Below are 143541 nucleotides of genomic sequence, written 5' to 3'. Positions count from 1 at the left end.
ATTCATGAAAGAAATCATGAAGCTAAATATTAAATATATTTCAAATATAAAAATGTATATGATAAGATGTGGCTCTGACCTCAGCAACCGCCCTGCCAGGCCCTCCGGGGGAGCCAGGTTTGGTTTCTCCCTGCCCACTTGGGGGGCACGGCCCAACCACACCTGTCCACCCCCGACCCTTCCCCTCTCTACCCTGCTCTCCAGTCTCCTCCAGCCAGAGGGGCAGGCGGCAGCACGTGGCGAAGGGGCTGGAAGAGCCCGGGCAAAGCTGGGGGCTGCCAAGGGAGCGTGAGCCAGCGTGGCCATCACTAAGATAAGACGTGCATGGAAACTGCTAGAAATGTTCCCATGAAACATTAACAAGAGCCTAACAAGGTCTGAGATGGGAATAACTTTATCTTGCGCATCCATTTGTGTTATTTAAAAAAAAAATTTTTTTGGCTAGGTGCCTGTGTTACTTTTTCAATAAAACAATCTACAGGCTGCACAGTTATTTTGGAGGACAGACAAGAAACTGTCACCTCTGGGGAGGGGAGCGGGGGGCTGGGGGAGGGAGCGTCTCACTTTCTGCTTTTCTCTGCAGTTAATTCTGTTAACTTTTTTGCATGTCATCTTATTTATGTGTGCTAGGAGGGCTAACCGGTGAGTGGAATCATGGAGCATTTGTGTTTTCTTCAGACTTTTCTGTTTAATTTTAAAAACCAAATAAAAGAAAAAATAAAATCTTTATGCAATATCAAATTTTTAAGAGATCCGAATGGCAAAGCAGATAAACCTGACTTGCCCCCATCTGACTGAGGGTGGGCCTGCTGCTCTCCATTGCGCACAGCACCAGTAGACGCCTCAAATTGCCAAAGAAAGATCCAGTGCTCCAAGCCTTCTAGACAGCTTGGATTTTTTCTTTTTCCTTTCTTTTTTGGTGAGGAAGATTGGCCTTGGGCTAACATCTGTTGCTAGTCTTCCTCTTTTTGCTGAAGAAGAGTGGCTCTGAGCTAACATCTGTGCCCATCCTCCTCCACTTTTTTATATGGGACGCCGCCACAGCATGGCTTGATGAGCAGTGTGTACGTCCACGCCCGGGATCCGAACCTGTGAACCCAGAGCTGCTGAAGTGGAGCATGCAAACTTAACCACTACACCACTGGGCCAGCCTCATGGATTTTTTCTTTTTTTTTTTACATAAATGGGTTAAAATTTTACCATGTTTTGGGATTATGTTCTTTTATTTCACTTACTGATGTGAGATATTTTATTAACAGGTTTACTATTATTTCACCAGATTAAAATAAAGGTCACAGTCATCACTGGTCACAGTAAGTCTCCGTCTTAATACATGGCTGGTTCTAGTTGGTAGCAGTTAATAGCCGAGGATTTTGCATCCACAGTCAGACCATTTGGTGATTCTTAGAATTATTTTGTACTTTCAGCAGGTATATGTTGCACCATCTCCCCAGTTTTAAAATGACTTAGTGTGCCTTGAATTTACCGTGTCTTTCTGCCCTTTGGGCTGCTTTACCTTCTAGGTCCCTCACGTGAGTACCTTCCTCACGTCGAGTTTCTTCTTACGAACTTACTTAGATCTGGGGCACCTCCCACACGGCCTGGCGGCCCCTTCACGTTTTCACGAGCCGGGTGGCGCTCGCCCCACCTTTCGGGGCCCCGAGTGGCCGGCAGCGCAGCCGCGCGCCTCTGCCCGCAACCTGGGCGTCTGGACCCCGACACGCACGCACCTTTCCCGCACTCGGCACACAGGTACTCGCGGATGTTGTCGTGCACGCGCATGTGCTCCTTCAGCATGTCCTTCCTGGCAAAGGACTTCCCACACTGCTCACAGGCGTGGCTCTTCACCCCTGCAACACAAACACCGAGACTGCCCACCTGCAAGTCCGCACCCGCGGCTACCGCCTCGGGGCCGTTCACCGGGAGAGAAGCGCGGCCTCGGCTACAGCTGGAAGCACGGGACGACGGAGCCACCCTCCCTCGTCCCCCCCCGGAACCTCCTCTTGGGCTCCTTGGCAAATAGAAGGTCTCCAAGGACCCAGAAGGGGTGACGGGGCAGGGAGGGGCCGTGCTGGGAGTGGAAGTGGCGGCACGGATGACCAGGACCGGCGAGGCCGAGACAGCAGCAGAACGCACCGGCAGGGGCGATGCGTGACCGCTCGCGCACGCAGCGGGCGGAGAAGGCCCGGCGGGTCCAGGGCGCTGGGCACCCCCACAGCGCGGCGCCCGCGTCCCGCAGCAACACGGTACCTGTGTGGATGAGCTTATGCCGCTCCAGGTTCCCGATGCTGTTGAAGATCCGCCCGCAGATCTCGCACGGGTGAATGTACCTGAAACAAACACGCGCCTAAGGATGGGCCGCGCAGCCTCGGGGGACCGTCAGCGGCAGAGTCCACCTTCCCTAAGAACCTTTATCAGCATAGGTAAAGGTGCTACATGGATGACAGAAGACACAGAGATTTTAGCCTCCATTATGGGCTGAATTGTGTCCCTTTCCCAATTCACATATTGAAGTCCTCACTCCCGGCACCTCAGAATGTGACCTTATTTGGAGACAGGGTCTTCAGAGGAGATTATGTGAAAATGAGGTCATTAGCACGGGCCCTAATCCAGGATGACTGGTGTCCTTATACAAAGGGGAAATTTGGACACAGAGACATGCACAGATGGAGGACCATATGAGGACACAGGGAGAAGATGGCCACGTCTAAGCCAAGGAGAGACGCCTGGAACAGACCCTCCCTCTGAATCTTAGAAGCTCTCAGAAGGAACTAGCCCTGCCAACACCTTGATCTAGGACTTCTGGCCTCCAGAATTGAGACAATGCGTTTGTATTGTTCAGGCCGCCCTGTCTGCGCACTTTGTTATGGCAGCTTGAGCAGATGACTCCAGCCTCTAAGAGGACCCTTCACCCACTTGCTTGTGCAAACAGCACTGACTCTGGGCTGTAGCCAGATGCAGGGCTGGCACTCAGGAAACCTAATTATTGTGGGGAAAAAGGGTCCGGTTGTTCTGTGGGCCGGCTGATAACCACACTATCTTTCTGTAATGTGACTTCCTCATGCCGTGAGTCCAGGCGGGAGGGTGTGGAGCCAGGAGAGACGACCGAAGAAGCACAGAATAAATGAGGCAAGTGTGCTTCCCCAAAGACCCAGCCATGGGGCTCCCAGAGGAGACGGAACCTTCTCGTTCGAGCACCTGCCTCTCTGTAGGGAAATGCGCCCTCCCTCCTGGCACCGTTCTAGACTCTGAGCCCCAGCCTCACTTCTGCACGTTGGGGTCCGGCAGGTTCTCGCGGTGGATGACCATGTGGGCGTGGTAGGTGGCCTTCAGGGCGAAGCGCCGGTGGCAGATGCTGCAGCCGTAGCCCTTCTCCTTGTGCACCTCCATGATGTGCTTCAGGTACTCCTTCCCCCGGCCAAAGGTGAGCTGTGGACGGCACACTGCTCACACCTGCACACAGGCCCAGCCCCGGAGCTAAGGACGGCGCTGCCATGGTGCCACAGACGCTGGTGACAGCCCATACCCAGGCAGCAGAGGGAGGGCCTCCTAGGGGCAGGGCCAGCGCCGGGCAAAACCACCAAGTGAAGGGAGTCCAAGAAGTGGACCTCCGGCTCCTCCTGGACCTCCGGCTCCTCCTGGACCTCCTGGCCTCCCCAGCCTCCCCTCCAGACTGGCTGGCGCCCTGAGCTCTCCCCTTGCCCCCAACCTGACCTTCCTCTCTCTCACCCACACTCGACGGCCGTGACAGGTGCACGGCCAGGTGCATGGCCGGCTGCCCTGATGAGCATGCAGGTGCCAACGCTCACGGAGCACACAGAACCCTGCACTCGACAGGGCGTGAACTCCAGTGCTCCGAGCAGTGGAGCCCGATGCAGGGGCTGCCGCTCTTATAGCAAGCTGCTGAGAACTCGGAGCACGGCTCCCCTCGGAAACAAAACCGCCCCCTCCCAGCAAGCCCCTTCCGTGTGGGGCAGGCCATGGGGAAGGGCTCCGGGCCTGCGGGGAGGAGGGGAGAGGGGAGGAGAGGAGAGAGAAGCCCCGGCCAGAGATGGGTCCCCCACCCGTCAGCCACACTGCCATGTGCGGACCAGCCAGGAGGCTGGTTCTCAGATGGCGGTCCATGTGACAGTGGTGACACCCACATCTACCATCCCTCAGGGGCCACGTGACATAGGACAGCCTTCCAGGACGTCTGTGGCCTGGCAACCCGGCCGAGGTGAGTGGGGCCACCCCTGCCTGATGGAGCCCGAGCCTCTGCAGGTGCAGCAGCCCTGCAGTTCGAACTTCCTTCCAGACGCCGCATGCCAGTGGCCAAGGGCAGGGCGGTCACATTACCTGACACCTTTTGCAGCTGTACTTGTGAGGCTCCGAGTCTGCACTTTCGTCAGAATTGTCATCGTTTTCCTCTGAGGAGATCCCGATCTTGCCAATAAACTCCTCCCTCTGGTGGTCATCCATCAGCGCGATGTCCTGGAGACACAGTCACAACACCTGCTTTCTAGCCCGCTCGGCGGAAGCATTAATCAGTTGTTTATGCCACGGCAACAACGAGCTTCGCCACGTGGAGAAGGCAGCGCCTCTCTGACGTGCAGGAGTCCCACCCAGCTCCCACTGGACGCGTCCCCTGTGGGACAGACACTGGGCCGATGCACTGGGCAGGCGCCCTTGGGTCACCCGTGCACACCCTACTTCCCTGACGAGAGCCGCCAGGCCCCGCTTACATCCAGATAATTCTGTGACGCCCACACGGGGTGAGGGCAGGGGCAGCAAAGTCAACAGAAGCCTCTGCCCTGGGTCCCTGGGTTCAAGCTGAGCACTGCCTGGACTTGGGAACGCCTGACTTCCCCCGCCTCGACAGTGGCGTCTGCCCATGGGGCAGGATCAGTGGTCTCTAAGGCCTCTTTCCCTGCGAGCTGGCTAGGATCGCCCTGAAGCTCCATTTACTTTTCTGGAAAGGACTGCAAGAAACACTTCAATACTCATGCTACAGGCTAGAAAAGCTCAAGGATGAGCAGCTGTGTGGGGGCTGGCCCAGGAGCTGGGGAGGCAGCACTTCATGGACACAGCAGCCGCGGGTGGAACGGAGGAGGGCTCGCTACGCGGGGTGGCTTGCTCCTGTCTTAGCAGCTCCTTCTGATGGCCGCGGGGGCCTGTCGTCCACTCTCCTGGCCACTGCCCACGTTCCAGCAGAGGCTGCCAGGAGGCGCAGCCGTGCTGGCCAAGTCTCAGTTTTAGCAACACTTAGGATTCTGGGAGGGTAAAGGGTTTCCTTTGGCAAGTTCACCATCCTGTCTCTTGTCCTGAAGCACAGGTTTCCACAAAGGCCTATTGCTCCATTTCTCCTCTTCCACTGTCTCACCTCCACTCCAAACGAGTCCTTTTCCCTATTTTCCATTAGCAAAGAAACGGCAACACCGTTTCGAAAGAGCAGGGCCCGAGGAGGACAAGTATCTGACTAGGGGCCACGCAGCCGGGGGCACCCAGACCTGCCAGGTCCCTCCTCTCCATTGGGTCTACTTTAATCCTCGTGGAAGCCCACGTTCCGTGGCAGGTCTGAGGGCCTCCGTTTTACAGAGAAGTGGAGGCTCAGAAAGGCTGCAGGACTGGTGCCCCCAGGTCCCAGCTGGACATAGCAGGGTCCCATAGAGGTCTCAGTCCTCCCCCGAGGCTCTCGGCCCCTCTCAGGCTCTTCCTTCCACCCTAGCTTCGTCCACGTGGCTTGCCCCTGCACTGGGGAGCCTCCCGCACTCTCGTGCTTGCCCCCACTTTCTCTCACACCCGCCACCGAAATCCCACCCTATGCGGGGGGCTGCGAGCTGCCTGAGAACAGGCGCTGAGCTGCGGCGGGCGTGTCTGGGGTGAGTGCTCTCCATCTTCATTTGGGCCTCGGCACCGCCTGTCATTTCTTTGTTCTTTCCCTGGATCGGTACTTCTCCCGCTCTTAATGATGGCCCCGAATCCTCACTGCCCCCCAAGCTCCCACCAACTCCTCACCTTCCTCAAGGGCAGGGAGGGAAGCAAACCCACACCCATCCTTGTTCTTTCTCTGGGAAGCAGCTGGCGTGGGGGAGTTTTATTGCGAGCCCTGCAGGGCTGCGTGAGACGCAGCAAGTAGACCTGAGAATCCGTCTGAGGAGAGGCAGCGTGGCCCGGCGGAGCTGACCCCGGGGCCCGCCACGCCTCCGTGAGAGCTACCCGGGAGAGGGCATGCTGGCCGACCTTGAAGTGGACGTGGATGTGATCCCTGAGCACGTCCACGCGGAAGAACTTGCGCCCGCAGATCTCACAGGTGTACTTCTTGTCGCCGTGGGTCAGTAGGTGCTTGTTCATGTTGCTCCTGCAGGAGAACACCTGTGGGCAGAGGAGCCGGCACAGGAGGAAGCCGTTCACCACCGGGCTTCGCCTGGTAGACCCCAACCGGGCACAAAAAACGCAGTCAGTTGCCCCCAAAGTGTGAGTGCCAACCACTCCTCACTGTCTGAGACACACCTCATCACTCGCTGCTAGAACCACGATCGCCTGCTTAATCGTTTCCCTTCGTGCTTACGTTACAATACAGAATTACAGGAGAGCGCGTGGGAGATGAATGAGGGAAGTGATTCTCAAGGAACAGAAGGCTAACGCTTTCTTGGGGCACTTCAAGATTTTCAGGTGACTTGGGGCTGACAGCCTGGGACCACAGGCCTGGGAGGCTGGGTGGGAAGTTGACTCAACAGGGGGAGATGGGCCTCCTGGGGAGGGACAGAGAGAGCAGGTGCAGCCAACACCTCTGTTTCTTGAGGCAGACAGGGCTGAAGAAAAAAAATTGTTGGAAGCCGCAGAGAACTGTTTTAGAAACATTCACGCTCCTTCGCCACCTGCCTAGACCCTCCCTAAATATCAGTGAGCATGTCACAGGATAAAACGTGCTTGAAAGAGAGCGCAGAGCTGGTGGTTTCACACACACCACCTCCCAAAGGCATGGAGGGGACATGGTGTCAGCACTGCCCCAGAGCCAGCGGTCAGCAGGCGGGATGACCAGGACACGTGGACACGGGGCACAGGCTCCATCCCAGCAGTCAATGGGCAGGATGACCAGGACACGTGGACACGGGGCACAGGCTCCGTCCCAGCAGTCAATGGGCAGGATGACCAGGACACGTGGACACGGGGCACAGGCTCCATCCCAGCGGTCAGCGGGCAGGATGACCAGGACATGTGGACACGGGGCACAGGCTCCATCCCAGCAGTCAATGGGCAGGATGACCAGGACATGTGGACACGGGGCACAGGCTCCGTCCCAGCGGTCAGCAGGCGGGATGACCAGGACACGTGGACATGGGGCACAGGCTCCATCCCAGCAGTCAATGGGCAGGATGACCAGGACATGTGGACACGGGGCACAGGCTCCGTCCCAGCGGTCAGCAGGCGGGATGACCAGGACACGTGGACATGGGGCACAGGCTCCATCCCAGCAGTCAATGGGCAGGATGACCAGGACACGTGGACACGGGGCACAGGCTCCGTCCCAGCGGTCAGCGGGCAGGATGACCAGGACATGTGGACATGGGGCACAGGCTCCGTCCCAGCAGTCAGCAGGCAGTATGACCAGGACATGTGGACACGGGGCACAGGCTCCGTCCCAGCGGGCAGGATGACCAGGACACGTGGACACCGGCAAAGGCTCTGTCCACTCCCGCCCCCTGAGCGGCTAGGCCTGGCCACCTGGGCCCATGCGTATGCTCCATTGCACCAGCGCCCCCCGCCGCCCGTCTGGCCTCACCAGCCCCACACCCACAGCTCTAAGTCAGAGGCCCAACGTGGGGCCCACAGGCCACACTACCCTGCTGACCTGCTCGCTTTCTGGTTTGAAAAAAATCAGGAAATTTCACATAAAAACACATATTTCCGTTTTCTCTTGAAAAGGTCAAAAGATCTGGCAATGCTGCCACGTGCCGGCTGGCTGGGCCGAGTCACAGCTGGCCATCCGCCCACAGCCTTCACTTCTTCACTGTCTGGAACTGGCACTGCTGAGGGTGTACTATGGCTCCAAGGCCCCAGCACCATGCGGCTCACGTGGACTGTGCGTGGCTGAGACACACTCGGCAGCCATATCCAAACACAGGCTGGCGGTCATGGCTGCCCCCTCTCATGGTGGCATAGAGACCACCTGACAGCCCCTCTGCAACTCCCCCTCTGCAGCACGTGCTCTGCATACTGTGATGGACACAAGTTCCAGTCCTGAGGACACAGCCGACTTGGGCAAATTTCCGAGTCGTAGGAGGTGAGTCTGAGGAGCAAGCAACCACACTTGAGTCAAGACCATGGAGCTCGTGTGCAAAGAACACCACTATTTTATGTGGCAGCCTGACGTGGCTTGGACGGCAGTGCCAGGACGGGGTTCCCAGCACAGTGCTGACGAATGGCCGCACTGCTGATTGCGACCCTGCGGGCTCCTGACAGGCAATGCGCTTCTGGACGTTCAGGGTCCAGTGGCTCTGCTCAGGAGTTGGCCCTCTCTGACGGCCCACCTTGGACAGATTTGCTCATAAGGGTGACGTCATGCCTTGCTCACTCAGGGGGCGCCAGCATCCACTGAACGTGCCACAGTGCGCCCGTGGCCATGGGTCGTCAGTGCTCTCGCTAGAAATGCTCCACGGGAGACCAGCCCTGATGGGGCAAACTAAAGCCCTAGACCTCCAGCTTGCTCAGTGCGCTCTGCTCTGGTCCTCCACCAGAGGGACCCGTCTCAGAGATGCTCAAGAGCAGAGTGTGAGCACTGGGAGTGGTGTAGGTGGAGAAGTGTGGCAGAAGGGAAGACTGGCTGGGAAGGAGGAACACTTATTCCTAGGCTCCTCCCCCAAGACCCATCTCAACGGCCAGAGACCAAAATGACAAGGGCGTGAAATGAGCGGACACTGCAGCGAAAGACAACCGAGGGTCCACTTTTACCCTAAACCTTCTTTCCCCTCGATGGTCAACGAGTGGAGTCTGAGTTTTAACTTAAGAAACGATGAGCTTTGCCTTCCAGGTCCCGGACCCGAGCGCGGGGCGTTACCTTGCCGCACACGGGGCACCCCGACGGCTCCTTCTTGTAGCGGACCGGGTTGTCCCCGCTCGGCTCCAGGTCTTCCCTCTTCACACGCCTCACTCCTGGAATCCCCGCCCCCAAGAGCACAGTCAATACACACAACATGCCAGCATCGGGCAGCTTCTACATCAGCCCAGGGAGGTTCCAGCTGGACGGGAGGACCGAGGTGCCCACGGGGGTGGGACAAACAAGTGAGTGGTCACTCGTACAGGACATGTCAGCACCAAGCGCTGCTCCTACCCAGACTCCCGGGGAAAGCAGACAGACAGACAGACACACGCCCACGGGATGCGGTAACATGGTTCTTGCATCTGAGACATTTGGAAATACACGGGCAGCGAGTGTTTTAAATTTCATAATGTGGAAGACTTATAATGAGCTATATGAAAGAAGGTATTTGTGCTCAATCTGAAGACTCAAGGCACAAGTAGGATTCTTAGAGATGCCTGTACGTAGGCAGACATTTTTTATTAAAAAGATACGAGCATTCATCCTTCAAATTACATCAGTCGAGCTGGGATCAAGGTGAAAAGTTAGATGATAATAAAATTTTTATGGTTTTAAGACATAACTATTCATTATTGGGATCAAAACAGACTTTTAAAAGTTTGTGTAAATAGGCTACTTTTGGACAAAAGAAAAGAGAGAAATTCACTTCTCATGATCTCTTCCTGCACCGCTGACCTGTTCCTGGACATTCCTGCATAACACGGTGTGAATACAGAGCTGGACTAAACAACGCCCGGCCAGCTGCACATGAAACAAACACATCCTTCTCTAAAGGGTTCCTGGTGGCACGAAGCGCACCAGCTCTGAAGCTGGGGTGTAGACTACGCTCCAACGTAAAGGGAAAACCAAGAAAGAGCATTGGTTTATTCTCATGGAAAATGATCTGAGTTACGTGTCAGTTGTAAGATGCTGTAAAATACAGGCGGCCTTTTTGTACCCCAAGGCTGCTACGAAAGCACGGGCCATCAGGAGCCCCAGAGGAAACACAGAGAGTATGAGCAATGAGGGAGAAATCCCTCACGGCCCCACCAACAGCATCCACCTGGAACCTTCTGCTTCATGCACACGGCTGAAAGCGTACCTGACACACAATTTCATATAGTGCTTTTCCCTCCTCTCTGTCATATTGAGAGCATTTTCTCACAATATCAAAAAACTCTTTGAAAAACTGCTTTAAATGACCATCACACTCAATCCTACAAAGAGTCCAGTTTTCTTAACTCTTGCCCCACTGTGGAATGTGCAGGACGTTTCCAATTGTTCCCGTGAACACACGACACTATTAACCCCCCGTCGGTACCTCTCTGTGCCTGAGCCGGGCTCCCGGAGGATGCCCCACCAGATGGCAGCATCGCCAAACTGTGTCCACAGAGGCTGTGTCAACAGCTGCCCCTCCCCGCGGCACAGGGGGCACGCCCGCTCCACACCCCCGCCCCGGGGAGCTCGCCCCCAGGCAGGGGCGCCCACCTTCCAGGTGCCTCCTCTGGTGGTCCAGCATGACGTCCTTGCGGTAGAACATCTTGTTGCAGACCTCACAAGCAAACTTCTTGTCACCGTGCTTCTTCTTGTGCTTGGAGAGGTTGCTGTTGGTGGAGAAGAATCTGAAACACATCTCACATTGGAACGTCTTGTCGTCTGTCCGGAAAGCAAGCAAACACACAGCGACCTTCAGGTAAATGATGTCCAATACAGGCTCAACCTCGTGGCCGTGGGGGTGACAACGAGGCGCAGGGGACGGCAGGGATGCACGAGGACCACACGGCCGGGAAAAGGCCTCACCTGTGCTGTTGTGGCCTCTGCCCCAGCACCAGGCTCTCTCAACGTGACGGCAAACACCTAGCTCATCTCCTTTCTCCACCAAGCCATGCCCAGCCCGCCTCCCCCGCGTCAGGCATCTTGTGCAGCATTTGGGGGTGATTCCCCGGAAGGAAAGAGCCTGAACCACGTGTCCTGGGCCCTCACGCCGCCTCCAGCCTGCTGCAGCCCCCGCCCCACTTCCTCCAGCCTCAGGCTCAGCCCTCCACCTGCTCCTCGGCAGCCCACCCATCACCCGTCCCTTCTCTCCACTTCCCTTTCCACAGGCTCCTTCCCCACGCACACAAACATCCCCAGGTTCTCCCACCTTCAAACAAAACCATCTTGTTCCCAGGTCCCCTTTAGTGAACACCCTCCACTCCATTCACAACCCCAGCCACACACACACTCTCTCACACACTCCCATACCCACAGCAAAGCCTCCAGAAATACCCACATCCGTGTCCTGGCCTCACCTCCGGTCCCTCCTCAAAGGCGGCTAATCAAACTGCCCCACAGGGGCCTCTGACAGTCCCCACCCTGCTCTCTCCAGGAGCCCCTGAGGGCCCACTCGGCCCTCCTGGCTCCCCGCTGAGCCCTCCAGCCCAGCCCCAGGCCTCTCGGGGTGAGTGCAAACAGCGGGTCACGGGGCACCTGCACAGCTGCGGCACCTCCTCCAATGTCTGTCTTTGCCCGGGCACCTGGCCTCCCCCTTGGTTTAGGGGGTCCCAGGGCCTCACACCCAGCTCAGGCCCTTAGCCAGTGCTCTCTCAACCTTGTTCTCTGCCCTGCTCCTCTCCCCCTACAGCAACCTCCCCCTCACTCCCCACCCCCCCCCACACCCCCAGTCATCCTCGCTCCCTCCCTGCCCCCCTGTTTCTGCCAGGACATGTAACTGTCCATGGGTCTGTCACCTAAACAAGCCCCAGCAGGGAGCCCTCACTGCCCGGCCCTCCTGCAGCGCCAATCCCGAGAACACTCAGTCCTTCTGATGCCCAGCAGAGCTGCCCTCCCCTCCTCTCGCTCCCCATGTCACCGATGCAGGTGGGCATGACGGCATGAGTCACAGTGTGCGTCCCCTCCAGAGCAAGGGCCTGAGGACACACCGTGTCATCCTCATTTCTGGGCCCTGGGCTCTAGCCCACTGACCGGCTCCGGGAGTCAGTAAATGTCTGCCAAGTACACAAATCCCTGAGGCCACACGCAAAGCTGCCATTTTCTACAATGGATCTGACCGGGGTTCCCATTCTGCTGCACAGTGGAGCCCCCGGGGCTCATCTAAGGACACCCACCGCCAGGGCCCTCAGCCTGGCACTGGTGACATTTGGGCCCATCACTCTGTTGTGGGGCTGTCCTGTGCACTGTAGATGCTGTGCAGCATCCCCGGCCTCCACTCACCAAACGCCAGTAACACCTGCCCCCAGCCAGTTGTGACAACCACAGCATCTCCAGACGCTGCCCACCGTCCCGGGCGGCTCAGGCCTCAGTAGTTCTTTCCCTTCTCTCAGGGGACCCGGATGTGCAGCCCGGGTGGAGGCCCTGTACACGTGTACAATCCCCTGTACACGTGCTCATGTGTATGCAGTGTATATGCTAAACATGCAAGGCATTTTCATGCCCGTTTTAGTGGTTACATAATAAAGAGTCCACCCAGTTCATTTGTCACAATTTACTTCATTATTTTTGATACTGTAGAAAATTTCGTGATCCTTACTATATAGTTTTTTTCTTCCTGCTAAATTTCTTTAACATGGATTCTTAGGAATGGGACCACCAGAGACAAGGGCGTCTGCCATCTTGCTGTGTGCAGGGCCACGCCCTTACAGCGCTGCTTCATCAGATCACCAAAAACCCCCACCCAACCTGGGCCTGCTATAAATCACACAGGTGGGCCTCCCTCCCAGGTAGGTACTAATGGCACAGGTGGGCCTCCCTCCCGAGCAGGCACTAATAACACAGGTGGGTCTCTCTCCTGGGCAGGTACTAATAGCACAGGTGAGCCTCCCTCCTGGGCAGGTACTAACAGCACAGGTGAGCCTCTCTCCTGGGCAGGTACTTATAGCACAGGTGAGCCTCCCTCCCGGGCAGGTACTAACAGCACAGGTGAGCCTCCCTCCTGTGCAGGTACTAACAGCACAGGTGGGCCTCCCTCCCGGGCAGGTACTAACACCACAGGTGAACCTCTCTCCTGGGCATGTACTAACAGCACAGGTGAGGCTCCCTCTCAGGGAGGTACTAGCAGCACAGGTGAGTTTCCCTCCTGGGCAGGTGGCTCCATTAGTCCTGGGGCCTGACAGCCATGGAAGATGCAGAGCCGCCCCTCGACTTTACCTCTCTTTCTCTTATGAATCCCTCCCAGTGTATAGAGAGAACCCACTTCTAAACCTTCCTGAAGGCTCAGATGTGGCTTCTGCCTGGTGAGAGCAGAGCTGGAGCAGAGCTGTCGGGGACCAGTCTGTCACACCACGGGTGGCTTTTCCTGCTGTGACATCCACATGCCACCAGTTCAGAGATCCGACAGGCACCTGGTCCCAGTGAAAACCCTGTCTAACCAATAATCCTGCTGGTCCATATCCTCAAGGTCCGCACTTATGTTCAATAAAATGCAGCCAGTGGGACCCCATGCCCATGACTTGGGCTCTGTACAGGGCGTGGGCGCAGGGTCACCCAGAGACAGGCCGGTGGATTTCTGGAGAAGGCACGCCGCACGGGAGGCTGACGGGTGGTGTTTTGCTCGAGGGCCTGGACGTGAACGTCTGCTATTCTCTAGCACAGTCGGACAGGCGAGGGCAGGACAAGGACCGTTTAGAGGAGTTACACCAACAGCCTGGCACACCCAGGACAGGTGTGCGAGAGCTTGAGAAAACCCATCAGACCACACATTTCAAAGCTTCTCCCCATGTTGTCCAAATTCTTGGTTTAATGGTCTATGGAAGACACACATTCACTTAACGTGAATACCATAACAAGTGTTCACAGTATACAAATACTATATTATGCAAATGAGCTCTGATTCCAGGTTTATCCTTTGTTTTCCATCCCAAACTTCTAACCTTTGAAATTAGAGGGAAACTGCATTTCAGTTCACTGCTGCTCTGTTATTTCTACTTAATGAAGAAAGAAAAAGGCCTGGTTTAACAGAACTTTGAGCTGACATGTAGCAAATGCTGCTTTGAATTCTTTTATTATTTTCTGTTTCATTTGAGTCCACAGAAACAGTTAAAATGAAAAGAGGACAACTTCTCTTCCTGGACCCTGAGTCTGCCTCACCAAACACAGGACAGGACGGGGCGTCATTCTCCGCTCTGACAGCCCACCCCTGCACCATGAGATGGGTCATTGACTCCAGTCCACAAATACGGCTGGGGCTCGTTGACTGACACTGCACCCACGGACACAACTGGGGGATGTCCCCCGAGTCTGGGGACACTTGGGGTGCAGGGTTCAGATGCAGCTGGTGCCGCACACGGGAAGTTCAGGGATGCTGGGGACAGCTGGAGCTCGGGTGAAACAAGACACGCTGCCACTGGGAAAAGCCCCGCAAGGCGCTGTGGACTGGAGAAACCAGCCAGGTAACATGGGAGCCCTCAAAGCAGCACAAACAAAGGAACAGGCAGATGCTGCAGGAGCAGGTGCGGGGAGGGGCGGAGGAGATTAGCCAACACTGGCTAATGGTTCTCTGAGACACAGGGCACTGGCACCTCAGCAAGAACTAGCACAGAGACACAAGTGACGCACACTGAGGGTCAACAGCATCAAAGGCCACCCTGGTGGGTCTCTGGTCCCCCCTCCTGGGTGTGGTGTGACCCTCTGCCAGGCTCCCTTGGGTGCTTTGCACCAAGGAGAAGTGCAGCTGGCAGGAGGGGGCTTCCTCCGCTGGGTGGGCTCTCATTGCCTCCTTGCTGCACTCGGGGAGGCACGTAGCACGTATGCTCGCCAGCTGCAGACTCAGCCAGACACACTGTGTAAGGCGCTCTCCCAGGCCCAGAGGGCCCCTCAGCCACAGGCCCGTCCAAGCACGTCAGCTTCCGACCGCACATGAGCAGAATGAGGCTCCATTTCACTTTGGGAGACTGGCGGACAGAGCAGCCTCAGAGCAAAAACGGTCTGTGCAAGGCAGCAACATTGCCGTTCCCTGGATGCTGGCAGGACCGGAGGATAAACATCGGAAAACTAACAGCTAAGGAAACTCCTTCCAAAGGTGAGGCGGAATCCTCCCTCCTCCAGCCACTGCTCCCACCTCTTTATTTATTCCTCACGTGGTCCTGGAACAAATCCTGCACTGCTGCTCACCTTTGTTAGCAAGGATGAGACCCCCTGCACCACAACGGTCTCAAATGTGGGGCATATACAGCTTCAGTTAAAGAATAATAGGAAGGAAGAAAATAAATTCCTTCCAACACGGAAGTTTCCACCTGTCTCTTTAGAACAAGTAATAACTGCTTAGAAGCCACAGGAATGGGGAGAAACGTAAAAAGTGAGGTTATTTGTTAATCCACTTTGCTCCCATCTAAAGTTCCAGGTTCCCTCCAGTTATCTGAGAGTCGATGTGGGATCGCGGCTGGGGCCCGGCCGGCGCTCACCTGTCCTGCAGTTGTGGAACTCCAACGCGCTCTCGATGCGGAAGGTCTTTTCGCAGGTGCCGCAGCGGTAGCGGTACTCGCCGTCCACCTGGAGGGGGGCCGCTAGTGAGAGGAGGGCCGGGGCGGATGCAGCGGAACGCACCCCCCGAGGGACCACTCTAGCGACTCCCAAGTGTGTGTGGTTCACTCCGTTTTTCTCTGCTACTCTCCCACTCAATTGGGAACACAGAATTTTTCACTCTTGCTGCCCAATTGCCCTACAAAGAGGATCCACGTTCAGGTAACCACACTGCCGGTGCCAGTCTCCTGGCTCCTCGTGCCGCCCTGTCGGCTCCTGGCCAGGCGTGGGTGGCCACACGCAGCCCAGGCCCACCTCAGGCACATCGGGAACCGCTGGACTTGGCCCGCTCTGGCTCTCTCGCGACCCTTTCTTCTCTTCCCAGTCGACTATCTGCTTCTCCCCCACAACTGGCAAGAACCGGGTGATCTGCACCCACCTCATTCCTGCTGTGCTTGTAAGAGACGTGCTGCTTCAGGCTCTCCTTACGGCTGAACAACTTGGCACATTCCTCACACTTAAACAGCTTGTCACCTGAGGAACAACCGAGAGAGAGCTGGCTCACACTCCAGGCTTGTCTGAAATGACACGTGAGCACGAGGTCCGCAGAGCCCTCTCTCCCTCCACCTTGGATGGGGCAGCCCCTCACCAACGCCGCTGGCAGAGGGGGACCCGGCGAGGGGCTCCCGTCCCATCCTCCTGGGTGTCCCGATCCTCCTGGCGGCGGCCACGCGCGACTCACCATGCGAGCGCACGTGCCTGCTCAGGTTGCTGCTGTTCTGGAAGATCTTGCTGCAGATACTGCACTGGTAGACCCGCCGGTGCTCCCCGAGCTGCCTGACGAGCTTCCGCCGCATGCCGTGTCGGCTCGAGAGGATCAAACTCCTCTTGAGGGTGATGGTGCTGCTCTGATGATGGGGGAACCTGCCAGGGCACACAGACTCGTAAGACGGGTGGGAACCTGAGTCGGTGGAGAAAAAAGTTCAAAGTCGAATCATCTTGGAAAGAGCTCCTTTCAAATCTTCCCGGCTCGATGCGAGAAAGGAGGGACGGTGCTTAGGTGTCACTCCAGCTTCAGGGGCATCAGAAGGGAGGGGCACCACGAACCTAAAATGGCATCTGTTACTTTCCTCTACCAGACACACATCTTACTGTGTTTTAACTCTGGCCACCAGGAAGCTTGCAGCACAATTTGTGCCTCGACTAGAGTAACCCTGTCTGTGCTCTGTTCCTCTCCCTTGGTCTGGTCTCTGCTCTGTTTTATATTTTCCATGAACCTGATTTTTACAATTTCTTCTACCTATTAAATGTGTTTCTGAAGGTAAGCCACCCAAATCCTCTGGGCAATAAGATAGAGTGTAAATAAATAAACAGGTAACACCATTTCCGATATTACTTTGGTCTCAGTTTTCATGTTTCCACAGGTTCCCAGACCATGGAGGACTGGGCACATTTTGACAACTGTGAGAGGCACTCCGAAAACGGCCGGAAGAAAAACCGCCACCTACTCATTCAACTTCAGGGAAAAAATTTACCCAAGAATAACAACTAAAATACAAATATTTCCCTGGTTCACAAAAAGGAAAGAAAAAGAAAAACACAGAGCTAAGTGTTAAATTTACAGAAATTCAAATATGAAGCTCTTTCATCACAGCAGTATTATTCATAATAGCCAAAAGGTGGAATTAACACAAGTGTTCACCAACGGAGGAATAGATAAACAGAATGTGGTCTATACATAACGATGGAATCTTATTCAGCCTTAAAATGGAAGGAAATTCTGACACGTTACCACATGGACGAACCTTGAGGACATTATGCTGAGTGAAAGAAGCCAGTCATAAAGGGACAGATACTGTATGATTCCACTTCTATGAGGTGCCTAGAGACATGGATACCTCATGTAAGGTCATCATAGAGACAGACAGAATCGTAGGTCCAGGGGCTGGGAGAGGGGGATGGGGAGTTAGTGTTTAATGGGGACACAGTTTCAGTTAGGGAAGACGAGCAAGTTCTGGAGATGCATGGTGGTGGTGATGGTTGCACAACAATGTGAACATATTTCATATGACTGAACTGTACACTTATAAATGGTTAAGATGGTAAATTTTATGTTACGTATATTTTACCACAATACAAAAAAATTTTTTTAACTGTTTTCAGAGTGGACACACTATTAAATTCAAGCTCCAGAATGTTCCTCCTGCTTTCCAAGCACATCCATTTCCCGCTGCAAGGAATAAACCAGTCCCTCTTGTCAGGTCTTCCCGCTGGGAGGCACCATCCCCCCGACAGTGGATGAGCTGCCACGGTGCTTCTGTCCCCAGAGACGGTCCCCAGTGCAGGGCAGGACTTACTTAGGCACCGAGCTGGCCTCGCTGGGGGTGGCGGCCAGCTTCCCCAAAACCAGCTCCATGATCCGTTCGTCCGGCGTCGCGGCCGTGGGCTCGTCCGGTGGGACCTCAGTAATGATCTCTGCCACTTGCTCTGTGGGAAGGGGATGGGACAAGCCATGTTGCTACCAGGGCAGGGGACAGAACGCAATTGAATCAAGAGGAAACTCCCGGGGGACCGAAGCCAGGCCAAAGTTGTAGACACGAATTGTAAGATTTACACAGAAAACACAAAAAAGATGGAAAAACTAGCAGTGTTTTAGAATCCACATATTTATCCGTATACACAGAAAAGGAACATATTATTCTTAAGGGAAAACTGGAGGTATCAATTGTGGTTCTTTCCCCAAACCACAGCAGTCATGAGACTATTTCAAACCCTCTTCATTCCAACCCAAAACATTTTATATATAAGGGGATCTTACAACTTATTAAATTAGTCCTGACAGAGACTTAGAAACATTTTTATAATTAGACCAGCCATCTTGAGTATGTTCAAAAGCATATAACCATTTTATACAAGAGTCAAATATCAAAGAATCACAATAATAGGGACCTAGGCCTGAGCCTCAGGACAAATGAAATATGAGATTACACAACAAAATTTAGCCATTGGCTCTAGGACTTCACCTAAAATGTGTCTTCCTAATGCAACTGATAATTAGTGAAATAATCACTCAATAAGCTTTCCGCCCCCTTCTCACTGTCCATGTGTTTATGGAGAAGTAGGGAGACTGCCCAGGGGTGTTTAGCCACTTGTCCTTCTGTCAGTTCCAAACGGTACACAGACGGGGAGCTCGCTGCACACTGGAGCAGAAAACGTGAACTAAGACTACCATGTGAAGGCCACGCCTCTGAATCCTCTTTTTTAATTTTGAGAAAGAATAAGGATTTCTTCTCATTCTCACAAAAGAAATCCTGGGATATACCAGAGAGCGAAAAGAAAAACTGCCCAGGGGTGAGTAAGGAAGGCAGTGAGAGGACCCGTGTCCAAGCATCACGCCTGGTCCTCACGTAAGAGGCCCACCAGGAATCCGCTGGCACCAGGCAGGGCTGGCAGGGGCCGCGTGAGGACCAAGGGGACATGGCCTTGCAGGACTGTGCACCGAGAAAGTGGATTAGAGGTCCCTCCAAACTCAGCTGAGGACACTGTATAATCAGGGAAACAAGCTATGTGTCCATCCACAGGTGATGCGGGAGCAGACAGCGGGACCTTCACACGATGAACCAACCCTGCTCGGCAGCAAGGGAGAAGGAGCGGGCCAGAAACCCATCAGGGACGCAGCTCACCCCATATGCCGCGTGCCAGACACCGGGGACAGAGGGTCCACATGAAATCCCAGGATGGGCAAGAGCACTCATGACAAGGAGGAGAGTGGCTGGGGAGATGGAAATGCTCTCTGACCTGATCAGGGCACTGGTTACACAGGTGGACCCATTTGTCAAAGTCCATAACCTGCACACTTTATAGTGCAAATTGTATTACACGTAAATTCCACTCGAAAAGAGCTGATTTACAGAAAAAGAGAAGAGCTTAGAGTCCACCTCCATGTGGTCTCTCTAGACTGAAGTTTCCCACCCAGCACAGTGGTGACATGGCCTCAGGTGCCTCCCTCCTCCCTGGCACTTGTCTCCCAGCACCCACCCCTCACCTGCTGGCTCCGCCCCCGGGACGACCCCTCACCTGCTAGCTCCTCTCCCAGGACCATCCGTCACCTGCTGGCTCCTCCCCTGGGACGACCCCTCACCTGCTAGCTTCTCTCCCAGGACCACCCCCCACCTGCTGGCTCCTCCCCCAGGACCAACCCCTCACCTGCTGGCTCCTCCCCCAGGACCAGCCCTCACCTGATGGCTCCTCCCCCAGGACTAGCCCCCACCTGCTAGCTCCTCTCCCAGGACCACCCCCCACCTGATGGCTCCTCCGGCAGGACCCACTCCTTACCTGATGGCTCCTCCCCCAGGACCAACCCCTCACCTGCTGGCTCTTCTCCCAGGACCAGCCGTCACCTGATGGCTCCTCCCCCAGGACTAGCCCCACCTGCTGGCTCCTCCGCCAGGACCCACCCCTCACCTGATGGCTCCTCCCCTAGGACCAACCCCTCACCTGCTGGCTCTTCTCCCAGAACCAGCCCTCACCTGCTGGCTCCTCTGCCAGGACCCACCCCTCACCTGATGGCTCCTCCCCTAGGACCCACCCCTCACCTGATGGCTCCTCCTCCAGGACCAACCTCTCACCTGATGGCTCTTCTCCCAGAACCAGCCCTCACCTGCTGGCTCCTCCCCCAGGACCAGCCCTCACCTGCTGGCTCCTCTCCCAGGACCAGCCCTCACCTGCTGGCTCCTCCCCCAGGACCAGCCCTCACCTGCTGGCTCCTCTCCCAGGACCCAGCCCCCACCTGCTGTCTCCTCCACCAGGACCCACCCCTCACCTGCTGGCTCTTCTCCCAGGACCATCCCTCACTTGGTGGCTCCTCCCCCAGGACCAGCCCTCACCTGCTGTCTCCTTGCCTTCAACGATGACTGGAGGATGCTCTGGTTTTGATGCTTTGGGTTTTCTCCCCCTTCGAGGCTTTTTCTTGTGCTCTTTGGCGGCACTGACACTCTTGGGAACTGCAGGAGCCTCCCCCTGGGGCACGTCTGGCTCCTTCTCAGGGGCTGCTTCGTGCTGGCTGGCTGGGGGAAGGCTTTTGGTTTGTTCCAAGTGACCCAGCAGATGCTCTGCAGAAGAGGGAGACAAACACAAGGAAACACACAATGACAGGGAGGGAGCCGGTCGGTATGTCCACTCTCTACCCCCATTTTATTTGTTGGTTTATTTGCTAATAGCGTGCCCTTTGCACAGGTAAACCAACCTTATTTCCACTGGTTTTGAAAATAAAAGCATTCCCACTGCACCAAACATGACTATTATTTTAAAAAAATTAGGAGACAGAAGCAGAGCATGGTCACCATGTACACAGATTTGTAAAAACTAAAAGCATACGTATACACGTATGTGCAAAGAAAAACTAGGGAGGGATATGTCACAATACTAATGTGGTTCTTGCTGGGTGGGGACATTACAGGCAATTTTTCATTTTCTTCTTTAAGCTTATTTGTATTATCTAATTTTTCTACAATGAAGACATAATATAATTACTTAGAAATGAAGCCTCTGAAGAGGAATACTAAGAAATGTTCTATTCATGATAAACAAAATTATCTTCAAAAACACTGCCTGAAAGCAAAACTCATTTGCTTTATTTTCAACTGAAGAAAGCTTCAGAGAGTCTCAAGAAAAGGTGACTGTAAGAAACACAGGAAGCAGGCAGGGAGGGGTACAAAGTTCGAGAATGGCCAAGCTTCCCAAATGAAGGTGAGGGCAGCTCAGACCGGCCGGACCACAGGGGCCAGCAGGCGGGAGGAGTGACCCACGAGACAGATGGGGACCGATGCCCTCCGAGGACAGAAGGCGCCCAGGTGCACTGGTTCTTCCCAATCTGCGTCTCAGCTGTTCTACACAGGCATTAGTATGAAGCGGTTGTGACTTCTTCATTTGTTCCTTATTTAGGGACATTGCGCTGGGTGAGGGCCCTCAAGGAGCCAGGTCTAGTGAGGGGAAGAAAATTAACAGGCAAACACACCATAACGTGTATAATGTGACATGTGTTATTGGAAGGGTTTGGCAGCTCAGCCACATCTCACAACAGGCTCACACTGGGCCCGCCTGCTGAAAACGCTTGGAAACACGAGATAAGACAGAGACCCACCCTGCTCCCAAATTGTAACACATTGTGAGCTTAAGAGAAAGACAACAAGGTCCCCTGGTGCCAGACGCAGAGGTAGCCTCAGGCGAAAGCATAAAGGCACAGCTGAAGGAGGCACCGGGACGGGGCCACTGCTCTGGTCTACACTGGGGTCCAGGACGGAGCTGCTCACATAAAGCCCGGAACATCCCAACGGCCACGTGTTTTGCCACCCGTCGAAAAAGGATGGTGTGGAAGTGACGGCACAAATCAGAGTGAGCTCAACGTGGGGCGTTTTAAATCGAACTTACTAAGCTGACCCGCCCCCGCCTTACCATTCAGGAGCTGCAGCTCGAGGAAGGAGGCGGAACACACTTTACACACCCACTGGCTGGGCTCCGATTCCACCGGGGTGCTGTTTTCTGGGGTTCCTGCAGCTTCAAAAGAGAGAAGAGAAAGGTGACCCACAGCAGCGCATCTCTCCGTGAAGCCCCATCCCTACGGAGAATGCACCCGTCCTAACAGGTGAGGATGGTGAAGATAGCAGTGACGGCTCACGAGCACTTTCAATGCTCCAGGCACCGTTCTCGGGGTTTTACACACATGCACTCATCTGGTCCTTGTGAACATACCCATTTCACAGATGAGGAAACTGAGCACAGAGAGTGGAGCCAGGGCAGCCCGATGCAGAGTCTGTCGCCAGTCACAGAAACGTGCTTCCTCTAAGAAGCCGGTCCAGTGGGACCAGGTGCATCCCTTCATATGGCTTCAAGAAAAAAAATGCATCCTACAGACCAGATGGAACTCCTCAGTCTCTCATTGGCTCACGCAACAAGAGACCGTTGACCTAAAACAGCCAGTCAGGGGTGCCCTGAGCCCAGCCTGGCCACGGCTCTAGCCCAGCACCGTCCAACAGAACTTCTGCAATGACAGCAACGCTCTACCACTGTGCTCCCAGGATGGCAGCCACACGTGGCCAGTGCCCCAGAGGAACTGAATTTTAATTTAATTTAATTTAAATTTAAATTTAAATAGCGACCTGGGGCAGGTGGCTGCTGTCAGGACAGTGCCTCTAGCCTTCATTGCACTCCCACGGGAGTCTGGGGAGGGAGACGATGACCAGGTTCATGGAACACAGAGGACACCCTGGCTGTGAAGAGGGAATCACAGGCTCCTTTTTCAAAAAAAATTATGGATGCTCTTGTGGGATCTAAAAGTTCATGCTCTCCTGGCCCAGCCCAGTTTCTCTAAAACTCATCTGGCAGCCTGTCAAGGCTGGCCTGGGGCCACGAGCCCTCACCATCTCTTCCACTCCGTCACTGTACATCTTCTGTGGACACTCACGACCCATCACAACACTACAGGGGCTGCTCACACAGCAAACTCCTGGGTCCTTAAAAAAATCATCCAGAATTGCGATTCACATGCATTCAGCACCAGGAAAAAAGCACACCTCTTTCCATAGCAAAAACCGGTCAGAAGGTTGCAAAGAACGGAAATAAGAAATGTAGACCATTGCTGCAATGGTTTGCGTGCATTTTCTGAGTCCTCTAAGATAACAAGGAGGAAGACATGTAAATGCAATATGAAATTTTTTGTTACACTAAAACAGAGCAGAAAGAGTCAGGAGCGAGCGCCATGGAAGCGGGACATTGTTATGGGATGCCCCATCCCAGCCAGTCTCTGCTCCCTCCACTCGCTCTCTGGGAATCTGCTGGTTGAAGAATATCAGATGGAGACCAGGGACAAACGGAAATCAGAGCCAAATTCCCATTTCTCACTCGCCTTCCCAAACACCCATGGTGCTGAAGAGGGAAAACCACACTCGCACAGGAGAGTTCCAGAGAGGAGGATGAGGAGCGGGTTAGCTGGAGGCCGGCACTTGTGAAGCAAGGCAGCGAATGAGGTGCAAGGCCCTCCCACCATGGATGCGGATTAGAACTAACCCGAACAAGACACCCTTCTCTTCAAGCGGTGCTCTGCTGCTAGGTCAACAGGACTAACTAGAAGAACTAGTCACCACCACTGTCCTCTCATCAAGGGAAGTACTCTATTTTCCAAAAATTAGTTTAAAAAATTAAGAAGTTTTAAGAAAAAAATTAGCCAACAATCAGAAGGCAGTTCTTGATGGCTAATCACTTACATATCCAACAAAAGAGAGTGTGGAAGCAAAACGTCGCCCCACACAGCCATGAAACAGTGCCACAGAGGTGGCAATGGGGGAAACGCTTAAGACAGGACGGTAAGTAAAGTATAGCTGTAGGTAAAAGCAAGCAGCCAGATGGCACGTCCAGTGAGACCTCAACTGTGTAAGAACGCAGAGCTGTTCAAAAGAGAGAAGGCAACGGCTGAACTACAGGGACAGACAGCAGCTGGCTGGTCGCCAGGGGTTGAGGGCAGAGCCACACGGGAGAGCTTTCTGGCGATGAGAACGTTCTGTAAGAACCACCTGATTGTGGTGGAGCTTACACAACTGCACACATTTGTCAGAACTCTGAACCGCACACCTAAAATTGGTAAGTGTTATTGTCTGTAAATTCTATGCCAACGGTGCTGATTTAAAAAAATACTAGAAAATGCTCGTCAAAACTGCCAAGTCAGTGAGTTAAAACAGTGACATTATATGTGATTTAAAATAGTTTCCCAAATGTTAGGAAATGTGTTTATGTTTTATCTTTTTCAGTAGAAAATTAATTTCGAAAATCTGATGACAAGAGCCGATTCTGAACCCTACACGCCTGCCCATTAAGACCCATTATGCTTCTTGGGCCTCCTCCTTCATCTGTCAACAGGCCCAGGTTTGTGTAAAAAGAGAAAATCACCCTCAATGTGAGCTCAAGATAAAAATGTAATTAGAAAGTCAATCCACTACCAGAAAAAAATTAGTCAAAATTAATTTTCTTAAGGAGTATGTCACTGCTCCTTCATGTTGAGACCAACATTTCTCTATATGTAGGAGTCTGCTCTGCCAATCTGCAAATAGGCTGATTTCTGTAACAGAGATGCATTTTGAAGCAAATTCAGAAAAGAGGCAGAATTAAATTGAGTCTTAGCAGTTCTGACGCTCACCAAGGAAGATTCTGAGTAACAATTTATGGGAAGACTACTCGTTGGTCCACTGGCCACCAACATGATTCTTCTAGAACATCCTGGTGGTTCCTAAGGCCCCATTCACCTTCCTCTGCCCCACCCCCTCAGGCCAAAGGCACAGCAAAAGTCACAAAAGGCCCCCTTCCCTCTACCATACAGCAGTGGGCTCCCAGGTGCGTCCACACTAGAGGCTGGGAGGGAAAGAGGTCTCATCGCTGAGAAGGAGAGAGAAGCCATCTTCTGTAGGATCTGGATAATCTGAAGCATGCAGAAGACCCATTTTCCATATACTTCTAGGCCTCTCTTCACAGGTCTTGTCATCAACTCTAGTTTCTAGGAAGCAAGCAGCGGTGGGCTCCTAATGCGTGGCTTCAGCTGGGTGAGGCATTCAAGACACGCACACAAGACTGCTCTGGGCCCCAGCCACTTGGGGTGGGCAGGGCTGGAGCAGGGTTCTAGAAGCTCCGGTGTGGCAGGAGGGGACACCTGGGGATTCAGGGAGCAGGGGCTTCGGGAACGGGCTGGGCAGGAGGCCAGGGTGCTAGGAGGCAGTGCCGGGGGGTCCCGGGGCAGCTGCTATGTTGCTATTTTACCAATTTTACCAGCAGCAGATAGTATCACTGACCCCGGGGCGGGGAAAGCCTGCCCAGGAGTCACCAGCACCACCAAGGCTAAGCGATCATTTACCAGGCGGCGCTCTCAGGAAGAAAAGAAATAAGGAACCCAACCAACCAACTAGTTGACAGTACCGAATAACTTGCACTACATTTCCAAGAAATCCTTGGTTACCATTTGTCCGAAAACAAAGTGAAAACTGTAGAAAGTATTTCTAAAATTTTAGCATACCTAAGTTGCTTATTTATTTTCCCAGTTCAAGAACTTGTTTAGGTGACCATGCCTTCCAGTTTATGCTGGTCGCCCTGCCGTAATTACTAATGGTGCCCTGTGTCCTCAGAATCTAGAGGAGGAAGCAGTCACCCCAGTATTCCTGCATGAGAACAGTCAGGACGCAATCAGGAGGCAGCCGTACTGGACCACACAGTCCCAGGTCATCATTGCAACCTATTCTCTCAGACTCAGCGCCAGATGAAAGAGCTCTCCAGCAGGTGAAATGCAAACAGAACCGTGTCTCCGACAGGGGCAGCCACCTTTGCTTTGACTTTGACCTTGAGCATCATGAGGGGTGTGCCACCATCCAGGACACAACTGACAAGGTCAGCCTCTAACAACCCAGACCCGACATGCGGTCTGGGCTGGTCCCGGGGCACACACGGCAGCAGCTGCCCAGGCCCTAAGGAACGGGGACATGAGAAAACCGGGTCAGGAAGATCTCGGTGACCTTGGACAGCACCAGGAGAGCCCGGCCTCCTCATGCTTGGAAGTGACGCCTGACCCAGCGGGGTGCCCCGGATGCCTCTCTCGGGGGCCAGGCCAGGTGCCTGGTTTTAGCAAATCCTAGAGGATGGGGCTTGAAGCAGCCAGGTGAAAAGCTGTGGGTCTCTCCAAACTCTGTCCCCTTCATGATCAAAAGAAAGAACACCCCACAAAGCCCAGTCTTCCTCTGCAAATATCTCTGTGAAGAGGGCAAACCCTCCGTTGCCACCAGAGCCCGGAGTGCAGGCCATCTGGCTGCCACATTCCCACAGGCGTACTCAGCAACTCACACTCCACCACCCCTCACCCAGCCTGCAGTGGGTTGAAGAGTGGTCTCTCGAAATTCACATCTGCCTGGAACCTTTGGAAATCAAGATAAGATGAGGTCAGGCTGGATAAGGGTGGGCCCTAAATCCACTGACTGGTGTCCTTATAAAGAGAGAGCACCGAGACATAGGGAGAAGGCCACGTGAAGATACAGGCAGGGATCGGGGTGAGGCATCTACAAGCCGAGGAATACCAAGGCTTGCCGACGACACCAGAAGCTGGGAGAGAGGCCTGGAAAGGATTCTCCCCCACAGCCTCCAGAAGGAACCAACCCTACTGACACCTTGATCTCAGACTTCGGGCCTCCAGAGCTGAGGGACGAGACACGTCTGTTTCAGCCCCCGGTCTGTGGCGCTTTCTCTGGGTAGCCTCACAGACTCCTCCCCTCCCACACTGCGGTGTGTGCCCACCAGGAGCAGAGACAAGCAAGAGGGCTCCATCGGGGAGCAGTTCACAAAACCTCAACCACAAGGCACACACACGACAGACCAGAACCTTCCAAATATGTTAAGACCCTTACTCTGTAGAGCTGTCTGCATCACAACATGTTCATAATGAAAAGGAAACCATTCTTTCGTCAGAATCCTGCTGTTTTGGGGCTTAGAAGGAAAGTCAGTGCCTATTTCTCTCCCTTGAGCAAGTGATCTTTGCGGCCACAGTAAACCTGCTCGCCCCGGGCAGTATCAGGTTGAGCATGTGACCTGCTGCTGTTGCAGGTCAAAAATGCCAGGCACGAGCAATTTCACATGGCTTCTCAAGGTTACGTGAACAGGACCTGCGTCAAACAGACCCTCAGCGTGGGCAGAAAGGGCTTCAACTCAACGGGCCCCCTTCACAGAGCGATGCCCAGACCCTGGGTTGGCAGGACTCGTATTTTGATTTGCATTTCCAATAGGAATGATGGATTTGGGCGAATCACACAGATGACCTTCACTAGGTGTTTCTTTGAACATGCGTGCACACAAACGTGTACACGTGTGCACATGTGCACACACGCGTGCGCACGCACCCCAAATCCGGGAGGAGGCTGCTACAGGGTGGACAGCACCAGCACTGGAGCCGGGTTCTGGGTTCGAATCCGGATTCCTCCCTCTCCTGCACTGTGACTCAGGGCAGGTCCCTTGACCTCTCTGTGCTCCGTTTCCTCTGCCCAAAAACAGGGACAATAGCCCTGCCTCAGTGGACTGGGAGGACGAGTTATCGTGCAGAAAGCCCAGGGGTAGCCGTGGTACCCAGCGCCCAGATTCCCTGTGGTAGAGCTGAGAGTTGGAACTTTCCACCAGCGCTGTCGTCTCACTAGTAGTCAGGATACTGCGTGTGGCCACGGGGCCGTCAGTCCCCGGGGCGAGGCCCCACGGAAGGCAGGCCACAGGGCAGGGGGGCGTCGCCACGTACCATGGACACCCGAGCAGGCCTGCTTCAGCATAGGCTTGTCCATCTTCTTGGCGTAAAAGGCCGCGTACCACACGCGCAGCTCGGTGCCAGGGGGGATATCCCGCGACGTGGTGAAGTACACGTCGCTGCCGTGCTGGTAGGCCGTCAGGTTCTGGTGCTCGGGCTCCGCCGCCGGCCGCACCAGCATCATCCAGTTGCAGTCGTCCTCATTGGAGGTGTCGAAGCACACGGGGTGCCCGTCCTTCTGGAACACCTGAGGGTGAGCACGAGGGGCCAGGGAAGGAGCTGGTTATCCACTGGTCTGCATGTCAGCGTGTGTGTGTGTGTGTGTGTGTGTGTGTGTGTGTGTGTGTGTGTGGCGGGGGGCTGCCGAGCAACCAGTCTGGACAGGGCTGCATCAGAGGCCCACTCAGGCTCCGTACAAGACCTGTTTGGGTTTACAGTCATTAGGAGGGTCACAGGTGGGCCACGTGGCTTAGACAGGTCAGGCTGGTCACAGGCACAAGGGAAGTAGTAGCCACAGCAAAAGGTCCAGCTGTCATCGGGAGACCCGAATTCTACACACGGCCCAGTTGGGAATTAGGATGCTTGAATTTTACTCATGGTCCAGGTGGGCATGAGGACACTGGCTCTGTTACAAGCGTGTCTGGTGACTTTAGCAAAGTTCCTCGGTCTCTATAAGCTGCGCCCTCATCTGTAATACAGCAGTACTGCCTTACAGATTAAATGCAGACAGGGAGCAGAGGGAGAAACTTAAATATTTTGATGTTCAAAGTAACCACACGAGTCTAAGAAGGTTCTTGTTGCCTGCTTTCTGATGCAATCCCAGCTTTCTTGCTGTAGGAAGAAACTTCTCCCCTCTCCTGAGCCCTCCTGTAGGGACCCACTGCTAATGAGCTACAGGCCCCCTCTGAGGATGCAGCCCTCAGAAGCGAGGGGAGTGAGCAGAGAGGGTCACTAGGCAGCTAGTGGCCCCCAGTGGGTGTGGGGCATGCTCGCAGTGGGCTTCCGCCTTCCCTCCGGTGGGCATGAAGCTGTCCCCGGGCACACAGGTGCTCAATGCTGAGCCTCTGCTGAAAACAACTCAATACCAGACGCAGACCTTGCAAATCAAGTCCCTGAAAGAAACCAAAATGGGCACAGAGGACTTTTTCAAAGAGGCCTCAGCCCAGCCACGTGTGTGCCCACAGCAAGGATGCCGTCGACCGCCTGGGGCCTGTGAGGGTGGCAGCAACAGCCTTCCTGGGGCTTGGCTTCAGGCCTCTTTACATCCTTCCTTCCCGCCAAACAGACTTTCTTTCTTTTAGTTCTTTTTTTGTAAACAAATCCAGTGCCTTTCCTTTTACCCCATTTTGCCCAAATTGCCTTACAAGCTCAATTTTCCAAGGACTACAAAAACCCAGGGTTATCTGTTTCATCTCCGTCCTGAAACATGCGGATCTTTGCTACGGGTCCCTAATAAACGTTCACTCTGCATAACTGCCACCCAACCAGCACCTGATCCTCTCTCATTTACTTCACGGGGGTTTCTGAAGCCGTGCCGTGGGCCGGGCAGCGTGCTGGCCACCTGGACGGAACCGCGAACACCCGCCTCTCCCGGCCTCACAGCGCATCCATGGGTCTTACTTTAAGTATTCTAAGTCCTCCCTGCAATTCACATCCATTTTGTTTTTCTCAATTTCACATAAAAGCTGCCTTTTCCCAGTCTGATGTGCTTTTTGGAGCTGCCAAACTTTGTCCCGGTGGCTCATCGCTGCCTCAACCAAACATCTCCCTTTCGAAAGAGTTTTGCAGAGTATAACACACTCCACAGAGGCATGAAAATAACCATATGATGCACCCTTGCAAAAATCTACAGAATCACCACCTCCCGAAGCCTGCGACATCAACCTGGGCTGTCAGAGAAGCAAAGGCAGCACTGTGGTCTACTCTTGCATACGTTTTAAATACACTCTTGTTGGTGTTTTGCAAAGTTGAAAATTATAAAATACTAACTTAACTTTGATGCTCTTCTGATACAAAAACAAACTAAAAACAAAAAAGAAGAAAGAAATATTGTGTTGGAAATTGAGCAGAACTACAATATTTATAGCTGCTTCCAGGAGGTTTCTAAGTCCCTGGAACTCGGTGGTTACAGCTCCCTGTTCCCACAGAGGAAGGTCATAAACCACCAGATTCCTGAGCTCTTGTAGGCACCAGCCTTTACCTTCAGGGGAAATGCAGATTCCTTCTCCCATTTGGCGACTCTCCTTGACTCAAATGGACCAAACTGTGTTCGCTTGACAAGCTGAGTTACAGCAAACACGCCTTCGGCTCCGTCCTCCAGTCGTCTGATCTCCAAGTTGGAAGGAAGGGACGACCTAGAAATGGAACAAACAAGAGACTCTTGGCCCCTGAGCGCCCTTGGTTGAGGGCGGCCACCCACACCAGGGGACAGACAGTTAAGCTAAGAGCTCACTCTCACAGACCACCCACAGCACATGACGGAGGAGCCATTCACTACAGGATGCCTTTAAAATCCCCATCTGGGAGACAGGGCTGACACGCATATACATTCTAGGTGTGGGGGCGATGCGCCAGCAGAGAGGAACCAGGCTTGGCTCTTGCCTGCAGAGGCACACGGTCCAGAGAGGGAGGGAAGATCAGAGAGAGCCCCATGACCAGGTGCCACATGGAAACTACCACAGGCAAGATACAAAGTGCCATGGCATTCCACAGACCAGAAAAGGGTTTCCAGCTAGGCTGAACCGGGCCGGTTTCATTGAGGATGTGGCCTTTTTAAGTAAACCAGGAGAATGTCAATGATGGGGCGCTGAAAGACGGAGGCAGGTGGGCTGGGACCTCAGGATGAGCAAACCCAACCCATGTCCAGGAGTGGGGGGGACGTGCATGGCGCCTGGAGCACAGGCCTCTCTCAGGAGTGCATGGGAGGTATAGTGAGATGAGGAACCCGACCACAGAGGTCCCACTGCAGGATTGGTGGTTCCCACTGGATTTTCATAGGCAGCAGTGAACCCCTGAAGGTTTTGGGGGAGAGCTGATCAGATCTCTACCTTAAGTAAAAATATTAATCTCTTTGTTTTGAGAAGGGAAATCACAGTAAGAAAAAGTAAATAAATTAAGAGGCTGGGAAAACCAGCTGGGAGGCTTCTAGAAACAGCACTGATAAGATCATAACAATGTTAGTGCCTCCATGCACCAGGCCCTGTGTCACGTGTATTGGTCACAACTTTACGGGGGGTACTATTATTCTCTCCACTTTACAGGTGAGGCACTGAGGTACAGAGAGGAGAATGCCTTGTCTGAGTTCAAACAGCCGCCACGCGGCAGACGGGGCTGTGAACCGGGCTGTCACTCAGAGCCCCTGCTCCAGCCCACTGGGTGACACGGGCCCCCAAAGGGAGACATGGAGTGGCAGAGCCTCTGAGCCTTCTCACCAGGTCTGCAGGTGCTTTTCCAGAAGCTGTGATGGCTTTGCCTTGTTACCCACACTCACTGCCCAGGGCCCCCCACCCCAACCACCCTGCCCACGTGGGCACTTGTCAGATGGCAGGTCTGGATTTGGACCACGCGGTAAACTGAGCAAGAAGACTTGCAACTTGGCCATCGCTGCTCATCACATAAACCCACTCAGCCCATCGGCTCTTCCACAGCTGCTGTGCTGTGTCTCGGACAGCTTGGCTCCTAAGAACCACAAACTAGACACAAGGCATTCCCTCTGAAGCCTCTGAAACGCGTCCTGGCTCATCCTGGCGGCAGGCTACTCAGTTCTCAGTGGGATGGACATCACAGGTGCCTTCTGGAACCTGAGGACAGTCCTCACTCAGCCTTTCCTTCTCCCTCTTCTGTTTCCTCCCTTTTTGCAGACGTGGAGGCCGCCAGGCTCACGCCCCAGTTGACACATAGACAATCCTGTTTGCCAGGCAGGACTGTAAAAACAGCTGGAGGCAGTCACTCACCTTGCCCTGCTTAACACAAAGGAGTCTTTGACCATGACCACGGGGCCCAGCTCGGGACATTCGGAGTCGTGATACTGGCTGCAGTCTTCACACCCTGCGAACAGACATCCGAGCATCAGAGTGGGAAACACCCAAAGAACATCGCACGGCTCCAAGCCCAGGAGGCACAGACTCCCTGCCTGATAGCAGTGACTGGCAGTGCTCCCCACAAATATAAAAGAGTGGGAACACAGGACGTGCCCCTCCAAGGAGAAGACTCAGCTCTGCGGCACATTTCAAAGCACACAGAGCCACCTCTAGGGCGACACAGAACAGGATCTTCCCAAGGAATGAGAATAAGTGAAAAGTCACCAATTTAACCTGTTTAGCATAAATCTAACATACTGCAAATCCCTTTCTAAACCCTTGGATTACTTTCCTGAATCAACTGCCACCCCCGCTGCAAAGTGCCCTTTCAGGAGTCCTGAGAAAGATGATCCTTTTAAAACCACACATTTGTCACGTAATAAATCATGTAATAAATTGTTTCTTAAAGCAAGTAAAATCATTTCCATTTAAAAAGCAACCATTTTTCTGTATTATAAAACAAAATGTGGACGTGGCTTTGCCCAGACAGCAAGGGCGCGCCCGTCTGCGTTTGCGGACAGGCCGCGGGCCACTTACAGATGAACATGATCTCCTCGCTCCCGTCTTCAGCCATCTCGGACACCTGTCGGGACACGAGAGAGTGTCGTTAACGATGAGCTGTTTGCCAAAGCAATTTTTAAAGACAAGTCCTGCTAAGGGCCTCGTCGAGCCTCCATGGATCTTACCTCGCGCTTTAAAGGCAACGTGCAGTGGGGTCCCCTTTATTGTGGGATGGGGCTGGGGGCCTCAAAATGTTTCTCACCTAAAATAATGTTATTCTTTACTAAAAGCAATTGATTCGAATGGCTCTAGATTAGGAAGTCTTCCTGAACTCAGATTCTCATCTTTTTACACCAGGCATCGGTTTCCATTTATAAAATAATTATATCACCATTTTTAAAAAGCCAGTTTTCACACTGTCACTTCTTTTTTTTGTTTTCCTCTGTTACTGAACTGTGAATTTCTCCAGGGTAACCACGTCTAGTCTAGTGCAGCCTCCATTTTTCTGCAGCTGCTAACCTGTGCCTGACACCTAGGGACACCTGTTTCTTTGGGACTAAAGCCACACGTGACATCATGGAGGAGAGCGCTCCTGCTCTCCACATAAGCCTTCATCAGATCCCGTCGCTTCTATTTCCTAGTCATCCTTTGAGCACAGCAGGCAGCTGAGGTCAGGGCCCCACGTATTTGTGGGGTGATCTGAACACGTCAATTTTGGGGCTTCAGGTTCTTGACCAAAAAATGCCATAAAAATGCTCACCTCGTGCAGTTTTAGGGGGAGCATAAAGTGAGACATACCCAGTATGTGCCCCTAAATAATCTCTCCTCCTCCCTCCCACTCCCTCCATCGCCGATTCAGCAGCCCCAGCACATCCTTCCTGCACCCCACTTCTGGTCCGAGCCTCTCCATGTGTACTGCTAGGTACCTTTCAGGGAAAGTGTGCAGGGTGGCACTTCCTGGATGCTGATTCCACCCGCCCTCCGCCCCATTCCCATCCCCAGCAACTGGAAGACTGAAAAGCAGACAATGCAAAGTGCAAACAAAAATTTAGATCTTCCCAACACGTTTTTATGAGAAGAGCAGAGAGTGGAAAATGTCACTGTGGAAGAGTGGATCAGCTACAAGGAAACAAGGCAGAGAGCTGAGATTTCCAATTTGCCCTTAAAATGCCAAGGATAAATAACCATGGCACATTTTTTTCCAGACACAGCACAGTGTTTTTTCTTTTTCTGGTAACACCCATTTAAGTTAGAAGGTGTCTCCTGTGGCCCTAGCAGGTTTAACGTAGGGTTTCCTGGTTGATGGGCTCCACGGGCGTGCGCAGGGACCAGTCTGAACGGGGACAGCAGCTGGTCACCGAGCAGAAGGTGAAGAGGGAAAAGAGGCAGAAGACACAAGTGGAGGCCTGCGTTGAGGAGCTGCTGAAGGGCCCCCCGGAGCCTGAGCCCGTCCACCCGCCGGCAGGAACACTCTCCACCCGCAACACCGGCTCACAGTCGAGGAAGCTCTGCTAAGGGAACAGCGGGTTCCCAGGAGGCAGCCCCGAAACTGCAGTGGGATCACGGGAAGAATACAGTCCCTACAAAGCTTGTCAGACCCGGAGAGTACGGACAAACGGAACTGGCTCTGGTCCTCCTTGTGCAAGCCTGGCTAGATCCCCCCAGGCCTGGGGTGGCTGCCTCTCCCCTGGGCCAGCGCCTGCCCCTGGTCTGGTCTCTCAAGGAGGCAAAGCAGATAGTCCCTGGCTCCCCTAGTGTCCCCAAAGAAATGGCTCTTCCAAGCGTACCCACTGGGAGAGGAAACTCAGCCAAAACAGTTTTAGAAGTCGCCATGGGAAAAAAATGAGGAAGGGCAGGAAAACAACTCAAAGCTTTAGCCTCTTATTATCCTGGGCTCTTGTCATATTTAAATGTTTGAGTCCTGGGAATAACATTCTTTATTAGAAGTATCTAGCCCTTAAAACATGGCCTCTGAAATGGTTCTTTAAGCCCAAAAGCACAGAGCACAGCCACCCAGGGCAGCAGGTCAGGCCTGATGGAAGGCAGCATCTTGAAATCTGTGCTCGCGGCAAAATCCCTTTAGTGCTCAGAATGTTCCTTTGCAGAAGGGAAGTCCAGTCTCCAGACTTCTCCAGCATGTAAAAAATCCCAGAATCAGGGACTGTAGATCCTACTGCTGTAGGAAAATGACAAAAAAAGACTGAAAGCGTGAGTTTCGGCCACTTTAACCACCAATCCTGGGAGAACGTGCCTTGCACGGCTGGTTCTCAAAGTTGGTCCCTGGACCAGCAAACAGCAGCACCAGCAGCACCTGGGAATTTCTTGGAATGCAGATTCTTGGGCCCCACCCCAGACCCGCTGCGGCAGACTCTCTGGGACGGGGCCCCACACCCTGTGTCTTCACAAACCTCCAGCTTATTCTGATGCAGCTCAAGTCTGAGGACCACTGCTTAAACACTCATGTGACTACTACACAAAACACTAACCAACCAACCACACTGCGATCTTTGGAAGACCACAGGAATGGCATCAGGAACCCAGATTTATCACGGATGTCAGTTAGGCTCAGACCAGGACCATCTGCACGTAACGTGGTGGGAAATGGGGAAGGAGGGGGGATCTTGGATGAATGTTCTCTAGGACAAGTGGAGTATACACAGCAGGCCCCTGACGTCAACTGTTACAATAATTTTGAAAAACAAGACTAAGTGAGAGGAATGGGTCTACCTGATTTCAAGCTTAATTATAAAGCTACGGTAACGTAGACTTTGGTACTGGTGAAGGGACAGACATAGAGATCCATGGAAACCGAGTAACAGATCCCCACAAACACGCCCAGTGATTTCTGACAGACTCATAAAAGCAGGTCAATGGAGGAAGGACAGCCTTTTCAACAAACGGTGTCGGAGCAAATGGACACCCACGGGCAAAAGGAAGATAACCATGACCTCATCTTACACAAAAATTAACTCATAGTGGATCACAGACTTAAAACATAAAACAGTATAATTTTTTAGAAAAATATTGGAGAAAATCTTTGAGATCTAGGGCTAGCCAGTTTTTGGACTTGTCACCAACAGCATAGTCTATACAAGGAAAATTAAATTGCACTTTATCAAAATTTGAAATTTTTGCTCTACAAAAGATGCTGTTAAGAGGATGACATGACAAGCTGAAGACTGGGAGACATTTGGGCAAACCACACAGCTGTATCCAGAATATGCTAAGAACTCTCAAAACTCCACAGTAAAAATACAAAGAATCCAATTAGGAAACAGGCAAAAGACATGAACAGACATTTTACCAAGGAAAATATATGAACAGCAAAGAAGCACATGAAAAGATGTCCAACATGAGCCACCAGGGAAAAGCAAGTCAAAACCACAGCGAGATCACCACACACCTACTGAAACCATGAAAATGCTGGCGAGGACGAGGAAACTCTGGGGCTCTCATCTGCGCTGGCGGGAACGGAAAACTGTTTGGCAGTTTCTGATAAAACCAACACGCACTTGGCCTATGACCCAGCAATGGCACTGGGGGCGTTTATCCCAGAGAAATGAAAACTTACATCCACACAAAGTTCTGCACACTATTGCTCCTAGCAGCGTTATTCATAACAGCCCAAACTGGAAACAACCCAGATGTCCTCAACGGGTGAATAAGCAATCTGTGGTCCATCCACACCCCGGAATACTAGTCAGCAATTAAAAGGACTGAACTGTTGATACACACACACAACAGATTCTGAATGAATCTCCAGAATGGTGCTCAGTGAAAAAAGCCAATCCCAAAAGGTTCATACTGTGTGATCCCATTTATATGACACTCTTGAAATACAAAATCATAGAGATGGAGAACAGATTAGTGGTTGTTGGGGGTCAAGGAGGGGATGGGGTAGAAGGAAAGAGAGTGTGGCTCTAAGAGGGCAGGAGGAGGGATCCTTGTGGGGAAGGGACGCTCTGTATCTGGACTGGACCAATGTGAGCATCCTGGATGTGATATTGTACTGGAGTTCTGCAAGATGTTACCGGGGGGGAACTGCATAAAGGGCACACGGGATCTCTCTGTATTATTTCTTACAACTACACGTGAATCTACAATGATCTCAAAATAAAAAGTTTAATTAAAAAAAGATATGGATGGGAGATCTGTAGATTAAAAGCGACTTCAAGCACAACGTGTGGGTGTGGTCTGGATCCTGATGGAAACAAAGTAAGTATGACTTTTATTGGATCACTGAAAATCTGAATGCTGACTGGACACTTGACCACATTATGGAACTAGTGCTAAATGTTTTAGGTGGGCTATGGTATTCTGGTTATTTTTTACAGGCTTTCTCCCATAGAGACACAGACTGAAATATTTACAAATTCAATTACATGATCAGGGTTTGCTTCCAAGTCTATTGGTAGGGAGTCCTGGACGGGGGTGGATGGGGAAGATCGGGCCCAGGTGATGGCAGCTGGGCTGGGTGATGGACGCAGGCAGCAGTTGTTGCTAGTCTGTCCACTGTTTTGTGTGTTCAAATTTTTCATAATAAAATTACTTGTAAATGGTGCCGACACACACCCTTCCCACATCCCCCCTCCTATTCACTATTCCCATCCTTCCACCAAAGCTGGCCTTGGAAATGTGCCAAGTCCAATAAACTCTTTTTCTTCACCTCACTTGACCTCCTGGTTGCACTGGACACGGCTGACCACTCTCCTGTCTCGACAGTCCCTCCTCTCTAGTTCTCTCCCCTCTGTAACTCCCCCATCTCAGAACGTAGCTGCCAGAGACCTGGACTCACCGCGTCACCTCCAATTGTCACACGGACTCTACCTGCAGCCTCTATCACCTCCCTTGGCCACGCCTTTTCCCCCTGGAAGGCCGCAAGGGTCTCTGGATGGCTCTTCCTGCTCCACTCAGGCCAGCCAACCCACTTTCCACACCTTAGATAGATTCTTCTAGAACATGAACCCAATCATATTACTTGACAGCCTGAAATTTAATGGTTTCCTACCATCCCTGGGACAAAACCCAAACTCATCAGCCTCCTCTGACCACCTCCCTCTTGCTGACCCTCTGGGGCACAAGGCCTTGTTTTAGTTTCCAGAAACACCAAGCTCCTTGCTGCCTCCAGGCCTCCCACATGCTGTTCCCTGGGCCTGGAACCTCTCCCGGCTTCACCGCTGGCTCACGCCTCCTCACTCTTCGCGTCTTGGCTTAACTGTCACTTCTTCGAGGAGGGGTGCCTGATCCAACTGCCTAAATGAGGGCCCTCGTGACGCTTCCTAAAAGCACCCTGCAATTCTCCTTCCCCCACTTTTCACCTCTGCAGTCGTCTATGTATCATTTATCTGTGGCCCTGAAGGACCAAGAAGACGAGAACCACCAGCACAGGCTCAGGCCTGCACAGGCCGGGCACAGCATGGCGGGGCATCTGATAACAGCATCAGCCACTTCTCGGAGTACCTCCCTCCCCTCCCTCGGGCCACCTCCCCCCGCCACCCCGCCGACACCCCCCCCAAGCTACGGACAGGAGTCTCCCCCGGGCACACGGCCTGCTTCCTGCAGTTCCCATCCTCCATCTGTGTCCTCCTCCCCCGGAGTCCGCCCACCTTTCAGGACAGAGCCCAACCCCCCCAGACACCCTCCTCCCCTTCAATTACCCTCCCTGCCCCTAAACTCCCAAACTACTACGCAGTTATCTCAAGCTGTCTTTAGGTCATGTACACTGTTTTTTGTACCAGATTTTTAACAGAAGCTTGGTATTTATCCTTCTATTCACTCCCTCTCTCAATTCTTATGGACTCTGTACACAACACTCTGTATGCAGTAGAGTCTTGATAAACCTTTAGACTGGACTCCCTCTATACTCCAGCTAAGTAAGAGTTGGTTGGAAAGTTCCAAATGCTTCATTTGTACCATTTATGCCACGAAGTTCAAAAGTTTGGTTAGATGAGCAGTGAGACCTGGAAAAGAAATATTATGCATTCCAAGTAAAAAGTGATTTTAGGGGGCCAGCCTGGGGGCATATTGGTTGAGTTCGCAGGTTCGGATCCCAGGAGCGGACCTACGCACTGCTTGTCAAGCCATGCTGTGGCGGCATCCCACATGCAAAATAGAGGAAGATGGGCATGGATGTTAGCTCAGAGCCAATCTTCCTCAGCAAAAAGAGGAGGATTGTCAATAGACATTAGCTCAGGGCTGATCTCCCTCACCAAAAACAAAAACAAAAGTGATTTTAAATGCTTATATCACTTTTTCACTATTTATAGAGCACCCGCCAGGCACAAGGTTCGCATGCCACCCCCAGCACAGGACATGGACGGCGGGCCGCGCTCGGTCCTGCCCCACGCAGGCCAGGCCCAGAGCTGAGGTCCTTCTCCTCTGTGGCCTCCTGGGGTATGGCTACATCGGCCTGTCCTTGCTTTCACAGGGTTCCTGCCTTCCTTCCCTTGGACACTAAGCCTGTTTGAGGGTTTCCAGCTACACGTACTTGAAAGAAAGTTTAAACAGAAAATCTGTGAGTGAAGAAATCCTGCAAACCAATACTGCTGTTATGGGAAACGGTAGCTCGTCCGGACAGCGTCTGGCGCCCATGAGAACGTTTTATCAACTCAAATAGACAACATCCCTCTCCTGCCCAGGTACTCCCGGGACACCCACCACCACCAGGTTGGGCTGAAGGACTGTTTTATTTGGGACAGCAGAACAAGGATGAGCCCTCCCCCCTTCCACAAAATACTGCAGGACGAGGGGCACCCAGGGCCTGCTGGAAGGAAACTTGGGGGGTCAATGCATAGGACCCAGATTTGGCCAAACAAACATGTCCTCATCTTCCACTTCTGGGGAGAAGCCAGCGAATGCTTCAGCCCCCTGGGGAAACGCTACGCATTCGTTTCTCAGTACAAAGGGGGAAAGGTCTAGAACAAAGTGCACCAGCTCTCTCCGTGGTTACCAGGCAGAACGGCCCTGGCAGGTTCAATCACAAAGTCGCTCCGCTGTACGGGGCCCGGGAGCACGGCTGCAGGGCAGCACCAGCCCAGTCCCATCCCTCCAATCGTGGCCTAGTGCTCCAGGGCCAAGGTGACCCGCCGGGCCCAAGCCTGGCCCCCTCAGGCAGGTGGTAAGGGGACCCAGGTCCCTTTCTGCGGCTGCGAACGTTCATCACCCAGAACTCTGAGACGAGGGAAGATGCCCCACCACCATCCTCAGCTCAGAAAGCCCAGAAACGTCAGTTTTGCACGAACTGTCCATAAACACAGCGTGGTTCTGCAGAACACCAGCCACTCGGAGTCTCCCACAACCTGCCGCTAGTCAAACACTGATCGAGAGAGGAGAGAGAGAATAAGATGAGGAAGCCTTGTATTTCAGCACAGACCAGCTCAATCAGTTCCCCCAGGAAAACAGGTCTGCGTCTCGGGTCCTGGAAGGGGAAAGAAAAGCAAGTGGAGGCTCTGCTCAGCCTCAGCGGAACATGAGACCAGAACATTTTTAAAAGATTAATATGAATCTGACTCCTTTAGCTCCCTCATGTAAGTGGAATCATAACAGTATTTGTCCTTTTGTGACAGGCTTATTTCACTTGGCATAACGTCTTCAAGGTTCATCCATGATGTAGCAGATGTCAGAATTTCCTTCCTTTTTACGGCTGAGTAATATTCTATCACATGGTTACACCACATTTTGCTTACCCATTCATCTGCGATGGACACTTGAGCTGCCTCCATCTTTTAACCATTGCGAATAATGCTGCTATGAACATGGGTGTACAAATACTTCTTCAAGACCCTGCTTTCACTTCTTTTGGGTGTATACCCAGGAGGAGAATTGCTGGATCACATGGTAATTCTACGTTTAAGTTTCTGAGGAACCGCCATACTGATTTCCATGGTGGCTGCACCATTTAACGTTCTCACCAACAGTGCACAAGGGTTCTAATTCTCCACGTCCTCACCAACACTTTGTTATTTTCTGTTTTGTTTTGTTTTTTTAATAGTAGCCATCCTAATGGATGTGAGGCAGTAAAAGATTATTTTTTAATGTGATCTGCAAAGGTTGAGATTTAGAAAAAGTAATCAGTTTTGAAACACTGGAAAACGAAAACTTCACAACTTTAAAACACAGGTAGCTAAAAATAACTCAAATAAAAGGCGTTTTCAGGGAGGTTGTTGACGTCAGTGTGAAATGAAGATTATCTCCTGTCTGTTAACCTGGCTGGGGCTTCCCTGCCTGCCCCCACCTACTTATGTGACAGAGGGAGATGGATAAAAAAGCAAGCTGATAGGGGCTGATGTCCTGGGAGTCTATGACTGGCCTGGATCGTTAACCAGAGTCTTTTCTCTTCAGTGTCCAAAGCAGCATTTTACAACAGAAATATGAGGTGAGCCACACAGGTAATACTTTTTTGGCTGTTGTTAAGTTTTGAAATAATTATAGATTCACAGGAAGTTTCAAAAATAGCACAGAGAGGTCCTGCACATCCCTCACCCAGTTTTCTCCAAGGGTTATATCTTATGTAACTATGAAGACGATCAAAACTCTTATATAACTATAGCATACCCTCAAAACCAGGAAATTGACCTTGGCACAATGTGTGTGCACATAGTTCTTCATCATCTTATCACAGGTGGAGACTCCTGTGACCACCTCTGCAAGATTCAGGACTGGCCCATCACTGACAGACCTCGCTCATGCATCCCCATTACAGTCACACTCCTTTCCCCACTCCCACCCCTAACCCCTAGCAACCACTAATCTGTTCTCCATCTCTATAATTTTGTCATTTCAAGAATGTCATATAAATGGAATCATACAGTACGTGACCTTTTGAGATTGGCTTTATTCACTCAGCATAACACTCTGGAGATCCGTTCATGTTGCTGTATCAATAGTTCATTCCTTTTCACTGCTGAGTAATATTCCGTGACACACTGGCAATTTCTGGAGAGATCCAGTTTCTTCATATCGCCACCAGCATTTGGTGGTGTCACTATTTTTTATTTTAGCGATTCTCACAGAGGTGTAGTGGTGTCTCATTGTAGTTTTATTTGCATTTCCCTAATGACTAATGATATTGAACATCTTTTCACGTGCTTATTTGCCATCTGTAAATCCTCTTCAGTAAAATGTCTCTTCACATCTTTTGCCCATTTTCTAGTTGGATTGTCTGGTTTTTTTACTGTTGTGTTTTGCAAGTTCCTTACATCTCTAGATCTTTTGTCAGATATCTGGTTTGCAATTATCTTCCCCCGCCTACAGCGTTGCTTTCCATCCTCTTAACAGGGTCTTTTGCAGAACAAAGGTTTTTAATTTTGATGAAGTCCAACTCTGTGATTTTTCCTTTTATGGATCGCACTTTTGGGGTCATGTCTAAGATGTCTGCACCAAGCCCTAGGTCTCCTATGATTCTTTGAGAAGTCTTATAGTTTTGCATTTGTCTATTATCCACTTAGAGTTAATTTTTGTATACGATGTGAGGTTGAGGTCCAAGTTCATCTTTTTGCCTATAGATGTCCAACTGGGCCAGCACCACTGAATTGCTTTGTCCAAAACCGGTCTGCCATATTTGTGTGGGTCTATTCCTAGGTTCGCTCTTCTGTTCCATTGATCTCCGTGTCAATCCCTCCACCAACACCACACTTGGTGGAGGTCAATCAATACAGTCTTGATTACCATAACTTTATAGTAAGTCTTAAAATTGGGTAGAGTGACTCCTCCCATTCTATTCTTCTTTTTCAAAATTGTTTTAGCTATTCTAGTATCTTTGCCTCTCCATATAAATTTTAGAACAATCTTGTCTATATCTACAAAAAATCTGGCTGGGATTCACATATGTAATTTTGATAACATTTTATTTAACAGCATATAGCCATAACATTATCATTTCACATGTAATTAATATAAAAAATTATTAATGAATTTTTTCATACTAAGTCTTAGAAATTCCGGGTATATTTCAGACTCATAGCCTGTCCTAATTCACATCAGCCACATTGCAGGTGCTCAGTAGCGAGGCTCAGGGAAGTTTTTTTTAAGCAAGAGGGACATTTTCCCTGGGCATGTGCCCTTGTGACAATATTAAAAGCATTAAGGGAAAAATCACAAAAGGGAAAAAACAAACAAATGAGAGCTATTTTCAAAAACCTGTGCTGCAGAACAGTCCTCAAAGACACTCTGGGGGGGACCCAGGGTGGAGGGAGTAGGTGGATAGAGAGGAATTTTGTGGCCAATAAATTTGTGAAACATGGCAGATTCCCATTCTGGAGTCCTGATACACAATTAAGGGCCCTGAGGAGTCCTGCAATACCAATCTGCTGAAATGGGTTTAGCCCAGCAGTTCCCGCATTTATCTGGACCAGGAACACTCTAGCACACGCTGATCAACATGCTAGAGCACCAGGGTCCAGAGCACAGACTTTGGGTGCATCAGTACAGGGGAAGGGCCTGGTCCTGTTGTGAGAGGATGGATGCTGGGGACCCGGGTGTGAGTCTGGCTCTGCCGTTCACAGGATGTGAGAACCCCGCCCCCCTCCATGGGCCTTGGTTTCCTCATCTGTACAAGAGGGATGGCATGTCTACTCTGAGCCCCCTTCCAGCCTGCACAGGTGCGATTCTGAAATTCTAGTTCATCGTTAGGATCTCATAAAACGGTGGTTCTCAAACACTTCCATCCCACCCTCCTCTCTCCCGCTATCACTACTTTGCCATGTATGTATTTTTCAAAAGCGAGCTTTCAATGTTATAAAGAAATGGCAGGACACAGTAGTCACTCCTCGTTGTTTATTAACCAACAAAGTTCAAACTCATGAATTTGGCATTAACAATTCCGTAAACCGGCTGTAACTTTCCTTTCTTCCTAATCTGATTTCCCATTATACACAATGCTTTGCTCCAGCCAAATTAAGTGACTTCCCACGCCCCAGGAGTTTCCACTTCTGGACTCTTCCTGATCCTCCATTACCCCCACTTCCCCCGCCCCGCCCCCACCACCCTCACCACTGCCTTCTTTCTCTTCTGGGTTCATCTCTCCCTCTCTCTTGTTTCTCTCTCTGTCTCTCTCACACAATTGCCATTGTTAAAGCCCCAGGCCGTCACTGTTTATGCCCATATCCTTTCTCACCCGCCACAGTGAGTGCACCACGAGGGCAGAATTCGAGTCTGCCAGGAGCCACATGGCCCGGCCCAGCCCGGGGCTCAGGGACCGTGTGCGGAACATTTCACCTCCTGGAGACCAATTTCCAAGAGCCACTTCCCTCGACCCACTGGCTCCCAGTCCAGGATCTGCAGGCTGACAGTGGTTCACGGCAGTAGACGTGCGGAGCCCAGAGTGCCTCTCCGTGTGTCTTCCAACAGGACAGAAACAGACAGCGGGACTCTGCCGCTGGCACGGATCACCAGGTGCGTCAGCCGCTTCCCAACCTCAGGACGGGCCCAGCTCGCCAAGAGGCACCGGGTTCCCAGGCACGGGAGACGGGGGCAGGAGGGCCACCCTGACTGGTCCACACCAAGCCCCCAGGTCCAGCCTCTCCTCCTCCGCACGTGCGGCCCAGTCTCCCACTGCCGCTTGTGCATCCGCGCACCTACAAGGTCAAAACCGGCCCCCCGGCCCAACGCAGGCCACCTCAGGGCCAAGCCCCTCAATGCGCTGGAGGGCTGGGTCTTCTTCTCCCACTCCTTTCTTTTTTTTCTTATTTTTATTCTATTAAAGTGAACAGCGATGATGCATATGCACAGCTTTAGAAATCAAAAAGTGCCCTCTCCCACCGCCCTCGTTTCCTACCCGGGTTCCCAGGTCCACCATTCTCAAGTCTCCCGGTGTTTCTGCGTCATCTACTTCCACATCTCAAAATAACATGCTTATACTGAGGTCCCCTAATTTCTGAATTTGGGGTGTTGTATTTTTAGTTCTTATTATGGTCGATGAGGAGTTAGCCTTCCTACACTCCTCTTCTCTCCCCTCATTCCTCAATATAATTTTAGTTAAATCGGTGTGTCATTTATTTAATGACTTTGAAAATATTATTGATTGCTTGCTTCAGCAAATTCATGATTAATATATTTGCTTTCTAGTACAACCTTTTTAAATGTAATTGATTATTTTGTATTTGCTTAGTTCTTGCTTGTGTGTGAACTTTGTTGTGTATATGTTTTGTTTTGTTGTTTTATGTGTATGTTAGATTTTGTGTTGTTGTTTTGTGTAGGTCTTGTGTAGTCTGTATTTTGTTGCGTGTTGTTTTGTGTAGGTCTTGTTGTGTTGTTGTGTGTGTAGATTTTGTGTGTTGTTTCTGCTGTTTGTGGAGGTTCTGTTGTGTGTGTACGTGTGTAGATTCCGGTGGTGGTGGTGGCAATGTTGGGAGGAGGGTCCTCATGGCTATAGCTCCCCACATCCTGCAGTCGCTTCTCCTTCCTTTTCTTCTTCACAGGGTCAAGCCAACAGGGCCCAGGGGTTCCACCGCGTTCCTGGAGCCCGCCCCTTCCCATCCCGGCTGCCTGTCAGGTCTGACCCAGGGCGCATGCTGGGCCTTCCCCTCACCATCACTGGGATTTGTTTGTCTGTTCTCTTGGGTGTGGAGCTCTTGTTTCCTGAGGCCTTTGCTTCCATTTTCTCGGTTTATTCCTTCGATCCAGGGAGCACATTTCCCGCAGTTTCCTTAGAGTGGAACCTGGGAGGTAAGCCTTGTGAGCCGACTCGCCACGTCCACAGAGGTCTTTACGCTCTTCTCACACGACGGCTGGTCTGCCTGGGGACACGGTCGTTTCCCAGCAGAACGCTGAAAGCAGGCCTCCGTCGTCCTCCAGCTTCCAACGCTACAGCTATCTGAGGAGGCCGACATCCTCCTAGAAGGCAAACCTGTACGTGACTCCCTACCCCAGATCTTCTAGAAGTTTTGTTTCAGCTCCAGTGATCAGACGTTTCCGGGCCTGCTCGGATGCTAAGCACTAGCTGGCCCTTTGGCCTGGCATTCACGGCCTTCAGCCTGAAGATTTTCTTGTATTATTTCTTTTATAATTTCTTCTGTTTTCTCTTTCTGAACCTCTTAGTTTTGTCAAAGACTCCCCTATATTTCTGATTTTAAGAGGGACTTCTGAGCAAAGAGGGGAGAGAGGTCTGCACCCTGCCCTCTTAAAAATGGAAACTGCGGTAGTGCTGACCTTCTCAGGCTGATGAGGGCTCTAACAGGCAGTCATCTTTTTGCTTAACAAAAAAAAAACAGGGAGTGAAGCCTAATTCTTACTTCATAATGGGCCTTGTGTGACAGACAAGATATTACAAAACCAGACCCCTTGGGAGCTTTGATGGTGAGAAGATCCTCACGCACTCTCAGTGTAAGGCTGGGGAGCACTGTACAGAGAGAAGCGGCCGAGAGCAAAGTTCAGAGAAGTCAGATGTGCTGTGGAAAGGGACCCAGAGGGACACGAGGGGATGTAGACAGTGGGACCAATGAACCAAATGGAAGTGGCCTGGTCAGAACCAGGATTTTGTAAACCTCATGACTAATATGGTACTAAAATTGCACTTATGCTTCTGGCCACAATAAAAGGCAAACTTATATAACTAATCAGCACATATATTTTTTAAACTTACAAAAAGCCTTGAGAGTTACAAAACACTTGGAACACTCCTCAAAGACAGACGCTTTGTCTGGCAGGTATGGTCCCTGGTCCCTTCTCCCCAGAGAGCAAGCGGGAAGGGACAGCTCTGCCACATGACCCCACACAGGCCCCTTGCACAAATCATGATTTGAGGACACTCGACCTATAATGAGTTTGCCTCCAGCTGCCTGGAGGGCAGAAGGCATTTAATAAGGGTTTTGTGATGATACTTGTAATATATTGGTGCTCAAAGCTGTATGCTGGAGACACAGACTCTGCTGAATATGAAAAATATGGAAGCCAGACGAGGCCAACAGCACAGGCACATCTCAGGTAAAGAGTGGCCTCATCCCTGAGAAATCCAAGCTCCAGTTCTATGTAAGTTTGTGGAAATGGGACCCCACAGGCTCCGGAAGACTGGAGGGGACGATCCAGAGATGGGCTTCTTCACTTTATTAGGACCAGAGGCCTCAACAGGGCCCCCACCGTGAGCCTGAGCTGCCTCTCTGGGCTGGTCCACCGGTCCCTCTCCACCCCAAACCACCCAGGACCACTTCCCAGCCTCCACGCCTCCCTCCTCTTATTTCCTCTTCCAGAAACTCTCTCCCTCCATCTGTCAAACTCCTACCTCATCTTGAAGACCTGATCCCAATGGCCCTCCTCTCGGAAGCCCTCTGGGCCACACCTGTCAAACACCAGGCATGCCACACCCACCTCTCCCTGGGAGGCCATCATCACCTGTGCCTCCCGTGTTACACACCTCTGTGCAGCACCAGTTACGCCTCTCAGTTATTCATGCCAGCCTCCAACAGAGCTCACTCAATAAAACAAACCAAAGTGCTTTCCTCCATGTCACCTTCCCCATGGCTCTAAGGCCCCGTTTCTGTTTCCTTTGGTGGCAAAAGTCCTGGGAAGAGCCCTGCTGGCCTCCTCACCTCCTGTTCTCCCTTGAAAGGGAAGATTCGCCCCCACAGCTCCCCCAAGGCCCTCCCACCGGCCAAGTCACCTTCCATCTTTCAGGCCAACCCTCCTCGGGGCCAGCTCTCGGCCTGGGCACCATTCCACAGGTAGGCCCTCCCTCCCTCCCTCTGTAAACCCGTTCTCCCATGGTCTTCCGGTCTTCTTGCCATCTCACTGGATGCTCCTCCCTAAGCCGCCTTCCCTTCCCATCTCCCACCCAACATATGAGCCACAGTGGGGCAGCCCAGGTTGGCTCCTTGGTCCTCTCTCCCTGTGGACCCAGCAGTCACCCCCACGGCACCCCCAAGCCTGCATCCCTGGTCCAGCCCTCGGCACCCCTCAGGCCCCTGACCCCACCCGATGCCTGGTTCCAGGCACAACCGACCTCTCTGCCAATATTCCCGAAAGTGTTTCACTTCCTCGCACTTCCGATGACAGCTCAAACTGCTCATCCCGAGTCTAAACAGCTGCGAGGGGCGTAATTTCCAGCATATTATAAATATTGATTTCTTAAAATAGAACTGTTATGTCACCCTTCTAAACATGTCTACTGGCATCTAAGCACTTCATTGATACCCACCGCCCTCTGTTTACAAAGCACAGGAACCCGCTCTTCCTCACCGTCAGAAGTTCACAGCCTTCCTTCTCTACGATCTCCTGTCTTCATCACTGCAAGTGTTAAACCCAATGTTACACATTCGTGCATGAAACGCCTCTATTGATCACACGACAGATATGCATGTAAATCAAATTAGTCTTCATTCCCTAGGACCGTAAGGTTGTGCTATTTTCTTCTGGATTGTGTTATCCTTGCAATAAATGGAACCCCACTGATCAAAACAGAAATACAGCACACACTTTGGTAAACAGCCATCTAACAGAAGCTGTGTTTACTGAGGCAGACAAGGCATCCTCCCCCAGTCAGTTCACATACGATGGACAAACGTTCAATTCTGTTCCTAGTCTTGGGTTTTACAACGTGAGTGCAGGAGACTCTGTTCCACAGACAAGTAGACGGGAACGGAAGAGCTTTGTTACTGCAGTGTCGCTCACAGCCACTATCAACGACCACCATAAATGCCCACGGGTCCACCTCCTCCATCAGCAGACAGACACCTTCCACCTGCTGACAGCTCAAAGTCTGTTGCTCACAATGGAGTCGCTCCCCCGACACCCACACATCTGTTGGGCCTCTGGGGTTCCCACATACCAAGGGCCATGGCCCACGTTAAGACTGGGGAGAGGGGTTGTCGTCTCCTAGACAGCGGGAGGAGAGACCTTCCCTAGGATGAGCTGTTTGATGAGAGCATCTGGAGAAGGTGAGGGTCCTGGGCCCCAGGCAAGGGTCTCCCACACCCCAGAGGATGCTGGTCTATAGGGCCCTGATTCCTCCTGCTCACCCCCCTAATCTGCACACCTGCCATGTGCCCCTCAGTAAACGGGACCTCCGTCACCCACCACACATGTCCCAACCAAAACAGCAGCAAGGCCTGCCTCGCTCTACAAATAGGCTTTGTCCTGACTTCTCATTTCCTCTTCCGCCTCCACCCTGTTCCTAGTGGAATCTTGTCGGGCCTGGATTCCCCACGCAGCAGCCACTGGGTCATCTCTATAAAGACACAGATGCTGTCCCACCCATTGGCACTCAGGACAAACTCTGAATGGTGAACAGCCTTGCTGCCCTTCTGTGCTTCCTCCCCTCAGCCAGACCAGCCTTTCTCATCCTTGGGTGCACAAAACTTAGTCCCACCCCAGGGCCTTTGCACTTGCCATTTCTCTGCCTGTGACACCCACACCCCAGTTCTCCACTGAGCACCTCAGAGCACTGGTCTCCATTCAGACGTCCTCTGCTCAGATCTTTCTAGTCTCAACTGCCCGAGTGTGCCCACCCCTACCCACAACGCAGCCTTCACCTGCTGCCCTTCCTTCCTTCTTGTCCCTGCTCCAGCCACCGTCCACCTAACACAGTTTTATTGTATATTGTCTGCACCTCCCTCCCTCCAGAACATCGGGTCCACCGAGCAGGGCCTTCTCTCTTGTTCTCTGCAGTGCTGGGCACATGATAGGCACCCACTGAATAAATATTTGCTGTATAACCGAATACGTGCACTCACGAACTGTTTGAAGTGAACTGGACAGGTAGCGCCCACACTTTACAAATATGAAAAGGAAGCATTTAAGTCATTGCTTACTATCTCAACGGCTGAAATCATGTGTAAGAAACAGTTGCCTTAAATCTCCCTTAAATCTGCAAAATGGGAGGAGTGTTCTTTTCCTGGCCTACACAGATAATGATATCAAAAGAATGATATATGAGAGATATAGTCTAAGCTAACAGAGTTCCTTCTCAAATATAACTATTCCAAGAAAAGCTATGAGTCTTGCAATTGGAGTTGATTTCTTTATTTATCGTCTTCTGGAAAAAATAACTGTCTCTTCTGCTTCCAAAATGGAACATATTATTTTATTTTTGTTGGCAATTTTTCTGCAAAACTATGAATCAAAGATATCAAGGGAAGAAAACTCTATCAAGGATAAATTTTACTTTTTTTCCCTTTCAAAATCCAAACGATAGTTCTCTTTCTTAGCCATTCACCACAAGGCAGTGATGTCAAGGAAATCCAGAGAAGCAGAGTGGAGCAGGGAAAATGTGGAGCATGTGAAAATGTCCAGGTTTGAAACAAAATAGGGTGGCGGTGTGCCCACATTGTGGGGGAGGGGGCACCTCTCCCCTTGGATTACTACACTATAAAAACAAAGTGTCTCATGGTTGCACCCTCTAGAGAGAATTCTCATCGTCGCCTTTGAGGTTTAGCACAAAACCAGGTGCTCATTTACTTTTCATCCTTAAAAATACCTTCAGGAACCAAGCTGGGTTCTCCAAATTTATCTGGTGAGTCTGGATTTTACGAGAGTGGTTTAAGCCAACATGGTTTTTGTGCGTCGGCAGCTATAAATACATACACGGGTCCACTGTCTCTGAGCACACACTTGTTTCTACCATGTGAACCTCCCCTCGGGGAGTGTGTTGGGGGGGCAATTTGTGAGCATTTGTGGAAAAAACCTCATCCCCATTAACCGCTTCATAAGGGTAAACACATAATAACCATAACTATCAGGCAGGTCGATGTTTCCATAACGAGTTTTCACTTCTGTCTTCTCAAAGCTGACCCTCGCCGCCAACACCTGTCCCTCTCGCCAGAGGCCACGTGACCAACTTGTCCACCTGTCCGCGCCGGGGCGAGGCCGGACCTCACCTGTGGCCGGCGCGCCCCTTCCCAGCACCGCCACTCACCCCGAGGGCGGGCACATGTCACCTGTCCATGGATTTCACTACCTTCCCTCTGCCACCCAAGGGTTTACAGAAACGGGATGCAGGGCGCTCTGGGGGGCCTGGGGAGCCCCATCGCCCGGACTCCGGGGGTCTGCTTTCCTAACGCGGGGGGCGGGGGTCCGGCGCCCTCCCCGTGCGCCCCCGGGGTCTGTGCCCCAGGACGGGGGAGAGTGACATCACGAGGGACCGCCGGCGACGAAGGCGCCCGGGGCGGGGGCGGGGGCCGGGGGGCGGAGGAGCCCCCACGCCGCGCCCACGGGCGAGCGCGGCCCGCACCCGGCCCCGCGCCGGCCGGCGGGCGGGGGCGGCGGGCGGGGGCGCGGGCCCGGAGCGCCGGGGCGGCGGGCCGGCGGCGGGGCCGGCGGGCGGGCGGCGCGCAGGGCGATCCCGGAGCGGCTCCGGGAAATCCAGCCGGGTTTTGACTCCGATCGCCCGCGGTGCCCGCAGCCGGCGAATGTAACAAAGAACAGTCGGCATGGCGGCTGGACCGGGGCGGGCGGCGGGCGGCGGGCGGGGCGGGGCGGGGGCGGTGGGGCGCGGGGCCGGCGGGCGCGGGCGGCCGGGGCGGCGCGCGCGGGGGCGGGCGGCGCGCGGGGCCCCGGGCTTTACCTGCCTTCGGAATGTGCAGAGCGGGATCGGATCCGGACTCCGGGTTGCGATCCGCTCCGGAAACTGCGCAGCACCGGAAGCCGGGGGGCGGCGGCGGGGCATTGTGGGAGTTGTAGTCCTGGGGGAGGCGGGCGACGTGGACGGGGGGAGCTGGAGAGCGAGCGGCGTGGACCGTGGAGCGGGAGCTCAGGCGGTGTGGACGGGGGCAAGCGGGCGGCGTGGACGGGAGAGCGGGCGGCCTGGACGGGGGAGTGGGAGAGTGGACTGCAGAGCCGGCGGCGTAGACCGGGGAGTGGGTGAGCGACCATCGTGGACAGGAGAGAGGCAGGGCGCGGGCGGTGTAGACAGGGGAGCGGTGAGGCATAGACGGGGAGTGGACGGGAAGCGGGTGGCTTGGACAGGAGAGCAGACGGAGTGGACGGGGAGCCGGCGGCGTGGACGGAGAGCGGGTGGTTTGGACAGGAGAGCGGACGGAGTGGAGGGGGAGCGGGCGGCGTGGACGGGGAGCGGGTGGTTTGGACAGGGGAGCGGACGGAGTGGACGGGGAGCCGGCGGCGTGGACGGAGAGCGGGTGGCTTGGACAGGAGAGCGGACGGAGTGGACGGAGTGGTCGGGGAGTGGGGTGAGCGGGCGGCGTGGATCCGGATCCGTCGAGAGAAGCGGGCGGGCTCCGGCTGTCCTTTCCCCGAGCCGGAAGGGGCGTCTGGCGGCCACGCGCGGCCCCTTCCCGGTGGCGCGCCCGATCCGGCGACCCCGACAGCACATGCGGGCAGCTCGCAGGGCCCATTCCCTTCTTTCTGATGGCTACGTGGAGCCTTAATTTCTCTTGGCGGGGGGCTAGGTGGGGAAGGGGGTCAAATTTTTCTTTAAATTGGGTCTGAGGTTTGCTGTCCAATCAATAAATTCTGGATGTAGCCGTTGGGCTCCTCTCATTCTTGGGCGTCTTTCTGGTCCACTCGAACACTTCTAAGCGCTTACTCTGACCCCCAACAAGTAAAGGGAGGTCGGGCACTTGCCGTGACTGGCAGAGCGGGGCGTTTGAATCCCGGCGGAGTGGGCTTCTGAAATCCCCACCTTTAACCACCGTAGCGATGCTACTGTGTGGAAAGTTCGGGAAACGCACCTGGGCGGCAAATTGAGGCCAGAGTTCTCCCACCTCCTAGGTCCTCGTGGCTTGTGTAGCCTCTTGATCTCCTCCATCAAATGTACGTGTGGTTACAAATCTTAGAAACAGGAGGGACTAGAGGTTCGGATCTCTGAATCTAGACCTGGCCTCAGATTCAGAGAAGTAAGCCGTCCTGTTCATTTCTGCCTGGCAAACACCTCCATTAGTAAAGTCAAGGAGAGGTGATGAACTGAGGGGAAATGATTTGAAATTGATATCAAAAAGGGCTGGGCTGTTTTCCTCATATATGTAAAGCTCTTAAGAATCAGTAAGAAAAAGATACCCCAATACAAAAGTGAACAGAATCCATGGACAGTTCACAGAGAAGAAAGTACAGTGGCTCTTAAGCGTAGAAGCAGCTATTCAACTATAACAAGAGAAAAAGCAAAATTGCAGTGAGATAATTTTTATCTGTTACATTAGCAAAAATTTTTTAAAAGTTTAATTGCATTATTTTGAAGAGACTGTAGAAAACCAGTTGTCTCATCTTTCCTGGTGGGAGAATAAATTGGGATTGCCTCTACCTGGGCCATTTGTTAATATGTAGAGAAATTCTAAATGCACATGGCCTTTGGCCCAGCATCCCACGTGCAGGAATTTGTGCTCCAGCCAGACTCACTTGCGTGAATTGGTATTTGTATAACGGCACATCTGTAGGATGGGAGCTGAGCCACTGGAGAAGGAGCACGGGGTGTGAACTACCACGAGGGCTCATTTCTCCTCCTTCTCTAACATTCTCCAGTGCTTCCCGGTTGGGCTTACATAAGGTCTGAACCACAGCCTCCCAGAACTTTTTTTTTTTTTTATATAATTTTATTTATTTATTTTTTCCCCCAAAGCCCCAGTAGATAGTTGTATGTCATAGCTGCACGTCCTTCTAGTTGCTGTATGTGGGACACGGCCTTGGTATGGCCGGAGAAGCAGTGAGTCAGTACGAGCCCGGGATCCGAACCCCCGGCCGCCAGCAGCGGAGCGCGCACACTTAACTGCTAAGCCATGGGGCCGGCTCTCCCAGAACTTTCTTGATCATCTCCCCCGTGCTCCCTCACCTCTGCCCTGCTTGGACCCCACCCACCTGCCTTCTGTTGCTCAAACACGTTCTCGAGATCTTTTGTACTGGTTCCCTCTACGCTTGGAACACTTTCCCATCTTTCCATCACCACCATCTTTCCATCATCTAGGTCTTTGCTGAATGCACGCCAACTCCCAAGAGCCTAGACTGGCCACTACAGCTAATGTGCACCCCCCGACTTACACACCCACTCTTCTAGTGACGTCACTCACAATTTCAAATGCCCAGATGGCTGGTTGCCTGGGCCTCTGCACACTATAGGTATCAGCATACGTGAACTACAGCGGATTGTCTACAGGAAAAAGTGACAGGTCACAGCAAGAGCAGAAAATGAAGACTTGCACTCACTTAAAGCCGTTTCTTTTTTTTTTTTTTATTTATTCATTTTTTTTCCCCCCCAAAGCCCCAGTAGATAGTTGTACGTCATAGGTCCGCATCCTTCTAGTTGCTGTACGTGGGACTCGGCCCCGGGTTGGACAGAGAAGTGGTGCCTCGGGGCGCGCCCGGGATCCGAACCCGGGCCGCCAGCATCAGAGCGCGCGCACTTAACCGCTAAGCCACGGAGCCGACCCAAAGCCGTTTCTTATAGCGATACATACAGCGTGGGGCTGGGCTTCACACGGTCATTGCGGCTTCAAAAGAATTCTCCACGTGGTCAGTGTATTCCTTCTACCAAGGCTGGAAATAATTTCTTTTAAGGCAGAGTTATATCCAAAATTCTAAATTAAAAAAAGTTTTTGTTGCTTAAAGTGTCACATTTTCATTGTTAACTAATGCAATGCACAATCTTTGAACTTCAGTTGGAAAAACAAAAAAACAACTATAAAGTTTGTTATTGGGGCAACTGGGGAAATTTGAATATGGATGGTGATACTGGAAAATAGCTTGCATCAATGTTAAATTCCCCAGGCGTGATGATTGTACTGAAGGTCTCATACGAGGATGCCATTGTTCTTAGAAAATGCATTCTGAAGAACGTAGGGTGAGTCATCACGGTGTCGCCAAACAACAATGGATAGATAGAAAGATAGATAAGTACAGTGAATGTAGCAAAATTGGTGAATCTAGGTGAAAGGTATATGGATTATTCTGTAGGTTTGAAATTTTAAAAAATAGATTGGGGAATTTAAAAGAACCCGTAAACAGAGAAGAGCTTCCATTATTATCAATAGATCTTCCTAAGAACACGGTATTCCTCCCCAACAGTCTCGCTGTGGCATTAGCATGTGATCCCTCTACCGTGTGGCCCAGTGGGGTGTGGCGCTCCGCCCCGACACTGGCCGGCTTCAGACATGTACTTTCCAACTCACGTCTCATCGGCTCTGACTTTTTGTTAATTATAGAACTCCTTTATTACCGGACACTGTGGATGTCATATCCTAAATCACTTGTCCACACCACATCTGGCTTTTGTTCTCAATCTGGCTACTTTTTCCCATCCAGATACAGAGAAGTCTAATCAGCAAATAACTTAATTTCTACTATGTGCAAAGCATGGCATCTCACTTTATATTATTCTCACACATAACATGGAGCATTAAAGTTCAGAAAAGACCATATAAGGCCGTAAGTCCTTGGTCTCTCCATTTGACACAAGGTAGTGGAGATTCCTGGCTGTGGGCACGGATTGTCCAGCCAGACAGCCTGGGCTCAAATTCTGATTCTGCCACCTATCAGCTGTGTGATCTTGGGCAAGTTACTTAACCTTTCTGTGCCTCAGTTTCCTAATCTGTATAGCGGAGCTAGAGCATAACTCACGGGATTGTTTCAAAGAGCATAGGGGTCAATACATGTCAAACCCTTTGAAAAATTCCTGGCACGTGGTAAGTGCTCAATTAGTTTGACTATTATCACTGTGATCTCAAGTCTTTCTCTCTTGGTATTTCTCTGAAATACTAAGTGGCCCAAGGCACCTAGGCATCCAACTTTATAAATATTGATGACATCAATATAATCAATAGTTTTGAATGCCCGGCACATGCAGGGCGCAACTTGGACGGCCACGGTGCAGAGCCGAGGTGAGCTGTGGTCCACGTGTGAAAGTCAATGCTCTAGGTCACTGTGGGAAGAGCGTCTGGCCCGACAGCTTTCTCTCCAGACAGGGCACGGCACTAGGTCATCCATCCTGTACCCAACCCTCTGTCCTGAGCGATCTGCCTTTTCTTGTTTGTAAACTGTTTATTGACATATACACACAGCACCCTGTATTTGTGGGGTGACCAGGAACAGAAACAGCATGTTGTCACGTGCTTCCCCTCCATGTCGGGCTCTGTGCCCTGACCCTGATTAGTCGAGTGGGGTGGGCGTGAGGCAGACTTCCCGCATGTGCTTATATAAGGCTGTCAGCTCACGTCCGTCAGGTGGGAACCATCCTAAGTCCAAGGGACACGGACACTTATCTACTCGCCAGGGAGCGAGCATGGGAGGGAGTGATGCAGGCTGAGTGACAGGCTGAGTGACCTTCAGAAGTGCCCTGGGTCATCCTAGGTGGCCGAAGCCACTTCACGGAGAAGGCAGGGCTCGAGTTCGGTTAGATCATTAGAATAGGAGGGGTGTGCTGGGGACGGGCAGAATGACCTCAGGTGGCTGCAGTGGGTTAATCTGGGCAGCATAGGTGGGACTGGCAAGAACAGTGTCCATCTGGAGGTGACCGGCAGGAGATCAGGTAAGGAAAGCTGGTCAACTAGAACCAGTTTGGCCTTCCAGGAGGGCCATCCGGTCTCCTCCTGGACAGTCAGCACAAAGTGGACCCCAGGTCACACAGGAAGCAGCAGTTCAATCCCAGGCCCCTGGACACCTTGGTCCCCAACGAGACACAGTGCCATCGCCACCTTGCCGCATCCAGAGCTGAGGATCTGGAATCCAAGCCCCTCTAACAGCTGGGGCTTTCCATAGGTGGACCCTTCCCCTGAAATGCAAAGCTGTGAGTCAGGCTCGGCTCCCATGTGACCACTCACCACCCAAAAGGGCCGGTGGGTCAGGACAGCTGAGAGGAAGAGCAGGTGTGGGGGTGAGGGGGCTGGGGCGGACTGGTACTTCCCCCAGTGCACCAGTCCTCCAGACCCCGAGCTCGGGCACCGCAGGGGGGATGACGACCAGGAAGGGGACGAGACGCCTGCAGGGGCTGTGCAGGATGCATCCGTCTGTCCACCAATCCAGACCCCACCACCCCATCCCCACCCCGTAACCGCCACGAGGCCCGTGCACCTCCTCTTACCCCACAAGGGAGCCCACTCTGCACCCACCCCCGGGCCACCTCTGGGCCAGGTGTTGCCAACAGGGGTCAATAGATGGTTAAAAGCTTCGCCCCAAGGGGACAGCGCCCCTCAGAAAGTCCCTGGGGATCACGCGGGGTCACACAGCCACCTTGTCCCAGGTTTTGCCGCTGGGGGACCCAGGCCAAGCAGACCCTGACTGGCAGCACCCACAATTCACTGGGATCATTAACTTTCTAGTAAATGATTTTAGCCCCAGGCCTAAAACAGGATGCTAAGTGACTTAAAACTCGTGTAAGAAGGACGTTAGGAGGAAGGTCCTTTGCCAAGAACTGCGCAAAGAGGAAGCCTCTTCTTCCACACCAGCTGACTGTGATGGTCACATGCGGTGACCGCTGAGGCCCTGACAGAAGAAAGACCGTGATTCCGGGACCCTCAGAGAAGACGCAGGACTTATGGGGCAGCACAGGACTGGGCAAAAACCACTCGGCCTTTAGTGATCCATGTGCACGTTTATTTCTTTCAAAGACCATTCATGTTCCAGCCACATCGTCTCCAAATGAGCCAGCTGCACAGGACTGTAATGTTTTTAAAGTGCTACCAAGGAAAACAATCATTGTCATGTAAATTCATCCCCACACTGGGGCATCAAGCCAAACCTTGCCACAGACCTGGGAAACCTTTTAGTTTCTTCTTTTTTTAAAATGTAGCTTTGATGTGAGATTGGGGGAAAAAAACTACTAGCCTAAATTATAAACGGTGCATTCCTGACCTGCTGGAAGCTGGGCGCGCTGGGCGAGGGAGCGTGTTCCGAAAGCCTCCTCGCGTGTAAGGAGTAGATGGTGAGGCAGAGGAACCCGAGGTACCCTGAGTTTGCTTTGCAGGATTCGGCAGTTCGGCGGGCCCTGCCTTGGCAGTCAGGCCTCGACAGGTTTGGGGCCGTGGAGAGGGGCCTGGCGTGAGTTGTCTGCACCAGTGCCGACACCTGTTTTCCATCTGGTAGAGAGAAATGTTGTGACTTCCAGTGTCTGCCAGCTTGTGCTGAGGTTTCAAGACCAAGAGCTGTGAGACTGTTACTCAGAAAACACCCGCATTTGGTGGCAGCAGTGTAAGTTAATCTTTCCCTTCCTGCTCAAGAAGCAAATCTGCCGCTCTCTTCGGTAGACGCCAGTAAAACCGATCAGAAACCTAGCCCTGCACCTGATTTGTGAGTGGTCGGCAGCACCTGGCCAGGTAGCCATCAGGAGGAATCCAGGGCTGGTTTCGAGCTCACACTTGAGATTTGATTTAAATCAAGTGCTCTGTCTAGACCTTCCTCCTCACAGCAGGTTTTTCGCTGGAACGTGAGATCGCTACTTTCGTTATTGCTACATTAAAACACACGTAAAGCTCATTCCAGTTCATTCCTCCACAAACACGCGGGCACATCCTTACACAGAGCACAGGGAGGCGTCGCCAGCTCACTAAAGCCAACATGAGCACCCACTTCCAGACATACAGACACACGTTAATATTAGTGTTCACGGGGAATCACTTTTCAAATACCACTCTGCAAAAATTTCATCCAAGACTAAATGACAAAAGCCCTCAAGCCACTGCAGCTTACAGAAAAGCACAGGGAATAAGGTGATTTACAAATTAGTATGTTCAGCATTTGGTGTCTCACCATAATTGATCTTTAACCTTAATGACGTTTACTTTAACATAAATACCCTACACCATTCAAAACCAAACCTGGATAAACAGCTTGGAGAAGCATTCACAGTATCAATACAGCCCGTTTTCTCACGGTGTGACCCCAGATGCATCCTTCTTTTTCCATTTTTTCGTCTAAACTCCCTGCTACGTTAGTGTCCTTGTCCTCCGTAACTTCAGAACAGGATATTAGATGGAGACAAAGTGTGTGCGTTCTGAGTGTGGGCTCCTGGATCTTACTCAAAGGTACAGGCGTCTCAATGTGCACCCAAGAGACACAAAGAAATGGGGGTCTCCTGAACAACACTGCACCTCCCGTGTTAATTTATTTGCTTCACACACGGGACAGACGCAGCCCACCTGACACTCTCCCAGGACCCTGAGGAGGTTTCAAGTCACGGGGAAGTTGAGGAAGCAGAGCCCTTGACGAAGGTGTTCGACAGAGAACAGAATGTCCCTGGGGGTCGTCTGGGAATGCGAATGGCTAAAACTTTTTTTTGGAGAGCGAGAAAGCCCAATCTAAAACTCTGATACCTTCGCACTTGAATAAACTGAGTCCATCTGAATTTCAAAAGCAAACAAACCAGCAAACTGTACTAAAAACTTCTGATCAGTGTCTGAAATTCTGACACATAATATCCTCTTAGAATTCATTCCTGAATGCCTCCATGAGAAAGAACAGTCATCCTTCAAGTAAAAGAAAACGCTAAGTGACCACCTGTTCCAAAAAGACTAGCAGTGATCGCTAATCTGTGGGGACTAACTTGGTATTAATATGTTTTGGAATGGCAACTGCTGTTTTACAATAATTAAAATTGAAATATAATCTTTAAAAACAAAGCATGGTGAAAAAGTCATTTTACAGTCACTTGATAATTCCTGCGACACCTAAGAATTCTTAAATGTGCATTTAAATTATTTTAAATGTGCATTAAAATTATTAATCTCTCCCTAAAAAAAGGAAAAGAAAAAATTATATGATTTTGGTTTTTATAAAGGTTTTTGCTCATCAATGGCTCCATGACCCCTGAAATATGTTTAAGGATTAACAAAAACACCTGTAGGAAGGAGCTCACCCAATTTCACGTCCGTGACAAAAGTTGTTTTCATAATAGCCTTTTAAATCTTACTGGAGGAAAATGAATCTTATTCAACTGTCCAAGCCTTTCACCCTAATGACAACTGCTCTTGAAGAAGCACATCTCCTAGAAGTGGCAGATTCAGGACGGGGTGGACCAATGAGGAAATTGTGAAAGAACCTAAGTGGAAAGTGGTTGGAAAGATACATAGGGGTATTAAAATTATGTGCCAAGCTTATCAATTTTTCCACTGGAAATCAAAACAAGGGCACCCCAAAACGTGTCAAGCACTGTTCACAGTAGAACTCTAAAGAGCTCATAAAAGGAGTCTGATGCAAGATCGGCCCATTGGTTATTAAACTTCCATTCCTAAGACTCACAGCTGAGATATCAAATAATTTTGTCTTTTACCCTAAGGGAACTTTATTTCGGCTATTGGCAATATTTGGCAAACCAACCTCGGACTAAAGAAAAACCACGTGTGCGTGGTTACCATGTTCTGTTAGCTGTCACTTATCACTCCCAACTTCATCTGAGAGGCTCACTGCACTCCTGTTGAGCAAGTATGCCAGACTGGAAAAAAGAGATCAGTGTGTTGACTGCTCCACTGGTATTATTAGAGCTTTTGACACTATAGAGAAAAATGTAAAAACCACTTAAGAATTTATATATCTCCCACCTTGCAAATAGGCTCAAAGTAAACTTAGAAAAATGTTCAGCATAATATGCATAGGATATATTTAGTATTTGCATAATTTTTCAAGTTATATGGCTAATATCAAAGGCAAGTGTCTTCTTACATTTGTCATAGTGTTTCCATTCCTATCGTAATTTCTCTGTTTACCAACAATCCTGCCTATGTGCCACCTCTCTGTACTCAGGGCCAGCTACACTTTTTTATTCTGAGTAGCCCATTCAGAGAGGTAACCCATCCATTCCATTCACAGTGACAGCACAGAGGGATGCCTCCTCTTGGTGATGCGGTCCAGGCATGGACCCAAAATAATATCTGTTAGAGCACAGAGTGGGTCGAGTTGAGTCCCCCAAACCTGCCCCATCCACAGTCCATTACAGCATGTTCTTGAGTTCATCCTGTAAATATCCTTCTAATATTGACTGCAACTCTTAGATTTGAGCACAGCCCAATGGGCGGACCCATCAAGTCTCCTTTGGCATCTGGTGGCAAATCAAGCTTTGTGGGTTCTCTCTGGTGGAAACCTCCTGGTTGGAGACTCAGATTTTTCTTCCCCTTTAAAGGATGAAGTTGTTGGGTAAAACCCAGCTAGGCAAGGCAGGCCATCCGACAGCTCACTGGCCCTCTCGCTCTGTCCTGGCAGGTAGTTAAGATGGGCCCACAGCTCACAGCATCAAGGTAAAGAGGCTGCCAACCGTGGACCTATGCACAGGGGTCCGGGGGGGCGCCGTTCATGGTGCTCTTGCTTCTGTGCCTGGAGAGCAGCTTCTTGTTCAGGATCCTGGTGAGCGTTGTCCCCTTCCTCCGGGCCCTCTCAGGCTGCTGCAGGAACATGAGGTCATTGTGCGACTGGCTCATCCCGGGGTCTTTCTGCTGATGCCGTCGGCGGAAGAACAGCTTTGCGCCTTTCCTTAAAATCCCTCCTGGAACAACAAAGCATAGGGGGCCGTCAGGTGGGCAGCAGATAAAACGCCAGAATCACTAGTCCAAGTTGAAAAAGAAAAAAGGAAGTTTGAATGACTCTAACAAAGAGCAGTTTATTACTTCAGTGTGCTGTTGGCTATTTGCCTGAGAAAAACAGCTGGAATCCACAGCTGTCAAGATGAAATGAAAGGCAGATTATGAATACAGAAGCAGTAGGCTGGACTATCATTTGGGATCTATTCCCAGGGCAGGTATTTATATCACTGGCGTTTTAGTCAAACCAGATGGCGGCAGGCTGCCCCCTGGTGTCCCCTAAGCCCACCTCCTCCCCTTCATCAGGAAGGGTGCAAATATCAAACCAGTACCATGTGCCCCAGAAAGGATGGTCATGCTATTAAAACCAAATTAAAGACCCTAAGAACAATGGTATTCACTTTCTTAGGCAAGTTAAATAATATCTGTTCTTTGGGGACTAAGATTTTTTATAACTCCAGATCCTACTGTATATATTTCAGGCTAAAACGTATGAAATGTCTGTTCCTTGATCATTTTTGACCTACAAAACCTCAATTTTTTGTGTGGTTTGACCTCTCTGTACATGATGTCAGGCAGTGGAATATGGAACAGAAAAGAAAAATTACAGCAGCTGCAGCAACAATAATTTCAACAGCAAGGATTCCTTAAAGATCAAATGCAAGCTAATGTGGAAACAGGGGCAGGAACCCGCCAAGCTGCTCACACCTTCACCGATGAGCGTCACGTCCTATGAGCCAGGGCCCAGCCAGGGCCGGGAGCTAGCCTGTGAAACTCATTACCTTTTCAGGTAGGGGTTAACGACTTTGAAAGAAGACAGACCTGGCCATGGTGATGAGGAACTTTATAGCTAATTTGGAAATTCATTCTTTTTATGATAGAGCCAATAAATACCTCAATGGCCATGACACAGACAAAGAACCATCCAGGTTTATTCCAAGGGGAGGATGAAGAGCGTCAGGTGGCTCTCCCACGTGAAATGTGTACCACAACCATGGGATCTGATCCAGCCCCGTCTACAGGCCTTTGAATAACCAACGCTTACCACAGAAGAGCAGCCCACCCACGACCTTAAGAGGCTGGACCCGGCGTTTCAGGGTGAGCTTCCTTGTCCTGTTACCTCTGGCCCAGGCTGAGCAGCAGAACGGAGAAGCTCCAAGGCATGGACCAATTTAATCTGGTCACAGCTGCTGAAAAGACTTTTTTTTTTCATTTTCTCTTTGGATGTAATCAAGTAGCCTATTACGAAGAATCATTAGGGCATTTTTTTACAATTATCTAACGTTGGGAGGCTGTGTGCAGGGGTTTTAAGGACGGCTGGGAAGGGAATAAAGCAGAAGGGTGAGTATAAATGTAAGTGGCTTTTCTCCTGTCAGCAGGCCTCGTGGGCTACATCTGTGGGCCATAAATGTCCGTTCCTGGAGCCATTTGGATCCCCGCACGATGCAGCGTATCAGGAAAAGTCACCAGATAGGGTGTGTTACAATGCAAATCGTACCGCCACCTGGACTTGACTTTGGAGTCTGGCCAGTAGGGTGGATGCAGTGGTGCCTACCAGTTAATTACCCAGCATATCAGAAGCCCTGGGCTCTCACTCTGGAATAGAGGAGAGGAAGGAAGGTCTGAGGGATCCATTAGCCTGACCTGGACTGCTCTGATCCCATCCCGCACCCCAATCTCCCTGCAGGAAACAGAAGCCTGGGGAGGGATCAGACCAGTCCACCCCCTGGGTCAGCTAGTGACCTAGGGACTTGGAAGCCAGCCCTAAGAGGTTCTCTCTGGAAGGCTCCATCTCCAAAGGCCATTTCATATGTGTCCCTGCACTGAAATTCAGTCTGGGGTGGGGAGCAGGGTCTGAGGAGTGAGCAGGGGCGGTGTTATGGGCTGGATTGCATCCTTCCAAAATTCATACGTTGAGGTCCTACCCCCAGTACTTCAGAGTGTGCCCTTATTTATTTATTTATTTATTTATTTTATTTTTTTATTTTTTGTGAGGAAGATCAGCCCTGAGCTAACATCCATGCTAATCCTCCTCTTTTTTTGTTGAGGAAGACTGGCTCTGAGCTAACATCTATTGCCAATCCTCCTCCTTTTTTTTTTCCCCAAAGCCCCAGTAGATAGATGTATGTCATAGTTGCACATCCTTCTAGTTGCTGTACGTGAGATGCGGCCTCAGCATGGCCGGAGAAGCAGTGCGTCAGTGCGCGCCCAGGATCCGAACCCGGGCCACCAGTAGCGGCGCGCGCACACTTAACCGCTAAGCCACAGGGCTGGCCCAGAATGTGCCCTTATTTAGAGACAGGGTCTTTACAGATATAATTGTTACAGTGAGGTCACCAGGTGGCCCCTACTCCAATGTGACTGGTGTCCTTATAAAAACGGGAAATTTGGACACAGACACACACAGGGAGAACGCCACGTGAAGGTAAAGACAGAGATTGGGGTGATGCTTCTACACGCTAAAGAACACCAAGGACTGCCAGAAAACCACGAGAAGCTAGGAGAGGCCTGGAACATTCTCCTTCACAGCCACAGAAGGAACCAGCCCTGCTGACACCACGATCTTGGACTTCCAGCCTCCAGAACTGAGAGAGAATATATTCTGTTGTTTAAAATCACCACCCTCATCAGCAGTACTGTGCTTTGGCTGCCCCAGGAATCTAATACAGATGGGAAAGGTGAGGGGAGTATCTGACATAAGATGAGGGTCCTGAAACAGCCAGCCTCGTCTTCCCACTTAGTCCTCGGAACCCTGGCACGTCACGGGGAAGATGAGGAGCTGGGGGGTGGCCAGCAGAGCAGTGTTCTCAGCCCCGAGGCGCGCTAGAGTCGGCCAGCAGCTTTTTAAAATGCCAGAGGCCAGGCCCATCTGGTGTGATCGGGTCTGGCGAGACACCGAGACATCAGCATCTTCTAAAAGATCCCAGGGCTTTCTAACATGCCGCTGGGGTTGAAAACCACTGGCCCAGGTCAGGTCCAACTGCCACTAGCACTTCAAACATCTAGAACACTTTGCTGAGGACCAGAGATGTCAACACCAGGGGAACAGACCAGAGATGGACAGTAAGCGGTATGTTTACTTTCTCTTATGTAGTTTTTTGATGCCTTTTCACATTTTCCAATATCTTAGGGCTGTGTGGATCAGGGGACAGAGGCAGCCACCCTGCGGGGCACAGCTCCTGGCTGCTGGGAAGCATGGGTTTGCACCAGACTAAGAGGGAAGCCAGAGAGTGGGGACAGGCAAAGGGCGGCTGTGTTCAACATTCTTTAAAAAGGGCATCTGCATGTTTTCCATCAATCACTATAACTCGTTTAAATGAAATTATACTTTAAATGCCTACAGTTCAAATTCTTGCCACACTAGCATAAAATATGAAGGACTCGCAGCCTGTGAATTAAGTCAGGAGAGTAGAAAGATGCCCTATTTGTTCTAAGCTCCACCATGGGCTGCGGTCTGTCCTGGTCTAAGGCCCACTGGTTTCAGCAGCTTCCCCCCGCCTGGCAGCCCTGTGCCTGCTTATACGCGCCGCGCTGACGGGCCCACGGTGGGGTACTTGGTGTTCCTCCGTCCTCGCTCACGCCCTCCCCAACAGGTTCAGCGTCCATGCCAGAACCAGACAGGGTCACATGTACCCTGGTGCAAACTGTCCTGAAGTCGTTTGCACAACTCACCAGCCCTGCGTTTCCTCTAACTTGATACAACATGTCACAGCTTCTATGGGGACAATACCGGCCTCTTGGACAGAGGACATTCGTGTGAGGGGAGGGACTGAGGTTTGCAAATCTGCAGGCTGGAGCCCCAGTTACATCTCCCAAAGACCTCCGAGGGAGATCTTATCTCTAACTTATTACAAATGAGGAAGCCATGGTTCAAAGAGGTGACATGCTCTGTCCTACTAACGTGGGCCCAGGTGGAAAGCCCGTGTTCTCACGTCCGGCTCTTCTGTGCTGCTACGGACGGCGTCTGAGCCGGAGGGGATGTGTCCCATTTCTGAGAAGTGGCCAGCCAGGTGTCTGGTAAAGGGCACGTCCATGGGCGATCACTGGGGAGGCCTCCGGAGAGCAGGATGGATCGCAGCTCCCAGAGGGATCACGGAGCAGAGCCCTCCACTCCGGCATGGACTCAGGCAGGAATTCTAGAACTACATAAATCTCCCGAGAGGCACGCTGGTGGCATGGGCCAGACAGGACATTCTAGCAATGCAAACCCCTCTCCAGGGCCCACGGTTTAACTCACCAAACATGAAGAATAACTAGCATACACAGAGGTTACTCCATTTTCATTTCTAAATAAAAAATGTTAAAGTCTGTTTAAACTCGACCACTATATCACAGTTACCTTTGGGGTGGATAATGCGGGAAGAACATGGCCACAGATTTGCTCAGGGGACCCTGGCATGGCCATCGCCTGGGGGGTGTGGGTCGTAGCACAGACAGGCAAGCATACTCCCTCACTGGCTGGGAAGTAATACTACGTGGTGCCATCTCCACTAACAATGACTGCAGTGGTCAGTTTTTCGTGTCAGCGTGGCCCGAGCACCCAGTGATTCCAGGCTAATCTAAGTGTTTCATGAAGGCACATGGTAGATGTGGTCAACCTTGACAACCCGTTGGCCTGAACTAAAGGAGATTAGCCTGGAGAACGTGGATGGGCTTCATCCAATCAACTGAATGCTTTCAGAGCAAAAACTAAGGTCTCCGGAGAGGGAGAGATTCTGCCTCAAGGCTGCAGCATCAGCTCCTGCCCACGACTCCAGCCTGCCGGCCGGACCTACAGATCTCAGATTGTCAGCCCTCGCAACCACGGAGGCACTTCCCTGAAATACAGAACCTATGGGCTGTTTCTCTGGAGAACCCTGACTGACACAATAACGAATAGTTTGGTATGTCACGCTGGACTGTGGGCCCACAGAATCTGTCTCCCTTCGCTGAGAGGAACATTCACATCAACTGGGTAAGCGGGGCTGGTACCATTTGAATTCCATAAATCCAAACTCCTTGACCCCAGGCCACCCTATCCACACCAGCAGGCAAGAGGCAAGACTCAGATTTCACCCACGACCATAAAGATTCCTTAAGATAAAATCTGGAGCTAGGTTATGTGAAATATGAAGCAAATAAGCAAAATCTTAAATGGGTGACAGGGAGGAAGGAAAAAAAAAAATCTTTCCCAGGTTCTAGCAAAGTTAAAAAAACATCACAAGAAGGCTGGAGAATAAACAAGTAAATGAAGGAATTCAAAACTAATTATTCTAAGTTAGAGCTTTACTATTGCAAATATTTACAAATTTATTCTTGCTTTGTCTTCAGAGTCTAACAGATATAAATAGCTCATTGAGGGATCCGTGTTAAAATTGGATAGGTAGAAAAACAGTGACTAGGAGCAACCTGACGAACTGCAGTTTGCTGCCCCAAGAATAGCTTGAGATTTCAAGTTAAACCATACATGGTCTGTTTATGAAAGTGACTCCTCTTTAGTCAGGAGGATGATTAAGGGAACCAGTCCGTATGCATTTCATAGCCAGGCTGTTTTGTCACATCGGCTAACAGGAATGCCCTCCCCTGACCCACTGAGATGAAGATCACTAACCTGACCAGGGCACTTTAAGGAGCAGAAGGGAAAACCAGCAAACTGGGAAGGTGACACCGGAAAGAGAGAGGAAGAAAAAGGGAGAGAAGAGGGACCCACTTCCTCCTCTGTTAGAATACATGCTTTTCTCATAGCAAGGCTACACTTCATTTTTTTAAAAAAAAATTTAAGACAAAATTAACTTACTGTGTAGGCAATTAATTCTGGCTGGCATAGCGATCCTCTTAAGTGAAAGGGAATGAGCACGAGATGAAGAGACGGAGAAGGTAAGAAAAAAAGCATTCGAGAGCAAAACAAGAATGAAAGACAGTGAGAGTTTGGAAGCATTTCCGTTATACATACATATGAAGTTATTGTGCAGGACATTTGGCAGGGGTTTTTTTTTGCTTTTTTTACTTTTTAATATTTTTCAAAGTTCCATCAATACTTTTGTTCTTAACTGTGGCAAAATACACATACAATTTACCATCTTAACCTTTTCTAAGTGCACAGTTCAGTTGTATTAAGTATATTCCCATTCTTGTGTCACCACATCAATACTTGTGAAGGTAAAAATAAACCCAAATTTGGGGAATAAATTTCCTGTATTGGCTGGTAGCATCTCACTATGTACATTTCCAACCAGCAAAATTCGGGAAGAACTCTAAATATGCAGGCAGTCTCAGAAACCTAGTGCAAACTCCTTGCCGCGACAGAAGATACAGGTGGTTCTTAAGCCAAAAAATAAACTTTAGTTTAAAAATGAGCGAAAACTCCACAGGGCCACTCCCTCTATCACCAGTTTCAGAAAATTTTTGGTGGAAAACGAAAACTGTTTGGCACCCATCACACATAATCGTCTAAGGTTCTGCCAACATCTCATAGAGATGCTGAGTACAAATCTCGCAGAAAACACTGGAATAAAAAGCAATTTTAAAAACACTGCCAAATATGTCCCTTTAAAAAATCTGGGGTCTGAGGGGGAGATGTAAGAGTGGAATGTGCCGCAGGGCTAAATATCCCGCTTTCCTTCCCAAATGCCAAGCCTCTGGGTGGAGCACGGAGCACGTGCTGGAGGGGCCCCCAGCACACTTGCTGGCACCTAGGTCCCCAAAAGTGCCTGTTTTGAGGGGGTCATCCACCTGGCCAGTGATGGGAAAGGAGCAGGATGGCCACGACATAGCAAGATGGAAACCCAAGGGAAAGAACTCTCTGGAAGGAAACGCAGAGGGAGGAAGCCACGGGATGAATGGACAGTGGTCTCTGACTGGACCCGGGGTCAGAAGGAACAGAGGAGGGCGGGGTGGGAGCTTTGGGTTCTGTGAGAAGAGGAAACGCTCCGTTGGGCAGAAGAAGGGAGAGGAGGGGCACCCCACCCCGCGCCTCCCTGTTTCTCCACCTGCCCAGTGCCCACCCGCCTTTCAGGTCCAGGCGAGCCCCCTTGGGCTGCTACGGCCCCAGGACAAGGACCAGGCCAGGGCTGTGTGTCACACTGCGGATCAGCAACCAGGTCGCCTTTTCCATAACCTGGGCCGAGCCTTCTTAACAGAAGTGAGGGAGCCACCAGAGGTCACTGCATGGTGACAGCTTCCCAAGCTGCTCCAGGTGACCCAGACTCGGTCTACGGGATCAGGTCCCCCGAGACCAGGCAGCAAGCAGATGGAGGCCAGTGGCCCGATCGTCATCACAGGGTCTGGAAATCACATCCGGGAATCCTCCTCCTCTCTCTCTCTTTTCTTCTTCTAACTTCCAACTCCTCCCCGACCTGTGCCCTCTCTGCTTCAGCCAGGGGGGTGGGCCACGGGGGAGAGACGTGAAGCCAACGGGAAGAGGTGGGTGAGGATGGACACAGACCGTCCACAGCAGGGTTCTCGACCACGGCACTACGGACATCGGGGCCGCCCTGTGCACCACGGGGTGTTGAGCAGCGCCCCGGCCTCTATTTACCTGCCAGCAGCACCCCCACTCCCAGTTGTGACAACCAAACTATCCCCAGACACTGCCAATGTCCCCTGGGGGCACAATCACCCGGTGTGAGACGCACTGGTCTATAGCACCCGGAACAGAGGAGCAGAGAGGCAGCGGCAGGCAGCTTCCAGGTCCCCGACCCAGAGAGGCTGGGACTTCCCGAGTCCACACTCCCGGGGAGCTGGGACCTAGCGCTGAGCTGCACCCAGGACTCCCACCATGGCCCAGCACCTGCCTTCGTCTCCCATCCTGTCCTCTGCACCGGGACCTCCCACTCCTGCCTGGCTGGGGGGATGGGTGGGAGGTGGACACACCCCCGTTTAGGGAGGAGGAAGTTGAGGCTCAGGAGTCCAGTCTCCCATCTAGAATCGACCCCTAGACTATGTTCCCTCCGCAAGTATCTTTAGGTGACTGTCACGCCAAAGCACCATCTGGGTACACTGCATACACTGAGGAAATTTACAAATTTAGAGCACCGACTTAGTGCTCATAGAAAAAATCGATGATTCTAATGACACGATTACCTCATCACTACACACATATTAAGTTAATCGGTGAATTTTCTAGGGAGCTTGTCTCCCCGTGGATCCTATGAGGTTCAAGCGGTGAGGTGTGGTCTGGTATAAGTTGGCGGGAAGAGTCTGCGAGGCACCAATGAGTAGAGTGCCAATCCCCACAGCTGGAGGAAACCAGTCTCCGCCCGGCTGTGCTCGGAGTCTCTTGCTCCATCGTGTCTAAGGCTCTGGGTGACCCCTCTAAATGCTCTGGATAGTTCTACTCCTGGGAGGGTGGGGAGCCCAGACAGAGGAAGGCTGACCCCCTTCCCTGAAAGGGACCCCCTAAAATGCAGAGAGATGACCCAGCCACTCACACTAGGAAGGATTCTGAATATGCCCCCTGCCCCACCCCTGCCCATGGGCTCTAAATGGGCTCAACCATTCAGCACAGGTGTTTTTCTTGGGGTGGGGGTGCTGAGGGTGGGATGGATTTGTAGAGAAGGGAAAGAAAGCAGACGATGAGAACTAAAAGTGAGGTTGGCAACTACCAGGAGAGCAAAGCCATCAGGTGGGGCGGTGCAGGGGGAGGGCAGGTACCTTTATGCTTTTTGGCAGCGCCCGGCTCCGAGACACTCAGGGAGCTCTCCGAGAGCTCGTCCCCGTCGGGGTCCAGCAGGACTTGGCTGCCCCACGCCATGGCCTGTGACTCCTTCTCCAAGTCCCAGGAGTCTAGCTCACTCTCCTGGGGCTCCAGGGCCGCCGGGGCCTGGGCTGAGGCCTCTTCCTCGGGCGGGTCAGAGGCTGCGGCCGCCCCCGGATGGGACGGGGCGTCCGCCTGGCGGGCGCTGTCCATGGAGCCCACGTAGTCCAGCATCAGGGCGGCGTCAGTGTCCTGAGACAGTGAGGTCTGTCGGGGGGTGGAAGAAAAAGTCAGCGTAAGGAAAGATCACGAGGCTGCATGGAAGGAGGAACGGGCGTGGGATGGCCTGAAAAGCACTGTGCAAACATCTTGACTGGTGATCTCAGTGTCAGAAGACGCCCCGGCCCTCCACAGAGGCAGCTGAGAAAACATGGCAGCTGCATCTCAGGGGGTGAAAATGCAGCCATGCAGCTCCCTGCTCACAGCAGAGGGTCGGGTCACCTGGCAGCGAGGAGTTCGCAGGTTGGAGGGTGTTGAGGAAGCACTCAGCGTCCTTCCCCAGCAGAGGGGCCCAGCTAGGGGCGTGTGGAAGGCTGGGGTATGAGACGGAAGAGTGGGCACGTCCTTTTAAGTCTTGGATAGTAGGCAGAATGACAGAGGAAGGGGGCTTCGGAGTTTCAGATTCAGTTTATCTTTCAAGCTTTGATCCTACAGCATTTTTATGTTTCCTGCTTATTAATTAATTAATTAAAATTAATCCGTATACACTATGTATCCTGAGAACTATACTTGTGTGTCAAACATATGTATGTGCTAAACTAACCTATGGGGTGGGGAGTTGGGAAGGTGGTTCCCTGGAGGGTAGGGAAGTGACTGCAGGGGACACGGGGGCTCCTTGGGGGCGGTCTGCTGCTCAGGATCTGCAGGGCAGTTACACAGGAGACTCCGCTTAGTGACAACTGCATGTTTCTGACTCAAGTGCCAGCTTGCAGAAGTGCCCACTGACTCAAGAGGGGACAGTTTGAGCATCAGTAAAAATAATAACTGCAGTGGGTTGGGTACATTAAATGTTAAGATCCATGAGTTCCTAATGACTCTGAAATAAAACCTTAGAGAAAGCTTGGAGGAAGCGGTCCCCAGTCTCATCCTTATTTTGTGCAAGTTCATCCAGGACTAAAGAAAACCCAACACTGGGCCCTGGGCGCTTCCAGAGGCGCCATCGCCCCCTGCTGGCTGACACTGGAAGTGCACTCAGAAAACCCAGAGAGGCACCATATCGCCTCTGGGCGATGATGCTCAAAGCCACCTGGGAGCTGTACCTGTTGGGACTTGAGCACCGGCCACTGCATCCTGAGTATAATGGCAGCATTGGTGACTCACCTCTGGCACCTCCCGTGACCCGTTCTGGCCCCTCTCCCTGAAGCTGAGGGGTGGATTTTCAGCGTGCCCTGCTGTCCTACCCTCTCATGCCCTCAAAGCATCAACCCACCCTCCCTGTTCAAAACTTCTTCTTCCTCCTCAACCCCTCCCAACTACCAAATCTCCCAACCGTCCCCCCACTGCTCACACTCTCCTTGTTCATTCTAAAATGTTAAAAAAAAGGAAGGCACTGTAAGGTAACCCTTGCCCTGAGGGGCTGGCCTCTCCAGCAGCCTGGCCTGCATGGCGTCCACCAGGGACGACCTCGCACCCACCATCTGCCTGGACAAATGTCACAGAGCAGGAGAAGGGAAGGAATGGGGATCGGGATATGTTTTAAAGCAATCTGCGTTTCTCTCTGATTGCAAAAGGCAGACACATTCATTGCAAAAAATTAAAATGGTTTAGAAATGTGTAATGTGGAAAGTGAAAGCTCCCCATAATCGAACGGTGACGAGGGTGGAGGTTCTGTCCCAGCGGGGAGTCTGACATCATGTCGGTCTTTCTCTTTCGATAATTTTTCTTCAAATGATTCACCAACCTCTCAACAGCCAAAGCATCCCAGGTCATACTGGCACAAAAACAGACACACAGATCAATGGAATAGAATCGAAAGCCCAGAAATAAACCCATACATCTATGGACAGCTAATCTTTGACAAAGGAGCCAAGAACATACAATGGGGAAAAGAAAGTCTCTTCAACAAATGGTGTTGGGAAAACTGGATAGCCATATGCAAAAAAATGAAAGTAGACCCTTACCTTACACCATACACAAAAATTAACTCCAAATGGATTAAAGACTTGAATGTAAGACCTGAAACTGTGAAAGTTCTAGAAGAAAACATAGGCAGTACGCTCTTCGACATCAGTCTTAGCAACATCTTTTCAAACACCACATCTGACCGGGCAAGAGAAACAATAGAAAAAATAAACAAATGGGACTACATCAAACTAAAAAGCTTCTGCACAGCAAAGGAAACCATCAACAAACGAAAAAGACAACCTAACAATTGGGAGAAGATATTTGCAAACCATACATCTGATAAGGGCTTAATCTCCAAAATATATAAAGAACTCATGCATCTCAACAACAAAAAACTACCAACCCAATTAAAAAATGGGCAAAGACCTGAACAGACATTTCTCCAAAGAAGATATACAGATGGCCAACAGACACATGAAAAGATGTTCAAAATCACTAACTATCAGGGAAATGCAAATCAAAACTACAATGAGATATCACCTCACGCCCGTCAGAATGGCTATAATTAACAAGACAGGAAACAACATGTGTTGGAGAGGTTGTGGAGAGAAGGGAACTCTCATACACTGCTGGTGGGAGTGCAAACTGGTGCAGCCACTATGGAAAACAGTATGGAGATTCCTCAAAAAATCAACGATAGAACTACCATATGATCCAGCTATTCCACTGTTGGGTATTTATCCAAAGAACTTGAAAACACCAATTTGCAAAGGTACATGCACCCCTGTGTTCATTGCAGCCTTATTCACGATAGCCAAGACTTGGAAGCAACCTAAGTGCCCATCAAGGGACGAATGGATAAAAAAGCTGTGGTATGTATACACAATGGAATACTACTCAGCCATAAGAAACGATGAAATCCAGCCATTTGTGACAACATGGATGGACATTGAGGGCATGATGCAAAGTGAAATAAGTCAGAGGGAGAAGGTCAAATACCGTATGATTTCCTTCATTAAGTAGTAGATAATAACAACAATAAACAAACACATAGGGACAGAGATTGGATTGGTGGTTGCCGGGGGGGAAGGGGGGAGGAGGAGGGTGAAAGGGATGATTGGGTACATGTGTGTGGTGATGGGTTGTGGTTGGTATTTTGGTGGTGAACATGATGTAATCTATGCAGAAATAGAGGTACAATGATGTACACCTGAAATTTTTACAATGTTATAAACCAATGTTACTGCAATAAACAAAAATTTATTAAAAAAAAAAAAATACATAGAGCATAGAGAAAAGAAAAAAAAAAAAAAAAAAAAAAAAAAAAAAAAAAAAAAAAAAAAAACAAAGCATCCCAGGTCAGAAACTCGAAAATTTCCTTCATAAACAGGATAAGCCACGTAAACGCAATACCACGAATAACCCCCTCGTTGGGTGAGGAAAGTAACCTGACATTTATAAATGGAACTTTCTGGAAGTTGACCAAGAGCTGGGCTAACTTCTACAAGGGGGAGGGGTGGCGGCCAGGATAGACGGGAGCGCCCACGCGAGGCTGCACCTTGGAGACCCCGGATATGATGAGGGTGCTTTTCTTCCTCGGCGACTTGAGCGGCAGCTTCGAAGATTCGCTGAGCTGTCGAATGGCGACTTCGGCCACTGGGTCAGAACCATTCAACACCAACAGTTCTGTGGAGGGAAGGCAATGTCGACACATTAGCAAAAATTAAAAATGTTTATTGACCCTCGTCTACAGCAGATTCTCTGTGTGGTTACATGCCACTTATTGCAGTGTAAACTTAAGATCCACACGTTTTATTGTATGGAAGTTACACCTCCATCGAGGTGCTGAGAAAACACTGAACGCAGGTAAACAAAAAACCTCTAACCTTTGGGGAGAGGTTGAACTTTGCAAGGCAATGCAGTTACTCCTTTTCTGGACCAAGAGTGGTTAAATACACATGATGGTGTTCAGAGCCGTGAAGGGCCAGCTCCTTCCCACGGTTAGAAATACCCCACCCTGGGCAACGCCTGCAGAATGCTTACTGTGTACCGGGCACCGTGCAAAGAGCTTGGCGCACGCTCCTTCATTTTAATCATCCCCCAAACCTGATGAGGGAGGTACTTTTTTTATCCCCATTTGAGAAATGGGGAAATTGTCAGGCAGCCAGGTAGGCGGCAGAGCCGAGATGTCCAGCCAGGTCTCTTAGACTCAGAGCTGGTGCTTAGACCTTACACTTTTCTGTTAAGGTTAAATTAAAACCACAACACAATTAAAGGAGCAGGACGTGAATAGGAACTTTTCCCTTCTCAGTTTTGGCCGTGGCCTGTGGACAACAGAAGCTACGTTTCTAAAGGGAGGGGTGACCAGAACAACGTGGCCAAGAACTGCTCGACCATGACCCTCGGGGAGAAGAGAGATGGTCACGAGAAAGGACTCGGGGAGGACTCCTGAGGAGAGAGCTGTGCTGTGATTCTCAATGCCTCCAAGGGACAGGTATGGGACTGCCACCTCTGCACACCAAGCCCAGAGCTTCTGTGCCGTCCTTGGAAAGCCCTGTCAAGGTGCTCAGCGTGCCTGAGAACGTTACTGCAGCCCCTGGCTACGAGGTGGGAGCTGATGCTGGGGGCCGCGCCGCTGCTCACGGACCAGGGGAGGAAGCCACAGCGGGAACGTCACCCCAGGGTCTTTTAAAAAGGGAACCTGCCCAGGTGCAGGGTGCCCCGCAGCATGAGGCAGTGGGGTGTCCTGCCAGGGGCAGAAAGAGAGAAAGGGCCTTCAGGAGCAGCCAGCCAAGGGAGAGGCACCGCCTGTGTCTAGGAAGTTGCAGCTGGGTGGACCCTGCAGGCTGTATCCCAAGAACCATGACAACTCCCACAAGGGAAAGAGGCCCTTTTCAACTTCCGCCCAGGCTGAGAGAATGCAAAACCATCTTATGACAGCACCGTCAAATGAGAACTTTCTACCCACCCCCTCCACCACTCCTGCTTGCCTATCCTAGACCTTGGCAAGATCAGAACAGGACTCAGTGAACAGGGACATGAGCCAGAGAGAAGTGCCTGCTCGCCCCTTCTCTGATGGCAGGTCATATGAGCCAAGGGAAAACATTTAATCCCCAAATTTAGATTGTGCTGTGACTCAAAAACGCAGTAACACAGCTCTTCACAGATGTTTATTACCTGAAAGTGACCAAAAAATGTGAAATTTGCATCCAGAGCTCTGGAGGAAACTACTCCTATTAAACGGGTTTCACGGGACCAAGGGAGACAACAATAAAGTTGCTTTTATGATTACGTCTCCTGAGTCCTACTTATTTTATGGTATTCATGTAACTGGTATGTTGAACAAGAGAAAAACTGATGTTCAGAAATTTCATAAAGTGCGGCATCAGCTGCGTTTTCCTGTTTATTTGGTTAAAGCGTTCCCTAAACTTAAAGCAGGGATGCTAACGTCATTCCTGGTCTTTGATCGACCTCGATTTCCCTTTTCTCCTTCTAGTTCTTCACTTATTACTCAAAAAAACTCCCACGCTCCAGAAAGGAAATTCGAACTTCTCATCAGACGAGAGAGGCTTGTGGGACGAGCCTGGAGGAAGCTAAGAGGGAGAATGACCACGAGCGTGGTGTCCGTTACCTGTATCTGACGAGGAGAATGTCTTACTGACCGGAGCGCCGTGGCAGGAGATGGCCTGGACGGAGATGTCCTTCTCGATCACCCTCACCTTGACAGGCGTCCTCAGGGGAGACTCTGCCAGGGAGAAATCGGGAGAAATCCTGATGGTGACAGCCCTCCAAAAGCCGTCGAATCAACGGTTCCCTGACAGTGAAATCACGCCTCCCTTCCACTCGACTTCATGCAGGTGGAAAAGGCTAGGGCCAAACCTGAAGATTTTTTAACATCTCTCTTATCCTTTTTTTGGGGGTGGCGGAGGGTTTGCCCAGAAGTGGTGTTGGGAGCCCAGGTTTAAATCAAATTTCAGAAACATTTTAATTAAGGCAGAATTTCACTTTCTGTTTTGCATTCAAGAACTGTGCCAAGCAATCTGTTCTGGGAAGATAATACTTTTGTATAAGCAGAAACCAGTATAAATAAAAAATAATAATCATAAATCGTACACTTGTACGGAAGTTGTCTCCCAGGTGGTGGCTGTGGGGACAGGTACAGAATTCAGCTGGATCTAAAACGACTGCACATCAAGTCTTCTAATGAATGGTTTTTAACATAAAAAACTCTACACTGACTGCTTATATCTAATGTTTCAAGATAGTGTGCTGTCCCCATGTAAAGGTAATGGAGTACTTAATTTAACTACATGTTTCATCCAATATCTAGAGTTTAGCATCAGAATATACTACAGGGTTGATCCTTGCTGTGGCTTGTCATGTATTTATTTGACAAAATAGAAAGATAATTGCCTAATAAAAATGCTAAGCAGAAGTCTTTCCAATTACTATCCTTCCTGTGCCATGAGATTTTCTTAATAATACTCAATACCGCAGCCTGCAGCGTTCTGCAGTTTATAGAGGGAAGACACCCAGAGGGAGAGCCTGACTTCAGAGCCTCTGCGGGGACACTGTTCTCCACTCTCACCAGAGCTCAGTGGGGATGCCCTCCCCGTGTCAAAGCGAGGCTTGCTCTTCACGGCAGTGACAGTAGTGACCACAGTCCCACACGGCATCACCGTGCGGTCTTTCTCTATCTTTGCAGCAGGAACAGGAGGAGGCATTTGCCAGGGTTTCACTTCACCGGGTTCTACGTAAGAAAACTGCAGAGAAGGCTGGTTATGTGCCTTAGAGTCAGTGCGAAGACCAATATCCCACCATGGAATGCTGACTTGCTCCGAAATCACCACTGATCTCTTCAGTTAATGTCACTTAGTATTAGAATTAACTTATAATTAACCCAGATTTCCCCAGAATTGACAGAGGATGATGAAACCCATGCTCAAACCCAGCCACCAACACAGAATGATGGGAACAAAAGCTGGAGAACCAAACGAAAGAAAAAAGCCCTTTCTGGGTTAAGCCCACATGAAAAGGCATCCTGGAAAGTTATTTCATATGGCAGACAACTCAACACCATCATGGGCAGGAGGGGTCCCTGTCAAATCTAGAAATGCCTAGCACAAAAGAGCAGCTCTTCTGGGACGAGCTTCTTGTTTTACGCTGAAGCAAGAACAAGACTCTGACAGACAGGGATGAAGATGCTCCCATCCCAAGTGAGTCAAGCCGGAACTCGGCCATGGCGGGGAGCCACGTCCTACCTCCGCCGTGACCGACCCCAACACCGAGCTGCCGAAGGAGGAGCCACTGGTCAGAGTGAAGCTCTGTGGCCCAGAGGGCTGCTTCTTAAACAAATCTAGAGGAACAGTCGTCATGGCCAGCAGAGCTGAAAGACAGGAGACAAGCGAGGAGCCCCGTGGATGTTTCCACAAGAGCAAAAGGTCAACATGACCAGAACAACCAAACTCCTGGGGGACGTCCTGTTCACTGGAAAACGCTCCAGTTTCAGAACACTTTAAAAACGTCAACGTCATAAAAGACAAAGAAAGGCTGTGGAAAGTTTCCAGACCCAAGGAGGCTAAAGAGAGGTGACAATTAGAGGCAATACCTGATCCTGTACTGAAGTGGGAAATAACCCCTATGAGGGACGTTAGCGGGTCAACTGATCAAAATGGGAATATGGGCGGTAAAGAGCTGTTATCAGTGCAAATTCAGGAAGCTGATAACTACAGTGGACACTTAAGAAAACATCCCTGTTCTTGGGAAATACACACTGAAGAATCTAGGGGTAAGGGCCATTGTGCGTGCAGCTGAACCTCAGATGATTCGTGCATTCACTCGTGTGTGTGTGTGTGTAGACGGAGCAAGTGAGAGCAACCACCAAGTGTGGACACCAATAATAAAGGAAACAGGGCAAAATGTTAAAAATATGTGAGTCTGAGTAAAGGGCAAATGGTTGTTCTTTGTTCTGTTTTTTTTTTTTTTGCAGGGGAAGATTTGCCCTACGCTAACATCTATTGCCAATCTTCCTGCTTTTTTTCCCTTTTCCCCCACAAAGCCCCCGTCCATGGCTGTGTATAGTTGTAATTTTTTTTTTAGTTGGAAATTTTTTTTTAAGTTGGAAATTTCATAGATCCCATCAGGCTGGACTAGAATGAAATTCCAACAGTGCCAACAGGAGTGGTGCCCCAGGAATGGACTAGGAGCCGGCTTCTCTCCAGGCAACCAGCTGCCCCACCCTGTGTTCACACCACGCGCCCAGTCTGGGAACATCAGCCCTTATCTCAGGAGCATCTCTGTTATCTCAAGATGACAGAATCAAGGAAACTGCCTCAGAATTCTTGCTAATAACCAGGAGCTTTGATTGCTTTTTCCTGTGTCTTTGTGACTGTAGGAGATGACCAAATAGCTTGGATTCACAGCTGGATAAGCCAGGCAAATGTCCCCCTCTCTCAATTTTGGTATGTTTGTGGAGATTTTTAAAAATCTAATAAATATGGAAACAATGATTTATACACGGGCACACGTTCAGGTCCATGTCCACCGTAGGGATTTTACTTCTCATTGTTTCTTTCTTGTATCTAAAGCTTGTGCCCAATTTAAGTTGCTGTGGCTTATTTCACCAGGAAAAGCCAGTTGAAATCCATGGAGACAGAAAGTAGAATGGTGGGTGCCCGGGGCTGGGGGCGGAGGCAATGGGGCGATGTGGAATGGGGCGATGTGCAATGGTACGAGTTTCAGTTTTGCAAGAGGAAGAGTCCTGAAGATGGATGGTGGCGATGGTTGCACAGCAACGTGAATGCACTTAATGCCACTGAATTCTACACTCAAAAATGTTAAGAGGGTAACTTTTATGTTATATGTATTTTACCACAATTGAAAAAAAAAAAAAAGAGAGAGAGTCTATTGAGGCCGTCACGGTTGAGAACTGCTTCTCTAAGCCAAGAATTCTTGAATAAAAGATTTTGGGTATTTGTTACAAAAACAAACAAACCAAAAAAACCAGTTGAACATACTCTCTCCGAAAATGTATGACCTTGTTAATAACTGAAATGGACTTTCAAACAAATTTTCCCTTGGGAAGACCTGGAGAGGTTTGGGGGAGGGCCAGCCTCCTCTGCGGGGTCTCTCGCCCTCCCCGCTTCCCAAGGCTGTGGTCAGCGCGGCTAGACGACCCTCCCAGAGAGCAGGGCCTCCGGCCACCTGCTCATCACCCACCTTCTGAGGCTCGCCCATCCTGTGAAATCTGCAGGTACAACTCCTTCGACTTAGCATTCAACTCACTGCAGAAAGGAAAAAGAGCTGTGATCCTTAAAGATGCTTTATTATTTTTTCAAAATAGTATTTTTTTCTGATTATAGAAAAGAACACACATCACCATCAATATTTAAGAAACTACAGAAACATATAAGCAAAAATATAAAGATTATCTGCAACCTCACTATCCAGAAATAGTTACTGTTAATAATTTGGTGACTAGTCTTCTAGAATTGTCCAGTAGAACTTTCCAGATGACGATGGAAATGTTCTACATAGGTGCTATCAAATATGGTGGCCTCTAGCCACATAAGGCTATCGAGAACCTGAAATGTGGCCAGTGCAACTGAGAAACTGGATTTAATTTTGTTTCATTTTAATTCATTGAAATTTAAAGAGTCACATGTGGCTAGCAGTAGTTACTGTAGCAGAAAGTGCAGCTATATAATTATCTAAAAACAAAATATAGAACATAATATACCCCCCTCCTCCTTTGTAACCTATTTTTTTCACTTAAGATATCATGGACATCTTTCCATGTCAATAACTACAAAGCAACATAATTTTTAATAGGTGTATAGTATCCCACTCTCTGGCCTTATGAGATTTCATTTAGCCAAATTCCTTAACAACCAACCCTTGATAATGGGTTGGTTGTTTCCAATATTTCATCATTATAAACAAGCTGAGATAAACATCCCCATATAGATATCTTTGCACACACTCTGTGATTACTTCCTTAGGAAACCTGTAATTGACAGTCAAAAGGTACACGCACTTAAGAGATTTTCTTCTTTTTATACATGTTGATGACCTCCAGAACGGTTATTCCAATTTACACTTGCACTGGCCATTCCCATTCTCTTATTCTTTACTAATGCAGAAGGTCAAAGAAATGATCTCTTGTTTATGATTCATCATTTTATTTCTGAGATCAAACGTCTTTTCAGAAGTTTCTAGCTATCTATAGTTCTTGCTTTTGTATTTCTAGTTCATAAATTTTGCCCAGTTTTCCAAGAGAGTCTTCACATTTTCATTAATGATTTATAAAAGCTCTTTATATTATACATGGGACATTTTCTTCCATTACTTTTTCTAATTTTTTATTGTTTAAGCATCAGAAAGTGATTTCTATATTTTTGTAGTCAGCCTTTACTGAAATATTATTTCTGTTAGTTTTTCTAATAGTATTTATTTCTATCCTATATCCATTATTTCTAATAGTTTTAATTGATTTTCTTGAGTAGTCTAGATATGCAATAATACCATCACTAAGTAATGATTGGTTTTGCCTCTTTCTTTCCAGTACTTGTATGTTATTTCTTTTTCTTACCTAATTGCACTAACCAATACTTCTAGAACAAAACAGTGGATCCTTCTCTTGACAGTGAGACGGCTTCTATTTATCATTTAGTGATTTTTTTTATCTTATTATAGAAGTGCCCGTAAATCTTGTCCTAATTAAGATTTATAAAATTAGGAATGGGTATTAAATGTCACTGAATATCTTTTGGACATATATAGAGATAATAAGTTTGTTTTCTTTGATCTACTGACACAATGAATTTCATCAATAGATTTCCTCACATTAAACCATCCTTACATTCTTGGTATGAACTCAGCCAGTCTTAGTGTGTTATTTTTAATGTACTGCCAGATTCTATTTGATAACATTTTATTTAAGACTCCTATATCATTATTTATACGTGACGTATACTTTTCCTTTTTTCTACTCTTTTTGTCAGATTTTGCTATCGATCAGAAGTTTCTTTCTATTCTGCTCTGGATGGTATGTGTTTCTAAAGCAAGTGGAAAGCCCAACAACAGGTCTTTCTTGTCACAAGAGGGCAAGGGGGAGTAGGTGAGGAGGAAACGGATACTAAGAGCTGCCTTCAAAAAGAATCTATGTTTGACTTAAAGCTACCTCAGAGGCTTAATACACTTAAAAAAATTTTTTTAAATTTTGTCTTTTGGGTATGGAAGTGCTACAGTAAACTGATTTCAGGGTCTAGCAGGCTTGGCTAGGCTGCTAGGTATGGCTGGGGACACCCAAGCCCATGACATGGGGTTGTACGCACAAGGTGAATTCTTCTTCCCAAATGAGGTCGGTAGTGTTTTTCGCGAGGGCGCTGGAGAACTTCTGAACAGGATCGTTCAGCTGAACTACACACAGTGGGTTTATGTGGCCTGTAATCAGACAAAGGAGCAGCATATAGGCTTTTATTTTTGTTTTTTAAATTGCATTAAGACATATTTGCATATAAAGAAAGACGGAACTAAATGCCTTAGGTCTCGGCTCACCCACTTCTGCAGGTCCAGTGTTTCTTTCATTGCTGTTTACAAACCCTCAAAGCACCTGCTTCCTTTGGGGTTAAACATTTTCTACCCTCACTTGGTCTAGAGCCCTGGGCTGGCCCCACGTGCCCCTGCCCTCCCTCAGGTCTGGCTGCAGGCACAGCCTCCCAGTGGGGGGCCCTCCCTGGGAGCAACATCACTACAGCAGAGATGTGTGCCCCACTTTTGGACAAGACTAACCACTGGCCAAAGGAAGGGTAACTGGGATGACTCCTAAATTTGGGGATACTCACAGAGAATCCATCTCTCTACTTAAAATGGATGTGTGTTTTTATACCTGACTCTGCTTAGTCAAAACCTTTTTCGAGTATTTGATCAAGATAATAGGACATTCCACTAGCAAACAGTTGGCTCTGCTTCCAGGCAATGCTTGTCCTGAGGCATAAAGCCGTGAATACACTGTGTGATCGATAATCCTGGAATGTTCTGGCCCTTTACCAGGTACCAGGTGGTGTTAGGTGTTCTGCACACATCATCTCACGAATCTTCACCTTCAGTGGGAGACTCAGACCCAGACGGTGATCTGCTGGCAGAGGCGAGGAACGGGGACCCTAACCCTGGCCGGCTGTGTCCAGGGAGCCCCTCTCAGCTGCTAAGCAAGGCGGCCTCAGAGGGCAACATACAACGCTTTTACCAAAACTCTCACCTGCAGCTAGCTTTGCAGAGTCTTGGCTGTTAAATGTGGTCTGTGCTTTTGGAACCAGAAGAAATGCCTTGCAAATAAAGATAAGTAATCCCTAACGTTCTCAGCCAGTAAAAAAGAACCCATTCCTATTCTGAGCAAAATTGAGTCACAGGGGAAACACGTGTCCTGTCCAGGCTACTCCACCTTTGGAGCCGCAGCAGCAATACAGAATCGCCTGCAGAGTTACCGTTCTGCAACACGGCTGTCCTCACTCAGAGAGCAGCCAGAGGCCCTTGTTGACAGCCTATAAACCTCCCATGTGGCACCTAGCCTTCCCGGAAAGCAGAAGGTACGCATTGGTGAGGGGTGCTTAACATGTATTTACAGGTGCAACAGAAAGAAAAAAAAAGTTACTTCCAGACTATAAAAAAAAAAAGCAAACGGGCAAAGCAACAATTGTATTGCTTTCTTCATGTATGCAAAATCGGGATTGTGTTTTTAACTGTCTCTCTGTACTATTTCAGTTTCCAGGTGCCCGTCTTCGCTCAGAGGCAGGGATCACACCATTGGAGGGAGCCACAGGAGACGTCAAAGGCCACTGAACCTGCAAGTCCCCCTCCCCTCTGCTCAGGATGCAGGACAGGCACCTCTACGCCAGCCCGGCTCCTGCCGCGCCTCGGGGCTTCCCTCGGCCCCGTCACCCACCTGAAGCACCGGGATCACGTAGCAGCGAGGCTCGGATGTTCTTCACCAAGAGTTTGAATTCGTGAGCCCTGGGAGGTTTGGGAGGACAGGATTCCTGAGGAGTACGTGAAGCGCACTGTAGATTCTGCGGAAGAAAGCCAAAGAGATGACGCGGGGAAAACAGAGGACCGGAGCGGCGGCCGCCGGACACCTGTTACGGGGAGGGGCGTCTGAGAAAACCTGCACGGGAGCCTGAACGCCGGGGTCTGCTCTCTAACAATTTTCCCTTCTCATGGAAGGGAGGGTATGCACCAACTGTAACCACGTCCCCTGCTCGGGAGCCTTTTCGATCCCCAAGAAAGCAAGCAAAGTAGCAATGCATTCAGCCAGAGACGGCTCCCCAGAATCTTGCTGTGGGTGGAGACCAGGGCAAAGCTTGCTGTGCGTCCATGCCTACCCCAGGCCAGGTGCTGAAGGGAGCGGGACGCCCTCTCCAGGCTGCAGGCACCCACTGCCCACCAGCACCAGCAGGATGCCAGCCAGACACGAATGGCTAAGGCCACGAGCCCGTGACCACTTCCCATCTCCAGGCAGATCCACCGTCCACGTGGGAACATCTAAGTATCATTTGGGTGTTGCTCTAGTGAGGAAGCAAGAAGGTGCAGCTGGGACAGCTTTGGTCATCGTATCCCCAAAAGGCATCAGAGCATTTCCAACAGAAAGCCCCTCCAAGTCTGGAGGACCCCACCTTCAAACCAGCCTTTCCCAAACTAGCTTCCACCTTTCACTCACGGCTGTGGGTTGTTCTGTGAAAGGGGCTCCTTAGGGACGAACATTTGGGAACCCTGGAACAGCTTCTCAGAGATGTCATGGGCCTCTGCACCGTGAGAACCTTCCAGGGAAGGATCCGAGGTGCTGATCTGACCTCTGAACGCTTTGTGGGGGATGCTGACTAACATCTGAAGCGATACTAGTGTTCTTTAGGTCACCATTTGGAAAATGCTACTCTGAACCAGGGGCTTGCCAACTGTGAGCTGCGGGTGCTGGGAGGCCAAGAAGTAATTGCAAAAGTCCGTAAGATCCAGGTCCATGAGCTCTGGGGACAGAGCAATCCACATATCTAGGATGGAGACAAAATGTTTTTTTCACTTGTATATGTGTGATGGTTAATTATATGTGTCAACTTGACTGGTCCGTGGGGTGCCCAGGTATTTGGTCAAACATTATGCTGGGTGTTTCTGTGAGGGTGTTTTTGGATGAGATCATTATTTAAATCAATAGACTGAGCAAAGCAGATTGCCCTCTCTAATGTGGGTGGGCCTCATCCAATCAGTTGAAGGTCTCAATAGAACAAAAGGCTGACTCCTCCAAATAAGAGGGAATTCCTCATGCCTGACTGCCTTCAAACAGGGAGATCAGTTTTTTCTTGCCTTTGGACTCGAATCGAAACATCGGCTTTTCCTGGGTCTGGAGCCTGCTGGCCTACAGACTGGAACTTCACCATCAGGTCCCCTGGGCCTGCAGCTGGCTGACTCACTCTGTAGATCTTGGGACTTTTCAGCCTCCATAATCATGTGAGCCAATTTTGGCTCATGCAATTATGGAGTCTGACGAGATATACATACACACACACACACCCCTTATTGGTTCTGTTTCCCTAGAGAACTCTGACTACAACAATATGTATGCTATTTTGATATACAAATTCTACAGATTTATTTAAAAACATTATTGAATTTATGGTGGTTTTGGTCCTTTTATTTTCCGAATTCATGTATTCTAAAAATACACTACTATTTTGCAAAGTTTCTCAAATTTTGACATTAAAAATTTATTGTCACATTCAAAACGGTCAGGCACCTCTGATCTGAAACAAAGCCGCACCATAGGATTACTGGAAGAGAGAGCAGCTGAGACTCTGCTCTCACCTCCCAGAAAGCCTGGCCCGGCCCCCTCTCTCTGGGGGGCTGAGCACCCGCAGCTGCATGCCCTGGGAAGCCTGCATGAACACCCACAAGCACGTCACTCTTCCTGTCTGCTTTTCCAGCTGCTCCTTCAGCTGCACTGTGCGCATCAGGAGGGTGAAGCCATTCCTTATACTCTCGTAATCCCCAGTGCCCGGAGCTGAGCACAAAACACTGTGATCAACTGATATTTGTCCAATGAATCAAACCGATTTTGCCTGCAGACTCTACACGCTAACTGCTGGTGATGGGTGACGCCTGCCTGAATCGGAACCAGGGACCAAGAGCCCGCACCATAAAAACCACATTAAAAGTTATATTTTCAGTGGACCATCTGCTATCCCCATTCACAAAAATTAACTCAAAATGGATCAAAGACCTGAAGGTGAGACCTGAAACTATGAAACTCATAGAAGAAAATATAGGCAACACACTATTTGACATTGGTCATAAAGGAATCTTTTCGGATGACATGCCTACCCAGACTAGAGAAACTAAAGAAAAAATAAACAAGTGGGACTTTATCAGATTAAAGAGCTTCCACAAGACAAACGAAACCAGAATCAAGATGAACAGACAACCCACCAGCTGGGAGAAAATATGTGCAAAACATATATCCGACAAGGGCTTAATCTCCATAATATATAAAGAACTCACACAACTTAACAACAAAAAACAAACAACCCAGTCAAAAAATGGGCAGAGGAAATGAACAGACGCTTCTCCAAAGAAGATATACAGATGGCCAACAGGCACATGAAAAGATGTTCAACATCACTAATCATCAGGGAAATGCAAATCAAAACAACACTAAGATATCACCTTACGCCCATTAGAATGGCTATACTCACCAAGACAAAAAACAACAAATGTTGGAGAGGATGTGGAGAAACAGGAACCCTCATACACAGCTGGTGGGAATGCAAACTGGTGCAGCCTCTATGGAAAACGGTATGGAGATTCCTCAAAGAATTAAAAACAGAAATACCCTATGATCCAGCTATCCCACTACCGGGAATCTATCCAACGAACCTGAAATCAACAATCCAAAGAGGCTTATGCACCCCTGTGTTCATTGCAGCATTATTCACTATAGCCAGGAAGTGGAAGCAACCTAAGTGTCCCTCGACTGACGATTGGATCAAGAAGATGTGGTATATATATACAATGGAATACTACTCAGCCATAAAAAAAGACAAAATCATCCCATTTGCAACAACATGGATGGGCCTGGAGGGTATTATGTTAAGTGAAATAAGCCAGAAAGAGAAAGACAAACACTGTATGATCTCACTCATATGTGAAATATAAACAAACACATGGACAGAGAAAACTGCATTGTGGTTACCTGGGGCAGTGGGGGAGGGGGGTGGGCACAAGGGGTGAAGGGAGACATATATATGGCGATAGACAAACAAAAATGTACAACCCAAAATTTCACAATGTTATAAAATATTAAAACATCAATTAAAACAAATAATTTAAAGAAAAGCAAAAAAAAAAAAGTTATATTTTCAAAATGACTTCACCAAGAACTACATAATAAAGATGGATATTCTACCATGCCACACAAAATTAGCAGAAATACGTATGAAAAATACCTTTAGGGATGATACATGCATGTTTTGCATAATCATAATAAAAAGATCAACTCATAATCGGGAGAATTAATTCACCTTAAGCAACGGTTTTCAAACAGGTTGCCAATGAAGATTTGAGAGACCAAGCCCAGTGAGGCTGGCCAAGCCAAATGCCCGGGATGAGAATTTAGCCAAAGAAGTAGCGCCCGCATCAGGCGGTGGAGAAGGGCCCCAGAACGGGGAGGGAGGAGTACGGACAAGGGCGCCACACAGAGGAGATCGCCCCGTGTGTCCCACACTGCCCAGTGGAGATAAAGCTCCAAGGGGCAGATGCTATTAGAGGCAGGGCCAGGTCATCAGGCCGTCCCCCAGCCTGGGCATCCAGTGCGCCTCGCCCTGCTTGCTTCGGGGACATGTTCTCATTGCTGATTGGGTTTCCCAGGTACCTCAGTCCCAGGAGGATGTGGTCCCAGACAATGGGCTCTGAATGGACAGTGAAAAGTCAAGTTTTGGCTCCTGAAAATCAGAGGGTCAGGGCTAATTAGTGTTGGACAATACTGAGTGGCCCAGACACCTCTTCCTTCCATCCCACGGGGCTTTGAAACCCTGTGTGCTGAACTCCAGGCTTTGTCCCGACCGTGGCCATTCTCAACCAGCAGGCGCTCGTGCCATCTTGCTCCACCACGAAGAGTGGAGGCACAGCAGAAATGCACACAGATTCTCCAGGGGAGGCGGACCACCATCCCTCCCACGAATGGGCTCACCTGAACTTCCCTCACGTCCATGGGCTTGGTGCTCAGAACCACTGATGGGGAGGCGGAACTAACCAGGTGCCTCAAAATATCCTGGAGCGTTTCAGACACTGCCTTCGTCTTGACCGCCCGGTCCTGCAGAAAGGGGAGGAAGTCACCAGATCATTTCACACCCATGCACGCACGCCAAGGACAGGCAAACGCACGGCTCTCCTCACTACGTCCCTGAGATGGAGCAAACGTGGTGTCGCCGGGGCCCCAGGGTCGGATCAGGACAGGCGAGACACCCACTTGTTCTCTTCCGGGAGAAGGGGTCCTGTTACTGATCTCAGAAGTGACTCATGCTCCTTATTTTAAGAAATGGTAAAAATAAAGGCACGTGCATGGGCCGGCCCCGTGGCTTAGTGGTTAAGTGCTCGCGCTCTGCTGCTGGCGGCCCGGGTTCGGATCCCGGGCAAGCACCGACGCACCGCTTCTCCGGCCATGCTGAGGCCGCGTCCCATATACAGCAACTAGAATGGATGTGCAACTACGACATACAACTATCTACTGGGGCTTTGGGGGAAAAATAAATAAATAAAATCTTTAAAAAAAAAAAAAAAAAAAAAAAAATAAAGGCACGTGCAACTCAGAAATATGCTAACGTTTCTCTGTATATCCTTTCAGTCATCCCCCAAACATACAGACACGTGGTTTTTCATTCTTGCGTGACATTTGATATTTTTTTTAATTAAAAAGTATTCAAGCAAATGAAAAGGGCCAAGAAGAAATAATAGAAGCTTATAGAAGAAGAGCAAAGCTGATGACTTACATTACCAGAAGGCAACCTCCATAAAGCCACAGTAACTAATACCCAGCAGAAATGCATTCACCTGTTCTAGAATGTTCACAGCACCACTATGCATAACAGCCCTGAACTGGAATCCACCTAAGTATCCACCAACGGCTAAACAGATACATAAATTGTGGTGCAGTCACACAACGGAATATGACACGGGCCATCTGGTGTCCCTCGTCACCTCTGGCATAAATGCTCTCACTGTGGGCTCCAGCCATCCCCGCCCCGCTCACAGGGATGGGACACTCACAGGACTGGATTGCCACCAGGACTACAGCGCTACTGAAACCTTCTGACTTGTGGGGCTGGAGTGATCTCAGAAATTCGTCTGCAGTGTCTCAAGGATGACCAGCTGGCCAGGCCTTGTTATAACAACCTTAGTCCAAATCAGCCATTTATTGAGAATCTACTCTCTGCCAGGAACTCTAATAATAACCAAAATAGCTAATACATTATTCTTAGGATGTGGCAGGCTTGATTCTATACACTTATATGTATTAACTAATATAATTCTCACAACCATGTTGAATATGATTCTCCCCACTTTACAGAAGAGGGAACTAAGGCACAGAGAAGTTAATTAACATGTGTAGGGTCACACAGCTGGAAGTCAAACCCATGCAGTAAGGCTACAGGGTCTGCACTTACAACCGCTCTACCATCATCTTCTCTTCAACAGGCCCTTGATATACTTATTTTTTTTTAATTGAGGTGAAATTCATATCACATAAAATTAATCATTTTAAGTATACATTACAGTGGCTTTAGTACATTCACAGTGTGGTACAACCATCACCTCTATCTAGCTCCAAAATATTCTCATCCACCCCAAAAGCGAACCCCGTACCCATCAGTAGTCACTCCCCATCCGTCCCCACCAACAGCCCCTGGTGACCACTCATCTGCTGTCTCTATGTATTCGCCTGTTCTGGACAGTTCAGAGAAATGGAGTCATACAGCGTGTGGTCTTTGATGTCTGGCTCCTTTCACCGAGTGTGTTTTCAAGCTTCATCCGTGTTGTAACATGTGTCAGTACTGCATTCTTTTTTATGGCTGATTAATATTCCATGGTATGGATAGACCACATGTTGTTTATCTATTTTAATCTTTTTTAACCCCCACAATTTGTCCTCACTTTACAGAGGACAAACTCTGTGTGAAAGATGAGTTTGGGGTGCTCAGATATCAGCCTTCATCATATCTTAGATTCCCCAGAGCAGCTGACGTGGGACCTTCCTTTAAAGCTGCTCCCTGCCCCATGCCATCTCACCCGCCGGGTCAGAGGGTCAGTGCCTGGAGCTGGCTTCATTCTATACAAGTGCTTCATTGGGGAGGTCATGCTTCTCATGAACACGAGGAGCACGGGGTGGTCAGAGAAATGCACAGGGCTTTGTGGGGGCAAGGAGTGACGAGCACACACAGCATGCCACTGTTTGGGCAAGAAAGGGGGAATAAGATCATTTTTGCAAAAAGAAGCCCAGGACGGATAAACAAAAACTAAGGGAACACATTACCATGTGCAGGGATGGAGGGAAGGGCAGAAGGGGCAGGGACAGAGAATGGACTTCTGAGTACAACCTTTCACGTCATTTGGACTTTTGAACCATGTTAATATTTTGCACATTCAAAAAACATATGTAAATCGACAAAGACAGAGACAAAACCCAAACTGAATACAAACAGAAGCAAATGCACTTAACCTACATTAGGTTGGTAACATAACCACACAGAGAAAAAAAATAATTTGAGGAATTTTTGAACACAGAACTCTGTACCCTCAGTGGGATACAGCCTGACACAAAGGCCAGCAGAAAAATCTTGGACTTTGGTGGGCTGGCTGGCAGTCAGCAGTGGTGTTGGGAAAGCAAGTGACAAAACGGTTCTGTGCATATTGTAGGCCTGAACAGAGGATGCCCATTGTGGGAGAAAGGAGATAGAAATATGGGAAAGAAAATGAATTGGCGCCAAGGAAAATACTTAACACACACACCTTGCATAACTAAATGGCCAGGCCAAAATTACAATTCTGATGTACACAAGTTAAAAGAATTACAATACAAACTCATTCGTCTTAAAAAAAAACCTGCATATTTCTACATCAAGGCGTTGACAAACTATTAAATTCTCATATTTCAGCTGTGGTGACATCTCAGCAGTTGGATGAGTCTGAAATAGAGTCAACTGCAAGCCATTGCAAGGGAGTAAGCTAACAACCTAAGCCTCTGGTATAAATGATTTTCCAGGATCTTTCCAGCAACTGAAAGTGACAACACTGACTCGACTTGGCATGCCCACTGCCTGCTCCCATATACACTCTCCAAACACCTAACACCACGTGGAAGCAGGAGGAGCTTGCCTCCAGATTTCAAAGCATCTTTGCAAAAACTGTGGAGAGAAAGGAGTTGTGCCCTTAGGACAACCACCTCGAGCTGTAAGCGAAGCGCCTCATGGTTGGAGGGAGGATCTGATCATCGAGCGTGATGGAATGTCAAGGAAAATCTAGGTTTCTATCACTCCAGTGGTTCTCAACCTCAGCCACACACGAGTGCTTTAAACAAGTCCCAGCCAATTAAACCCACATAGGGGGTGGGGGGCAGGCTCTAGGCTCCAGCATTTTTAAAGGGGACAGGTGATTCCAGGTATAGCACGGGTTGAGAGCCCGGCATTAAATCTATCAAAGCCCTCCGCTGACTGCCCTGTCACTGCCCTGCCCTGGGAGGAGGGAAGGAGACTGCACACATCAGCAACGCATTGATCCTCCATTTCCCGGAGCAGGTTCATAACGCACACATGTCTTCACACATACCGATGGAGGAATCATCAGAACTGACGGACTGACCTCCCCCAGTGCTCTGGGCTGGACCATAACGGCCATTTCCGGCACGCTGATGAAGGACCAGCTGATCTGAATGTCCTCTCTCTTCTCTTTCATGTGGAGCTTCAGCTAGTTAAAAAAAAAAAAAAGGTTACTGGAGGGCTGCTCTCTCCACCAGAGCCTTAACATACATCTGCGTGTTCATTTATTTTCATGGACAATCGCTATCCTCCCCTTGGGACTGCTCTGTGCTTTCAAAATGGAGAGGAGGGCCCCAAACTCCCTTCAACCTCCCCCTTCACCATCATGTACCCCACTCCGCCCCAGCCAGCGCCTTCCTCCGCCTCAACCGACCGACCACTCAGAGAGGAGCCTCAGTGTAGGTGGCTGAGGGCCAGATGTCATTAAAACTCTGCAGTCTCCTAAGTGAATAATTTTCTGCATTGCATTTCTCTTCTGGGAGCATCACCAAGGCATAAAGGAGGAGGAGTAACAGAAAGGACCGGGATGCCTCATCTCGCCCCATGCTCACACATCCCTGAGGCTGGGGGACACAGCACATCGGAATTCTTACCCTCTCATGCCTGGGATGCCACACGACCTCTAACTGGACTCCCATCTCTCAAAATGCCCCATCCAACCCTACCCATCCGTGGTGGCAGAATAACAGCCCCCCGACGATGTCTATGCCCCAATCCTTGGAACTTGTGAATGTGTGACTTTACATGGCAAAAGGGACTTTGCAGGTGCGATCAGGGTAAGGACTTTGAAAGGGGCAGATAATCCTGGGTTGTTCTGGTGAGCCCATTGGAATCATAATGATCCTTTAAAAATGGAGAGGAAGGGGCCGGCCCAGTGGCGTAGTGGTTAAGTTCGCGTGCTCCGCGTCAGCAGCCTGGAGTTCACGGGTTCGGATCCCAGGCGTGGACCTATGCACCACTCATCAAGCCATGCTGTGGTAGGCATCCCACATATAAAATAGAGGAAGATGGGCATGGATGTTAGCCCAGGGCCAATCTTCCTCAGCAAAAAGAAGAGGAGAGGTAACAAATGTTAGCTCAGGGCTAATCTTCCTCACCAAAAAAAAAAAAAAAAAAAGGAGAGGAAGACAGAAGAGCAGGCCAGAGAGATGATCCTTGAAGATGGAGGAAGGATGCCAAGAGCCCAGGAGTGAGGTTCCCTTTAGAAGCTGGGAGCAGCCCTCAGCTGACAGCCAGCAAGGAAAGGGGCCTCAGTCCTACAACCGTAAGGAACTGAATTCTGCCAACAACCAGAATGAGCAAGAAAACAGATTCCCCCTAGAGCTTCCAGAAAGGAAGACAGCCCACCAACACCTTGATTTTAGCCTGTGTGGCATATCAGACCTCCAGGATAGTAACGTAATACATTTGTGCTGTTTTAAGCTAAGTTTGTTTCAGCAGCCTTAGGAAACTAATACACCGTCCTTCATTTTTCAGCCAGAGACTCTTTCTAAAGCAAAATCTTCGCTCTTCACATCTCCATCCCTTCTCCCCACCAGCTCCAATAAAAGGGCAGGAAAGACTGGCTTTGGACTGTATTTCTGAATACTTGGGATTCTCACCTCATGATGGCAACAGGGTAAGAGAAATGATGCCTTCCCTTGCCCCATAATTTTGGGTAATTCCAGAAAAAGTGCACTTTAATTTCACTGCCACAGGTCCTGGAGTCACCCCCCAACCAGGCAGGGTTGGGAAGGCACGGAGACAGACTGCTGGCCCCTCTCTGCACCTTTTATCTGACAAACAACACAGAAGCAGGAATGCTTTCTGTCCTGATGTTAACCATTGACCAATCTCCAGCAGCCGCCTCTGCTTGGAGAGGTAATCCACAGACTGCTCTCCAGCTGTGCTCCAGATCAAAGATACAATTGTGTTACTCGTGTCTGAGCTGTGAAACAGAAACACCATCCCAGAAACATTTCCTCGGCTAACGTCTGTGGTCCTTGCCGGACTCACTCAGCCCTGAAGCGTGTTTCAGATGTTGGGTAAGTGTGTCCCAGACTACAAATTTATTTTCTAATCACATCACCCAAAATATTTGTGGGAGGGCATTACATCTGACATGTCCACGAAGCCAACACGCCACCTCTCCAGCTCTCAAAAAGGAAGTGTTATCGGGGTGGGGGTGGGGGCCCTGGATTTCAGGGAAAGAGCCATTTAGGTAGCTGGAAAATCTTGTTGGCCCTGGTCATTTAAAACCATGTCTTTGTAAGAAAAGCATATGGAATATCATCTTCTCTGGTGGTGGAGAATCCTGTATGACTTGGGCTTGTCCCCAAAATTAGCAGCCCAGGACAAGGACAGAGGAAAGGAAACAAATGGCAGTGACCCTAAAACAGACCCAGAAACTCACACACAATTTCTGCACACTGGCGAAACGGGAGCTTCAGTGAACTTCTGCTTAATGTGAGATGCACCGTTATCTGACGGTTCAGGCATCCAGAAGTTTCACTAATAAGTCTACCATCATTATTACATATGTCTCTCTCTATAATTTTTATACATATAATTATATATTATATACAAATTATAAAATATATAGTTATATGTCATATATGTCTATTATAATTTATTATAATAAGTCTATTATCCAAAAAATAATGGTAAGACTCATTTTTTAACTTATAAAAATAATAAGCGGTCTTTTAAAGCTGACTTTTTCCAAAAACTAAAAAGAGGAATGCCCAGTCTGGCCCCTAAGCTGTTTTTCCAAGCTGCAGTGGACTTCTGAAGCCCAGCGCCTGATTCCGAGACAGAACCACTTTCCTCATGTCAGCCGCCGCTCACTTTATGCTATCAATCAGCCACACTCCTGATTTGTTTACATGCCTTGAAAAATACCATATATCCCATTTTTGATAGATGGGCAACCTTTGAATTCATTATATATGTACATATGTGTGTACGTGTGTGTATACATATGTGTGTGTATATATACGTGTGTGTGTATATATATACATATACATAACACACACACTTTTTCATTTCCTACAGGTACAGTAGAATACAAAAGGTTACACTTTGAAAATTATGAAGTGAGTAGTAGTTAATGAAAATGTGGGTATTCGTGGCCTGTGACGACACCATGCTCACCGTACAGGTTTAAGAGAACGTTTCCCATGACTCGCACAGCCTACCCGACTTTACCTGTAAACGAAACGGGGAGAGTCGCACGCCATACAGCTGGCGCCCTGCGTCCTGGGGGGAGGCAGGCCCCGCGCTGACCAGGAACTGAAGGGTCTCGCCCACCACGTGACAGGACACCACCTGGAGGAGGACGAGATGACAGATGAAACTTTATATGAGAGAAAGGAGAGTTCGTATCATAAACATCTTTATCTTATCAAAGAAAATCACCTGGACAAGAATCGCGAGTTTCAAATTTGGATAAATATCCAGATGTGCATCTTTCCTATTACGTCGTAGTTTCAAAGCTGGAAATAGTATTTCAAATCTTTTCTTTTCTTCCTGACAGATTTCTCAGGAGCTAAACTCTGTTTTGTCCTTTCCACACATGAAGATTGCTTTGCTCTTTCCACACATAATGACCTTTATCTTTCAATATTGCTTTGTTCTATTTCTCCACATCGGCTGATTTTAAATTCCCCAGGCAGTTCACATTCATACGGAGTAAAAGTCATTAGCCATCTTCTCTCACTAAAAATGATCCCTAAAAAAAAATAAGTTAGGGGCCGGCCCCATGGCTGAGTGTTCTGCACACTCCACTTCAGCAGCCCAGGTTCATGGGTTCTAATCCCAGGCACGGACATACTCCACTCATCAGCCATGCTGTGGCAGCACCCCATATACAAAATAAAGGAAGATTGGCACAGATGTTGGCTCAGGGTGAATCTTCCTCACCAAAAAAATATATATACGTATAGATTTTACAAGTAAAAAATAAAAAATATACCCAGAACACAAAAAAAAATGTTTTTATCTAAATAATTTCTAACCTTTCATGCTTTTCAAAGATGTGGGGATAATTCAAAGAACATATGAAATATTAAACAGTTACAAAATTATACAGCCTTAACAAAAATAGAATTACCAGAGGAGCTCATTTAAGGCCCCATAAGACAAAGACAAGTAATTACATCAGGAATAAACCAGACCACATTCCCGATATAAATCACAAAGCATTTAAAGGGATGACTCTTACCACACAGCACAGAGAAATATCGAGTTGCTGCCACAGAATCCCTCTATAGGAGGGAATCTTCTAGAATGAGGGGTTGCCACCCTCCTGGGTAGAATGTCAAGAAAGCCCAGTGTGGGGTGACTACAAGGCCAGGCGCCAGGTGTGCACAGGCTGGGAGGATTGGCGGTCAGGTGCCAGGTGTGCACAGGCTGGGAGGATTGGCGGTCAGGGAGCCCAGGGACATGCTGGGCACTGGACAGAGGGAGTCCAGTAGGTGGCCAGTGTGTCTGGCTAAAGCCGAGTCATCAGGAGGCAGAGAGTAGGCAGGACAGACCCCCACATTCTCAAGGGAGCTGCTGATCCCACATTGGAGGATGTCACTTGGAAAGGAAGAGAAAATTCTTTAATTCTCTGGAGGATTTATCAGAATCTAAAATACCAGTGGAAAGATGATCAAAATAGTTATTTGTCGGGCCTGCTGTTTCACGAAGTTCAGGCTAGGACATCGCCCCCTCCCCCGTCTCACTCCCCAGCAGACTCCCTTCCTCCCCACACCCACCTGCCCTCCATCCAACATCTCTCCACTCTGGGCCACCTGCCCCATTCCACCAAAACCGGACCTGTACACCAGGTCCCCTGGCAAAGGGTCTATTTCCAACGTCCACCCTAAGAGACCTCAACGGTACAGATCTAAAGAAAATCTTGCCTTTTCTCAATCCTGGCAGAAAACTGCACACCCCTTATTTACAGCAGTGTAAGGTCACTCGCAGAAGAATGATCTACACGGGATTAGTTACACGTCTTTATCGTGTTATCGCCTCTCCAGAGTTCACAAAAAGTTGGAACAAAAAAATGTTTGTATAAGAAATGTCATCTATTCATTTTAAAAATAAATGCTCTTCCTTTTTGGAGGAAGATATTTTGTCGCCAGATGAGTTACACACACAAATGACTTGACAGAGAGAAAATCCACTATCCTTTGTCTCAACAGCCCGGGATTTTTACTGCTTAAAGTAAAAAACCAGACAATGACTGGTTTGCTTCTGTTACTTCTTTGGAACCTTCTCTACTAAGCTAATTAGAATTTTACCAAGAAAATTGACAGCTTTAATGCCTTGACTCAAGCTAGAAATGGTTTGGCTTCCCTTTGCATCCAATTCTACAAAAAGCTTCCCCACTCCTCCATTCCTTGATATATACAGAGCCCAAGCGCTCGGTTAAAAGCAAATAAATAACTAAACAAGCAAACAAAGATGTTAAGACGATAACACTTCTAGAATGCAAGATTCCAAAGGTCACAATTACCATTCAAGTCACATCAAGAGAGTAAGCACCACACTAAAAATGGGACCTCTTTAGGTTCTCATGGAGACCCCTGGGAAGGTCTTCCCCCGCCCTAAGGCTCCCGACCCTCTAAATAAAACAGTCACACAGACCAACCATTTCTTGGCCTCCTTGCAGTGGTCAGCTGGAAAAGCTAATTAAAACAACAATTGGAACCTGCCTCGACATTTCCATACAGCCACACAAATGCTACTACTGTTCCCAGGAGCCCAGGTGGAGGGACAACGATTAGGGCCAAGTCCTTTTCCAGGGCCAGCCTCAGCCCCTGCCCCCTGAGAATAATAATGCTCCATTTGTCAAATGGACGAGAACAAAATGGAAAGGAGCTTTTAAAAATAAGTAATCTCCTTTCAGTGTATTGAGGTGTTATCCACAATGGGGATTAAATTCTCTCAATGCAGGCAAATTGTAGCAAGGCCTTCACCCTCCCAGAGGGGTCCCCTCTTGGAAGAGCAGAAGGCAGGACCGCCTGAGGCGAGGTTAAGCAGACCCTTCCAGCTAGTTAGCCTTCCCAAGCGGCCAGAAGATCCGGGTTGACATCTACCTCAATACGGAAGAACAAGTAGAGACCCTGATTTTGACCCTAGAGTCTCCCTCCCCCAAACACAACCATGTTAGGAGGATCCCTTCTGAAGTTTCCGAGTTACCATCTTAGAGCATCTCAATCATATGGAGCTGCTTAAATACGGCTGTTAAATCCTTAATGCTTGGGCTCCCCGCTGAAGCGGTCTGATATCGATACTGGATTTCTCAAGTTACATAGAAACAATATCTAGTATCCATGCTGGGACCAAGGACAGAAGTGCCACGGGCCCCAGAGCAGGACTCCACGAAGCCAAGATCTGCAACCACAGGAAGAAACTCCCTTGAAAACAACCAGCCAGGAACCCACCTGCTTTCCTCGAGATTTTCTTTTTTCTAAAGCAAGCGCAGAACTCCTTGATTACATAAACCGTTTCAAAATCACCAACAGAGGCTGCACTGTGTATTCAGACAAACCCCCCTCCTCTCTACATAAGGAGGGCGTATTATGGGGGGTGGGCCATACGTGGTGAGGGTCCCAAAGGTGGAAGTCTTGAGCACAAGGAGCAGCTGGGCTGACAGGTGAAGGGTCAGGACATCGCTGGCCCACCCCCATGGATCCAGAGAGAAGGCGGCCGAGGGAAGGAAGCATCATCAGGGTGAAAGAGAGCATGCTTCATTATAACCTGCGCAGTCGGAATAGAGGGGCGAGGCCCCCATTCACGGTGTTTTGTGCTCCCTCCAGCTTCAAGACCTTAACCTCGAATAGTCACACACCTATGCAAACAGATCTTATCTTGAAACTACATGCTTTTGTTAAGACTCAGAAGCCGGGCCACAGAATTCCCAGCTTAGGTCCTCCCAAGTTTGCTCTTGCCAATGAGCAAGTCCTCTAATATCTTCCAATCTCACCACACTCTTTCCACTTTCCTTTGCAATTAAGCTTCTTGTACAGCTGTCTCAGCTCCTTCTTCTCTTAGAACACTCTAGAGAACCAGAAATAATTTAATTACTTTTGTCTCCAAAAGAACTAGGAACACAGCCGAGAACACGCATCTGAAAGGTTTATGTCATTGAATATTTTTCACTTTAATCACTACTTAACATCCTGAGGAAAGAACTCCAAAACAAAATGGAAGCAAAGACCCTTCACTAATCATTCAGAGTTCCCAATCAGACTGCCCTCCCACCTCTTCAATCTAGGCTTGCCTCTGTAAATATTCAAGACAGCGCAAATCTGATATAAAATATTATTTCTACTCTGGAGCAGAGACTCAGTTTAAAAAGTAAAATCCATTAGGGCTAAATATTATCAGAACATAGTCAATCCTATTTGCCCACATGTTCACAATCTATGGCTGAAGATGTATTTTTTGTGTGTGTGCTGAGGAAGATTTGCCCTGAGCTAACATCCTTGTCAGTCTTCCTCTACCTTGTATGCGGCTCACCGCCACAGCATGGCTGACGAGTGGAGTAGGTCTGCGCCTGGGATCCAAACCCGCAAACCTGGACTGCTGAAGTGGAGCACACTGAACTTAACTGCTACGCCATGGGGCCGGCCCCTGAAGATGTATTTTTATACGGGACTCTCCCAGTGGACTGAGATGAAAAATGCTGGAAACAAGACGGCAGCCAAACTCAAGGAATGCTGGGTAGATGGTCTATTCTGTTGTACTCGAGGGGTGTGCCTTGGACTGCACGGAGTCCGACACGCCACCCCCAGCAACACTCTCCATCCCTTCTCTTGTTGTGACACTTCAAAATGAACAGGAGGCTTTTCAGTAACATTACACTACCCGGAGGTATTGTTACTACATATTATGATTTCATGTGGGCATGCCTTAGCTTAAAAATCTGCTTGTGAACGTGTTGTTCTCTTTCATCAACTCTACGTATTAAAAGACATGTGCAAAACATTTCCTGTAAAATGAAGGTGGGAGGCAACTGGGTTTCTTCCAGGCTGGCTGTCAGTGCTCCCTGCCTGGGGCCAGGTTGCTGCCACATCTACCCCAAATGCCACTGCCGGTATTCCAACCTCAGACAAAACCACAGCTTGCCCGTGGGTTCTTTTACCCTGTCTTCCCTAGGCGAAGTCAGGCTGTACCCTCAGCCCAGAATTTCACACACTGTAACCAAAAAAAAAAGGTGGCCCTCCAGGGAGGCATTGCTCCCATTCAGGGGTGGCATCCACACTGGGTCTCAGAGGGCGGGGCCTCCCATGAGGCATCTTGTGCCTGCCCTTGGAAAGATCTCACGTCAAGACAATTCCACCACCTAACAGCATTTTTGCATACATACCAGGTTAATGGGGTACCTGGAATTTCAAGTCAGGCAAAGCAAAAAAAAAAAAAAAACCAGTGAACCAAGTGTTCTATTCTCAACTAGAGAGACATCCTGGATGTTGGATCATGGTACCCTTGCAAACCAAGGGGCCCACCAAAGTCTGGAAAGAGCAGAGGAGACCCCAGAAGCTCTCAGAGTGTATTTCAGTATATAAATGTAAAACAGACAGCCTTAGATAGAAAAAAAGCATGTGCACACAATACACAATACACACCCAGTGACGGCCGTGGGGTTCCCACATGCAACATAGAAGGAGATTTGGGGGGAAATTCCACGCAATTGCCTGAGTTCTGCTTGTTGCTATGGTTTCACAGAAGCAAAGGCTGGTTAGCACCTTTTACTTCTCTTTTCCCGGTCTTCATTGTCTCTTTCATGATGGGAGTGGGAGTGGGAGCTTAAATGAAATAATAATAATAGTAAAAAAGTCAAAATAATAGTAACAGCACTGTTTATGGCGTGCCGTGGTTGGAGCTCATTTCTGGAGGCCAGCTTAGGTTCAATTCCAGCCTCTGCTCCTTAGGTGCTCTTAGTCACCTTGGCCAAGTCACATAGCCTCTCTCTGCCTCAGTTTCCTCCTCTGTCCAGTGGGCAGGATACTTGTTCGGGCAGAGGAGTGTCGTGAGCACTATGAGAATGGACACGAGCCTATCGCCCAGGCCTGGTCACACCCGCGAGCCTCAGGAGCTGCGTCCTGTGGGGTACTGCACAGGCTGGAGCCCTCATTCTCCCCAGACCCCCACCAGGGAGGGACTCTTACTTTAAGACACAGACGCTGCGGCTCAGCGAGAGAAGGAAGTGCCCCCCAAACAAGCTCAGATCCAGCCAGCCGAGCCCTGAGACACGAGCCGGGCCTATCTCCGTGCTGGGTGGGTTATTACGTTTATTTACAACTTGAACCTACAGTAGATCATTACGCCATTAGAAGCCTCTATTAATTTACAAATGGCACTGAAAATGGAGATAATTAATGCTTTTCACAGGACACCTGGCCTCACACCAAGAAAGCCAACATCGCTCGCAGTCCCCAAAGATTGCTCCCAGCACCAGCTGCGGCCCCTGCTGGCACTGGAAAGCTTTCCCAATAAATGTTATGTTCAAAGAGACACTTGTCACGCTTCCTAAAGGAAATGCATGGCGCTCTCGGTGGCGCCTATCACAGCACAGCCCCCAAAACCCTGGTTCCCGTGCAGTGAGCTTCCAGGCTACCCTCATAGACCTCACGCCTCCACGGAGCTGAGTGGGGAGCTTCCAAACCCGCAGACATGCCATGGAAGGGCCATTGCTGCATGCTGCAGGGCAGGAGCCGGCTCTCGGGCCACTTGCGACAGAGAAATAAAGGTTTCCTTTTCTGGGTCAAACATTCTGGAGCAAACCTCTCCCAGAACGTGAGAAAGGAGAACGCAGACAGAAAGCTCATTCTCGTGTCAGAGCATAACTACAGTCTGGGAGAAGTCAGTGTACCCGGTGCGTGCTGAGCCTGGAAGAGACGGCCGAGACAGCCCCTGGAGAAGTGTAAGGTGATGCCTTCTTCCGTGCAGAGTGCCCCACCGAGAGGGCCTCTCCGGACGACAGAGCCCTCACTGGGTCCTGCCACCTGGCCCGGGCAGAGCATGTGTCTGCACACAATGAGCCCTGGTCACAGGGATGCTTCCAGTCGCCATCTGGAAAGATGCCCTGCCAGGCAAGCACAGGCTTTCTGCACCCGCGAGAATCCCCTTAGGAAAAGGCCACGACCTCTGCAGGGCCTGCTGCCTGGGATAAATAAATATTTGATCTTCGTCCCCAGTTCCTGGCACACAGCTCTAAAACCGTTGGACTGTCTGGAGTGATAAGAGTGTCTTCTGTGTGCTAAGGAGATGACTGGTGGCTGCGGGCCCCTAGATAACTTCAGGATGGGGGCTGGTCACCAGAAAGACCAAGGCATGATTGGACGGTTGGAACTTCCAGCCCCACTGCTGATCTCTGACCTCCGGGGAGGGCAGAGGGGCTAGAGATTGAATCAGTCACCAATGGCCAGTGATTTAATCCATCATGCCTATGGAATGGAACCTCCATAAAAACCCTTAAACAATGGGGTTCAGAGAGCTTCTGGGATGGTCAACACGTGGAGGTGCTGGGAGGGCGGGGCGCCTGGAGAGGGCACGGAAGTTCCACGCCCTGTCTCCCTAACCCTGCCCGGTGCATCTCCTCCATTTGACTGTTCCTGAGTTGTGTCCTTTATTATAAACTGGTAATAGTAAGTAAACTCTTTTCCTGAGTTCTATGAGCTATTCTAGCAAATTATCAAACCTGAGGAGGGGGTTGCGGGAACCCCCAACTTTACAGCCAAGCGGTCAGAAGTACAGGTGGCCCAGACTTGGGATTGGTGTCTGAATTGGGGGGCAGTCTTGTGGGGCTGAGCCCTTAGCCTGTGGGGTCTGTGCTGACTCCAGGTAGTTAGTGCCAGAATCGAACTGAATGGTTGAACACCCAGCTCGTGTCCAGGGGGTTGAAGAGTCGCTTGTTGGGTAGAAGAAAAAACCCACATATCTGGTGTCAGCAGCGTTGTGAGTAATCAGACTGCTCCTGATGCAACCAAGGCTGGCAGGGTGTGGATTCTGCACCTCTCCTGGGTCCTGCAAGACGACTCTGACTGCTCTAAGCTATGCAAGACCCCACTCTCTGTGTAGGACACAGGGGTGGATTGCTGAAGAGCCAGATATTTGCGCAGGCGATTACTCTGGCACACGGGGGTCTTCAGAGGTTGCAGGAGAAAGTCCAAGCACAGGGCACCGAGAGAGCAGTGCAGGCCGGGTTCTGTTCCGTGAGGGTCCCGCAGGGAGACTCTAGACCAAACACGAGGCAGGAAGATGCTCACAAAGAGAGACCAGAGCCCCATTCTCCTCTAGTTGATCAAAGACGTGACTACATACTAGACCCCCTGGGTCCAGGCGGACTCGTCCCTATCATTAGCTCAAATGCCATCCACACGTCCCTTGCTGGGGCTGAGTCAGAGAAACGAGAAAGATACAAGCTGAGGTTATGGAGGGAGCTTAGAAAGGGGAGGGGTAATGTCCTTGAGTCACAAGTGTGTATTTCTTTTATAACTTTTATTTGCAGTCCTCACATTCTGTTATAGTTTTTTCCTTCCCAAGAATGACGCAGAGCAGAGAGAGTGCATGACGATGCTGACCTAGGATTCAGTATAAGTTCTGAAGCCATGGGGCTGTGTGGTTTAGATCCTAAAAGGAGCAAGACGCCGTTGTAGGCATCCTGCCCCATACGGCAGTTCAAGAACACTAGCTCCTGGCACAACAGTAAAGAGAGGCTTCACTGTGTTCTCATCCTCATTGAATGCATGGAAGTTAAGGAACCTCCCACCGGGGACACATTCATCAGAGAAACTCTGATTTGCCTGCCTCGATTCCTTTGCAAAAAGGCGCCCTGAAAGGCGGCGTGGTCGGCCAAGACGCTCGTCCAAGAATGGAGAAGGCCGTGTACAGGATCCAAGAACCCGGAGGTGTCCTACCCCCAACTTCCCAGGAGCCAGGCAGATCCCAACGGGGTGCTCCCCAATTATGGGCATGCACAAGACCCAGGACCATGACACTCAAAACCCACTGGGACCTGCTTTCCCACACCACTCAGGGGTCAAGGGGCCTCTCCACCGGCCCGGCCGCCAGCTTGTCTGAGAGCACAGCATTGGCCACAGCATGACAAGGCAACCACAACTTCTCATTTCCTCACTTGGCCAAGAAAACACAAAAGTCAAGAACTATGAAGAAACTTGGAAATCAAAACAAGACCCTGTGTGCACTTTTCTATCTGTCTGTGGTTGATAAAAAGCTCCCGAGAATACACTGTGGACAGCGGGCAGCAGGCCCATCGGGGCAGGGGCACAGAGGGAGGAGGGCTAAGTGCAGGGAAGGAGACGGCAGGCCTTTTTTAAAAAAGTGTATACACTTCTATATCGTGTTTAACTTTTTAATGAGCAAGCACTATTTCTGTAACTGTGCTAAAATAAACACAGTTTAACCATCCACTTTCTCAGGCTGCTTTGCTGGCACTATATATCAAGACCCTTAAAAATGGTCTATTGCTCTTTCCAATCTCTGTTCCCTCCTCTTCTTCACCTCCAGGCCAGCCCTGTCCTCTCTTAATTGGGACAGTGTCAGAAAACACCAAACAGAAACCGTGCACCACAAAGGGATTCGGTCCCTATTTGTCAATAACAGGGAGGGTGCTGGCTGCACCAGGAGGCACTTCCCAAGCAGGGGGGCTCTGGTGAGTCAGCCTGCAGGGGTCTGTGCCTCAGGCCCCCAGTCTATGAAACTCGGGCACTGGACCATCTGCTCGCCCTGCCCCTTCCAGCTCTATGGGCCGTGCTGGTCTTAACATCCTGCATTGTTGCCCCAGTTTCCTCCTGTAACCCCAATATCTTCCAGGGACTTCCCCACACCTGTTACAGGGATTATATAGCGTGTGACTCCAGTATTGGCAACGAGATGGGGAAAGAGAGCTCTCCTATGCTGCCAGGGCACAGTAAGCACTTTGGTGACCAATTCTGGAACACTTGGTCAGCTGAATCATGCACACATACAACCTAGCAATTCCATGCCTGCCCTTGAGACACTCCCATACTTGTGCCTGACGAGTTAGCAGATGGTAAACATGCGGGGTCAGTGCAGCTTGGTTGTACTTGTGAAAAAGAGAAAACAACCCAATTATCCATCAATCGCAGATGGAGAAAGAAGCCCGGGTCCATCCAGAATCCTGGACTGTAGTTAAAGCAAGTGAACTAGAGCCACACAAACCAACCTAGATGAATCTTAAAATCCCCATGTTCTATAAGGAGAAAGCCTATTGTAAAATTGTATGTACAAAATGATAAACGTTTTAAACGCACGAATAATACTCTAGCTGAGACAGGGAGGAGATATATGGGGTGGGGTATGGCAATGCTCCTTCTCGACCTGGGGTCACACAGGCGTCCCCTCCTGTCTGCTAACTGGTATGCATTTAACTTGATAACAAAACAAAGACAGATACAAGGGTAAGCCTTATATTTAAGAGAAAGTTTCTTAGGCTTTTTACCGACACTTTTCATTTAAAAAAATCTTCAAAATCATTAATGGTATTTGACTAGTCTTATAAGTAACTTTAGCCTGTGAACCATTAGCAACTGTAAAACGAGCTCTACATAATATCTAAGGGGCTCAAATTTATATATCATGTTGCAGAATATATATATATTTTACTGAGATACAATTCACATACCACATAATTCACCCATTTAAACTGTACAATTAAACTGTTTTTAAACTACACTCCACAAACTTGGACAACCATCACCACCATCGTTTTTAGAACATTTTCATCACCCCAAAAAGAAACCCTGTACCGATTAGCAGTCATTCTCCATTTCCCCTTAAACACTACTTCCACCCAGCCCCTGGCAACCACTAATCTACTTTCTGCCTCTATAGATTTCTCTATCCTGCATATTTCATATCAATGGAATCATACAATATGTGACCTTTTGTGTCTGGCTTCTTTCACTGAGCATAATGGCTTCGAGGCTCATCCATGTGGTAGCATACATCAGAATTTCATTCCTTTTTAAGGCCAAATAATATTCCATTATATGGATATACCACATTTTATTTACCTATTTATCAGTTGATGGAGCAGACCCCTTTTTTTTTTTTTTTTTTTTGATGTAAGGGCATTTTTAATAATTCTAAGACAGAATAAATTCCCCCACCCCAGCTTTAAATTTGCTTCCTCGGTAAGGAGAGGCCCACCGCAGGTGACCGTGCCCCCAGCTCACCTTCTCCTGGGCTGACCTGGCCACACTCCAGACTTGCTGCACCGCCAGCTCCAGGGGCGGCTGCAGCGGGTCCTCCTCAAAGGAAAGGAGCAGCGGGCCCTGGAACAGAAAAGCACAATGAGGAGACGCATGTACGGGGGAGGAGGGAGCGCCTGCTTTTTGAAGAAAATTGTATACTTGCTACAAAGCTCTGCAAATCTAAGAAAATGTAATACAATTGCTTTTAGTTAAATCTGAGCTTCTAAATAGCCTCACTGGTCAAATAGCAGTAGTTCACGCACCCATGGACCAGCTCATGACGAATCGCACTCAGGAGCAGGGTTCTGTTAAGGGAGAAGGATGGAAAATGGAGAACGAAGAAACAAAACCAAAGACATCGCAATAAAGATGGTGAAGGGTGTTTGGAATCCTCACGTTTGCAACTTAAGGCAAGAAGCCCAGGCTCGTGCTGGTCTGGGGGTCTGCAGGGTGAGCACAGTATCTGGGCAGGTTCCAGGGCTGTGTCCTCCCTTCCTCTGGGGAGAGCCCTCTCCCTGCTCCCGTGGTTGCTGGCAATGTTACTTAAGACACCCCCTTCTTTTCTCCCACCACCCAAATGGTGGGTGGACAGGAACCCCCAAGGGCTGGCCACCTCTCCCTGGAATTTGAGATTCTTTGGCTGGAAATGAGCCAGCCCAGTGGCTGTGTCAGAGAAGCGGGTTCCTAAGCCTCTGCTTCGAAGACCTCCAGAGCTGCCGGGCTCATGCCCCCCAGAGCCTCCTGGTCAACTCTCCCTTCAGCTCTGTGCATCCCCCTGCACCCTCCCAGTAAATTCCTCCATGGCTTAAGTCAGCCTCCATCTGTTTTGCTTCTTGCGATTAAAAATCTCCAAATGAGAGATTTGCAAGTAAACCAATGTGACCACAAGGCTACAAGACTGATGTTTGATAAAGGAACAAATGAGGGTCTAGATAGCCAACCAGGTCTCGGCCTTTTAAAAGTAAGTTATCTTAAGAGACCAGACACTTATGTCAACAACACGACCCTGGAATGAAACTCTTCTTAAACTCTTTTCCTGACATGCTGTAGGAATTATAGTCAAGTACATTATAGTTGAGTAAGCTCTGATTCGGTGTTTAAAAAAGAAATTCAGCCCCACAACTTCCCACCATATCTCATCTACTTCAGAGGCTCCCTTGTGGGGAGCTGGTTTCAACCATGAGGCGTGGTCAAGGGTGGAGGGATAAAAATGGTGCAAAACAGCCCCGAAGCTCTTCTGGCAAGCGCAGCACAAATGAACAAACAATGGGGTTGTCATGGGGCTATTTCAACGATGGAGAGCAAACCTAAAAGGCAAAGAACATTTTATTTACGTGCATCTAACCTCACCCTGTTTTTGCAACATCTATCTCATCCCCTAGAAATCATCAGGGGAGAATTAAATCTACTTCTCAAGAGTGATGAAATCCCGGTTTCGGGGCTGCTCTGCCTACATTCTCCACGGCTGGAGCTTGTTTTGGTGTGACCTGCTGGCCAGGGGCACACCATGAGTTTGGGGATGACACGGTTCCATGTGTGGCCGGCTGAGAGAACAGCACCCGGCACAGAGCTCAGCGCCAGGCAGGGAAGCGACCCATCAGCAGGAGAGCTTCCAGCTGCGGGACTGCGTGGTGAAACAATGTACCTTCTGTACCAGCCAAAAGATACAGCGTTGCCGTAAGCAGCCTGGACATTGCCTCACTGTCCCTAGGCATCAGTAGATGCGGTCTGTCCTTTCTTACCTATGGTGTCGTTGGGATTAAAGCCTTGAAAAGATTCTGCTGGGAAATTTAATGTCAAGGGGTGGTCTCACAAAGGAAATAAATTATTAAGTAAAAATTAGGACCCCGAGATTCTCTTTCTGACTGCCTAATCCTTGAGCTTCAGAAGTCCAGCATGTGCATAGCACACAACCCCAGACTTCTGCATCTCCCACACTCTGTCTGTGTGCTGACAGCCCCCATTCCAGGCTCTACCCTTCTTAGACTAAAGCAAGATTTTACATCCACACAGCAAAGCAACATGCAGGCACTACCAGGAAAACACTGAAAAAGGAAAACCAGAGAGACTAGCCCTACAAGACATTAAGACACACTACAGAACCTCCATGATTCAAACCGTGTGGTACTGGTGCATGAACACACAAGCAGACTAGTGGGCTAGAAACCAAAGTCCAGAACAGACCCAAATACACGTGGAAACCATACATGACAAAGGTGACTTCCCAAATCACTGGGTAAAGACGGATTTTTTTTTTTTAATCAGAATGTGGGAGGAACCCCAGATGGAATACAAACACCAAGAAACGAACCTAACCACATTACAAATGAATGACACAACCACCCTGAAGGGGTGGGAAACACACACCGAACCTAAGAAACTTTGGAAAATAATATCCTGACCACACACAAATGCATAATCTGGTCAGTAAGTGTGTTTCTCACAGGGGTATGGGTCAGCAATTCAGAAACTACTTTATGTATATACCAGAAATCACCAAATAATAAATGTTACAGACAGTGAGCACCAGTACCAGTGAGTACCAGAGGCCTCACTCTTGGAGAAGGAAGTTAAAAATAAGGAAAGGGGAAGGCTAAAATGAACTCCGTGCTGTTGACCTGGAATCCAAGGTTTATCAGTATAAAGTCATGGTTTTGAAGCTACAGAAAGATAGAGAAATGCAGAACGTGTGTATGTGAGCGTGTTAGTATAAGACATTTTTCCTAGGTCTGTCCACTAAAAAGGTCTAGAAGCAATGAGACACCAGCAGTAATGAGCCCACCCAGTGCCCAGATCTTGGATTCTAAACACTTCTCCAGCACAAGGAAGCAGGGCTGCTTGGAGAAGTGGCTGAATCCAGGGCTGGGAGAGGGGAAAATAGAAGATGAGTCTAGAACAAACATCTCGTGGAACCATAAAGTAAGGAAGTGCTATCTATATACACGTATCTTGATGGAAGAACAGAACAGGCTACTACTGAAAGTGCTCCTAGCCGCCAAAACAAGAACAATAAAATAAATAGCAATAGTATTGGATTATAACCCATGGAATAAAATAAATATCCATGAGTTCATATTGATGTAAATAATCAATGAAATATATAGATGGAGGAAAAGTGGCAGCTCTTTCTTGCAGTAGAATTCCAATGAGGAGAGAGAGGAACAGAAAATCATCATTAAGCAAACTCCACAGAAGGAATTATTGCAGACTAGATATACGTGGACGGAGAATCGGTGAGCAAAACTCGGAGGAGTAACAGGATTTATATGGTCTCAAAGTATCTCCCCAAGATATCCGTTAACTACAGGGGGAAAGATGTAAGAGGAGACATAAGATGGAAGAAGAGGAACCAGGAGAAACCACCCTCCCCAAGGGGTCGAGGCCAACGTCCCCAGCAGTAGGTTACACTGACATCACGAATCCCGTGACACGTACACTAAAAGGGGCACATCATTTCTGTGGTTTTGTATGACCTCAGTCCAATTGTGTGAAAACACCACATTGAGGGACTTTTGGCAAAATAACAATCAATACTCTTCCAAGTTATCAAGGTCAGGAGAAACAAGGAAAGACTGGGAAACTGTTATAGACCTCGGGAAACTACGGAGAAGCAAGGATTCAACGCCGTGTGGGACCTGAATGGGACCCTGGAACAAGAAAAGGATACTGGAGGATAACCTGTGAAATTCCAATAAGCTCTTCAGTTTAAAGGCACGAGCCAATGTTAATTTCATTGTACTACGAATTATAGTAACATTGTGCAATTGTAGTAACAATTAACATTGTGCAATTATAGTAACAATGTTAATTTCTTGGTTCTGATTATTGTGCTATGGTTATGTAAGGCTGGGTGAGGAATGTACGGAAACTCGCTGAATTATTTTTGCAACTTTTCTATAAATCTAAAAGCAGTAAAAAATAAAAAGTTAAAAAAAAAGGAGACTACAAGAGAACAGCCCACCTTTATTGACTCATTATTTGCTAAATGCCTCACACAGATACCTCATCCGGAGTGGATGCTGTTTTCTGCATTGATCCCAAAGTTATCCCCCTCTACAGATAAAGCACAGAGAAGTCAGGACTTGCCCAAGGTCACACAGCCCCAGAGCTGCCTTCCAGCCGAAGCTGTGAACACAAGCTCTTCCAAGCGGCTCAAGAAGTCCCCTCCCTCCTCAGCAACCTAGGAGCGGGCCTCGGGAGTGGAAGTTAGCTTTGGCTGCATTTTAGTTGACGTTAACACTACACCCACTCTTCCTTCCCCTGAATTCCTGTCTCATTGGGAGAATGAGCGGGAGCATAGAACAACCTGAACTGGCGCCTATTCCTGGGCTTTGCACAGACAATTTGCAAAGTCATCAGCGAGCCTCCTTTAATGTTGCTTCTTTAGAAGTGAAAAACAAAGCACATTAAAAGCTTGTTTTGCCCAGGCCTGGCAGGCTCCCAAGCAGGGCAGGCCCATGTCCAGACCGGCAAGCACGTTGCCACCGTTTCTCCCCCTCCAGCGACAAGTTTCTAACAAGGCCTGTCATTCATCCCCCAGACCGCCGCCTGCTCGAGCCAGCCTTGCGCCGGGCACCCGGTCGGCTGTGCCTGGACGGCTGTGCCTGTGTCACCGGGCTCTGGCCCAGTTCACAATCCCGGGAGCTGATGAGGGCACAAGGGACCACAAGGTGCCGATGCGGGGACACCCCCAGGATGGGGGTGGGGCAGCATCCTCGCAGAACAGGAGGATAGGGGACCTCTGAGCTGAGACCTGAAAGATTTACAGAAGTTAAATAAGGAGAAAGGTTCAGTAAGTGTTGGAGACAAAAGGAATGACCTGGGGGAGGGCACCACACAAGAAAGAACCTGAATGTCCGCGGACAGACAGGAGACTGGTGTGGGGGGGTCATGGTGGAGGACACAGGGAGGGGCAAATCCATGGCCTTACTGAAGGTCACCTTCACATTCCTACCAACTGACTTCTTATATTGTGGCCACTGTCGTTGGTCAACAAGCTTGGATTTGGGTGAGCACCACTCAAAGGTCGTTATGTAATACGAAAACTCTGAAGTCCTGTTCCTCCATTTATTTTTTAAATTGCCAAAGCTCATATACAAGTCAGCGCTATTAATAATACGTTCGAAGTTCACACAGCATCCTTTTTTTTTTACGAAGACCACAAATTGTCCCACAGTCTTGGTCATCTGCATTTAGAACATTCCTCTGAAAAAGTCCTGGGGCAGAGGACTAAAGAAACAAGCTGCTTTGGTGACCCTCCTAACCCAGGGCTTCGGCCAGCATGGGTGGCTCATTTCTAGACAAATCCAGAACACGACCCTCGTTCTCAGACCAGTGCTCCCCACATGTGGTCCAGGCAGCATCTGGCTTGGGAGGGAAGCGCTGTCCAGCCCACGGGCAGGGGTTGCTGAGCTATGAGCACACTGGCTTCCAGAGCCTGTGAGGCTGCAGAATGAGCAATCCCAGAGCCTCCCATAGAGGGGTGCGGGCCATCGCTGGGGTAACTGGTTGTCACTGCAAGCTATTTTGTAAATGTCAACATAAACTCAGGGGAACTAAAAGGAAAACCTCAGCCTGGCCTTTGGATAATACAGCATTAGTTCCCAGTCTAGTAACTGAGCCAGTTCCGGAATCTTTCTGTTCTCTGTGACTGAACTGCGATCAGATCAACTGGAATTAGGTGTTTGTAACACCGGAGTGGAGACGTGTTGCCGGGTGAAGGGGAACTCTGATTGACTGACTGATGGTTGGCTTCGGGACAGACGTGTATCTAGTGGCTTCTCACTAGTGAGAAGCTGGCTTGGGGAACTTGTGAAAAATACAATATGCTCCCCACACCCCCACCAACCCAGCCGACTAAGTCTGAATTTGGTGGTGGTGGTGGGGGGGGAATCAGGCATGTGTATTTTTTTCAAAGCTCTCTAGGCAATTCGCCTGTGCTCCCTGAACACCTGGCATCTGCCGACCAGCTGGCAGAGCAGCAATGATTTCCTCACGTGTCTCTCCAACTCTCATCTTGTCTAATTTAAAAATACTTACAAAGTGAGGGCCTGAATCCGAGGGGGGGGGGGGGCTCTGACACAAGGAAGCTGAGCTGCCACAGTCCCTGGTCATCGAGGGTGCAAAGGAGACTCCACAAGTCAGTGATCAACCCTCAGACCCTGGGAGATACGAGCCCCATTGTTAGGGATGATACGTTACACAATCATACCCTTTCATCTTTTCTTGCGGGGCCTCAATTCAAGGAAACATTTGGGTCTCAAAGTCTAATTTGCTTCCTACAGGGGAATGTCCCAGCCCAGGGTCTAGGTCGACCCTGGCAAGTCTCCAGCTCATGGGCTTCAGTCTCCCCTTCTGGAGAAGGAAGGGGCTCTGCTAGACGCATTTAGGGCTCCTTTCAGTCCTAAAATACAAAGCTGGGGTGAAGTCGAGAATGGGAGCACTTACTGCCTCCATTTGATAGAAAATTCCACCTTGCATGGAAGATGCTGGATATGATTAAGTTACTTCCAACGTGTCCTGGATCCCTCAGTGACAGGCTGAGAAGTGGGCTCCTCCCTGGCCAGAGCAGAGAGATCAGAGGACGTGGTAGGGACAGGGGGGCCACTGAGCTGTGGCTCTCTGGGCCGAGAGTGAGCTTGCAGTGTCAACCCTGATCCAGGATTAGTGGGAATCAAGTTGGGGGGAGGGCAGACAGACTCCTGCAGGGCTGGCCGCCGGGGTCAGACACTCACTAAGGAAACACCAGCATCTGCTCACGCACGTTGTCATTAGTGCCGCGACAGTGATGGCCCAGGACACTGGGAGCGCGTGTGACACATCAGTAGTCACATAGCCAAGTTACCCAGATCCTATCTGCCTGCAACACCTTCCACTGGAATTCAAATCAAGCAACACTTCCAGCACCAGGGAGAGCAGAGCAACACCACACACACACAACCAGTCCACACCTGACACCACAGTCAGACCCACTCTACGTCCACGCAAAACCGTCAGAGAAGACTTGCGGCTGCTCTGAGCTTGAACCCGGTACGTTATTGCCCCTTCCAGGCAGGAGTCTGGAAAAACTGATGTCTAATAAAAAACCGATGACGGCTACTAGCAGATAAAGAACAGAGAAAATGCAAAGAAGCCAAATCTCTCTGTCCACTCCCTGAACACAGAGCCCTTCCTGCTCCCACACAAAGATTCAAGTGTTTCAGGTGAAAGGTTTCTGCCCGAAACCTTCAGTTATTTTTTTTCAATGTTCTCAGCTTTGCCTGACCAATCAAAGACAAATTCCAGAGCAGGGACTTCCTCCTTTCTCTCTCAACACTCCAGGCACGCTGGTAATCTGGAAGCGTTGTACCTAAGGCGATCCTATTTCCTGAAGCCCATCAAGAAATGAAACAGAAAGGTTTAAGCAGGACTATCCTAAATTTACAGGAGGCAGGGTCATGCCCCCAAACCTGGAACTCTGTCAGGAGTCCCAGCGTCAGAACAGAAGGATCCTACAGATCATTCACCCAACACTCGCTCGCATTTCACAGAGGAGAAGGGGACAAGGCACGCGCCTGCTCACACCACCAGCCCGCAGTGGACTCAGCCCCAGAGCCCAAGCCAACGACACCAGGTCAATCGGGGGTCAATGACTGCAGTTTTGTGGGAAAACAAATCTGTGTTTGCTCCCATGAGTGAGGTCATGTGGCTTTAGGGCTTTCTCAAGAGATGGGGTGGTTCCCCTGGACAGGAGATGCCCAGCTCTGGACAGTGGGGCACAGATTCTAGGAACAAAGACAAGCAGTCAACTAGCCTTGAAGCCTTTTTTCACCTAAAAGGTACAGTTATTTTTTCAAGAGTTCAGAACAGAGTCTTTCGAATTGTTGGATTTATGCTCATTTACACCCAAAGCTTTTTTGTTTTTTAAATCCATAGCTATGTGAGTCAAGGCCATGGCACACAGACCAGGCAGAGGAGCCACTGTGGGATATTGTGATGGCTGATGGGTCCAGACCTGCAGCATTCTCTGTCTCCAAAGGGAATGGCCACAGGCTTCACCAGCGAGCTGCAGGAGCAGGTGTAGGAATGTGTCCACCTGAAAGCAAGGAGGACCAGCAAAGGCTGGGAGGGACTTCCCCAAACCCACTAGGCCCTAATTCCTCCTGCAGAATGCCTAGAAATAGTAGACGTCAGGAGCTTGTCATTAAAGTGAGATGTCTTAAAAGTAAAAATAAGTCACCAAGTCCTTAACTATGGAAGAAACACAAGCACAAGAGTGAGGCAGCAGAGTTCGGGAAGAAGCCCCTGAGCTTTGAGGCAAGAGGCAGATGGGTTCAAATCCCAGCTCCGCCACCCGCAGGCTGTGTGACCTTGGGCAGGTGACTCAACCTCTCCAGATCTCAGTTTCCTCACCTGTAAAATGTTGACAATGCCTCTGTCCCAGGAGTTGTGAGGATTCAGAGAGATACATATACCTAAGGGCCCCAATACAGTGTCTGGAGAGTGGCTGGCCCTCAACAAATGGTCACTAATTTGATATGCCAAGGAATCAAACCTTTTGGAAATATATTCTTGGTGAAATTCATTTTTATAGGAGGAAGCATATTTGGGTCACAGTTATTTGTATATCAAGTGTAAAAGCATTAAGTGTTCATCTGGGCACTATAATCCAGCTGAGACTCCAGGAAGGGCAGGTATGAGCTAGAAGGGGAATGGGCCCCTCTGGCAAATCTCTCCAACAGTCAGTCTGTCCCTCTGGTGGAGCCCAGGGCCTGGCACACCTGATGGGTGATGAATAAAATCGAATCCCTTTGCCTGGACTCCCCATCAAGGGTCCTCCGCTCTCCAGGGTCTTTCTCCTAACTTTCAAGGATGCTCTGCAGCGGAGAAGGCTCACTTCGGATCAGTCAAGGGCTGGGCGAGGCTCCCAGGAAGAAGAGCTCTCTGCCCTGACCGCCGGCACCCCAACCCGCAGCGCGACCCGCCCTCACCGAAACTCACCCCTTTCCGTCTGGCCTCATCGTTCAGGGCCGTCACCCAGGCGGCCTGCCACTGGCTCCTCCAGCTGTTCAGCGTCAGGATCCAGGCGAGCAGAGTGTCCGACTCGGGGCGCCGGCCCTCACCAGGCTCCGCCGCCCGCCGCGGGGGCCGGGGTCGCGCCCTGGCCAGCGCCCACTGCGCCAGGTACAGGCCAACCGTGCCCAGGGCCACGACGAAGAGCGACACCAAGACCAGCCACTGGACCTCACCGAGCCACGAGCCCAGGCGGGACATGGTGATGGCGCATACCCGGAGCGCCTCGCCCCAACTTCCCAGGGCAGCTCCCGGGCCGGGGCGCAGCGCCCGCGGGCGGCGACCTCAGGACATCAGCTCCCGGGTGGCCGGGGCTCGCGGGGGGCGTGGAGGGAGCGCGGCAGGGCCGGATCCGGGAGGCTGGCGGCGCGGGCGCGGAAGCCAGAGGCCGGGAAGCCGGGCGGGGCGAGCAAGAGGAAACGCCCGGGCGGCGCACGACGGCCACGGCCCGGGACTGCGGCTCCGGCCCGCACACCTGGCAAGTGGGGACGCGGCGCTCGGCGTTCCAGACTCGGGCGTCTGGGCAGGTCCCGGGGCCGCGGCCGGGCGCGCTTCCTCCTCGCGCGCCGCCCCGGGCGTCCCGCCCGCGGCCCAGCAGCGGGCGGAGGAGGCGCGGGCCGCCGGGCGGGGAGGGGGCGCGGGCTGAGGGCGGGGCGTGCCTGGGGGCGGGGCCGGGGCGGGCCTGGACCGCCCCTGCGCCCGGGCTGTCCCCGCCGCGGCCCCCCGCCGCCCGCCCCGCCCGCCCCCTTAAAGGCCCCGCGGCCCCCAATCCCGCCGCGGCCCCAGCCCCCGGGCCCCGGCTCCGCCACGTACGCGCGCCACCAACCCTTCGGCGACTTCCTGCGGGCCGCGGTGGCGGGCTCAGGGTGGCCGGCGCGGCTTCCTCCCGCGCTGACATGCCCCCGGCGTGGCGACGCGACAGTGCGGTACGCGAGACTTTCCAGTTAGCCAGACCCCAGGGCCACTGTGGGGCCGGCTGGCCCGGCTTCCGTGTGGGTGCGTGCGTGTGTGTGCATGTGTGTCCACACGTGTGCGCGCGTGTGCGCGTGGAAGGGGGATTCTAGGCTCGCCATCTGCCTACCAGCAAGACAGTGTCTGGTGTTAACGTATTTGGAAAGTCCCTAGAAATCCACGACTCGCACCCGAAAGTCAGGAGGGCCCAGAGCCTCGCCTTAGGGGCTGCCATTCTCACGTCCTGGGGGAGTCTCAGAAAAACGCCCCATCTTCGTGGGAATGTGTTATTTGTTAAGAAGTGTGTGCGTGTGAGTCCGCGTGCCTGTGTGGCATGCCCCCTGCGCCCCTCACCTTGTGGAGTAGCCCCCAACATTAGGATATGCCACAAAACACTAGCCTGAGACTCTCCGAGGCCCAATGAAAGGCCTAAATCATAAAATAGCGATTTGCTTGTATTTTCCGCAGCAATATGAAGGGGATTTGACCTTGAATTGGGTTGGCTGAACCTGAGCACTTGGCCTCTCTTACCTAGCCAGGGTCTGCTGATGGGCCAGTCTGGTTGATAACATCAGTGGGGATTCTGGCTCTGGCATTGTGCAGCCAAGGGCCCTCACAGGTTCCTCCTCAGCCCCTCCCTGCCACTGCCCCGGGGGAGGCAGGTAGCCTTAGGACCTGGCTCAGAGGACAGTTTGCTAAGAAGACAGGCTAGTTGGCAGATCTGAGATGAGGAGCTAGATCCGGAGATCTAGATGCTAGATCTAGAACCCGGATGCTGTGGTGGCTCTGCCCTGGTTACCGAGTATTAAAGACGGGAGTGAGGTGCTGGGCTGGAAAGGGAGTGGTTGGTGTAATGGCATATGAAGAAGTGTGTGTGCCAAGGCCCTGAGGTCTCCATTAGCTCAGTACCCCTGAGGCAGAGTATAAGGAGGAGCTGGAGGTGGTCAGGAGGTGGGGCACCTAAGTTATGGATAATAGATTGTGCCATGGAAGAGGAGGAGCAACAGCTGTCTTAAGCACAGAGTGAAAAAAATGAATTTTACAAATATCACTCCTAGTAGCATGTGGAGGCTAGTTGGAAGGAAGTGGGAGGGGGCAGAGAGACCAGCTAGAAGGTGGTCCCAAGGGTCCATGAGGCCTAGTTCATGGCAGGGGGAGAGGTTGGAGGGGGAGAAGATATTTCTTGCTTAGAGGCTGGATGCCACGAGAAGAGGATGCGTGAGTTTGAAGTTGTGGGGCAGGGAGCAGCAGGATGATGAAGGAGTTTACACCGAAGGGCCCCAATTTCCTTTGAGAAGGAGGAAGAAATTGGGAAGCAGCTGGACCCAGAGTTCTTGTGGGGAACAGAACAGGAGCTGGCAGGGAGGTGAAAACATCAGATTGACAGGAGCTGGGGCGGGGGAGAATGAGCCCTTACTAGGCAGGTCTGATATAAGAACGTGGAACTAGAATGATCCTATCAGCTTTCCATGAGTTACCTAGTCATTAAACACTAGCTCTCCATTCAGCCCACCGGCTCTTAAGAGTTGCGGCGAATTGCTCTCCTTTTCTCGGAAATCTCTTTATTTGGAGGAAATACCTAATTATTTTCTGATCTGTAGCTAGATCTATACAGTCGAATAAATCAAGTCCCGAGGCCCCCTTGCCAGAATAACAGGGACAACTAGCTACCTAGGGCTCCACATCTCCCGGGTCCAGTGTGAGCACACGTGCACGCATGTGCCCTGGCCGTGGCCACATTGGCAGTTACGAGAGAGCCCGCCCTGTGTGACTGGTGGAACCAGTCTCATTCCTCCTCAGCCATGTCTCTGAGGCATGCTCACCCCACTGGCCCATTCAGAGGCTTGTCACAGACTGTCAACTAACAACCACCCCAGGTTTGGAATTTGTCACACTGCTGTAAGTTTCTACAAACGGAATGTAAACATATAGTTATTGAATTACCTCTGTGTAGAAGCAAATTGAGGGAACATCGGGAATGACATCAGCCTACAGGAAAATGTAGTTGCCCAAATCACGCGAGAGGAACAGAAACATCTTGTAAATCTATGAAAAAGACCAGGCTCCCTTCACTTCTGCTCCCGGCCCAGCGTCATCCGTGCCTGGTCCCATTCCTCCAGTGCGTGGAGGACACTGGATGGCTCAGCTCCACTGTAAGAGCAGCATTTTCCCACATGAGGTGACATTCTCTCCTCCTAGCACGCTGCTCTCTCCCCCAGCCCATATCCCTTCAGCCCAAGGAGCCAGACTACTGCTCTGCCCAGGAAGGACTCTTCTCGCCCACCAAACCTTCCAGTGGGTCAGGTTCCATCACGCTCTGCCGCAGTTTGCTGTTTTTAACCGCTCCTAAAAGGAAACCACTGTGCTCTGAATCCTCCAATGCATTCACATCGAGCTTCTGTGAGCAGGCGGATGGAGGTCCTGGCAGCCGGGTGCAGGGGAGGGGTCCACGGGTGCCGGCCGTTGTTCCCAAGCCGGGCTCTCATACTGTGACCAAGGGAAGCCATCTTCACATCAACCTCCAGGACCCACCAGAGGCAGCCACCTGCCTGGAATTCTCCAGAAGGCAGCTCTCTGAACCTTAGACCAGGTCACCACGGTGGCAGGGACTAAACAGCAGAAACTATGTTTCCAAATTCCTCTTCAGAATATTCTACAGTAACTGGTTGTGAGACTGGAGCACAGGACGCAGGAGTGAAGTCTCCACTGTTCCATTTTCCATTTTAAAAACGTTTCCAAAACGCTCTTCATGTAGACCAGCACTGCTTGCTGGGCGCCCTGCACCCAGTCACCCCATCTCTGGGTGCCTTACGTGTGCATCCAGGACGGAAGTATCTAACATCTTCCCCCACCAACCCAGGAGGTGCTGTGACGATGTTACATTGTTAAAAATTAATAAAATGTCTAGCGTCATATGTTACATATCTATAAATAAAGTTATATTTATTAATACTAGAAATTATTCATTACCATTGAACTTGATATTCTTATGTTTTTCCAAAAAACACTTAACAAACAATTGGGATGTATACTTAAATACAAAAAGTTTCATTAAGTTTCCAATTAATTATCTGAAGTTTCTAGAAGAGGAAAGGAGGGTCCTAGAAGTTTATAGTTTGTCTCTAACGTGGAGAAGCTTCTTCACCCCTGCAGCCGTTTGCAGGATTATTGTTATTATTAAATAACTGTTGCTTGAATTATCAAGTTTTGCCCCCAGCCCTGAGAGGCGGGAGCCCTGGCCCCAGCAGGGCTGCGACGGATGACCTGGGCTGCACGACCTGTGACTACAATGTGCAGCCTCCTCCGGTGGCGTCTGAGGGAAGGCATTCCGAGAATTCCCTCTTAGCAAAATGCTTTTAAGATTTGGCCCCGAGCCCCGGGCAGTGGGGTCTGTGGGGACATTTGACCCAATCTCCTTGGCTCCATTCGCACGGGCTTAGTCATTTCCACAGCCCGGAGGCTCGGCATGCTTTGGGTCTATTTCCTGTCGGGCTTGTGGGTGGATGCAGGGAGCCTGCGAACCCGGGCAAATGTCGCCCCAGGCCAGAGCCGGCCCTGCGCCAGAAGGGGCCTCCCGCCGCCCCTTTCCAGGCCTGGAATTCTGCTGATCATTTGCATGACTTGCTGAGTCTTGTGCATGCTGCCTTTCCCTGGAGAAGAGCTGCAGTCCTGCGTGGTTGCAGTAATGCTGTATGTGCAGCATCAGGAGGCTGTGGGAGGGTCTCAGTCTGAGGCCCAGGTCACACGCAAGCGCCCCTGGCAGGAGTGACTGATAGAAATGGAAGTTACCATCCAGCAAGCCCCTTCCTTGAGGGGCGTCACTGCACGTCCCTGGGGGGTGAGGGACCCTACGAATGCACCTGCATGGTGGGGCAGTTGGCAGGCCCTCACAGCATCACAGCTGTGTGTACCAGCAGATGCGGCAGGGGGCGCTCCACTTTACGGGCTCACTTAATTCACGGCAATACGCAAAGGATGGCCTCACCCGGTTTTAAAAGTGAGCAAGCTGAGTTCAGAGAGGCTGAGTCCCTTGTCCAAGCCCACACAGTGAGAACGTGGCAGAGCCAGAGTTTGGCCCCAGGGAGTCTTGACCCCAAAGCCCATGTTCTTTCTCTCAAATTTTATAAAGGAAACAAGTTATACTAAAAATAGAAAAATGTTAAAAGCTGGAAACGAAGGGGTCCCATTTCTCATGTCTTTGGGCAAAGAGCTGTCTAAAGAAGATAAATTGCTCTTTGTGTTCTGAAGTGCAGGAGACACGGACTCTTTCAAACCCAGACGGGAAGGAAGTTCATTTAGGGTCATTTGAGGGACTGGTGTGGCGCTTCTGCTGTGTCCCAAGCCCTTTCTGGGGAAGACACAGATGAATCCCGCTCCAGCGCCTGCTGGAGATGGGCAGGCAATCGGACGAGCATCCTGCAGGCACCCACGGAGGAGGGTACAAGGGGCCACCACTCCCCAGCAGGGCCTTCCAGGCTGTCCACCTCCCACCCTCAGAGTGAACAGTCAACAGGATGTGTCCTCAAATCCCACCTTGATGACAGCCCGTCGAGGAGCCTGAGTCACGCGCTGATGCAGGGAGGTGGCCGGGCAGGGTCAGAGGCAGGGCTTGGCAGCCTGCTGCGGGCCAGCCTCACCTGCCAAGAGCCTGCCCGGGCCACCCCAATGATGCAGTCTCTGCAACTCTGCGCCCACGCCGGGCGGACAGAGAAATGTGACCCAGGTGGCAGCCCCCGTCCCCACCAGGTGGCTCAGTTACTCCTCCCTCGTGATTGCCCAAGAACAAGTTGATGTGGCATTTCCTGCCTTATGAATGAAAATGTTGAACCTCGTATTTTTTTATATGCTGAAAAAGTACTTCCAAGGAGGCGGTCACCTAAACCCTGTTTTCCTTGACTGAAAAGGATGCTGACCCCACACCCGTCCACTGATGTGTGAGATCACGCTGTGGGAGAGGCAGAGCGTCCGCCGTACAGAGGTCGAGTTCCTAGGGATTCCTCAGGTGGCAGTGGGAGCCTGGCGCTGGGGTGCACCCAGGAGGGAGAAACGAAAGCACTGAAGGCAGATGCCACCCCTGCTTGCTGCCACTCTGCTGTGGCCTGCATCAGAGGCCCCGGCTGGGAGAGGCTGCCATGGGGCCTTGCCTGCTGGGCGCAAACCCTGGGCCAAAGAAAAGGATGCTACCCCTAGCTTCTCAGAACCCTCTGGCTCTGCCTCTCAGTCCCATCGATTTGGCTGTTCCCGGTGCTGACTTCGGAATAATGCAGGCTTCATCTATGGGAGAAGGGCGTGCTCGCGGCTGGTCAGCCAAGCCCTGCGAGCTGGAGGGAGGGCCACGGCCCGGCCACCCAGTGCGGGACCCAGGAAAGCTGCTCTCCTCCCCCAGCAAGGCACGGTCCATGCCATTAACGTTTTGCCTTCGTTCTGGCCTAAAATTTTTCTTTGTGCTGTATGTTTGTTTAAAAGCCTTGCTGGGCACGAGGATAGAATCAACTACCTGGAGGGATGGTTAGCCTCTTTAAGAGTTAAAAGAAACCACTATTAAAGGGCTTTTAAAACAACAGGAGCATCCATTTACCTACAAATAGTTAATATACTAATTACAAGTCGTTATTTAGACAATAATTCCAATGGCTCAGCAAGCAGTCCAATAAGACAAAGTGGACAATTTTGGTAGTCTGGAAAATACTGAAGTCTGGAAACAACTGATCTAGAGATTCAAAGAGGAAAACACAAACGCCTTCAGTTTGCCCATCACTTGGCGACAATTCCTTTAACAAGTAACTCACCAGGGACGAGGCTTGAGGGTGGCGGAGCTAGACCTGGAATCCAGGTGTTCCCCGCACGGCCCTCTGGGCTACACCGTGGCGAGTCCGCACGACATCCCTGTGGAATGAAAGAGCAAGTCTTCACACGGATTTGTTGCCATGTCTCATTTTTCACCGATTCCGATGGAGTCATCATCGCCCCACGCCACTCAGGGTGGGAGGTGGGACTGTACCTGTGAACACCTGAGGTCATCACGCACATTGTCTTGGTGCATCATTTCTAGGCAGAGTCACCTTTCTGAAGCTCTGCCAGCTCCCTCTCGGGGAGGGAGGGGCCAGTGGGGCAGGCGACGCTCCCTACAACTGCAGCTTCCCTTCCCCAGCTCTCCCTCCCCGTCCAGTCCAACCTGGCCCTCCCTCCCCATCCAGTCCCAGGTGATGGGAAGAAGGCAGCTGGTGGGTCCCAGTGGGAAAAAAAGGTCTCACTTCAGCCCCACCCTGGCTGTTTGTGCAAGCCCATAATGATCCTGCCTCACATGTGTTGGAAGCGCTGCCATTCCTGATGATTTGTACATATATTGTTTTAATTCCATATTTCTGTGTCCAGCAAGATGGGAGACAAAATACCCTGGGAACCGTCCTGCCCCCCGACATCTAGGAAAGTCCCAGGAAGTCACACCAGCAGCCTTTCCAATGCACGGCCGAGCTTGATTGAAAAACAGCAGAGTCTCAAGGCTTCCCCAAAGGAACAGGAAAAAGAAGGCAGGGCAATTTCCAGGTGGTGCACCCCGATGATCTAGGGCAGGACAGGCTGGTGGTCTTTGTCACCAAGGAGCAGGGCGTTTAAGGCCACAGGGGAGCAGATGAATACCGAACAGGTAGAAATGAGACCCCCACATTGAACAGACCCCTTCCTAGGGAAACTAGAAAAAGAATGTTCCAGGAGTAAAGGAGTAAAGGGGGATATCAAGGAAGTTGGTCTGCATTTATACTAACCGTACCATCTCAGAAATCCATGCAAACACTCCAATAAAAGGGGGTGTCAGCTGGGAACACCCAGGGCTCCCGCAGAAGCCCCTGCGAGGGCAACACCGTTGATGGGTACCCTGAAGACCCCTTGGCTAAGCTGTTTCATGGACACAGATTCCAAGTTGCAGAATCTCCAGGGAAAGTTGGCAGATGAATCCACCCAGAATCTTAGCCAGTACAATTGGGCTTAGACTAACTGATAAGTAAAAATGAACAAAGACACTTCAAGGGGAACTGAAAATGTGAAAAGGGAATCAGACATGGCCACGTTTTGATTTTCACCCTCACAGTGCTATGATGTGGGCAAAACGGACATGATTATCCCTATTTTGTGGTAGGAACCTGAGGTCCGGAGAGTTCTGGGACTTGTCAAGGGCCCTGTGTTTATGCCGACCCAGCTGAGGGTTAACGGGTGCGCCGGGAGCGCTGAGGACTCACACACAACCCCCTCACCAGCTGAGGACAGCCTTGTAAAGAGAAGTGACCAGGGAGCTGCTAAGCCTCACTCCTGAGCACGTTTTTCTGAGACGTGGGTTCCGTCAGATACACCTTGGGGAATTGTTCGACATTCAGCCCACGCTGTCGTAAAGGGCTGGTTGGCATTATCTGCTCTAATAATAAAACCATACATATTCATTTTTTTAAAAAAAATCATCAAAGCCGCTGTGCAGTGAAAAATAACAAGTGCCGGGCTTCCACCGAGCAGGCTCTGATGACGGAATTCTTTGTGCAAATGCAGTAATCCACCACGCGTGGGGAGAAAATGGTCTTTTTTTTTTGTCTTAAAAAAAAAATTGATCTAAGAAGTTATGCAAAATTGAAGGAACAGGAAAAAGATGCCATCTATGTGAAGCTCTGTTGTTGCCAGAGCTGTGTTTAGTGTGGGAAATGTGCAGACCGGTGGTGGGGCTGTCTTGCTCCCTGTGGCCGTGTTCCTGAGCCCTGTCGCCTCCCACTAGCATCCATGTGTTAGCAGCTGCAGGGTGGGGGTCTCCTGGACACTGGAGCATCAAGGGCTGTGGACACTCTGGACACACAAGATGCTTCCTCTCTCTCTCCAAATATCTCCAAGAGGGTTTGCCCCATGAGGTCCAGAAACAGACAGATGCCATCTCCTCACCAAAGTTTCTCCTCCCTCCCAAAACAACATAGAGAATAAACCATGGGGGATGCTTCCTACCAGTAGGTTTATAAGACTTAAAGATTCTAGTGACAGGTGACGACAAAGAGAACATCCTTTGGTGTCAGGGAGAGCGAGACTAACTGTTACTGAATGTAATAAATGGGCGTCCTTGAACAGGGGGACATCCAAGAGGCCATTAGAGGAATTGTCCCGGTGCACGAGGCCAAGCAGCAGAGCCGCTGTGCCTGTTGGCCCATCCATGGTATTTAATGAGCTCTGTCCTGGGAAGACCAAGGAAGAGGGAGCCAGGCAGCAGAGATGGTGCCAGATGGGCCCGGGAGGCGTCCTCTCCTTCATCCTGCAGCTCTGGGGCCAGCCACAAGAGTGGAAGCTTCCATTTCCATGAAATATGCAGAACAGGCAAATCCATAGAGCTGGAAAGCAGGTTAGCCGCGCAGGTTAGCAGCTGCCAGGGGCTGGGGGGCGGGGTGGGGCGGGATGAGGAGTGACTGCTAATGGGTATAGGGTTTCTTTTTTGGGGGTGATGAAAATGTTCTGGAACCAGATGGTAGTGATGGTTGTGCAAGATTTTGAGTGTGCTAAATGCCACCGAATTGTACACTTTAAAATAGTCACCTTTACGTTATGTGTATTTTACCACCGTTTAATAAAAGAGATTGACTGATTCATTTAACCACCGGGTGTGTGGCACTCACTGTGGGCCGAACATGGTGTTTATCCACCTGCTTGTCGGTTCATTCATTCGCTCATTGAGTCCACGGTGTTTATTGACTGCCTGCTGTGTGTCAGCACTGGGCAAGGTTCTGGGGTCTCATGAGGAGCAAAATCAATTCTCAGGGGCTTAAACTCAGCAGAGGAGACAGATGTTAGTGGAACAGTCCCACAGGGAACTGAAGGGATCACAGAGCGCCCTGTGTGGCTGGAGGCAGATGCCCAGGGGAAGCAGAGGGACACCAGCTTGGGCAGAACTTTAAGAAGCCTTTGTGTTCTGTTTCTTCTGCAAGAGGAAGGAGTGGCAGAGATGTGCTCCTGTTTGCGCTTGGCCAAGAGGGGCCCTGAGAAGCCAGCGGGGGAAGCGGAGGGGGCACCACAGCTGGTCAGGGATGGCACGTGGGGGGCCACTCCACAGGCACTTAGAGGGCGGGACAGGAAACTTGGAGGAGGAGGCGGGGATGTCAACAGTGACGAGCAGGTGTCTCACTGAGGCAGAACCTGGGAGGAGGGGCCTGGCCCCAGCAGGGACAAGTAAGGCCGCCTGTGAGAGCATCTTGACTGGCCTAAGACGCAAGAAGAGAGAAAAAAGGAAGGAGAAGACCAGGAGAGCAGCTGAGAACCTCTGAAGGCGAAGAGAAAGGACTCCATGGTGGGGATGGCAGAGCTCCAGGCGCTGAGGCAGCCCGTCAGGTGGCTGCCCGTCTTATAAAGTCACACACATGAAGATGGAATTGCGTGACAAACACGCACGGGCCCTAGAAATAGAAGCCTGGGGGGCATTTAGTGCCCGATAGACTGAGTGTCACAAGACACTGGGAAAGGATGTAACGAGTAAATCTTGGGATAGAATTATTAAGTGGGAAGAGACCATGGCGATCAAGCAGAGGCGACCACCGCTGGATTTCACAGAAGAGGAAGGAGGGCTGAGCATCGTCCCCAAGGACACGCCAGCGTGAAGGACAGCACTGGCGCCCACGGACCCTGCCTCTAGCGCACATGACTCTCAGAAGATGTGGGTACAGCACAAGGAGCATCCCACCTGCAGACGAGGGACGGGCTTTGTCACCGCATCTGTAGAATGCGGATCGCTCCTACTGTGAAGGGTTGACGTGGGGGTTGGAGGGATGCATGTGCACAGACATGGCGCCCGGCACACCGTGTGCACTGAACACATAACAGAAACGACAGCTCTTGTTACATAACCAGAGAAGAGACTGCGGAAGAATTCAGTTAGCTTTAAATGCACCTTTCACGCCAAACACATTTAACTTCAGATGAATAAATAGCAAAAGCAAACAAATGAAAAACATACCATAGAGGAAAGCGGTCTGGCAGTTCCTCAACAGTCAAACATAGAACTACTAGATGAGCCAGCAATCCTGCTCCTGCGTATCACTCAAAATAACCAAAGAGAGGCGGCCAAACAAACACCTGTATGTGAACGTTCACAGCAGCACAATTCACAACAGCCGGAGAGCAGAAACAACCAAGTGTCCATCGACAGAAAAATGGATACACAAATTGTGGTCTAGCCAAGCAACGGAATCTTATTCAGCCATAAAAAAGAATGGAGTAGTGATACACGCTACAACATGGATGAACCTCGAAACGTTATGCTCAGTGAAAGAAGCCAGACATAAAAGGTCACATATAGTATGATTCCAGGTATATAAAATGTCCAGAATAGGCAAATCCACCAAGACAGAAAGCAGATTTTAGTGGGTGCTGGGGGTCTGGGGTGGGGAGGAATGGAGACTGACTCCTATGGGTATGGGTTTTCTTTTCAAGTGATGAGAGTGTTCTGAGATTAGGTAGTGGTGATGGTTGCATAACAGTGTGAATGTACTAAAAGCCACCAAATTGTTCACTTCAAAATGGTGACTTTTATGTTATGTGAATTTTACCTCGATTAAAAAGAAACATAGAGAATGAATCAAAAGGAGAGCATGGTAATCCAATCCACCCAGGGCCGGTGATGTTTCCCTTTGTTAAACAAGGTGTGGAGAAAGTGTGGAGGAAAGAGGCGTCCATTCATCCTGCGCCTCTTCCTTATTGAGAGCCTACGCTGTTGGCGAGGAGATGTACAAACACAGTTTAAAATGCTGATACGTCAACAAAGATATTCCTACCTCCCCACTCCTCTGCTTGTGTCACCGTGGCACCGCTGTCTCTCACATGCACGCCCAGGAATCATCTGTACCCACCTTGTTTCTCCAACACCGACCCCATCCCATCCGATCAATCAATCAGAAACCAAATGCCATCCTTTTGCGATCTACATCCAGCTTCTGGCTACTTCCTCCTGGGCCCTGTCTGCAGGACTCTGCGGCTGGTCCTCCCCCTGCTGTGTTGCCTTCTCCTCCATGCCATCCTCACCCACCTTCTGGCCATCTGCTGTGGCTCCCCCTGTGCACCTTCTGGGCTGGGTGACCTGGGACTCGAGACCTAGCCTTCCTCAAGCTCACTTTCCCCTTGTCAAGGCCAGCACACAGATGCCCAGCTCACCAGGCCATTGAGAGGCCTGCCGACCACAGTGTGAGTAAAGCTCCCTCATGGTGTCGGGCGCAGTGAGAGGTGAGGTAAGGTTCCGGGACCTGCCTCACCCAGGTGCTGCCCATGGCTCCCCAGTGCCCTCAAGATTGTCTTGGCATTGAGGGCCCCTCATGTTCCCTCCACATACGTGCTCAGTCTGCGGCCCACTCCGCTGTCTCTTCCTCCTCCATGTTACAGCCCTCCTCTGTGCTCTCAGCCACATGTCCTTGTCCACCTCTATCCTGCCCAAGACCTACTGCCTGAGCGACTCGTGTGCCCACAGCTGTTGCTACCTGAGCTCTCCTCTGGTGCTCTCCAGAGATCCCTCCTCTATTGTGCTGAACCATCATGGGGATCTTGATTGATATGTGTGTGTGGGTGTGTGTGTGTGTCTGTCTGTCTGTCTGAGCTCCCTCAGGACCAAGACCACGTCTTTAGTCCTTCGAGTCCTCTCTGCAAAGATCTGCAGGTTTTTGGGAAACATCTCCTGACTTGGATTAGAGCTTATAGCTCGAACCCCAAAGTTAAGTCAAGTCTAGGGCTGCTGTTTGCACGACGTAAGATGCCCTTTACACCTGAACCCAGGTGTGCACAGGTCCTGCTCCAGCCCAGCCCTCCCGGGCTGGGCTGGGTCTGCTCTTGGGGACCAGAGGCCCTGCCCCTCTTCCTGAGGCTCTGTCCTTCCCACGGAGGCCAGGGCTGTCTTTTTGCAGTGCAGACGTGCTCACTCCACCCCTTAGCTCCAAGGGTGGAGCTCCACCTCCTCAGCCTGGAAAACAATGCCAGACTGTCCCTTTCTGAGATCCCGCTGGTCCCTGATCCCCTGGGCTCTCCCTAGCTTGCCCAGCCTCCTGCGGGGCCTCCTCAGACCCAAGGCCTGTCCATGATGAGCATCACCCCTGCAGTTCTCTGCCCACAGCGCCCCTCCCTCTTCTCTGCACCTGAAAACATCGCTCCTCCCTTCCAGACTCAGATTCAAGTCACCCCTCACAGGAAGTAGTGTCACATGGCGGTTAAGACCTAGGGCTCCAGCTCAGACCGCCTGGTTTCAAATTCGGGCTCCTGTTATCTCACCTCCATGCCTCAGTTTCCCCATGTGTAAGATGGGGTTATTGAAAGTACCTACCTCTCAGAGTCTCCAGGAGGACTGAACAAGCTAACACATACATGTGAAAGCAGAGTGGGGCATGCGGTCCAGCTCCGAGGGCGGCACTGGTGTCATCAGCTCCCTCCAGCCTTCTCAGCGCCTCCCCTGTGCTGTGCAGTCAATGGCTGTCGCAGTTTCGGGTCAGTGTCTCCTTCCCTCACTAGCCCAGGAATTCCTGTGCTGTTCAGTGTCAAAGCCCAGCATGGACTAGGGAACTGGTCAGATGGCGTGGGCTCAATAGACGTTTGTTGGATAATTGAATAAATGAATGAATGAATGAGTGAGTAAACACTGAAATGAGCAATAAAAATCAACATGCAAGTTTCAAGTGAGACTTTGGTTGGCGGCCCAGAATGTGAAGTCACCCCGTTGGTGTAGAACATGGAGTCCTCGTGTGTCTCACCCAGGGAAGGGGCCCTGTCCGTCGGCAGGGCATCACTGGGCTGGATGGAGAAGAGCTCGTCTCCATCTCCAGCAGGGCCTGGGGGCTGACACCTGAGGAGCAGCCCTTGGTGTGGAGGCAGAAATGGGTATGTGCACCTGCCAGGAATGTTCCAGCAGAACCAAAGCCAAGATCACGTGGGTCTGAATATGCATGAATGCACACAGGCGCCCCAGCATTTGCTGCCCCCCGTCTGCGGTGCACTACGTGCAGCGCGTCGTCTCTCATTACTTCCAGTCTCTATTGCAACAGGCCACTCTGTATCTCCATCCTTACCAGCGTTTCTCGCGCCTCCCGGAGCAGGGACTCAGATGCAATTCAGCCAAATCAGTGAGACTTTGGCAGCCCAATCCCTCGACCCCTGAGTTGGGATGTGAGAATGCCTTCCCTGATTCAAAAGCTCCTATTTAAAATAAGTGTGACCTTGGCCTCAAAATCGAGGGTCACGTCACTGTCACATCTGGAGACAGGACACCTCTTCATTCGAGGAAGTTCGAGGCTATTTATCTGGATATCGTATGGATAATAAACACACTTAAAACCAAAGTTCCACATGTTACATTTATTTTAAATCTATAAAGACTGAAACTACTTGAACGAAGGAGCTGGCCTGTGGTTTCTCTGCTGCTCCTGATATTCCTTTGTCACTGACTCACACGCACTCAGCGGGAACTGCCCTTCATTCTCACTCCTGTTTCTTCTCTTTGAGTTCCCCGGAGGCTCGGAGGTCTGCTACACTGGACACCACTTTGTGTCTCTTTTCACTGCACAGAGAAGGCAGTGGCAGTGGCCTTGGAGGCTGAGACCCCTTAGTGGGTTCTTACGACTACTCCCAACTTCGTGTTCGGTTTCTCAGGCTGTTCACTGCACAAGGACACCCAGTTGAGGGGTGAGTGGGGCTGCCATGCATCCTGGTGCAGGGCTGCATCTGCCTGGAAGAGGCATCTTTTTCCAATACACACAGAGGGCCCGTCCAGCCATTGGCAGCCCTGGCTCCCTTGTCCTCCCTGGCGCACCACGGCCCAGCGTGCAGGGACTCACCAAGGCAGCCGCGCTGGGCTGGGAAGTATGAGACCCTCAGCTACACACAAGAAACTAAGTCTGTCCAGTCTGTTAGCAGCCTGAGGGGAGCCGTGCTCTTATTATGGGGAGAGAAGAGCTTGGGGAAAGCTGTGCTCTATTTCACGCTGGGTAAAAGGAGAAGAGAAAACCTGGGCAGACTCAATAGGTGGAGGCCATGAAGATAAACTGGGGTGGGGCTTGCTGGCTCTTCCCCTGGGGGCATTGCTGCCTCTCGGCAGGCACTCGCGTACTTGGCGCACTGGGGGGGGCCTGGCCCACGTCTCACGGTGGGAAACACCGAAGAGGGGCCTTCCACACGTTGCTCCTGTTTTCTTGGGAAAGGCATCCCACACAGCCCACAGCTCACCCACAACGACCTGGAACACAGCTCTCGTGCAGGTGGAGAGCCCCGCGCATTCGTTTTGGAAGACGAGGCCCTTTCCTCTGGTTGTGTGGCAGGCACCCCGCATGCTTTCCGCTCCCTCTGCTGTCTCTCCCACTCTGGGTTTTGGGTTGTTTACCCTCAGTCCCGGGAGGCTCTTTCCCTCCCTCTTCCCCAGCAACCTTAGGGTTTCTAAGTCGTTCCCTCAAGGCCTCCTTCCTGCACGCCTGCCTGGCTGGGTCCCCTGGGGTTTGGTCCTTGGTTGGGCTCACTCCCACAGTCACCTGTCTGTCCCCTCTGAAATGCTAACCACCCTTCTAATTTGTATGGGTGTCTTCCCCAGACAGGAGCCCTGCTGAGCAGCGTCTGTGTCTGAGCTGTCAATCACCCATCCCTGGGGCCAGGGCTGCTGTTACACGCCTGGGAATAATGGAGACCAGATTAGAGGTGAGTTCCCAGGTGCTCCAGCAGCACCCCCCTCCCTTAGGGACATAGATGGACTTTCGTCTGGGTGAGAACACAAGTCAGGGCCTTGAACTGTCATAGCAAAATACTGGTAGCAGGGGCTGGCCTGGTGGCACAGTGTTAAGTTTGCATGCTCCACGTTGGTGGCCCGGGGTTCACAGGTTCGGATCCTGGGCACAGACCTACACACCGCTTATCAAGCCATGCTGTGGCAGACGACCCACATGTAAAGTAGAGGAAAATGGGCACAGATGTTAGTGCAGGGCTAGTCTTCCTCAGCAAAAAAGAGAAAGATTGGCAACGGAGGTTAGCTCAGGGCTAATCTTCCTCACCAAAAAAAAAAAAAAACCAAATTTAGTAGCAAATGCCACACAGCACTCGTGTCCATTAGGCCCACCTAATGGACGCCACCAGGTGGATGAGCGCCACCAGGAATGGGGTGAGATGGCGGGCGCCAGGGCCCACCTCAGACGGCCAACATCGAAAGACGACACAGAATCGAGCATTTACAGACACTTCCAGCCGCCTTTCCTCTGGGAGTTTGAAGCTCTGCTCTTGTATTAAGTTCGATTATGAGAAAAAAAATGACCTCGCTTCAGCTCCCCATGGGAAAAATTTCCCTGAGTTCATATTAATGATGAAACTTCAGCTTTTAATAAGGTCCAATATATAGAAAGATCATAAAGATGATTTGTTTGAAGATTGTTTCCAGTCTTTTAAAAAACACAGCAGCTTTGTCTGCTATTTCACCAAGGACCCTTCAGTGAAGTGTGTAATCAATTCCTCCTCACTATCACGAGGGTTCCTTTCCCACTTGATCCTAAGATGTGACTGTGTTGGGCAGCCCTGGGCTGTTTCCCGGCCGCCTCTTGACTCAGAGGGAAATTCCACACCTGTCCCATTTCAGGGACTTGCTCCCCATGGTTTCTGACCAGTTCTTGGATTTTTGATTGTTCTGGTTTAGTTTACTTTGCTAAGGTCCTTATAAGAAGGGAACTACATCAAGAGGAGTAGAAAAAGAAGCAAATCTGTAAAGCAAAGCGTTTGGATTATGAGGAAAAATAACATTCAGGTAAGAGCAGGCGTTGGCTGACAAAGGGGGTGCTGGGGACCCTTCTAGCTTTTACACGCGTGTCCTAGCGCCCGGGGACCACACGGACGCTAAATTGTTCTCCTGTCTCCCCGGGAGAGGAAGGACTGCCCGGAGTGCTGGCCGGGGGTTAGAGGAGGATGCTACAACAATGAACTTCAAAACAAAACACGCGTGGGCGTTATTTCTTAATTTGTTTTTCATTTTACATGTTTATACTTCCAGCTTGTTTTTTAAGTCAGTTTGCTCTCCTTTCTATTTTTATGGTCAGCATCTGATCCCCACCAGACCTACTGCACTCCTGTACCTTCTCACTCTGTTCGAGCTCGTCACCCCAGTCGGCCAACCCCAGCACGCTGCCAAAATGTTGTTTCTCAGGTACTTTTATAGGTGCTTCACGACGCCCTGACACGTAGAGGAGTCAAGTGGATTCTAGACTCTCATGGAACCTAACTTACTACCCAATGCATAAAGTAGCTTGGCAGAGCCCTTTCTTTCTCCTGCTCCCCACTGTTGTGTTTTTTTTTTTTCTTTTTAATTTTGGCCTTATCCATGATCTATTCAATATTCTCCTAGCTTTTAGTTTATCTGCAGATTTGATCAACATCAGTATGACTTCAAAGTCTTCATTCAAGAAATGGATGTCAAAATTAGTTGAGGCCTGAGAAAGACGGCACAGGAGAGTCGGCCAAAAATGGCCTGGGTCTTCAGCCTCCGTTCTTGAGGCTGGTTCGCAAATGGCTGTGGGGTGCAGAGCTGCATGCTCTGTATGTGCTTCTTCATCTCGCCTGTAAGTACCTTAGCGGAGGCATAGTCAGATTCTGAGTGCTCAGCCTCCTGGGCTATCAATCTGACAGCCAGATCCACAAGAAAACAAGGCTATTGGTTTTCATTCATCCATTCATCCATTCAGCATCCTTCGGGTTCACAGCCGACGCACGGCACCGTGCCAGGTGCCACAGCCCCATTCTGGGGCGCACCTGAGAAGAGCTGCAATCCCCTCCTGGTGTCGGATGCTTTGGGCCCCACCTCCTACCCCCCTGACCTGCATCCTGCCTCAGCCCTGCTCTCCCACCCACTGTGCCCAGGTGCAGCCTGGCAGCACTTTGCCTCAGCGACACCAGGTGTCTCTGCCCTGGGTTTCTCTGCTGCCTTCGCACGGGACTGGACCAACCATTCTGGAACACACGTAAATCTTGAAATGACAGAACATGAATATGCTCCGGGGCAAGCCTTGACCAGTGGTGACAGGAGATGGAGGACCAATACTCCCTTCTTGGTGTCTCCCTTCTCAGAAGCCCCTCCCACCTGTCCTCAGAGGGTCGCCAGCAGGAGAGGCCCCTGGGGCCCACAGCATAACTAGCACAGTACCACACCCTCTGGGGTGTCCCCTTTTTCCCTGTTTCCCTTTTCGCAGTCCCACCTGTTCCCTGGAATTGATCCAACAGTAAACCACCAGGTAGCCAGCTCTTGTTCCTTGGGGAGACCGGGCGGAGGCCTGCCCCAGGGGCTCACAGTCTAGTGGGATGGACAAGGCACCCAACCCGTTACTTACGAAACCATGTGGAGAGTGCTAACGGGGGTATTTCACAAACAAAGCGTGAAGGCACAGATGGAAGAGAGCCCAACTCTGTTAGGGGGTGGCCGTGGGTCAGGGAGAGGTTGACTGGGTCTTGAGTGTCTGTAGAAATAAACAAGGTTGAAGAGGAAGCGGGGGTGGTAGACATTCTGGACAGGAGGAGCAGTGTGTTCAAAGGCCGGGAGATGAGAGCAGGCGGTTCTGGCTAGACCTGGCTAGATGTTAACCGTGTTTGGTTGGACCTGATCGAGGTGAATTTGGAAATGAAGGCAGGGCCTGGTCAAAAGTGGCTTTGTCAAGAATTTGGTTTTATCCCGAAGGGGAGGAGGAACTATCCAAGGATTGAGCAAGGAAGAGGCATCACTAAGTTTGTACATCACTTAGAGACTCACTGTTCAAAGCGTCATCAGGCACCAGCTGCATCTCCCTCACCTGGGAGCTTGTTAGAAATGCAGACTCTCAGGCCCTGCCCCAGATCCGTGGAATCCAAACCCGCATTTTAGTAAGAGCCCAGGAATTTCAAAGCATGCTAAAATTTGAGAAGTCTCATCCCAGGACAACTTGCAGCTGATGCTTTTGACTGGGTGGGTGGGTGGGGGTGGGGCACGGGAGTCCTGTCAGGCCCCGCGGGGAGAGATGAGGAGGCTGCAGGGCATGGCACCTGCTAAGGAATCTGGGTGGGTGAGGCAGAGGAAGGAACCGGGGTGCCTGCCAGGTCTCATCCGCGGGTGGGGGTGAACTACTTCCTGGAAATGTAGGGCTGAGGGCAGGTGGGAGGGGAGGAGGTGGGGATGATGAGTCCCGTTTGGGGGCACGCTATAGCCAAGCTGTCTGTAGCGATGGGTCCGGAACTTGGAACCAGAGATGTTCACTGGAGCGGGTTTTAGTGAACTGGCTGGCTTGGAGTCTTTGCTGTTTTCTAAATCTTTGCAAACCACCTGTTTAGTGATCAGGACTAAAACGTTGTCAGGGATCAATGACATTACCAGACTGAAATTTCTGGAAGCCATCATGTAAAAAATGGGAACATTTATACTTTCCCTTTTATTTGCATCTTTTATTAAGATCTCTGAATGGGGGCCCCCAAAAGTAGCACCCCGCTTCCTCACTGGGGTGCTGAATAAGTTGGCAGTGAGGTAATGAGTAATGAGAGCGCAGATATCACACGAGTCCTGGGAGCTAAGCTGAGGACTTGGCCTGAGGTCCCTCAGTCAAGTCGGTTTGTTAATGCTGGGCCCCCAAATCAGCAGATCCAGGCACCCAGTCACAGGCAGGCAGCTCGGTCCTAATCATGCCCACCTGTTCTTCCGAATTTGCCAGAGAGCCACACCCACTTCCCAGGGCAGCGTGTGCAAGGGCCACAGAAGGCCACGAGTCACACGAATGGGGCCTGGGTCTCAGGAAGGAGACATGGGGGCTGGGGGGATGCTTGCCCACCACACACCTGTCTCTGCTCACCCAGCTCTGAGGACAGCGGTTCTGTCGTCACACGTGCCGTCTCTCTGGCATCTTTTTTTTTTTAATTTTACTGAGGTCATATTAGTTTATAACATTGTGTAATTTCAGGTGTACATTATTATAGGTGAGTTTTTCTATAGACTGCATCGTGTTCACTACCAATAGTCTAGTTTTATATCCATCACCATACTTTACCCGTTTCGCCCACCCCCCTCCCCTCTGGTAACACTAATCTGTTCTCGGTGTCCACATGTTTGTTTATCTTCCACAAATGAGTGAAATCACGCGGTGTTTGTCTTTCTCTGTCTGGCTTATTTCGCTTCCGGCATCTTTGTGTTGATCCTGAAGCCCTGACCCGAATAAAGCCTGCAGGCGTTCCAGTTCTCGGGCTCCAGCGCCCCAGCCAGGCCCACTGAACGTTTAGCTTGCTTAGGGCTGTCGGTGAGGAACTCAGAAGCGAAGGCGGGATGGAGGCGGGAGCCCCCTAGAGCGGAGGAGCGGGCGCTCTCGGAGTCCTCTCAGCCGCGGCCCCGAGCTGCCGGCCTCGCTTAGAGAGGGCGCTAGAAGATTCCAGTTCTGTCTCCAGCTGGTTATATGATCTCAGACGAGTCAGCATCATCTCGGGAACTCTGTGGAACCTTCCTCGAGATGAGGGGGTGTCTCTGGGGTCCTTGTTTTCACTTGCCCATCGACACCGCTGCTTCTCTCAAGTGGACCTGCGCGGGGCCAAGAGAGCCAGCCGGCCCTGAGCCGCCTCGCAGCCGGGAATGTGCTCCCGCCCTGACTGACTGCTCCTCCCGTCTTTCTAAAATGATTTTTAAAAGCAGCGTCTGATATCCCTTAAGCCGACTTTCTTCTTTGAAGATAAACAGTGAGTTCTACTGAGCTCCTCATCATCTGATGAGGCCATTGGGGACTTGATCTCTGTTTTCCAAACTTATCCAAGAACCACCAGGCTGCTTGTTGAAGATGCAGGTTCACAGGCTCTCCCAGGGACTGACAATGAATGGTTTAAAGCCTCGCTGCTCTCAGTGTAGTCCTGTGCTGGCAGCATCAGCCTCGCCTGGAAGCTTGCTCTAACAAGAACAAGATGCAGAATCCCGGCCCTGCCCTACCCAGGGAGGCAGAACAAGCATTTTAACAAGATGCCCAGGTGATCTGCATTCACATTAAGATTTGAGACACGCTGCTCACAATCAGCTGCTCTCAAACTTGGCTGCACATTAGAATCTATTGGAGTCATCCAAAGAGTTAACAAAAATACCTCACAGCTGGGGCTCACCAGAGACATTCTGACTGGTCTGCAGTGCGGCCTGGGCATTGTATACTTTATATGTACCTTTTGAATGTTTACTGAAGCATACTATACATAAAGAAAAGTGCATATATCATGTGTTCAGATAATGAGTTTTCACCAATGGGCCACACCATGTAACCCAGATCAGGAATCAAAACGTGACCAGCACCCAGGACCCTGCTCCCCTCCAAAGATGACTTCCGACAGCGAAGGGTCTGCCTGCTTTTGTTCTTTCTGTGAGCTGGATCATACGGTCTCTTCTCTCCTGTCTTTTGTTGACCAGTGAGGGACTTATGCAGTGTTGTGTGTGGCTGTGGATGATTCATCCTCGCCGCTGTGTAGAAGGCCATGGTGTGAACATACCACTATCCATTCTACTATGGATGGGCATCCACTGGGTTGCTTCTAGGTCTGGGCTATTATGAAAATGGCACCTGTGTTTCTTAACAGCTCCCATGATGATTTTAATGTAGATCCAGGTCTGAGAGCCCCTGGGTTACATGATGCTATGTCCCCTTCTGGTCCCGTAATGTCACCACACTTGTGGGGAAGGAGTGGGCACCTTTGCTGTGATAGCCCACCATGTTCCCGTCAGCCCCACCTTCAGAGCCCATTGAGTGTCGGCTGGCAGCTGTCCTTTCTTTTAATCTCCGTGTCCAACTGCCCAAGGATGACAAATGGCCATTCCAGAAGCCTCTGTGTTCTCCCAGGGCAGCAGGAGCTGTGATAAACTTTACAATTCAAACTTATTTAAGTCAAGCGCTCTGACCAACAATGACACGACCTCATACCCTCACCCGCGAGTCTTCAAGCATCGGCCAGAGAAAAGGCTGCAGTGGGATTTCCTGCCCAATCTCCCTGCTCCTTGCAGGTAGCTGGTTCAGGATGGACACTGGGCCCCAGGGCCAGGATGGCTTTGAGGCAAGGGGGGCACTTGTCTGGGATGCAAGATTTAAGGGGACACCAAAAACTCAGTAATTGAGGGGCCATCCTGGTGGCGCAGTGGTTAAGTTCCCCTGTTCCACTTTGGCAGCCTGGGGTTCGCCAGTTTGGATCCTGGGCACGGACCCACTCACCGCTCATCAAGCCATGCTGAGGCGGTGTCCCACATAGAGCAACAAGAAGGATGTACAACTATGACATACAACTATCTACTGGGGCTTTGGAGAGAAAAAAGGAAAAAAAAAAAAAAAAGGAGGAAGATTGGCAACAGATGTTAGCTCAGGGCCAATCTTCCTCAAAAAAAAATTATAAAAAAACCCCCAAAAACTCAGTAATCAAGATTAATAAGGTTTTAATGCAATAGTTAAAAAACCAAAATTAACGCAAAAAATCCATGATGAACAAAATACCAACATTTTAAGTAAAGAGCAGTGCTGAACTGGGCCATATTGGACCACGAGCAAAAGAAAAACTGTGAACCCCTATGTACATATTCTTATGTATTTTTTAATGGTTTGGATTTTTTCCAGAAAGTTAAAGTAATTGAAGAATATTGAAGAATGGAAAAGTAGATGTACTAAAACTCATAACATTATTTTAAGTTTAAATATTTTACTAACAGCATAAACAGAATTTATTATAATTTTACTTTCCTGGCTTTCATGGAAACAAACTCAGCAACAGTATTTTCAAGATCTATGTCTTTGCTTATCTCATTTTCAACTCGATAACTGCTACATCTGACACTTCCTCTTGACCAAGTGATGATCTAAAATAATTTTAAATTAATAATAAATATTATTTTCAGTATTAAATAACGTTAAACATCAAACATTTTAATAACATTAAAATTATCTAAAATTGTCAATTGATCAAGAGAAATTACTACACATGGCAATTCTCTCATTAATATTAAATATCATTATTCTCAAATGTTAATATTAAATAGCATTAAACATGCTAGGTAATGTTTTAATAACATTAAAATTACCTAAGAATTGTCACTTCATTGCCTAGGGTCCAATGTCTGGAGAACCGTTGGTTCCTATCTTTTGTCTGGTGTGTTAGTTGTTTTAGCCAGGAAGACAAATCCAGTCCGTATTACCCCATCTTGGCCAGAGTGGAAATCTTCCACAACTTTGAACTTTTCCTGCATATTATCAATCTTCTTGTCTCTTCGTACCAACCAACTCTGTGTAATTTTTTTCTGATGTATCTGCTAGTTCATTAATTCTCTTCAGTTATATGAAATCTGGTCCTTGATCCAGTTGTCTTAGCCCATTTGGACTGCTATAACAAAATACCAAAGACTGGGGGTCTTATAAACAACAGAAATTTATTTCTCACAGTTCTGGAGGCTGGAAATCCAAGATCAAAGTGTTGGCAGATGTGGCGTCTGGTGAGACCTGATTCCTGCTTCGTGGACGGCGTCTTCTCACTGCGTCCTCACGTGGTGGAAGATGAAGGAGCTTTCTGGGGTTTCTTTTATAAGGACACTAATCCACTCATGTGGGCTCCCACCTCATGAGCTGCTCACTACCAAGTCCCCACCTCCCAACACTACCACATTACGGATTAGGTGTCAACATAAGAACTTTGGGAGGACACAAATACTCAGTCCATAGCACCATTCATTGAGTTTTTAATTTCAAATGGTTAATTTTTCTTTTCTAGAAGTTCCATTTGTTTCTTTCTGAAATCTGCCTGTTTAGTCCTGATAATGTCCAATTATTTGTCATCTTTATTATTTCACTTTTCATTTCTTGAAACGTTTCATAAATATCTCTTGTGCGTCTGGCATACAACAGCTGTAACACCTGCAGTGTTTGGTGGTCTAATGCTGTTGCTGGTTGTTTCTGCTGACTCGCACGCATGGGGCCCGCCTCCTTGTGTGTCGACTGTGAGCTCTTGGCCTGATCTACTGCAATCATGAACACCCAAATTTGGGGTGCTTTCATACAGAGAGGACTGTTGTCTGATTCAATCGTGAGCCAAAGGTGACATGGACTTGAAACCATGTGTTGGGGCCCCGAGGGCCATGCCCAGGTTTGGTGATTTGCCAGGACTCTCAGACAGGATATAGCCATAATCATGGGTATGATTCATTGCAGTGAAAAGACACAAAGCAAAATCGGTAAAGATAAAAGGTGAATGAAGTGAAATCTGGAGAAAACGAGAATTCCAAGAATCCTCCCAGGGGAGTCACACAGGATGCACTTAATTCCTTCAGCAACGAGTTGTGACAACATGTGTGGAGTACTGTCTACTAGGGAAGCTCATTAGAGACTTGGTGCCAGTGTTTTTGGGGGGCTGGTCACGTAGGCACCTTCCGCCTAGCATGCATCAAAATTCCAGACTCTCAGTGGAGAGCAGGTGTTCAGCAGAAACCACATTGTTTGTACAAACAGTTGAGGCACAGTGAGCCACTCTCATCAGGGAATGGTGAGAACCCAGCCCAAATCCAAGTTCCCAGACACCAGCCAAGGGCCAACCCCGCAAAGCTTCTAAGGAGAGCAGTCTTGTTATGGTACCGCTTTTCTGCACACTAATGTCAGCCTCTACCCCCGCAGAGTCCCAGCTCAATGTGAGAGTCCAGGTCCCTCACCCTGTCTCTGGCCAAGACTCAGTGTCCCTAGACAGTGATGTCAGGAGCATCTATCCTCAGGCAATGCAAACCTCCCCCAGTTCATGAGTTGTGTTTGCTTTGTGGTAGTGGCTGGGGAGGGGACTTGGAAAATCCCCCTACTTCTTATGGGTCTAGTCATTCATCAGAAAGTGTGTCTCATCAAGAATCCAAGTGCTCCCAAGTAGGAAATCTCCTCAGAGGACCTAATTCATCATGTGTCGAAATAAAAGTACTTTATATTTATTTTTAAGGAATTTTTAAAAATCCCAGTAAGAATTCCTAATCTCAGTTATCAAGCTGAAAAATAAACATAAATCTTGGGAGGTTGTCATCCACTGAATAACTTTTCTAACAGAAACTCTGGAAGCCCAAGTTTCCATTTCTCTATCTGGGAATCTGTTTCTCTTGGCCAGCTCACATGGTAGCTTGCCTGTTTCTTTAATCAGGACCGACTTCTCCATTAGGCACAGTGTTAGGGCCCGTGGTACTTTTAGGGAACCACAAAATGTTTTTCAGGGACCATAAAAATATTTTAATTTCTTTGAAAATGAGAAGGAAGAAAATGAGTTTTTAGGGTCAAAGAAAATGTTTTAATTTTTAATCCAGCCTGGGTTATATTTTTCTTTATATCAATGCAGGTGTAAAATAGAATTTATATATATGGAAGAAAGTTTCCCCACAAACTGCCTAGGGCCCACAAAAATTATAATGTTGCCCTGCCTTCAATGTACTAAAAAAAACCAAACACTTATTGAGAACACAACATGTTCCTAGTACTGTGTCCTAACATTGGCATTGGAAATATGGTTATTTCAAACAACCAAATTTCCAAATTGTATAAATTGTGAGACTATTCCTGAGCTCTGGTAGCTGTTTCAACTGCAACTCTTTTTTTTTTTTTTTAAAGATTTTTATTTATTTTATTTTTTCCCCCCAAAGCCCCAGCAGATAGTTGTATGTCATAGCTGCACATCCTTCTAGTTGCGGCATGTGGGACTCGGCCTCAGGATGGACGGAGAAGTGGCGCCTCGATGCGAGGCCCGGGATCCGAACCCCGGGCCGCCAGCATTGCAGCGCGCGCACTTAACCACCAAGCCACAGGGCCGGCCCTCAACTGCAACTCTTTGGACCAATCAAAATAAGTTTCCAGGGAAAGAGTTTTAGCTCCTGGATTGTTTAAAGCTTTTCCTTAGTGGTAGGTGACAGTCATCTCCAACTATTCAATGCAAAAAGTCAAGAAAAGTTCCCTGGATGTTTCTAAAATTATATGGGTGTGCAGGGGGCTAGAAGCAGAGGCCAGCCCTTCTTCGAGACCCAATGGCACTTGATGTAAATTATTTTATTTTAAATGAAAGGACTAGTAGGGTATTTTGCACTTCATGTTCTTTTCCTTTACTGAGAAATCAGACAAAAATAACATCCAACATTACACACTATTCAATAATCTATCTTGGGTCTTTGATTTTATGAATAGAAACAGGTTCTTGATAAACTCAATGAACTCAACTTGGAGACCCAACTTTAATGCCTGTGAAAACCTCCTTTTCATCAATGAGACCATGAGAACCAGATTTCTGTTGAAAGTGGTGCAAATTAAGGTTTCATCCTGATCTCCCAATGTCTTCATTACACGAGAAAAATAGGTCGTGTGTCTGCCACTTTCACTATGTATCATCTCCGCCAAAAAAGCATTGAGAATCAAAAGGGATGGCTCTTCCTTTGGCCAGCAGGCCTGAGGTCACTCCAGCCTGCTCCCATAGAGCACAACCTTGCCATCCAGGTCATCTAAAACCTGGTCAAAGTAAAGTGTTGTCTAATGGCGGCTGTGACCCGTTATCAGATTACGATATTCACGTAACGGGTTGTGACTGAGGTTTTTCACTATAAATGAATAAAGCAGACAGAGGCATATTTACTGTGAGGCTAATGAAGCTTAGGCTCCAGGACCCCTCACTTGTACAGGCCACTTGCAAGTCACAAATATCTTACTATGACAAATTTTATAAAAACGTGACCATGCGTATACTGAACACAAGAGACAGGTCTGTTTCTTTCCATTCTCACGTCTCCTCCACCATAATTTCTTTCACGATGGTTGGTGTTGAGGTGACCATAGGCTTTTGAGACATGACTAAGGGTGAGCTGAGCAGAGGATAAATTTAGTTTGGATTTAGTAAGATGTGTATGTGATTTTTTTGGTCAAGTTTGAGAAAATCTCTATTGAGGTCTTTCATATATGAGCAGCTTGGAATTTGGAAGAATTTTCCACAGGCAAGTTTTTGGTGTAGCATCCATAGGCATCCAGTGCTAGATGCATAGAACATGTTAGCTGACCTACTGATGATAAAATAACAAGTTTTAGTTGCACTTCTGACCAAGATGGAGTAACAGGGACTGGATTTACCATCCTGCATGAAACAACTAAATTCCAGACAAAGTACATGGAAGAATGATTTTCAAAACATTGAACATCAGGCCACAAAGAACAGTGATCACTGAGAGACGAGAAAGAAAGGAGGCAAACCAGCAGTCTCCTGATGGAGGAACTGGGGCTGGGAGTCCAGGGAAGACCAAGGGGCTGGGTTTCTGAGGGTAGAGCACCAGAGAGGAGAAAGCTGTACAGAGAGAGGCCCCTTGACCCTTCAGCTGAGTACTGATCAACACATGCATGTGACGAAACTTCCTGAGGTAGAGAAAAGAACCCTGGAGCTCATGCAGTGCTTGAAATAATTCATGGTACATTGGGTGGAAGGAGTGTTTGCCTCAGTAGTGGAGCAAATTAGCCCTAGATTAAAAGCTACTCTGATCTCATTTAACACAGTTTAAAAGCAAAACCTAAATGGATAGAACTGTTTCCAAGTAAGTTAATTATGTCCCCCAAACAGAGCTCTAGAATATTTATAGGGCTACAAAAATACCCAGCATCCAACAATGTAAAATTCACAATGTCTGCCATCCAACAAAAAATTACCAGATACGCCAAGAGGCAGGAAAATTTTACCCAGAATGAGGAGGAAAATAAATAAATTGAAACCAACCCAGAAATGCAACAGATGATAGAATTAGTATACAAGGAGATTTAAAAAGTTGTTATAAATGTATTCCATATGTTTAAAAAGCTAGAGGAAAGACTGAATATGCTAAGTAGAGACTTAGATTGAATATGTTAAGTAGAGACTTTCTATTTATATTTATAGAAAATATAAATAAGATCCAAGTCAAACTTCCAGAGATGAAAACTACACCAGCTAGGATTAGTGGCAGATTAGACTTTACAGGAAAAAAAAAGGTTAGTGACCTAGAAACATAGAAACTATCCAAAATTAAACACAGAGAGAAAAAAGGGAAAAATTGAAAAAAGCAACAGTGATCTCTGGGACAATTTCAAATGGCCTATGAGTGTGTAATTGGAGTCCTTGAAGGAGAGAAAAAAGAGGGCAAGAAAGAAAAAATATTTAAAGAAATAATGGCTGAAAAATGTCCAAATCTGATAAAAACTGTAAACTCAAACATCCAAGAAATGAAATGAACCCAAGTGTGTATGGGTGCACACAAACACACACACACACCATAAAAAGTACACCATGGCACATCATAATCAGACTGCATAAAACTGGTAATGAAGAGAAAATTTTAAAAGCAGCCAGAGTAAAAATGATATATTATGTATAGGGGAACAAAGATAAGGACAGAAGATCTCTTACTGGAAATAATTCAAGCTAGAAACAGTGAGCAACACCTTTAAAGTACTAAAAGAAAAAAAAACCCACTATCAATCTAGAATTCTATACTCAGTAACACTATCTTTCAAAATTGGCAAAATAAAGACTTTTTTAGACATACAGCAGCTGAAAGAATTCAACATCAGTAGACCTACACTACAAGAAATATTAATGTTAATGTTCTTTAGGCAGAAGGACAATGATAACCATATGGAAACTTGGATCTGCAGGTGAAATGAAGAGCACCAGAAATGGAAACTTATATGGGCAAATATAAAGAATTTGTTTCTTATTAATTAAATTTCTTTAAAATTTTGACTGTTTAAAGCAAAAATAATAGCAATTTGTGGAGCTTATACCATATGCAGGAGTGAAATGTATGACAATCCTAGCACAAATGCTGGGGAGGGAGAAAAGGAAGCATATGCTGTCAATTTCTATATCATACGTAAGGTGGTATGATATTACTTGAGGCTAGACCATGATAGGGTAAATGTCTATACTATCAACCCTAAAGCAACCACTCAAATAATAAAACAAAGTTATAGGTAATTAGCCAACAAAGGAGATAAACAGAATCATAAAAAATACTCAGTTAATCCAAAAGAAGGAAAAAAAAGAGAAAACAGGGAAAAAAGAACAGGTAGGATAAATAGGAAATGAATAATAAGATGGTAGATTTAAATCCAACCATATCAATAATCACATTAAATGTAAATGATCTAAATACCCTGATTGATCTAAACGCCCTGATTAAAAGGCAGAGGATGTCAGATTGGATTTAAAAAATCAGTACCCCAAAATACACTGCCTACAAGAAACAGACTTTAAATATAACAACACAAATAGGTTATAAGTAAAATGATGGAAAAATATACTATGCTAAAACCAGTCAAAAGCTGGAGTAGTTATACTAATACAAATGAAGTAGTTTCACAGTAGATAAAGAAGGTCATTTAAAAAATGATAAAGGGGTCAATTAATCAACCCTGTACATTTATGCATCTAATATCAGTGTTAAACTACACGAAGCAAAAATTGATAGAACTGAAAGGAAAAAGAGATAAGTAGACAATTATAGTCCTTCTTCCTTCCCCCCTCACTCCTTTCCTCCCTCCATTCCTTCCTTCGTCAAAAAGCCATTAGGTAGGTCCCCACGAGGTGGGTAGTCAGCCTGAGTGTGGAAGGTAGGCCCAAGGGGGCCGGAGATTGGTTACGTGCAGGGAGACTGAGGTAATGGGAGTCTAGTTTCTCACCATGAGAGAGAGGAGGTAACAAACACAGAAAGAGGAAGTCATGGAATGAACCATGTGGTGTTGGATTAGAATTGAAACTACCAGTGTGAACTCACAGATTTCTGCACATATGGCTAGGTCTAGAAGACTCAGAAATAAATCCAGACTTAAATGTGTATGTGTTTGTGTATGTTTTTTCCCTTTAAGCCTGTCCACTGAAGAACCTGGGAGCAGCCACACTCTAGTATCAGTAAGCACACTTAATG

The 143541-nt window shown here is 49.8% G+C and overlaps 2 protein-coding genes across 4 annotated transcripts in view; both read right to left on the bottom strand.

The window, feature by feature from the left end:
• The window catches only part of PRDM15 (PR/SET domain 15), a 69061-nt gene extending 18113 nt beyond the window's left edge, over positions 1-50948 (bottom strand). Inside the window, exons 1-18 of one of the 2 annotated variants that reach the window (XM_087418056.1) lie at positions 50898-50948; positions 32444-32489; positions 31781-31874; positions 30028-30181; positions 27822-28074; positions 21971-22072; positions 20404-20628; positions 17875-18004; positions 16260-16441; positions 15957-16051; positions 15460-15547; positions 10550-10717; positions 9041-9135; positions 6223-6354; positions 4339-4473; positions 3266-3429; positions 2251-2330; positions 1731-1850 (exon numbers count right to left, since the gene is read on the bottom strand). In XM_087418056.1, the coding sequence (XP_087274182.1) occupies positions 1731-1850; positions 2251-2330; positions 3266-3429; positions 4339-4473; positions 6223-6354; positions 9041-9135; positions 10550-10717; positions 15460-15547; positions 15957-16051; positions 16260-16441; positions 17875-18004; positions 20404-20628; positions 21971-22072; positions 27822-28074; positions 30028-30181; positions 31781-31874; positions 32444-32480 (2254 nt within the window). In that variant the 5' untranslated portion in view covers positions 32481-32489; positions 50898-50948. The remainder of the gene's footprint in view (positions 1-1730; positions 1851-2250; positions 2331-3265; positions 3430-4338; positions 4474-6222; positions 6355-9040; positions 9136-10549; positions 10718-15459; positions 15548-15956; positions 16052-16259; positions 16442-17874; positions 18005-20403; positions 20629-21970; positions 22073-27821; positions 28075-30027; positions 30182-31780; positions 31875-32443; positions 32490-50897) is intronic. The other variant, XM_087418057.1, reaches the window with a different exon arrangement.
• Positions 50949-56841: 5893 nt separating this feature from the next.
• Positions 56842-114251, bottom strand: C2CD2 (C2 calcium dependent domain containing 2). Of its 2 annotated transcripts, XM_004429712.3 has the most exons (14): positions 113619-114251; positions 104622-104720; positions 93610-93729; positions 90467-90571; positions 86802-86924; positions 82515-82638; positions 80908-81016; positions 78791-78855; positions 76834-76958; positions 76161-76335; positions 75204-75317; positions 73131-73258; positions 69406-69715; positions 56842-60740 (listed from the first exon to the last, which is right to left on the bottom strand). In XM_004429712.3, exons 1-14 carry the CDS (start codon positions 113889-113891, stop codon positions 60520-60522), a joined length of 2091 nt encoding a protein of 696 aa, XP_004429769.1. In that variant the 5' UTR covers positions 113892-114251; the 3' UTR covers positions 56842-60519. The 2 variants fall into 2 exon arrangements, with proteins under 2 accessions (XP_004429769.1, XP_087274181.1); XM_087418055.1 differs by lacking the exons at positions 76161-76335; positions 76834-76958.
• Between the last annotated feature and the right edge of the window lie 29290 nt (positions 114252-143541).

This window comes from Ceratotherium simum, chromosome 27, assembly GCF_057802395.1.
Source record: "Ceratotherium simum simum isolate JZ-2026a chromosome 27, ASM5780239v1, whole genome shotgun sequence".
In the NCBI taxonomy this organism is placed as follows: Eukaryota; Metazoa; Chordata; class Mammalia; order Perissodactyla; family Rhinocerotidae; genus Ceratotherium; species Ceratotherium simum.
Note: the sequence above shows the minus strand (reverse complement) of the source record. Positions and strands in the feature narration are given on the sequence as shown.

Excerpts from the sequence above, each read along its gene's own strand:
- C2CD2 (XM_004429712.3), bottom strand. The coding sequence starts at position 113,891 with ATGTCCCGCCTGGGCTCGTGGCTCGGTGAGGTCCAGTGGCTGGTCTTG. Across the intron at positions 86,925-90,466 it reads AGCCCAGAGCACTGGGGGAG|GACCGGGCGGTCAAGACGAA; the intron begins GTCAGTCCGTCA and ends CCCTTTCTGCAG. Across the intron at positions 75,318-76,160 it reads GGCATCCCCACTGAGCTCTG|AGTCTCCCCTGAGGACGCCT; the intron begins GTGAGAGTGGAG and ends TCTCCCTGGCAG.